The sequence below is a fragment of the Pyrgilauda ruficollis genome, unplaced genomic scaffold, assembly GCF_017590135.1.
Source record: "Pyrgilauda ruficollis isolate IOZ18807 unplaced genomic scaffold, ASM1759013v1 scaffold7, whole genome shotgun sequence".
In the NCBI taxonomy this organism is placed as follows: domain Eukaryota; kingdom Metazoa; phylum Chordata; class Aves; order Passeriformes; family Passeridae; genus Pyrgilauda; species Pyrgilauda ruficollis.
Window position 1 is genome coordinate 4,949,912 of NW_024528821.1, and position 140,663 is coordinate 5,090,574.

General features: G+C 47.1%; 5 protein-coding genes and 1 long non-coding RNA gene across 13 annotated transcripts; 3 read left to right on the forward strand and 3 right to left on the reverse strand.

The window, feature by feature from the left end:
- Positions 1 to 12,709: 12,709 nt before the first annotated feature.
- Positions 12,710 to 18,524, reverse strand: LOC121363114 (probable G-protein coupled receptor 83). Its single transcript, XM_041485220.1, has 4 exons — positions 17,674 to 18,524; positions 15,949 to 16,074; positions 14,191 to 14,324; positions 12,710 to 13,680 (listed from the first exon to the last, which is right to left on the reverse strand). Exons 1-4 carry the CDS (start codon positions 18,049 to 18,051, stop codon positions 13,056 to 13,058), a joined length of 1,263 nt encoding a protein of 420 aa, XP_041341154.1. The 5' UTR covers positions 18,052 to 18,524; the 3' UTR covers positions 12,710 to 13,055.
- Positions 18,525 to 33,917: 15,393 nt separating this feature from the next.
- Positions 33,918 to 56,146, reverse strand: HEPH (hephaestin). 8 transcript variants are annotated; one of them, XM_041485382.1, is made up of 21 exons: positions 55,942 to 56,144; positions 52,893 to 53,089; positions 50,554 to 50,798; positions 49,850 to 50,062; positions 49,115 to 49,294; positions 48,521 to 48,775; positions 47,853 to 48,021; positions 46,521 to 46,660; positions 45,592 to 45,723; positions 45,216 to 45,427; positions 43,462 to 43,612; positions 42,938 to 43,150; positions 42,415 to 42,619; positions 42,010 to 42,149; positions 40,988 to 41,119; positions 39,968 to 40,074; positions 38,993 to 39,218; positions 37,453 to 37,592; positions 36,926 to 37,088; positions 36,188 to 36,220; positions 33,918 to 34,636 (listed from the first exon to the last, which is right to left on the reverse strand). In XM_041485382.1, the coding sequence occupies exons 2-21, from the start codon at positions 53,051 to 53,053 to the stop codon at positions 34,392 to 34,394; spliced, it is 3,462 nt and encodes a 1,153-aa protein (XP_041341316.1). In that variant the 5' UTR covers positions 53,054 to 53,089; positions 55,942 to 56,144; the 3' UTR covers positions 33,918 to 34,391. The 8 variants fall into 8 exon arrangements, 7 of the variants coding, with proteins under 7 accessions (XP_041341316.1, XP_041341317.1, XP_041341318.1 ...); XM_041485383.1 differs by lacking the exon at positions 55,942 to 56,144 and adding an exon at positions 55,720 to 55,837; XM_041485384.1 differs by lacking the exon at positions 55,942 to 56,144 and adding an exon at positions 55,727 to 55,830.
- On the forward strand, positions 54,871 to 71,324 carry LOC121363194 (heat shock factor protein 3-like). Its single transcript, XM_041485329.1, has 14 exons — positions 54,871 to 55,076; positions 55,520 to 56,159; positions 57,039 to 57,147; positions 58,700 to 58,827; positions 61,682 to 61,806; positions 62,668 to 62,743; positions 63,407 to 63,468; positions 63,903 to 63,984; positions 64,270 to 64,403; positions 65,184 to 65,429; positions 66,634 to 66,739; positions 67,294 to 67,359; positions 68,208 to 68,274; positions 68,778 to 71,324. Exons 1-14 carry the CDS (start codon positions 54,871 to 54,873, stop codon positions 69,107 to 69,109), a joined length of 2,379 nt encoding a protein of 792 aa, XP_041341263.1. The 3' UTR covers positions 69,110 to 71,324.
- Positions 71,325 to 74,622: 3,298 nt separating this feature from the next.
- On the forward strand, positions 74,623 to 81,514 carry LOC121363195. The gene is made up of 8 exons (XM_041485331.1): positions 74,623 to 74,839; positions 75,490 to 75,846; positions 76,250 to 76,303; positions 76,960 to 77,037; positions 77,380 to 77,448; positions 78,124 to 78,237; positions 79,375 to 79,396; positions 80,503 to 81,514. The coding sequence occupies exons 1-8, from the start codon at positions 74,680 to 74,682 to the stop codon at positions 80,684 to 80,686; spliced, it is 1,038 nt and encodes a 345-aa protein (XP_041341265.1). The 5' UTR covers positions 74,623 to 74,679; the 3' UTR covers positions 80,687 to 81,514.
- A 4,936-nt stretch (positions 81,515 to 86,450) lies between these two features.
- On the forward strand, positions 86,451 to 93,730 carry LOC121363196. The gene is made up of 7 exons (XM_041485332.1): positions 86,451 to 86,682; positions 88,024 to 88,380; positions 88,832 to 88,924; positions 89,558 to 89,623; positions 90,153 to 90,275; positions 90,544 to 90,565; positions 91,369 to 93,730. Exons 1-7 carry the CDS (start codon positions 86,628 to 86,630, stop codon positions 91,541 to 91,543), a joined length of 891 nt encoding a protein of 296 aa, XP_041341266.1. The 5' UTR covers positions 86,451 to 86,627; the 3' UTR covers positions 91,544 to 93,730.
- Positions 93,731 to 94,534: 804 nt separating this feature from the next.
- Positions 94,535 to 99,037, reverse strand: LOC121363099. The gene is made up of 2 exons (XR_005956632.1): positions 98,916 to 99,037; positions 94,535 to 95,567 (listed from the first exon to the last, which is right to left on the reverse strand). It is a non-coding gene; the product is annotated as an uncharacterized LOC121363099 (long non-coding RNA).
- Between the last annotated feature and the right edge of the window lie 41,626 nt (positions 99,038 to 140,663).

A 140,663-nucleotide genomic window follows, 5' to 3' on the forward strand; every position in this document is an offset into this window, starting at 1 on the left:
ATCCCTTCAGGGTCCCTGCACTCAGTGCCCCTTTTCCTCAGCCTGAAGATGACACCAAGGCCCTGCAGAGGGGGAACACCCCTGGCCCTCACCTGGGGCTGGTCACTGGGCTTTGTCCTCACACTGGCTGCCACTGCAGGGCAGCTGGGGCAGATTCGACAGCCTGGGCACCAACATTCACCACAGGCACCATGGGCACTGCCACGCACCATGGGCACCCCTGCTGTGTGCCACGGGCACTCCTGCACACCCCATGGGCATCACAGAGGTTCTGCCACGTCTCTGGGAACACACTGGCACAAACTCTGCACATCTCACCAGGGTGAAACTCCAACGCTGCCCCCAACAGCATCCTGGCTGTGACAGGGGAACAGACCTTGCTGTGCCCTGGAGGCAGGGCTTTCTCAGCTGGTTTTATTTTTACCAAGTGACACGTCTGACCCACAGAGGGGAGATCTAGTCCCAGCTGTTGCATGGCTGAGCCGCAGCAAACATGCCAACAGCACTTGACACTGGCACAAAACAGCCTTCCCACTTTTTAATGGTACATGTACTGGAAACTCCTATCTCAACTAGCAGAAGCCCAGACTGCCAAACACTCCATCTCAGCCTGGGGAGGTGTTAGGAAAGATATTTTTGAAGTTCTGGACAAGCTCAGTCAGTGAAGTGCAATTACTACGAAAAGCTCTTTGTGTAGAAGATAAATTTTGCTGTGCACAGAGGATCTTGCACTCCCCAGACAGAACCAAGATATAAATCAGAGCACACATTCAGGGGACACGCTTTCCTGATATTAATGCCTCAGATGTTTACTGAGACTTGGGAGAAGGGACAGTTATCTGATTGACACTGTATTTTCCTTTTCTCTTTCTCTCCCCTGCAAAATGCATGTGGGTTTTATGGAAGAACAAGAAACTGGCATTATTAGAAGTCACCATAGAGGCACCTTTGATGGTTGGAGATTTTTACTTTGGAGGAGGCTATTTCTATACTGCAGTTTTCCTGGTCTTCTGAATATGTGTTGAATTTTCCAATAAATGTGTCCATTAAAAGAATTATTTTTTCTGTAGCCCAAAGTATGACTTTATCACCAAAAATTCCTCTGCCAAAAGACCTTGTCAGCTGCCTGACTGATTGCTGAAGGCTAAGCACAATTAATGAGACCGCCAATATTCAGGATTCCTGCATGACCAGAGCAAGAGGAAGTATTCAAGACATAAAATGCTTTTTCCATCCAAGAGGTGAAAGTTAAAATAGCAGTAATAATAGCAGAATGGGGTTGCAACAGCCTTCCATTCCTGGGCTACCAAGAAACCCAAACATATAATTCATAGCAGTTTTGGGATCATTTTAAAATACTTTAATTTGTGTTGAGCAATTTGCAGAAAACTGGGTAAGGCTCCAAGAAAGACGGGCTTTCCTGATTGTTCTTTGATTGTTTTAAGATTTTTCCATGTTTGAACAGCAGCACACAGAAGCACTCAGGCTGTTGGTGGTCCTGAGGACACCTGGCTGGAGCACAGCGAGGGGACACAGGACAGGGTGCCAGCACGGGCTGAAGAGCATTGCTCTGCATGGGAACCCTGCTCCTCCACCTGTTTTCCCTGCAGGTGGCTCTTCCTGGAGACAGCAAAGGCTGAACACTGGATGCAGGGCAGAGTCCAGGCTCCCATTTTACCAAATACAAATTGTATCACTGCCAAACCTGCCAGATGTCCCTCTCCCTAGATAAGTGTCCATGAAGCTGGGACAAGCAGGAGAGGAACTCTGGAGATAGGCTTAGAAAAGCAAGTCTTGATCCTTGCCAAGGTCTCAGACATGTGGTACCATGTACATTCCTGTGAAAGACTGCATTTCTCAGTGCCTCCTGTGGGGTTGTGAATGCCTGCTCAGCCCCACTTGCAGCTGATGCATCTCCCCCCACTTTGGTGATGGTGGTGAAGAGAGCTGAGCAGTTCCCTACTGAACTGCAGAGGAACTACTTATTGGTTTAGATTATTTTTAACTTACACATACCATTGAAACAGAACAGCTTCTGCAGGAAGGCCTGTGCTTCAAACAGTCTATCCATGTGGGTGACTGCTGGAGGCAAGGTGTTCTTGGAGGAGGGAGGTACACTTGCCAAAGCCCCCCAGCCCAGGAGGAGCTTTTCCCACCAAGGAGGAAGCCTTCCACTTGTTGGGCAAGGATTTAATAGCATGGTTTCAAGACATGCATAGTTGTGAGGATAATTCCAGTTCCGTGTCTGGCATTGCCTCTGAGAATGTGCCTGACCAAGTCGCTCAAACACACTGGTGGGAGAATCTATTTTCTGTGTCCTATCCAGTTACTGGCTTCCCAAACACACTGCCTCTTTCCAAAGCATATGGTTTTTATGTGAAAACAGAGTGGGTTATTGGGAGCAACTGGAGAGGCAGCTTTTGATGGCTGGAGCTTTTAGAGATTGCTCCTGTGGTTGTAATGTTCCCTCAAACTGGATGGTGACACATACCTAAGGGTGTTAGCCAGCCCCACTCCTGGCCCTTTAAGCCCTGGTCTGAAATGCAACACTTTAGAAATACGATGGTTTAGACAACTTTAGTCAGTGAGTCAATTCTGGATTATCAACCCACAGAGGGAGGATACTGACTAGCCCTCAAAAATTAGCAACCAGCAGGCTCTTTCCTTTGATGAATGTTATTTTAAAGAGTCAGCTCACTTCTTTGCTCCAAGAACACTTGCCATTAATCACTGCACAGGAACATTGTGACCTCCTCCCCCAATGGCTTTATGCCCAGGATGACTAGTCCAGCATCATCAGAAAAGAAGAAAGGGGAGAGGAGCTGGAGAAGATTTTATCCCACCAAAGATGTGGGGAAGTAGATACCCCTATGGGAAAGTTACTTCAAGGGATGGGACAGATGGGAAGCAAGTGCTCACAAGACTTACAGACCTAAAAGTATTAGAAAACAACTAAACCTTTGCCTGCTTCAGGAAAAAAAAAAAAAAAAAAAAAAAAAAAAAAAGTGGGACAGGACTGCCAAGACATGAGCAGTTCAGAGCAGGCTCCTGTTGCCTCATCTGACAGCTCTCCCTGGCTGCCACACGCCCTCCCAATTTCCAATGAGCTGTGCTTATTGCTATGACCATTTCTGTCTCACCAGTACCCAACCCCTGCAGTGCTGCAGAGAGTGCCTCAGTTCAGTGCCTCTGCTGTTCTCCACCAGCTGTGATGTACCCAGAATGAGCACCAGTTAAACAAATCATGGCGGTAGATAAAGCTGCTGAGGAACAAGTTCCTTCATATGGCTTGGACTTCACATCACAGTTTCTAGAACCTGGGAGAATCTGTGATTACTCTTAAGAAAAAGTTAGTGATACCAGAGAAGAGCCTCTGGGTATGACTGAGCAGGGAAAAATGCCCAGAAGCATCAATTCAGTGAATATTTACTCTAATTTGCAAGGCCCCATGAAAGGATGGTACCTACAAGCCCTGATCAGCCCAGAGCTGATTGAAATTTGCTCCAACAGTCATTAAAACCACAGAACATAGAATCAAGCAGTAAAAGGCTGTGGGGACCCTCCCATTGATCTTCCAGTTCTAGCAAAACCCTACCACTTGTTTTAAAATTCTTTCTTCGCATTGTATATATGGGAAGAAAGAATTGATGAAAGAAAGAAAATGTGAACATATATTTCAGATTCCAGACCTTTCTGTGGCTTACACTGTATTACCAAGTGCTCCCTGAGCAATTAAGAGGAGACTCATTCACATTCTTACAGGTTGTCAAGATCATTAGTGAAGGCCTTAAAACCAAGCTTGAAACCAAGTCTTAAAATTACTAAAGCCTCATTGTGGTACATCCAGCATCTTTAACACTGTCCAGGCTATGGGAAGAGGACGGGGCAAGCCCCAGCCAGGGTGCCCAGGCAGTCCTGGGGGAAGCAGCTTCCCAGAGGACAGCTCTGTTGAGCAGGAACACAGTCTGGTCAGTACCGGGCACGGGGAAGGGTCTTTCTTCAGGGACTCTTCAACTTAATGAAGAAACCTTTGAACCAAGGTCAGTGGGGTTGGTGATGTGAGCCTGCAGGTGGGTCCAAACCACAGAGCCCTGGGCAGCAGCCTGAGAACACACAGTTGGAATGGAAGCAAAGAAAATACTGGCTCATTTTTGTTCCCCTGCTTCGGTGTCCATGTCCCAGTGACAGAAATGCACCAGCCAGCCCTGTGCCAGCAACAGCAGGAGATTTCTATACAAACAAAATTGTCTGCAATAGGAAAATATTGCAAAAGGTATACTTAATGTGCTACCAGAAAATATTTTTCACCCAAGATTTTTCCAATTTCTGATTGATAATGCTAGTTTGTATCTTAAGCTAAAACATTTTGATATTCCAATGGCAATTGGCAAATACTTTTGCTGCCTGGATCTCCTGTGAAACTGGCCTTTTCCATAAAACACTTTGAAAGTCTTGTGTGACTGACAGCTGTCATACTGGCATCACAGACTTCTTTTATCCTTGTCATCCCCTTCCTTGTGTCTGAATTATCTCAGGGATTTTGGGAAACTGGTTAAAAGCTCCCAGCAGAGGAGCAGCAGAACCCCTGGGATCCCTTCCTTCACTCCACGTGGTGGTTTTAGATCATGATCATCTCCAGCAGACAGTGCTGAAATAACAGTCTGCTGAAGGGAACAGGTTCTCCTTTTCAACCAGGGCTTCTGGGGGCTCTTCTCTGTGGTGTGTTTGCTTGGGTTTCAGGCAGGTAAAGAATTCTCAAAAAAATTTACAGTTGGAATCTTCCTTTGACCAGAGGCAGAAGTTTTATGTTTTCCACTTAATGTTTCTAGAAATAGCAGGAACAGCTGCTAAAGAAAACTGCCTGTTTTCAGAAAATGAGAAGAACCCTTAATTTCATATTTGAAGTGATTTTTGCTTTGTTTAAACACACCTGCCAAGTTCCAGCTTTCTTTTCTTTTCAACTTCATTAAAAAAATTGTCATACAGGGAACAAAAAACAGAGCTCTTTCCATTTTGAATGCCAGACTTTTGAAGTCTCCAGCAGTTCAGGGTGAAAATTGCCAAGGAAAAGAGGGCAAAAAATGTTTTAACAGACAGATAGACATTTGCTATCACAGGAAAGAATGAGGTAATTTAGTTAATCTAAAACACCTAGATCACCAAGAAAATTGAGCTGACATTTATACACACACACTAATTGCCAGAAACTCCTCCACATCAGAGGAGTTCCCTAGGCTGAAGATGTCACAAACTGCATGCACTGGGTACCTGACTTTGGGAGCTGCTGCCCAAGAGATCCACTAAAGAAAAGCTGTGTTTCAGCATAAGGGTGACTGAGGGCACAGCCAGGAGTCAAACAGCAAAGGCTAAAACAGAGTGAATAACTCCCAGGAAATAACAAACATTCTGGGGCAAGAGTGAAGGGGGATTCTGCTCAAAAGAAGCATGACAATTTGACAATTGAAGCAAAATTATCAGGTTACCTTCCAGCCCCAGCAGCAGGCCCTGGGATGGCAGCCAGCTCTCCTCAGCTGGAGGCAAAACACCGAAGCACATCCCTAATCCCAGGAAGAGGCTCCCAGAACACAGCCAAGCCCAGATCTTGAGGACGTGGGGAAAGGCACATGGTGCTTGAATTTCACTTAGCCAGTTGTACCTGGACTCACACTTGGCAGTGTCTGGGTAATACACTGTAGGCAGTAACACAGCCAATAAATAACCTTTAGTTCACAGCCAGGGGTACTCAGTGCATGATGCTCTACAGGATTAGGTTAAAACTGCCTCAGACTGAGTGACACCTGCTGGTCTGTCTGTCTGGGTTCTCAGGTGCCTGATCCCACCAGGCTGACCTGCTGTGCGAGGCTCTGGGGCATCTCCAGAAAACATGTGCTTGGCTGCAGTACCACTGGCTCGATGAACTCAGTTACACAGCCAAGGGAAGGGTTTTATTGCTTCCCTGAAAGCCATGGAAACATGTAATGATTTATAGTGGCTTATTGATGGTCTGATTCTGCTACTTCAGGAGACTCAGGAGAAGAGTGAACAAAAGACAGGATGCTGACTCATGAGCAGAAATGAAGAAACAAGATGACACGTTGTTCAAACCAGCCTTCAGAGCAGTGATGATATTCTGGGAGATGTTAATGACTGGGAGAAGTATCTGTGGGATTCATCTGTTTGTTATAACTTTCCCAGGGCAAGTGTTTTTTAGCTGTGGGCTTTCATATATATTAGGTGCAATATTCTTACTCACAAATCATCAGCTGGAAAGGAGAGACATTATGTCAGAGGGCAAAAACTGACACCCCCAACATTTGGTTCAGCTTCACCGGAAATCTGTCACCTCCCTGGTCTTTTTTGGATGAGTCTGAAGACTTAAGTTCAATGTATCAGAGGTATTTGGCTACTCTGTTCTGGCTGACCACTGCAAGCCGTCAAGACCTATTTTTAGACACATGAATAACGAAGGATTTTGGAGTTGATCCTGAAATGTCCTGAGCCTCAACAGGAATGTGGCAGTGGCACTCAAAGGGGCTTGTTTGCAAGTGTTTGATTTGTTCATTAGCTCTCAGCTCTCCATCCCAGTGTGTGCTGTGAGTCACATCCCCTCTGCCCACAGCCTCTCCATGGAAGTGGTTCCAGCTAGGGGGGTCTGTGTTTACCTGGGGTTCAGCCAGAGTCCAGGCAGTTCCACCTTCTACTGACGTGGCTGTGAGAGTCACAGCATGGCACAGTCCCCTTACAGTCCCCCCAGCCCCCTGCCAGACTGGCAGCTCGGGTCTGCCAGCCCAGGGCTCGGGGCAGTGACTGGAGCTTCAGCTCAGGCTGCTTTGTCTCGTTTGTTTGACTGTGCCCTGCCAGCTGAGACACCAAACTCCTCAGCCACTGCTGTGTCCGAGGCTCAAGGAGTCCCTGCCAAGGCACCAGCACAGCTCCAGGCCACCAGCACTGGCACGAGCAGTGTCACTGTGGCACATCCCAGACAAGCAGGGTGCAGTGTCACCATGGCACATCCTGCAGTGTCACCGTGGCACATCCCAAACAAACAGGGTGCAGTGTCACTGTGGCACATCCTACAGTGTCACTGTGGCAGATCCCAAGAGAGCAGGGTGCAGTGTCACCGTGGCGTATCCTACAGTGTCACTGGGCCACATCCCAAATGAGCAGGGTGCAGTGTCACTGTGGCACATCCTACAGTGTCACTGGGCCACATCCCAGACAAGCAGGGTGCAGTGTCACTGTGGCACATCCTGCAGTGTCACTGTGGCAGATCCCAAACAGGGTGCAGTGTCACTGCAGCACATCCCAAGACAGCAGGGTGCAGTGACACTGTGGCACATCCTGCAGTGTCACTGGGCCACATCCCAAACAAACAGGGTGCAGTGTCACTATGGCACATCCTACAGTATCACTGTGGCAGATCCCAAACAAACAGGGTGCAGTGTCACTGTGCCACATCCCAAGAGAGCAGGGTGCCCGGGTTATCACACCTGGAGCCTCTGGAAGAGCAGGTGAACCCCCAAGGACAGGCGGGCACATGCACACGCTTTTTATCACATATCACATTCTTCTCTCCTGTTGCAGATGACTGAGAAGCTCAGACCGGTGTACGGTGTTTCGCAAACCCTGAATTACATTTTGATTCGATTTTTCAAATTCTCTGAGAACTGCCCCAGCTCGGCAGTCAGCGAGGCGTGGATGCTCACTGGGTGAGCGGCGGCCCACCCGGGTCACGGGCACCCCTCGCGGGCCCACCCCGGGTCACGGGCACCCTCGTGGTCCCACCCCAGGTCACGGGCACCCCTTATGGGCCCTCCCCGCCCCGGTCCCGGTGTTCCCGGGGCCTTTTCCGCCTCAGGGCCCTCAGGGCACGGCAGGGGGGGGGGGGGGGGGGGGGGAACCGCGGGCCGCCAGGGGGAGCTGCGGCACCGTGTGGCCGCCCTGAGGCGGGGCGGTGCCACAGCGCTCCCTGCTGGCCCCCGCCGCCGTTCCCGATCTCCCGGTGCCCTCTCCCGGCTCCCGCCGCCGTTCCCGATCTCCCGGTGCCCTCTGCCGGCTCCCGCCGCCGTTCCCGATCTCCCGGTGCCCTCTCCCGGCTCCCGCCGCCGTTCCCGATCTCCCGGTGCCCTCTCCCGGCTCCCGCCGTTCCCGCTCTCCCGGGTCGTTTTCTCCATTTAAGGACGCTGCTGTGGCCCTTCCCGGTGGCACCGGTCATTAGATAGCGGCCCCTCAGCCCTGGGCTCCCGGGACCGCCTGTGGCCATGAGAGCCGTGCGAATTTTCCTGCTCATTGGACTCAAAACTTCCTTTGGCGCAGGAGCAGCCGAGCGAGCTGGGATCTGCCGGGGAAAACCCGCAGATACATCCCGGTTACGGTGTTTGAGCTTCAGAGGTGGGGGCACTTTCTCCTGGGAGAAGTTGGCTCCCACCTCACGTTCTGGAACATAGCGAAGCAAACCTCCAGGAATAAAGAAACCACTGGTGACACCAATTCCTGCATTTCACTGGCAGAGGGGAAACAGCTGAGCCAGGGCAGGTGTATAAAGTACCTGTATAAAGCCCTGTTGGCAATGCAGGTCTTATAAAGAGTCATAAAGCCTTCAGCAATGACAGGACTTCAATGTCACACATTCCAGCTGAAAAAACACTCTGCTCTTCCTGGCCTTTGGATTTACAGTGGGTGAGAGATGGGACAGGACACAGCCACCCCTCGGGTTCACCCCCCAGGTCCTCAGCCTTCCCGAACACTGCCAGCCAGCCCTCCGGGCTCCATCCTGCTCCTGCAGTGTCCCTGTGCTTGAAGGCTCTCTCCCACCTCTTTGTGGCAGCCACCCATGCCCAGCCCCTTGCCCACACACATCCTGGGAGGCACTTTACATCAGGTTTCTGTGAGCTGAATGTCAAGACAAACCCCACTTACTCTTGTCTGCATAGTGACAGAGGAATATTAAAAATATAAATAAATTCAGGATCATTTAAGGGTCAGTGCAGATGCCACAGAAGAGGATTTTCCACCTGAAAAAGCTGAATTTTGTCCTCCTGTGAAAGAAAAAAGAGTGGCTTCTCATTCTGATGTGTAGGAGACCAGGCCCATTCTTCTTCACCTGAGGTACCAGTCTCTGTGCAAACAATTGCACTGTGTGAGTTAACACTTCCCTTGTATGGAAAAAAACATCAAGAAGAAGCAATTCCTGTACCTGAGTCAGGGATAAAAAATTTTTTAAATTATCAAAGTCCACAGCAGCAGTAAAGTGTCAGACCGAGTAACTTGGTTTTACCAGCTTAATAGTTATTCAGTTAGCTAATAATTACTTCACTGGCAAGCTTAATTCCTGTGCAATGAGCACTGGGCTCTTTGACAATAGCAACAATCCCAAACTGAGTATCAGCTCGGGTGACCCCTCTGGTCTGTTCAACACTGTGTTTTGGGGGATAGAGCACCCTATGAGAAGACTCTCAGGTGTCTTCTTAGCACAGTTAAAGCCAAAGAGGAACCCCCATGGAGGGATGTCTTTCCCATTCCTCTGACTTGCACATTCCTATCCCTACATGTCTCTGTTTTTCAAACTAAAGCCATTTGGTCTGGATTTGGAGGGTGCCACAGTGCTTTGGGCAATGTTGAATGAACCCATTTAACAGCTTTCATTTTAATCACTCAGAAGTGACTCAAAAAGCCTGTGACCCCTCTGTGGAGCTGCACAAAACTCATCAGGGCTGGTTAAATGATTCACAGCTGCAGGTTCATTATTCTGCTTGGAAAGTTTCTTCAAAAGGGGAGATAAGAAACAGCTCTTCAGGGCGGGCAATAAAATATTCTCTTCTTTTGGTGTAGTCACCTGATTTTAACACTTTGAATGCTAAAAGGTTATTTTAATGTGGCTGCAGGGCTCTGTATTTGGCATATTGCTGGTTTTCAGTAGATGTGTAGCTGGAAATTGATGTATCATCCTCTGTGACCAGTTACCTGCCTGAGCTCTTGCTGCCCTATTTGCAGCCTTCCCAGCGAGCCTGGTCTGGCACAATCATAGTGTACACGTTGATACTGAGCAGCCCCTTCCAAACAAATCTGACTGTGATGACCAATTTTCATGTGTGGCAGAGCTGTAGCAGACTTGCTGTGCACGGTTCCTGCCCTGTTTGCTTGCAGTCATGTGAGGGAGAGCACGAGTTCCCCAGCAAGGGGAAGGGAGCCAGGGGATGGCTGGGCATCCCAGCAGGAGCACCAGGGAGAAATGCTCAAGGAATTGATCAGGCTGTGCTTCTCTTCATGGAAGTGTTTATTGGAGAATGACAATTAAATTCAAGGAGACCTTAAAGTATCCCATGCTCCTGCCTGGACCAATGTGCCAGGCAAAAAGTGCTGCTGGGACCAGCCATTGACTGCGTGAGCTGCAGGGAGGCACATGGCAATGAAACAGCATTTGCAGTCAGGGCACATCCATGGCTGACTCCTCACCTGGGTAACCACAGCACTTCTTTGTGTAAAGGGCTTTTCATGCTGAAAGAAGTCAAGACACATGGCAACAAAAGTTTTGGTCATGGGTTTATGTCTGCAACAAGCAGCAGTCTATGCTTTTTTGCTAATCCTCTTGTAAGAGGGAATATCATCTCCTTTTAATAACTCGAAAGTCACACAAAACCCAGAGGAGAGAGAGGGTGCTGAACCAGTATTTTATTTGCCTGTTAGCCCCGAAGAACATTGGTGGATCAAATCTCACTGTATTACAATCACACAGATATTTTAACAGAGTGCGTACTAAAGCAAGAGCATCCGGTGGGAGGCTGTGTGTAATCAGAAGGAGGTTTGCCAGACTTTTACAAAAACAATCACCTCAAAGAAACGATGTTTTTTAAGGCAGCTCAACACTGCCAGACTGCACACTCCTACTGAGGAAATGACTGCTGTGCAAGAATCAGCATGGGATGTGCTCTGAGGAAACAATGTCAGCTTTTCATCTGGGAGCAAACCGTCCCTTGGAGAGCTTTTGCCAGGTGAGGGATGATGTCTGCCCACTGCCATGGCCAGATGGGCAGCCTGTGGGTTTGACTTTGGCCTGCACCATCCGTCCATTCACACAAGGCTGAAGGATGCTGAGCCAGCATGCTGTCCTGCTGAAGGATGAGGGGCAAGAACAGACTTTGATTTATTTAGAGTAAGGAGTTCGACAGTTCTCTGGGAGTGGGTTGGGATATACATGCAAACTGCATTCTTTAATCTCATTTATTTTTTTCCTATGTAAAGAAAGCATTTGAATAAGTTTTACTAAGTTACAGTAACATTGTTTATTTGCATTTGTGATTGATTTGTTTTTTTAAGAAGAGACAACTTGTTTATAGAAACCTCCAGACAGTAATAGTAGGGAAATGCCATTTGCGGTGTCATGGATTCCCAGTTTTCCAGACAGTAAAACACCCAGCTTAGGAGTGACATCTGGTTAATGCTGTAATTTACTTGTAACACAGAATTAAAGGTTTTGGTACTCCCTCTGTGGTGCCAGCTCCAGACAGGACTCCACTTCAGTGGAACCAAATCAAAGGTTCACCTGGTCAGAGCCGATACCTGAGCCTTGGGTATTTGCTCTCTGAGAAGTTACTAATTCCATTTCCTCCCCATAGCATATCGTCTGCAAAGTAATTCCTGCAGATGTGAAGGAAAATAGATCACTGTGCCTCAGATGGGAGCGCAGACCTGAAGCCTTAGTACTGCCAATGCCACTGGGATTTGCAGTGTCCCAAGCCATGCCAGATCCCTGTCCCAGCTGTAGTTGTCCTCCTGCTTCCCACAATAACTTAGGAAAAAGCAAGATTAGTGTTATTCTTACTCTTTCCTCCCCTTCACAGTTTCTTTTTGAAATACAAATACATTCTCAGGTCACATATTTTTGTACCCATCAAAGCATCTTGATTTCCAAATTGAAGCAGCCTTTCATGCAGGTCTGCAGCTGTGACATGCTGCCAGTCTGGGTGGAAATGCTCAGCTATAGAAGTGTAATTTAGAGTATTTTGCATGGGAAGACTGAAGCTCATTTCCTTTTCACTGTCTTTTGAAGCTCAACCCTTTACCAACAAAAGGGCTGAGCCAGTGCAGAATGGACACAAAGAAAATGGTTATTCTTTCTGAGAAAGAGGAAAGCACAACTTTGGTGGCTTTTCATAGCCATAGGCTGAAGTTGGCCATGTGCTCCCACTGGGTATCTCTCTCTAGTGACCCAAACCCAGCTCTGAAATGTGGTGGCTGGCTCCACTGTGAGCCCCCAGAGCAGCAGCTGCTGGTGCCAGCTGTCAGGCACACACATCCCCAGGAATCCCAGCTATCTCTTGAATTCCAGAGACACTGTTTGGACCAGGACCAGCACTGCTGGTACCCTGCCACCAGCAATGTAGCTGGAACACGAGGATCTGTGCTTGAGGCAAATACTGTGGCACATTGTCAGATGCTCAGTTTAATTGAGCAGGGAATACATGGCTGTTTACATGTTACATGTTAAACTTCTTCAATCTCCTGCCTTTTGGGTTGAAAACCTGCAGGTCTAGTTTGCTGGTTCCATCTCAGACAAAGGCAGAATGCCCAGTTCCAAAGCTGCTTAAAGGTTGCTGCTGCTGTTGCCCTTGAGGACTGGTAAAAAAAAAAATATTATTGAAAGTCAAAATAATTTTGATTTTGTGCCAAAGAAATGTCAATTCACGAAGTTAAAGCCCTAACAGCTTTACATCAAGCCATAGTGGGTAGCTGGTGTGTTTATAACCAGTGTAGCTTCCCCATGTTTGCTTAGACCATGAAAGGCTTTGTGTGCTGTTAAATAATTCTTTTCATTTTTGCTGCCTGTTCCAATGAAAACTTCACTCAACACCCCTCATTCTGGAGCTCACAAGTGGGCAATTCATCCCTAGAGAATTTTGATACCTGAGAGAACAAGGCCCTGAATGACCCAAAGGTTGAAGTTTGCATGCTGTGGGTGGAAGGTTGATTTGATGGTCTCCAGAGGCCTTTCCAAACCCATTTCCCCACGATTTTGCAATCCCTGTGTGATGCTGCCCAGCTGTCAGATGAAAGGTTCAGCTCTCTGCCACAATCGGCTGCACGCTGGATATGTCTGTCCTTGCAGAGTTCCTCTGGGAGGGTGTCTGTGCCTTCTGGTGTGTGCTGCTTCTTTGGCACGGGCAGTTCTCAGCCTTGGCGTGCCGGAACAGGGGAGAGATGGGCTGCAGAGCGTGGCCCTGAGCCGTGCTCCTGCGGCGGCACACGCACAGCAGGGACCGCAGCTCCGTGCGGAAGCTCTCGTTCAGCCAGCAGTAGATGAAGGGATTGTAGCAGGTGCTGCTCATGGCGAACCAGTGAAAAGCAAAGTACAGAGCGTTGCTGCTGTGGATGGCCCTGCAGGAGATCAGCACCACGTAGCAGTTCAGGGGAAACCAGCAGACAGCAAACACGACCACCACCACCATCAGCATCTTCAGCGTCATCTTCTTCTTCCTTTGATGGGCATAGTATTGCTCCATGGTGAGGTCCCCAATGGCGTTCCTCAGCCAGAGCTTCTTGGCCACTATGGCGTATGTGATGGAGATCACAAGCAAGGGCAGAACATACAAGAGAACAAACGTAGTCAGGTCCAAGTACTTCCAGAAAAGATCAGCAGGAGGAGGGAAGCTGGGGAGGCAGACCATTCGGATGGTTCTGTTTCTGAAGATCAAAGAGAAAGAGCTCTCAATTCCACTACCAGCTGCACATGTCTGAGGACAACCAGCTCAGACATTCAGACAAGTTTCAGTACAGGTACAGGTAGCAGAACTCATTTGGTGTCATAGGAAGGTGCCACTTTCAATGGAAAATTTTACTCTAGGTTTGACCTTTGGCTCCAATGAAGGTTACCTTAAACACATCCCCAGGAAAAGAAAGAAATCATCCAACTGGCATCTGTGTCCTCTGCTGTCGAGGACGCCCTCTCCCCTGTGCCTGCCCCAAATTACATGGTTGAACCTCTGAGCCCAAAACAACTAATGAACCAGCCTGGAAGCAATTCCATCAATTGTCATTGTCCCTTTGTGACAGACACAGCACCCATGTGAAGGGAATGAAAACTTCTCTCTTTCACCACCCTTTTTTCTCTAATAACATGGGTGGAGGGGTGTGGCCTTGGCTACTCTGGGGCTTTGCAAATATCATACAACAAAAAATATATAAATGTCTTACCCAATATAAAACCTTGTCAGAGTCTGATAAATGGCGTGGGGCAGTGAGAAGCAGCTGGCCATAACCCAGATGATGATGATGCAAATCCCTCCTTTCACCATGGACATGCGTGGCTTGAGAGGGTGCATGATCACCTGCAGAGAACAACAACTCCTGAGGATTTACAGCATCTGGGTCACTCTTTGAGCCCCATGTTGCATGTGGCATGCAGCAGCAGCTCCACATCTCTTTAGTGTTAAAAGGCAGAGAGACTCACTTTACAGGACTTCAGGGTGCACAAGGGCTGGGAAAAGCATGGAGTTGTGCATGTATTGGATGTTACTGCTGGCCCAGAGCCTGAGCAGAGAAACACATTCTGTGTGACCCATCAGCAGACCTCCAGAGACCATGGAAGTGAGATCTCTCTTGAGCTATATGCACTGTGGAGGATTACCTTAGGCAATGACCTAATAAATAGAAATAGACCTATCATGTCATCCAGATGATCGCTTGGCTTATGTGGTCTTCGGTATTTTGTGCATGTCATTTCTAGTCCCATTATAAATACCTACTTAATCAAGTAGTACAGCTCCCCTGGAGTATCTGTCTGCTGTACAGCTCCCCTGGAGTATCTGTGGTATTTCTCAGGATTAGCAATATTTATAGAGGCAAGTGTTGGTTTCTCTTTTGTCCAGGACATCTCCTCACTTCTGGCTTTATCTCCTTGGGCCATACTAGTTCATTCCAGCCCTGAGGAACCCTTTCCACTGAATTTAAGGGCATATATTGTTTGCCCTTAATTAAACAAACACTTCTTGATACCTAGCCATGCCTTGCAATCAACCCAGAATCTGCTGATTAAAATGAATCACTGTCAAAGCGCTGTGAATTTCAGGAGCTGTAATATTGCACATGAAATGGGCAGACTGTCAAACTCTTTGTGGTAAAAAGGACAGAAGTGGCTGATTTATGCTCTGGCAGTTCCCGCGATTCTCTGACACCAGGTGGAGCCAGTTCTTGTTTTGAAGTTCATCCAGCCACGGCATTTATCAGGTGAATTTGCTTTTCTGTAACAACTGTTTCAGTGACTCCAGCACCGCAAGAAATCCAGTCTGCCTGAGAGCTCACCTTGCTAGATCTGGCCTCCCAGCACTCAGAACTCATCAGCTAAAGAACAATTTACAAACTCTGTTTCACTTCAGGAAACCCTTCAGTCTGTACTGATTGCTTGACTTGAAAGGTTCTCCTGGCTGGAGGAGAGAATTTCTTACCTTGAACTGGATGAGTTAACATAGTTCTTACTGTTTCCAGCCTAAGGCAAGGTATGGGGCAAGTGTCAGAACAGACAGACTCTCATAAATCTGTATGGAGAGATGGTGTGGGCTGGCTGATATTTGAATTCAACACTCATCCCCACCCTGCTCTTGGGGCTGTGCTCTGAGGCAGGGCTGAGGAGGGCAGGGAGCCCACGAGCCCAATGGCCCAGGCAGAGCAGGGCTGGACCAGGCTGTCTGGCACTGATCTGAGGTTTTCAGTATCTGCAAGGACAGAGGCTCTCACTAACCACAACCTCTCTGGACAGCCTGTTGCAGTATTTCATCACCCTCACTGTAAAAAATATGGGTGTTTTGTCCACTGCCATGAAAGCTGGAGTTCTCCCCTCTGCTCCCTGAGTCTCAAAACAGTATAGGTTTCCTGGTACTGGGATTTGAGGAGGAAACAACTATGTATTTAGCACAATATTTTCTAGCAAACACAGGAGTGGTGTCTTCAACATACCTGGTGCCGGTCCAGTGCAATGGCAGCAAGGGTCAGCACAGACACGTGGACAGAGCAGTACTGAACAAACCGGCTGATGTGACACATCAGCTTTCCAAAAACCCAGGTGCTGCTCACAAACCTCACCTGAAGAACAGACAACATCAGATTAAGAGGAGCAATACCTGAAGAGAAGCAAATTAGCTTCTCAGGTGCTTTAATACAGCTTCCTGAAGCTTTGGAGGTGCTTTATCCTCGTTTTTTTCCTAGGGAAACTGTGTCTGTGCAAGAGGGTCTCAAAGTGAGGTGAGATTTAGTGCACTGTGCAAACCAATGGCTTGAGCAGTGCTCTGTGTATGTTGTGTATGTGTACACTTGTACATTTACATGGCCCTTCTGGAACACATAAAGAAATATTAGCTCTGCCCCTCAACAAGGCTCTGCCGGGCACACCTAGGTGCCTCCCAGAAAACATTATACCTTTGGACATGTGGATGCTGAAAGCTGCATGGTCTCCAAACTTAGTGAGAGAAATCCATGGAATCCATCTCACCTGTTCCCAGAGAAGTCTTACTGATTATGGCTTTTCTGCAGAGGAGAATGTACCAAATTGCCTCATTTCCTAGTTATTCCTGATTGTGTAATATTAATCACAAATTAATGTCACTTATTTTGCTGCATATTAAGCTAATTTGAAGTAAAGTATATTTACTACAAAGCATCTGTCCATGGAAAATTAGTCAAGACTAGCTAATCTGTTTTCAATTAGGCTAATTAATTTCCCTCTAAGGGTGACTCTTGCAGCACTGACTGTCACTGAACTGGAGCAGTGTGCTGGATCTCTGGAGCTGGTGTAAAGCTCGCTCCTGAGAGAGCTGATAGAAATTTAATTAAACATGCCTAGTGTGTGGCTGTTTGTGTGCGAACACACAAGAGGGCACCAGGCTCTCCCTGAACAAATTACGGGATGCAAATCCCATCAGAGCAAGGCAGGAAAGTCCCACCAAAGAAACAGCATCAATTTAAATAAGGGTGAATTCCAATAGCTAATTCAAGACCTGCTTTTGGAAGGCTGAAGATCACTCTGGGCAGGGATGAAGCAGGAGGATTTTGAACAGGAGTACTGGGTTAAATCCAGGAGCAGAGTCCTGTGTACATGGCTTGTATAGTCTGTGACAGTGGGGCAAGAAATGAATCTTTAATTTTTCCCACCTTGTTAATTTAATGTTCTTTTATATCATATATATTTTTAGTCACTGAAAATAAAAAAAGAACTATTAGCTCCAGGAAGCACCCTCTGTGGTGTCCAAGGGAGGGACATACCACCGACACTGTTCAGTGCAGCCTGAGCACTTCCCTGAGGTGTTGCACAGGGACTGACCTGGTTCATGTCGTTTCCATAGGAAACCAGCCATTAGTTGGATTTTCTCATGTCAAACTTGTCCCCCCTTCCTTCCCTGTCTACAGGAAAAAAGGGCTCCCAGATCTGTGCCTTGCCCAGGCAGAGGCAAAGCTGTGGCAGAGTGCCTCCTGCAAAGGACTGCGAGGAGGGGGCGTGAGCCCCCAGCTCCACTTGCTCAGGGGGTGTTTGGGATGGAGGCCATGACTGCACCCTCTCCAGAAGGCAAAAGAGTAAGGGGGGCAAAAGTAAGTCTGGATCCCAGCCTGGTCCCAGCCCTTCAATCCCAGTGCACACAGCTGACAGGCACACACAGACACCGGCAGGCACGGCTGGACGGGGCTCACCAGTGTGAAGGGCGTGTTCAGGGTGGTGATCATCACATCAGCAACAGCCAGATTTACGATGAAAAGGTTGGTGGCAGAGTGCATCCTCTTGTTCTTGATGACCACGTGGCACACCAGGATGTTGCCGAAGAGAGAAATGCAGATGATCACAGAGTAGGCGACAATCAGCAGCGCCTTCACTGTCCGGCTCTGCGACTCGCCCTCATACTTGGCTCCGCTATCAAAGTCCCCCAGGTCCTCCAGATTCAAGTCACTGTGGAAGAAGGACTGGTTAGGGAAGCCGTACAGTGCAGAGAAGAAGCTGGTCGTGTTGTGGTTCTCTGCTCTCCAGAAGGGCTTGGGCATGTACTGCAAGGGGAACCAGGTGTGCTGTCTCATGGCTGGGGCAGCAGAGCCCTGGTCCAGCCACACTTGTCAGCACCTTCTGCCAGTTCAGCTCCTAAAGCCAGTGTTTGCAGGAGGGAGCACACACACTTGCCTTTTAAAACTCCGCCCCATGGTTGCAAACTAGAGAAAAGGGTTGATAAATGGGTCCTTCTGCCTGTGCTGGGGACACATCAGCTTCACCTCAGAGGCTCCCTGTCAGCTGTCCTTCTTAAGTCCCATATGTCCCCCTCAGAGATGCTGATTCAGAGGCTGAAATATCAGAGATCCCCAAACACTTTCTCTCTGCACCAAGGAAGAAATCTTAGTGAATAATTCCTTTTGGGCACTGTTCTTCTTCCATCTGCAATTTATCCTTGGAAATCTGCTTTACTGGTTCTCTACACAGTCCTTAATCCATCACGTTTCTGTTTCACGAGAGTTTTCAGAGCTTGGCAGAAACAAAAAATCAAGGGCTGTCTTTCAGTTTGCTTTTCCCCCTCCAAGTATCTCTGACTACTCAGTGAAGCAGCTTTGCTCAGCAGCAGAATGGTCCCTGTGTTCCCTGTGATATACACAGCTGCCAGATGACACACTGCACAGGAAGGAGCCAATGGCAGATCTCTTCCCAGTTTTTCCTGAGGTGTATCACAACCCACACGTGGGCAACAGCACAGCCTGACATGTGCAGATCCAGAGGGCAGCAAAGCACAGATGGAGGGTGGATGTGCTATGATCTCCCCTGTCTGCTCTCTGCTCTTCTCTGGACACTCAGCACAACTGCTAGATGGGGGTGAATCATCTTCACTACTTTGTGGCACTTCTCTTTCTCTTCATCCCAGAGTTTTAGCAGAGAACATCTGAGGGCCTCGTGCTTGGCCCCAGCCCCTTCCTGCTCTCATGTGGTGCAGAGAATAGAGTGAAAAGTGAAATGCAACCTGACAATAGGAGCAGCAGGCACAGGGGCACCCAGGATGGCCAGCTGCACTCTCTGCATCCTGGCTGGGCTGGGGTCTGTGCTGAGCCCGGGGCACTCAGGCACCTGCTGGCACCTCTGCAGCAGCCTGGCAGAGGCTGCAGGAACACACAGGGCTCCATCCCGGGCTCCTTTGCTGTATGACCCCCACAAGCCCCTTTGCCATGTTCCCTGCCTTTTTCCTGCTGTGCATCAGGAGGGTAAGGGGGCACAGCAGCACTGGCTGCTCATGCATGAACCCAACAGCAGTGAGATGTCCTGGGTGCCAGAGGTGGGTGACTCTCACCCCATATTCCTGTGGAACAGATTTATTCTCTTGCAGGTACAAACACTTCAGCAATCACATGCTGGTTTGCTGCATTTATTATTCACCTGCAAACATTCTGAGCTGCTCAAAGCAGGCTTTGGGGTTCATCATGCATTGGTGCTAGCTCCTCTCAGCCAGACAGACAAAGCAAGGGAGAAATGTACTTTTGCCAAGCCATCCAGGTGAATTGTGCCACCCTTTGTTTCTTTGTAGAAGATTTTTGGCTTTTATATGTTGACACTACTTGAGACATTCTCAAGTAGTGTCAACATATAGTGTGAGATTATTTAGCATTCTCCTTATAGTGCTCTTTTGAAAAGAAATGTCAGATTGCTGAAATGTCAGTTGAGATGCATATCCATCTTCTGAACAGATCTAAAGTGATCTCATCAGATCAATATTGATGAGGGCCAGAGAAATCAGAGCTATACTATAAAAATTCAGATCCTTGGGAACATGAAAACACCAGATCTCAAGTGTTTTCATAGGTCATTGCCGTGGTTCATTGCCTTTGCTCATGGAGGCCAAGGGGCCTGTTGGGAACAAGTCCCTGAGCTTGGTGGGTTCATGGAATCTTTCCTGTACTTCCCTCCAGGGACATTTTCCTGCCTGACAGAGAGAAGTGAGATAATTCAGCATTCACACTCATTGTACAGCATGTAAAAGCATCCAGGGTCAAGGCTGCTTGCACTTGCACCTGAATTTAAGCTAATTTTAAGGAAATGAATTCTAAAGACATGATTCATCTCCGCTACTGGACAAAATTTAATGATGAGGCAAATCATAATAGCAATGGAGATTTTCTCTGCAGGCTGTTAGTATAGGCTCAGTGGGTACACGCATTCAAATGCTTGTACCTGTCTGCTCCCACAAAGATGCAAGAAAATTATTTCATGACTGGAGTATTGAGCTCAAAAACTGAATGAAAGTGTCCCCACAGGTCCCTGCAGATTGTTATGTTTCATATTTATGAGGTATGTGAAGGCTTCACAAGAAGGCAGATGAGAAATCCTGTGAACCCAAGACAATGTGTTAAAACTTTTACTAATGCAGATAATCTCATCGTGTTCCAACTGTGGATTTTTTGGTTTCTTGCCTTGGTGTACTCCATCCATCCTTTCCAGCTGAAAGCAGCTGGAAGCAGACAGGAAGTTTCAGTGCCTGAGCCTCGTTCAAAGGGAGAAAATTCAACAGCTGAAATTGTCAAGTCCAAATGAGGAAAATTCAATTCAAGTGTTTGTTGCACTATGCAGCTTCTTGCAAGATTTCTCTGCCCCAGAGAGTTTCATAATTTTCCCTTTTCTATGTTAAATAAAAGTTTGATAAATAACAGAAACAACAAGAGCTATAGAACAACCCCTGAAGTTTTATTTCACTCAAAAATTGTTAGAAATAAGGGTCTTGACATTCCTCATATAGCATGAATATGTGACATTTTCTTTTTTCATATTTGCTTTAATGCACTTGGGACACTGCATTCTTCTTAATTTGTAATGATTAGTCCTGCTTTTGTGACTCAGAAAACGTGGGACAAACAGGCATGGGCATTTTCCAGGATATTTCATGGACTTGATCATAATAAATAACTCACATTTTGTGATGACAGAGTCAATACCCCAGTAATACATTAAATAAAGCAGTTCTGTATTTCAGACAGGTGTTAACCATTCAAAACCACACTGTACAGGATGCCTTTCTGTGCAGGTGAGCCAAGATTTGGCTCCCGGGGAGAGAAAGATCTGCTCAGCTCACAGCAACACGAGCATCACCTGTGTGCTCCTCCATCCCACTCACATCATTCACTGTGTGCTCCCTCTTGACATATGAGAGCCATTGCAGCTATAATCCAGCTTTTACAAAATATTTTCACTTACTGAGGGCAGACTTTTGGGCAAAATCATAACATTTACCACTCTTAATGTGGTAAATTTACCAGTCTCGATGGCTTTTGTTTTTTTCCATAAGAAAAATCCCTCTTTGTGGGGAAAATGTGGAAGGAAGGCACTAGGCACAAACTGTCTCAGCCAGACACTGAATTGCATCCCCTTGAAAGAGTATTTGAGCTTTTATTCTCAGAGCTTTCTTGGAGCAGAGTAATTGGATTCTCATGCTGCAGACAGACAGAGGGAACAAACAAGGGAGGACACGTGTGGGATACCAGGGTGCTGATACTTGACTAAGAAGCTGGAAATTACTTCTTCAAATATGCTAGACCAGCCTTTCTGCAGTGAAGCCTGACATCAAAATTATCCACAGTGAACTGGAACATTGGGGAGGAGCTGCATGGCCTTGGAGCCAAAAGCTTGTTGGAAAATGTAATGGACCACGTCCTTTCCTAGAGAGCAGCCTGGGTTAGCTGAGTGTCCCTCAGCTGGTGAGGAAGAACTCCCCAGAGCCAGAGGAAGAGTCAGCTCTAGCTCAATACAATGTACCTGACAGGTTTACCATTACTTCTCTGCTGTAGCTGCAATTATTTCTAATTCCATGTGCCAGACACCCAGAGAGGAGCAGCTCTAGCACACACAGCAAACGCTTGAGGAGGGCAGAGGATGTTGTTCTCAGCTGAAAGGACAAAGTTCTACTCTAAAACTTCAAGCTATTCCCTATGACTATCAAAGGGCTGTGAAGTAAAGCCAAGGCAGTCTCTGTTGGCTCAGGACATGGAATTTGACAGGCACTAATGCAGAAGATTGGCTCTTGGCAAAGAAGGCTCAGCAGACACAGAGGAGACAGGATGTACAGGGGAGTTGACATGGCAACTGTCACTCATGGTCCCTCAGGAGACAGAAGTGAGCACTGCCAGGTTCAGGCAATGTTGGGGGTTTTTCACCTTCTAGAGGATTCAATACCAGGAGAAAAAGCCAGGTGGGCTGTTCCAGAGCCAGCTGACACTGGCAAAGGCTGGGGAGTTGCTCCTGAAGCCTCTGTCAAGCCTTTTTTCTTTAGCTTGAAGGGAACTCCTCTGGAAGGAAAACTACTTTGAAGTTTTGAAAAATAAAAATAAAATAAAATAAAAACCAACAAAAAAAAAACCCTCCCAGTCTGAGTGTACTAGCAGCTACAAATGTTCAGACAGAAATCAAGAGCCAGGGTCCTTGAACAAGTGATGCAGAAGAAGATAAAGTATGATTTGAAAGGAAACATTTCTGAAGACAGGGATGCCATGAGCCCTGCACATACAGTCCCCAAACCCACCATGAGCAGCATCTTTCTTTTTCAGAGAGTGACTGGAGAATAGGTGGTGTTCTGCAGGTTATATTCTGAAAATGCTGGTTTTTCACTGAAAATCTGAATGAAAGCCAGGACATAAATGCCATCACCAACAATCTGAAGTTTTAGCTATGGACAATACATCTCACCTCATTCAATTAAAAAAAAAAATTAAAAATACTTTGCTGTACTTCAGAAGCAAATACTTCTCTAAAATAATAAAATTTCCAACTTCAGTCTCTCAGGCCAGAGTTCAGTTGCTGAGTTTGGGTCTTGGTACAGAGCTGGAGGAGGCAAATACCTCCAGGGGACGTGGCCCTGTGCAGGGGTCCCTCAGGGAGGGCAGAGGTGGTTGATGACACTGAGAATCAGAAAATGGCCTCGTCTCAGGTGTGGGGAGGCTGGCTCTGGAAACAGCTCAGCCAAAAAATCACCCCTCACCCCCACCTGCCAACATTCATCTACTCCACAGTGCCCTTCACATCCTTGACAGTCTGGGCATCTCCCACTGGGATTCTTTTGCCCTTAAAGCATTCACAGCCTTTTTCAGTGCCTCTTATTCCTTCTTGGATTTTGTTTTTTCTTTTTCATTTCTTCAGATATTTCAGGGGCTAAGTTTTGGAAACACTGATGATGATTCCAGCTTGGGTTAGTTTGCATTCCTATATTTGCATAGTATGAAAAACACTTCTAGCATTCATTCCCTTCTCTCTTTTCAACTGCCCTTTATCTGACTGCTCCAGGAAAAGCAGAATTATCCACTACTTTGTTTTCTCTCCTTACAGCCCCAGCTGCACTCACTACAATTCCTGGCTTGCAAGGGGAAAAAAAAAAAAAAATTACATCTACTTTTTCCTTTAGATGCCAGATGCCACGTTCCCAGATGATCTGTGAATGCCCAAATCTCTTCTCAACATCCAAAATTTCAGGGACAGAAGCACCACACACCCCGAAGACAAACCTCTCTCTGGCACACCGACCCATCAGCACCCCTCCTGAGAGCCCTCCTGACTCCATGGGCTCCCAAAGCTCCTTGGCAAGCTGCAGCAGTGATGTCAGTGCTCAGAAGTGAGCTCCAAACAAGGGCTGTGGCTGGAGGAAAGCTTGGCAGGATGTGTGCTAAGTGCAGCAGGGGCACAGCTGGTGTTGAAGGGGTTCTGACCATTTCCCAGCTAAGCCCTGCCACCCCGTGCCTCAGCACCTCTTCACAGAGACGGAAACCAAGCGCAGGACTCAGAGTGAAATGCAGAGCTCCACTGCTGCCCCGAGGGAAGGGTGATGGCCCTCAGCTCACCCCTCTCACTGACCCATTTCTGAGCACAGACCAACTGCAGCTCCATCAGGTGCACAAAACCTGCTGCTATTATGGCACAATCAGCTGAAACCTCCCAAAATTGTGCTGTTATGTAAAATTACACAGCTGCTACCCTCTCTCCATAACATCCCAGCCTTTCTTCTCTTTGCCTGTTTCCTGGCCCTGGGGGAAGCCAGGTTGGTGGTATCAGCATTCAGTTCAGGGAAACAGAGAGCCTTGGGAGGAGCACAAATCAGGGCCCAAACTGCTGTTCCTTGGCTTTGGGTAAGGTAGCAGGAGGGGGTCTCAGAGCAGTTCTTCCCAGCTGAGAGCAGAAGATGGGGACAGGTGCCAGAAACCACCCACCACGCTCCTGCTGTGGCACCAGGTGGTCCCACAGCTCCCACCAGGCAGCTCCATCCTGAAATGAGGGGGATGCCCTGGAGCTGCTGCTCCAGCACAGTGCAGGTGGCAGCAGCTTGGTCTTGTGGGACTCCATGTAACACTTGGATCTGAAAGAAAGCTGGGAAGAAAAGAAGCTGAATGTGTGTCCAGGAAGAGATGTTTGTTTGAGCTGGTGCTAAAGATAAAGAGATATTAGAAAAACCACAAAATGCTTTGGAAGTATCCTTTTTTCCTGTTTAGTCTGAGGCTTCTGGTCTCAGTGTGTCTCCTGCTGTAGAGGTCTGATGCTGGCACCAGGACACAGGGCTGTGGCACTATCCCCTGCCCTGGCACAGCCCCCTGTATGGGGGGACTGCACTTTTTTCAAAGTACCACCAGTAATTTGATGAGGTGACTTGGCAAAGGTATGGGGTATTACAGGGGGTTTTTATAAAAATTACTGTGTAGAAGTACTTTTAAGACAGAAGAGTGAACATCGAGGTTGAACCCTGCTCTCTGCCCAGGGCAGCCAGGGGAGCTTGGGACACCACAGCCTGAACTCCCCACCCCACACCTGGGCATCTGGGAGCCTTGGGCACCAGGATACTTCCAAGGAATGGGGTGCACTGACCCCTCCTGCAGCTCAGCCTGAGCACTGTCCTCCCTGCTGCTGCCCCCAGCATCGACCCCAGCACTGCTCTGCTGACCCTCAGCTCAGTGACAGCACCAGGCACCTCTGCAGTCCCAACGCCATCACCCCATCAGTCTCAAACTCTTCTCCAGAAAATCACTTTCTCCTTTAAAACCTTTCCTGAAACTTTTTTTTAGTTTCCAAGTTACTGTATTTTAAAGTTCTTACCCATACTGTAAATTGACAGTGATCAGCAGAGTAGAAATTATTTAGTCTTGTTTTCTCCCCAGCACACAACATTCCACCTTACAGAAACACAAACACATTCCAGATTAATTACTTGCAGTGAAAGTGTAATGAGACAGCCTTTGTTCTTCTTTATTTCTCTGCAACATGAGTGACAGGAGTGGAGGGGAAAAAAAAAGAAAAAAAAAAAGGAAAAAAAAAAGTCAACCTCACCCAGCTAAAATAAGAAAGAGACAAGAACATCTTCATGTGTGTTCCCTGTTAAGCAGGAGCACAGCTCAGCCAGACCCATTGGCAAGTGCTGAACCATTCACTGTCCTGGAAGTAACAATAAAGGAAAAAAATGTTCTGAAGGACAGATAAAGCCATTCCAAAGGACTGAATCACTGAGAATGGGAGTTCCTTGGTGCAGGGAAGTATGTGCTAGGGAAAGAAAAAAGTGCCTGAGTCAAACTACCCTAAAGGCTTTGCTTGATGAATCAGCCTGATGAGATCTCACCTGCTTCCAGAACATATTTTTTAAGGTAATGTCATTCATTTCTTTCACACTGGTGAATCTCAAGGAGGAACAATGCCACCAGGGCTGCAGTCATCATCATAACTATTTTCTTTCAGAGACTACCATTGTATCTGGGCTCTCAGCTTGAAAGAAATGCCCGAAAGGAGGTAACTGAAAAAGAGAAAGAAACGAAGTTTGAGACTATATTACCTCTTTTCTAACAGTCAGAATTTGAAAAGAAATACAAAAGTCAATGAGAGGTTTCCTGTGTGAGAGATTTTCAACACAAGACTACAAATTCCTACTTTTTTGTTTTTTACTTTCTGCTGCTGTTTACTTAAAGGACCTTCTCCTTAGGCTGGACAGACTTGGGCATTAATCAAACATAGGCAGCTTCTCTGAGGGCTTACATCTCCTCTGGTCATCAATAGATCATGGCTGCAATTGCATCTGTCCTGAAATCAGTTGTGGGGGAAGAGGGGGAAGATGCAATTTGGGAGTCAAATAATCTAATTTAGAAAAGTTTCTCTCCAATCACTTCTTAGTGATTTGGTTTGGGTGATTACACATCACTCCGGAATGAGTACACTGTGTAACAAGGGAGAATGCAGGAGGAAAAAAAAGAAACAAGGGAGAAAAATCCCCTGACATCCCAGCAGCTCAAAAGGTACTGAAGACTGACCCAAAACACAGAGAAATGCACTTGATTTTATAAAAGTAGCTTTGAAGTTTAAACAGCTATTCCTGTCTTTAGCTATAATCCTGATCCCTTTGAAATGAATGGTATTCTTATTGTGTTTTCCTAAAATTTCCCAGAACTTAGCCCCATGAATGTTCAAAAATAATGAGCTGTTTGGGAACAGGCTGTCTCCTTTCAGCACCTCTCACTGGCCAAAAAGGTTTTATGAACCTGTGTACCTGATTTGCACACAAATATGACCTCCAGAAGGTATTATGAAATTTTAATTATAGTCCATCTGAAGCAAAGTGGCCCTGAATTACATCCAAACTTCTCCCATGCTGAGCAGAGGATTTTGTGCCTGGCAGTCTTACAAACCTCTTCTGCTGCCAGCTTAACAGGATAACACTCAAAAACCTTGAGAGCCCTGAGTGGAAGTGGCTATTAATTACAAAGGTTCAATTATCAACAACAGCACCTGAATTGCTGAACCTCAGACCCTGCACAGCACGTCTCCATAACCAAATATCGTCTCTTTCTGAATCACTGGAACATTTGCATGAGTCAACCTGAAGCAAAACAACCAGCCCTGCACACAAAGGATGCCTTTCTGTCCTCTGATCCATAGTGCTGCTTTGACCCATGCTGGGCAGGGACTTCTGGAGCCACTGCTGAGCAGCTGGAGCTGCTGGAGGGTGAAGCAGTTGTAAGCATAAGCAGTCAGCCAAAATTGCAAGAACACTGAAAACATCCCCATGTGTGTGAAACAAAAATCAAAGAAACTACTTCTGCACAAGCATTTGCTTTAGGATGATTTGTTTTCTGTAGTGTCTTTTTGCCGCAGAAAAGCAGGCAAAAGCAGCCCTGAATCTCTGGCCACCACCTTGCTCCATCTGTTACTAATCAGCATCTAGGACAATATGACTTTTTTCCTGTTTTCTGTGCGGCCAAATTCCCAGAGCTTACACACAGGACATGGAAGGTGTGCTAATGCCTGTGCTAAATTCTCTGACAGCAATGAAAACATCTCAGGCTTTTGTGAGGAGCACCAGCACAAACACAGATGTTTTGAGAGTGCATTGGCAAGGGCTGGGGGTGGTGACCCAGGCCTGGAATCCACAGTGCTGGGCTGGGGCCACTGGCCACAAACCCCAGATAAACAGAGTTTGATGCTGCCAGGGCAGCAGCCACGCACACAAAGTGCAATTCTCATTTATGACAGAGGCTCCTTCGGGACCCTCCTTCCTTGCAAAGTCCTAATTTCCCTCAATCAGTTCTCACATTCCCTCTCTGTGCTGTGCTCCACAGGCTGGGCTGATCACGTTTGCCACAGCCAATATCACTGTGACACACACCCAGGAGCCGGCGAGGCGCTCGCTCAGCAGGAACAGAACAAATTACTTCTGCCTTCACAGAGGTTTGGCATCAAAATGTCAGATGGACCAGGTAGACAACCTGCTGAAAAGATGCTTTCTTATCACACAAAACAAACCAGAATCTCCGAGAAACCCAGCTGAGTTCTGTCATGTGTGGGATTGTGCCCTGCAGTCAAGAATTTGTTGTGCTAGGTAAGAATCCAGCTAAGGTTTGTTGCCCTTCCAGTCCACACTGTGACATTTATTTGCCATCACCTTGAGACAAGATATCCAGGGGTTCACTGACTCTCCTCCATTTGGTTTAGTAATTTATGTATCTTTAGCCTACAGAAAGCTGGGTCATGACTGACAAGCTGGCAGGACAAGGACAGACCCAGAAGGGTGCAGGACATGTTCAGAATGTGCTTTACAACTTATTGCCATTCCATCAAAATCATCATCTGCTCTCTGATGCCAGACTCTCGGTTACAGGACGTACCTGTACAGTCCAGGTACAAACAGGCACAAGATCCAGATGTGGCATTGCCATGGCAACACACTTTAAAACAAATTTGCTGTTCTTCTGAGATTCACCATTTAGGAAAAAGCAGCAGTAAAGCTGGGTGCTGCAGGGGACTCAAGGAACTGCTCAGTGGAGCATGCAGAGCAGCAGCAGGAGACCCTGGGAGAGGTGGTCAGTGGGACAAATCCTGGTGGGTAGGCAGGGATGGCACCCACCCATGAAGCAGTACTGAGGCAGTGAGGTTATGGAAGGGCAGATAAATAAAGCAGCACAAAGCAGCCTAGTGAAAAGGATCCACAGGAAAGCCCTAACAGAGCATGACTGTGTAGACAAAGAGCTGTCAGAGGTCACAGATCAAGTGCAGGACCACGTGGCTCAGGATACAAGAATTGATGATATTGATTAAATATGGGCAAAGTCTGAGGAGGTGTTTGGCTTGATTGGGCAATATTTGGGCAAACTGAAATGAGAAGAATTTTAAATCTTGGTTCCATTTCACTTGACTATTCAAAATCCCCCAAATTAGGATATAATTTGTGTTTCAGCAATACTGATATCCCCCTGGGTAAGAATGAAATTGCTGTCTGAAACATGGAGTGAAATACCAACATCACCTATTGCTATTTAAATTCTTAGAAAATTAAGGAGCAGCAGCAATTTACTCCCAAAGCCTTTTGAGATGCCAGCTGCTTCCTACCAGAGCCTGAGGTCACAGCATGTAGGCATCAGCCATTATGCTAAGTGATGCCCCTGGGCATTTCAAGCACTGTGTTACAGTGGCTCAGCTTGATGATTCCAGATCCTTCCCCCCAGCCTCTCCACTTGTAACCAGTCTTCAGGCTCTCAACTTGTGTGAAGATGATAACTTACCCTGACAGTGATTTATCGGAGTTTCTCAAAGCATTAAAAGCTGTGGCCCAGTCTCCCATCCTCTATCACTGCAGACAGTAATTTGATGCTCTGCTGATGATCAGCCTTTTGGGAATTTGCTGGCTAATGAAACACTGCTATCAGTTTTATCAAATCTTTGTAGAGCTTCACCCAAGGAAAATCACATAACTCAGCCACAGCACCAGCAATCAACTTCCCAGGAGGGTCCTCATAAAGCAACTGTGAAACTTGGTATTTTTACACCTAAAATTTGTCGTTCTGCCTTAAGTCTGTGGGTTCCACTCACTGAGGATCAAAACAGGACCCAAGAGGATCCATTTCTGAGCTGTGGATCTGGAATATTAACAAAGGCATAAAAGCCACGGTTCCTCACCCACTGGGCTTCTCAGATTGGCAGTTAGCAATGCCAAGGGATCCTGGTCAGTTCTTCCAGGCTAACCCACAAAACACCCCCAAACTAAAAATCTCTAAAGGCTGCAGAGAGAGAACCATGAGCCACAACCCATTCTGACACAAGACTTGCAGCCAGACCTTCAGAGGGAGCAAGGATGGGCAGGGAGGAGCTCACAAGGAGAGGGCAGATTGGACTTGGGTGGCAGCTTCACTTAAGGACCATCTTTGGCCTTTCCCAGGCATCTGCCTTGGGTCTGTGCCCATAACTGGAGAAAGGGACAAACTCAAACTTCAGTTACTGTAGGCTCTAGTCCCAGCCTAAAACATCAATATATTTTTTTAATAGTTTCAGTCATACCTTGTCAGAATCAAATTAATCATCTTGGTCACATCAAAACAGCTTTGTGAGCTGAAATGATAATTTGCGTTTTCCACTGTGAAGACTTTTCGAAAGAGGGTAGTTTTGACATAAATCTCCCTCAGATATTCAGAAAGTAGAGCTGGAATGCCTGTTCCAGCTTCATTGAAGCAAAATCTTTCAGCCAGGAAATGTGCATTGACTTTTTTGTGAAACAAGAGATTACAACTTAAAGGCATAACATGCCTTCAGCAGTGGGAAATGGTTTTAAATGCTCAGCTTTGCAAAGAGCTACATGTTTAAGAGTGTGGCCAGACCCTGGTACAGGACAGGAGCCAGCCACTGGCTCCAGCGCTGGCAGTGGGCAACAGGGCCCCTCCTGTGCAGCTGTACAACCTATGAGGCCCCTCCCTTGTACTTGTACAGCCCTTGGAATAATAATATTGTACACTGGGTTGGTGCAGAAATGTGCATGTACCCAGGAACATCTGTAGACAGGTTTAGAGCAGCATGATCTCGAACATCTGGGCCATTGAGCAGATAAACAGCAGCTCTTCCCAAGAAAAATTATTTCTTTTGCATTGAGAAAATGAAAGAGAAAGGAAGTTTTCTGGGGTCACATGCCAGCTGTAACCTACTGAGTTGTATATTCACAAGGTATTGATGAAAGGAGGTTGAAGATTGTTTCAGCACTAACAAGCTCTTCTGGCCCTGCTGGACCAGCCACCTCCTCATACCCATGCTGCTCTCACTCCTTGGGTTCTTTTGATGTTTAACAAACTGAGAGTCTGCAAATTGGACTAGTCACAATTCTCATGTTCAGCCTTGTACAAGAGGCTCAGTTTTGATAAGCCCATCCAAATCTGGTTGTACATCCCTTACCCCGCTGGCTCCAAAGCACAACGACCTGGAAGTTTTCAAAGGGATGAGAGGGAACACCAAACCTGGAGGGACTGACACTACAAAACCACCCACACCAGTGGCCTCTCCCACATGTTATGTTTTGCATAAGACCTTCCTGCATTTGGCAGTGACACGGAGAAGAGAACTGTCTCACTGCCAACCCCATTCCCTCAGACAGCCACTGCTGTGCCAGCACAGCCTCCAGCAGCAGGAGCCCACGGGCAGGCAGGGACACACTGCGCTCACCACCATCCTCAGCTTTGCTCTGGGCTTGTTTGCTTCTCACAAAGCAGGTCAGCCTGATCCAAAGAAGATGGCTGCTCTTCACTTGCCTCTAAAAAGGAAACCTTTCCTTGGAAGAAACAAACCCTAAATATGAAAATAAGGATCCAGTAAGAAGGTCCTACAGGCTGGGTTTCTGTCAGCTCCTTACAGTGACAGACTGCAAAGCTTCCCATATTGACATACACAAAGTAAGACATAACTTCTTTGTTATACTTGATGACACTGAATAAGAGAGTATTTCTCTTTCTTGTGCCTACCAGCCATGCACAGCATGCATTGAACTGTCTCTCACACAGCAGGTTCCCTGCCCACATCTTCTCCTAACAGCCTGAACACCTCCTTTACTGTTTCTTTATGTCTCTTCCAGGATAGGTGACTGTTTCATCTCACCCAGCCCTTCCCACAGATAAAGAATGCAGAATGAAGCCTGTCTGTCAAAAACACCAAAGGATATTAGGTTTATAAGGCACCTGGTGAGCAACATATTTACTTGCCCAAAGTAAGAGCAAATTAACAAACAGATTTCCAAGACAGGCTGTCTTTCATTTTTAACACCATAAATGCTAATTTCAGCAACAGCTGTTTGATCAGTCACATGCCCAGTCCTGCTCTTCTCACATCCCAGAACAGTCTGTGACTGAATGTATTGATTGTTTCCAAGATGAGTGCTGCAGCAGGTCTGGTACCTTGTGTGTGCACATTGCCTTATTCCTACGTCCCGTATCCCAGACTCCATACATGAAAACACCAGATGCAGCTTTCTCTTCTGCTCAGATCCCCTTGTTTTGGCAGCTGTTGTGCCAAAATTCCTCTCCGCAGGCAGTCTGTGAGCACATCACTCCAGACTTGCCATCACTCCTATAATTTGCTATGCCAACAAAATTGCAAATAGGCTGCATGGACAGTCTGGATCACCAAGCAATTTAGTTCAAAATTAGAAGCAGCCCAACATCCGAGAGCCCAGCAAACTCTTTTGCTGACAATTACAGTCTCAGTTGTTTCATGGAGTACTACAGGTTAATTCCACATTAACTTTTGTGTTTCAAAAAAAAAGTACAAAACCAGAACTTTATATTTCCATGTGCACAACCAAAAAGGCTTTTGACTCACACATGTCCCAGGCACAGTCAGAGGGGGAGTCAGCAGGAGGATGAGCCACACTGAGGCCACGGCTGAGGGCATGGCTGCCTGCCCATCACTGAGCAGGGTGACAGCACAGGAATCCAGCCTGAGCCCTGCTGCAAACAGCCAGCTGCTGCAATGCAACAAGTAACTCTGCTTTGCAGGCACCTGAGACAGCCTGGAAGGCTTCAAAGAGGTGGGTGATCATCTGGGTCAACTTTGGAAAATGTCATTGCAGCTAGTGGGAGTCTAGGAAGGACAGTGTAAAACTGCAAACAAAGCACTTCCTAAAGCAACTACAACAGGCAGTATTAATTGCTCCTTACATTTATCCCATACAAAACCTGCAACACCCATTATTCCATGGCAGTAAACCTGTTCTGAAGTCATACTGGCAGTATGGGTTAAAGCAGGGTGGGTTTATGGTGGAGATTTATTGGACTAGCTCAGATGGTTAAAGCATGGTGCTAATAATGCCAGGATTGAGGGCTCAACCCCTGCATGGGCCATTCACCTAAGGACCAGACTCTGTGATCCTTGTACTTGCTGATACACTGTGCTTTGTCAGTTTGCTGCAACGGAAGGTTCTAGAAAAATGATCTGTTTCTGTTTTGTTCAAAGCTTTCCCTTGAGTTTTCTCAGTTTGAGGAGGAATTGGGGCTCACAGCCCTCACATCACAGGCTCCTCCAGAGCCTGTCCCCAGTGCTCCTCACAAGCCCTGCTGGAGAGGAGACCTCTGCCACTGATGCTCCACTTGGCTCAAAAAACATTACATTGGAGGAATTTTGGCAGCCTGCTGTTTATGGAATGTGCAAAATCCAGCTCCAAACCCTCTGCTGCCCTGCTTGGGGCCAGCACCCAAAGCCCAGTCTGAGATCAGGCTGCAGAGCTGCAGGAAAGGCAATTTCCCTGTTCTGCTGCCCTGAAGCAGGGAAATACATTTAAACTCACTCCTTTGTCTCAGTGCAGACCCAAAACATTTTTTAACAAGTCAAGGAGGAAAAAATAAAATAAAGACTTCTTTCTTTGTTCTTATTTCTCATGCCACGGCTTCTAAAATTCCCTGCAACTGATGGGTTTGGAAACCTCTGGTTTGCAGTAGCAACTGAACCAGCCTTGAATCTGAGCAAAGTTCATCCATATTCAGAGTACTCAACAGCCCTCCAGCCCCTCACCAGGCTTAATGAAGTGTAATGAAGGAAAAATAATGAGCTTTGTCCTCACTGCCAAAGGAAAAGGCAGCTGGAAATATGCAGGGGCTTGATATGAATTGAACATGATTATGTATGTGATAACCACTGTTCTGAAGAAAATGGTGCTGTTATGCCTAAGGAGCCCTCAGCAGGCCATTATAATTAGAACCACTTAGCTGCTTTAATTGCCTCTGAAAGCCACCCAGAACAGATTGCTTTTATGCACTTTCCATCTTCAAACCAGGCACAGAAATATGGAAGCACTAACCTGCATCCATTTGGGTAATGGGATTCAGGGGAGGAGCTGGGCAGGTATTTCATAGGGAAGGGCTCAGTACTGGACTCACAGGGAGATGGGACTGTGGGATGTGTGGGCACACACAGGAGGATGTTATGATGATAACATGTGTGAGCACACTGATGCTGGGAGATGGCTACACAGCCCACAGATGAGCTACAGAACTCTGGTCTCACCACCCACCCCCAGCAGAGAGGAAAAGGATGTGTCACAGCAAGGCTGACAGTGAGGCACAGCTTGTCATGGTCCTTGATGGGGTTCTCACAGTGGGATGCAGTGCTCTGAATTTGTGTCTGCCCACTTACTCATCAAAAACAGCAATCCAACTCTAAATTAACAATCTTTTTTCTGTATTCTTCATTGATTCACAAAACTGCAAATATTATCTTTCTCTCCTTCAAATTAATTACATTAATGGTTCACAGTTGCTTGGGAGACAATTCCCAACTCTGTTCTGGCAATGGAGTAAGACTGGAATCTGGCCTAAGCTATTCTGCTAGGAAAGACCAATTGGAGCTGTTCTGGAGAGAAGAAAATGTCCCCCCTCTTCCTTGGGGAAGGAGAGTATTCCAGAAGGAGCTTTTTAAATCATTATTTGTCTTCAGTCAGTTCAAAGGGTCCTTGGATCCCTCCTGGACTTTCTTTACAGAGGGCTGAGGAGAATATATGAAGAGGTCAGGGCTCCAGCTTTCCCTCCTCAGCTTCTAGAAATACAGTGCACAATTGAAATGATGCCCCAAAATCTTTGCTGTGGACAAGGATCCAGCCCCTGCTCCAAGCACACAGCCCAGTGTTCGTACATGGCTTTCAGAGACCAGAATTCTTTTGAGACATGAGTTTGAATCCATCATCCAGGATGGATCTCCGATTGCGTCGTAACCTCCTTTGCTTCTCCAGACGGATGACTGCTCCCAGGAGGACAGCAGCAGCCAGGAGCAGCAGGACTCCTACAACAGCCAGAGAGATGACTGTGGCCTCTATCTGCTCTTGGGCCACCTTAGATCCAAAAAGCATCACCTTCTGGGACTCATCCTCATCCTCAAGCGGCAACCCTGAGACACAAACAGAAAGGTATTTTCAACAACAGCCAGCAATACCAGAGCTGAAAGGTTGCAAGAAATGCAACAAAGGAGCATTAAGAAAAACATGATGCAAAGTAGTGGAATCACCAACCCTGGAAATGTTCAAAAGATGTGTAGATATGGAGCTTAGAGACATGTTTCAGTGGGAGACATGACAGTGCTGAGTTCATGGTTGTACTCAGTGATCTTAGAAGTCTTTTCCAATCTCAATGATTCAAAGGAGGCCCCAGTGCCATCCATCTGTCAGACCCTCATCCCTGAGCCCACACAAAGATTTGAGATGGATGGTTCCTTCCCTAACCTGCTCCACCCCAGAACCTGACAGTGTCTCACAGGTGTCCAAGCCCAGTGAGCCACTGCTGTGTCCAGCCCAGAGATGAGAACGTGTCCAGGCTGGGGCTGCTGCAAGTTGCCCCAGTGCACGCTCCCTGTGCCCATGGCTGCTGTCCTACACACCACTGAGTGCACTAACTCAGCCATGCCCACTGTGAGCCACCAAGATCCTGAGCTTGCTTGTGTCTCCACACAGAGGCAGCAGCTACCTCCTGAGAAAAGGGGCTGTCTGCTCAGGCAACAACTGCTGGCCAAGCTTTCTGCCTGGTGAGCACACACAAGCTGGTATCTGCATATGGTATGAAACCAAATTATTTAATACTTGCACTACTGCTCTCACATATTTCCTACTCCTCTTCTGGTTTGTCCACTTTGAGTGAGGAAGATGTTGGGGAGAAAATTACTGAACTAACAGTGGGGAAAGTCTGCTGAGTTGTAGGTAAGTGGCTGCATTTGCAGCTGGCCTGAACTGGCTCTCAAATCAGCTCAGCTGAATTTCCTCATAGCAGCTGAAAAATGGAGTTGTGAAGATGAAAGATCAGGAAAATAGACCACCAGTGAACACTACTCCAACTTCTACCACAGAATATTTCAAAGGGATCATATCTACTACTCTTCTTCTCCCTGTTCAACCAAATGCCTTCTCACATCTGTTCTTTGCAACGCCCAAAAACTCCAGGCATGTGCTTGGGCTCTTTTCTCAGGGGAACATGAGAGCAGAAGGCAGATGAGCTTTTTGCATGCTGACTCCATCCCTTCAGCTTGTAGAGATGATTGCGAAACTTCCCTAAACCACAGGGTCACTGACAGTCCAAAGAGGGAAGACAACTCATCCCAGGCACCCTCCTCCAAATCTATGCCAGTATCTAAGCTCACACTCTGAATCTGAATCCATACATAGCAGGCACTACAGGCTGTGAGGTCACTAATCTTTTCCACCTACAACAGGCAAACAAACCTAACCAGCCCAACTTCCTTATTGCTATCACCAGAGGACAGACTGGTGCCCTCCCTGTTATCTACTGAAGCAAGGCCTCACACCAAGGAATTGCCAGGCTGGCAGAGTAGAGGCTGTGGGTGCTGTGTGTTCCTCCCTCCCCTTACACAGATCCAAACCTCTGTGTTGCTCAGGGATTTGCCCTCTCCCCTTCCCACAGACAGGGTTTGGCAGTGCTGTACACACCATACCTGGGGTGGCAGTCAAGTCTTCCAGCTCTGACTCTGAAAGGAAACAAAAGGAGGGTGAGAAGGTGTTGGGCTGAGCAGGCAAAGCCCAGAACAAGGCACATCTGGCAAGGGTCAGATCCAGAGGCAATATGGTTTTCCAGAACTAGCAGACTGTCCTTTGTCCTGTCCATGTTTTCCCTCTCTACATGACATGAGAATTTTTGTATCACCTGCTTCAGAGGCAGCCCCAGTTCCAAGGCACAACCCTTTCCATCCTTCAGAAGGAAAAGTGCTGAGGGAGAAACGGAGATGGCCCTGACACTGGGCAGGCACTGGTCACCCACAGCTGAAACACTGGGGCATTCACTGTTTTGGTAATACATCTAAAACCACATCACCATGTGGGCTCCATTGCAGCCAAACCCAGTACTGAGAGTCACTCACCCCTGAGCACCTTCCAGCTCTCAGTAACAGCAATTACTGGCAGAGAGCTGAACAGAGCAATTCAGACACAAGCAAAAAATCAAACTCAAAATAACAACACAGGTAACATAAACTCCAGAAAACAATTTGTTTTTAACTCCAGCTCCAGGCATTACCATATTTAAAGGGAACATCATAATTTAATAACACTTAGGTAATTATCTGCTCCATTAACTGGATTTTCATAGTATGTGAGAGAGCTGAGATACAAACACTCAGAATTTGACAGCAGTAGCAGGAAGTGCTGCTGGATGTTTTACAGTGACAGCTCCCTACCTCCTCTAGGCAGGACAGTGAAGAGGATCTCCATCCCAGCATGGATATGGTCAGACACATGACAGTGAAGCAGCCACGTCCCAGGGTTCCCAACCAGCATCTCCACCATTTCAAAGGTCCCAGGGAACAGATCCACAACATCTGCTCTGTAGCTTTTGCCATTCTGTCAGAAAAGAGAGGCCATGAGCTGCAGTGCTCAATGCATCTTCTCAGGAAGAAAATGCCAGTGTTGCTGGGGACCACTTCAGCTTTTTAATGCTCAAAAAACCCCAAAGCTTTCAAAAAGCAGCTCCAGGCCTGCAGCTTGGAAAGCAAATGGTCTGGTAATGCCTAACCCTAACAAGGATTAAGCTGGACATCTCAACACAACACAGGCTCAGGGAGTCAGACTGGGATGTGTAAAACCACATCCTTTTCCCAGCTGGGTGGAGCTGCTGCAGAGGCATTAAAAAACATTCAAACACAGTCAGGCAGAAGTGCTGGTATCAGTGGTCAGCATCTGCTTCACCAACAGCAGATATTCTTACCTTGTATATGAAGGTCTCAGCATGAAAATGGACTGTGTGGACATCAACCTCGTGACCCATTCCCAGCAGGTACCAGCTCACCTTCTCTCCCTCGTACATGGTCAGCCCAGGCAAGGTGGCATAGAGCCTACCATTGATTGCTGTGCAGGGAATACCAGAGGGCAAAAGGCTGTTAGCTGTCAGTGAAATTGTATGGCTGCTGCATCTCTGCTGAGGAAGGCAGCAAATTAGAGGCTACAAAGCTCATACAGCACCCAGTGTAGCAGCAGTTAGTGTCCCCCACAGGACAGTCCCCCAGCTCAGCTACTTATCCACTCTGCTCACAGACAAGTCACTTGCACTCAAGGCCATGCTGTAGCTCAGTTCAAATAAATCTCAAGAACTACCTTTGCTGAAAACCTGCAGTCAGCCAGCAGAAGTGGTTGCTTCTAGAAGTCAAAATGCATAAAAATAGCATTTCCAGCCCAGTGATGGACAAGCATGTATATACCTACATACACATAAATGTCTGAGCAATTTCCTTGATGAACATTGAAAAGGGGTAAATCCTGCCAGGGGGTGGGATTTACCTACTTTCTCAAGTAGAACAGCTGGAAGAAGTCCTGCTGTGACTGCACATACAGGAAAGGGATCAAAACAGTGAGTGAGCTGACTGCTATGGCACACACACACAGACTTCCATGCTCAGATGACAACAGAGGGGATAAGATGGGAAGAGGCAGGATCTGAGGGCAGAGCACCAGGTTTTTACTGACAGGTCTGCCCTGGGCAATTTGTGCAGCCTAAAACAAGTATCCAACTTCAGCATGGTGGTTCTGCTAGCTGTAATACTATTACTAATACTATTACTATTAATTACTGTAATACTAATACTATTAATTAATACTATTATTGGGTTAACAACTATACATTCATGGATGTGTATTTGGAGACCCATACAAAAGCAGTAGTAATGACAGTACACAAAATGCAACTCCTCAGTATTCTTACCTCCACAACTGTCAAGGGACTTGTTTTGCTGAGGTTATCTTAGATATAATATGGAGATAAACTAACAAACAACATGCTAATTTAAACAAATGTGTTCATCCTTCTATGGCAGAAGAAGGATGAACCCGGGCCAATCTCTAAATTGTACCCAACCAATAACCTAAGATCTAAAACAACTGAGCCACATCTTGCAGCCACACAGCTCAGAAAATTAATTTGAAGCCTAACATACTCTGATGGTCCCTGAGACAAACAGAATTAAATTTGTCTGATAAGTTAATTTCATGTTTGATTTTATTTCCTTTTCTGAGTCACTCAGACACATTAGAGATTAACCTCTCTGGCTTGGATGTTGCTATTCCTCCTTACAGGGACAGCCACAATGATCAGCCTTCACTGCAGATCAAAGATCAGGGCTGTAGGTGTGCTGCAATATTGAGAACAGACAGTTTAGTTCTGTCTGTGCTACTGATAATAGGAAAGGATGAGGACATTCACCACAAGTCAGGCTCCCTACTTAGAGAGGTTGCAGAAACAACACCAACGTTACCGTGCATTTTGTTGCTTTCCACAAATTTCTCATCCAGCAGGTTGATCTCCTTGTGACTTCCCTTACTGGAACGTTCCACATTCTCCTCCAAGTACCAGGACTGATTTTCATCAAAAACCAGGAAGAGCAGAGCAAACTCCCTCTTTACATCCTTCCTGGTCCCACTGGACCGCAGGGCCCCTCTCCGGCAGACCTTCAGGGGCCCGACCAGCCCACTGTACAGATCCTGGGCAGAAGGAAGGAGAGCTCTGAGGCAGGGACATTCTCACCCTCTTTTATGCAGTTCTTTGCCTTTCAGCAATTGTTTTCTATTCCCCCATCACCCCACTCAAAACAAACAGTGCTGCTGTACAAGTATTCTTGTTGGAGAGTGTCAGCCACTGAAGCACAGGAACAGGAACTGTACGTGCTCTTATAAATGCAAATCCAAAAGTCATAAATATGGATGGTATCAAAGTATTTTCCACTTGGTAACTGCAAAAACATCTGCAACTTGAGATAAAAAGGCCATTATTTCCAGGTGAATGAGATGGTTTATTGCAGGATCCTCCAGCTTGTTGCCCTGTGAAATTAGTGCTATGACACTTCTAGCAATGGTCAAATCTGCCTGCTTTATTCATGAGGTTTATTTTGGACAATTTCTGCCTTTTGTAGATTAGCCCTATGGCTCTCACCAGTTCAAACCATGACCAACTGGGAGATATTCTAAAAGCCTACAAATAACTGGAGGGAGGTTAGTAGCAAAGAGAGACAGGGGAATTGTTTTATGAAGGTTTGTTAGGAAAAAATAAGGACAGACATCAGGACAAATTCATATGATTTCCTCTCCATGGAGAAGGCTGGACATGTTACCAGGTGATTCTTCCACCTCTTACCCGGGCCAATCTCTAAATTGTACCCAACTCACACTGTTTTCTAACAATGGGGTAAAAAATTGATCTAATTAGACTTTTCTGGTTATAACTTTTATTTTACCTTTACTGGGTCCACTGCAGAGTAGTAGATCCAAGGAACACAGGCTGAATCATTTGGCCCTGGACCAGATCTCTCAGGAATTTCCCACCGGTATGTCACAATGTCACCTGAGGGACAGAACAGCACCACACACCAGGTGACACACCCGCTCTCTAAGCGGCAGCAAAACCAAGTGGAAAAAGAAAATCCTGTCTCCAAACCACAAAATCAATTCTGTATTTGCCAGATATTGTATCTGCCTTACTCAAACACAAAGCAGGGTGGAAGCTCCCCTCGCAGAGCAAGACTGAGGGGTCATGGGGTGTAAACAGTCTGGTACCAGCACAATGCAGGTTTATCTGCTGCTTCTGAGACTGGACCTGACCATGGAAATGACCATGAAAGCTCATTCAGATGGAGCTTAAGATATTCCTTCTTCTCTTTGAAGTGATTTTATGATGCTGATTCAAATTGGGATTTAAAATCACCCTTTTTTCATATTAGCCATCCATTTCACAAAGACAGGATCTGGCTGACAGCCTGACTGTGCCTTGGACAGGCTGGGTGAGCTGGAGGGGACCAAAAATTAAATACACTGGTATCTGAATCATGAGACAAAAAGGCCATTTCAGTCAGATCCCACCAAGCAATTGTGCATTTCTCCCATTTGATACTATTTTTATACTTTTGTGCTCATGCAAAAAAGAACAGTTCCCAAAGAACAGTCTCCCCCATCCCAGGACTGGCTGAGCTGTCACCTGCCATCACCTTCCCCTTCCCACACAGAGACCACATTCAGTGTGGGTGGCATAAGGCTGCACACAGAAGAATGTCCTACACATGTCCCAGAGGGCTGCCATCCCCACACAAATGGTATCACTGAAACTGTGCTGGACCTGAAATACCAGTTACTGTCCAGTTCCAGCACTCTACTGTAGCAAAACCAGGACATCTGAGGCTGCTTAAGGAAACCAGTCTGGCTCTGGGATAAAATCAGCCATATGAGCCCACACAGGAATGCAGCTGGAGACAGGGACCTACCAGGGTTTGCCACCTGGGGATGTCCAGCCTGCTGCTCCAGCACCCCGTGTGCATGGATGGAGTAGGGTCGCGAGGCGTTGTTCTTGAACACGACGTTGAGAATATCGCCCACCTCCGCCCACAGAAAAGGGCCTTGAGACAGGAAGAGTGTACTCTGAGACCAGCAAAATCCACCAGCACATCTCTTGGAATATTCCCACCCTTGTCTAAACATCTCCTCCCCAGAAATAGTACCTTATAATATTTATGATGGTCCCCTTCCTCTTGTCTACCTCCCAAAAAGAGAACTGGATGTCAGTCCCAATCCAAGTCTTAGGACACCAGACTGATTTTCACAATGAGGACAATGAAGGTGGTTACACATCTTAACTGGGCCCAGCACAGCTAAGGCTTGATTTCTGAATACTGCTATGCTAAATGTCACATGTTGATAACCCCTTGCTACCAGTTTCAAAAAATGTGGTAATGTTCAACTGAGCCTGACAGTGTCACAAATCAGAGCTGCAGCCTATTTCAAGTGGCAGATGCTGCCTCAGCCTGGCTGCCCTGACACCACTTACAGCCTTGGGTTCATAACACAGAGATCTGCCTCCACAGACCTCCACTAGTCAGTGCAAAATGCTCCTCCGCTTCCCAAGGCTGCCCACTCTTCCCCCAGAAGCATTTCTCACAGCTACAGATTTTCCCCTCTATTTCTCAGACCCCTCTCCAGAAGTCAGTGGCTGCTCCTGTCCCATAGTCAGAGAAATGCAGCTGTGAAACATGCTTTGCCCAAGCTATGACAGAACGCTGGTGCAAAGGCAAGTGGAAAAGCCCAGGCTGTCCTACAAGGACTCTTCTAACTGCTGTCTCCAAGGTGGCAGATGTGAGTAGGAGACAGTCCCAGTTTCTCTGCACTGACATAGCAGTTGCCTAAATATCCAGTGAGCCTCCAGATTACAGCTGTGAGCCACTGCAGCTCTAGAGCCCCAGTCCCACTCCTGAGTGTGAGAGGAAGGTGAACCCCCTGCACACTTCCTTACCTAGTATCCCTAGGTGCTCATCACCACTCATCCTGGCCTTGGGGGTTTGGAAAGTGCCATCCGTGTACTCCCTGTAAACTGCTTTCTTGTACCTGGAGCCCAGCAGTCCATTCTCGTTGCTCAGAAACACATCAGCATAGCTGAGAAATGCAGAACAAGTGCTGAGATAAATCAAAACCTCATGGAGAACAAACAACTAACTTGTGTCAGGGGGTTCACAAGCTGAAGGGGCTTCCCAGCGCCAACCTGGGCTGCAAAGGAGAACATAATGACACGGAGGGCTGCGCTCCCATCGGCAGCACCACCAGCACGTGCACCAGGTCACAGGGTGGCCAAGACACCCAACAGGCTCCAGCAGGGTCTGCTGGGACACTGGCACAGGCTTCCCCAGCAGGTGGGCTCTACCTCTCTGCAGAGTGGTTGTGCCGCTCCCTCTCCCAGCTGCGGTCGGGGGCGTAGTCCCAGAGCAGCTCCTCCGCCGCCAGGTAAAACGTGCGCACGCCCCGGTAGCGATGGGCAGAGCCCGGCCTTCCACACCTGGAAACGCTGTACTGCTGCCTCATCCCAGACTGGTAGTGATTGCTTGTCTGGCAGTAGATCTCAAAAGTCCCTGAGGGAGGCAGGATGAACAAGGAAATCAGTTGCTTTTGAAGATTTCAGGAGACTGGTGTATGTGCTTGGTGTGTATCTGTGGTGCTTAGGGAGCTTGGCTGCCACAGGCCAAGGTTAAAGGAGTCACTGGAGAAATCAAGCAGGAATGGCACGAAGTCCTACACATACATCATCTCAGGAAGCTTTTTTACACATTAGGCACCTGTAGTACAGCTCACCCTGTAAGAGTTCATACCACACTAAAGAATCTGCCACAGGAGCAAATACCACAATGGGAAACTCTTCCTTCTGCCCAGTCAGGTGTGCAGGCACTCACCACTGTTATCAGGCTGCATAAAAGCAGTGGCAAATGTGTGGGGGAACAGGCTGGCTGAATCTCTCCGCATCCCGTTGATCTGCACGGTGTTTCCCTGAAACACAGCTCTGTGGACGTCAGCTTCACTGCCCAAGCCCAGGAGGTGCCAGGACACTTTGTCTCCTTCACACACGTCCAGCCCAGGCAAGTTACCAAACATAAGTCCATTGATGGCTGGAAAGGAGAAAGCAATTAACTCTCTGCAGGCAGGTGTCAGCCAAGAGATTTTGAGTATACACCTTGTAGGACAGGCCTGCCAGTCAGAAGAAAGGTAACTTGTTTGTAATTCACCCCTGGATACACTGAGAGCACACTTCTCCAGACAGCTGTGCTGCTTGTCCATGTCTCTCCTGGTGCCTCCAGCCTGGCTGGATTCCAGGCCAACACCACACAGCCCTTCCTGCCCCCAGCTCAGCCTTTAGGTGAACATCAGCCCGTGCTTTGCAGGTTCATCCCTGCTGTCAGAGAGCAGCATCCAACCATACCATGCATCCTGTTGGATTCCTCAAAGTCAGCATCCTTTTCCACAGATGTCTCTTCCATCCTCAAGTAGTACTTTATGTTGGCATTTAAGTACCAGCTGAGGTTCTCATCAAACACGTTGAAGAGAAGATAAAATTCTTTGTCGATCCCTTTCTATAATTACAATGATGGTTGTTAACTTTTAAAATGAAAAAATTAAGTATCCTTAGAGTTAAATCTCTTTTGCTTGGGTCTTGTATTCCCCTTTATTTTAAAACATGGCTTATTGAGGGACAGGACTCTGTCCCTTTACTCATGTTGAACATTCCTCTTTTATTTCATAAAGGCACCACTTGTGCATTTTCCATAATATTTCACATTAATAAAATGAACAAAACTCAGCCAAGGTCATGAAGTCAGTGCCCCTTTCCTCCCCTACACCTAAGGTGTCTGTCCAAACCAGACCCAAAATCAGAGCCCAGACACAAGGCAGGCTGATGACCACACCACACCCCTCCTGCCTACTATCACTGGATTGGAGATTCTTTAATTACCCTAAACCCTTCAAAGTCTTAATTCTCCCAATAAATGCACTCCAAAGCATGGTGTTTCCCCACTAAAAGACCACTGTGATGGTGTCCAGACTCTCCCACTGGTGTCACTGTCCCCAGCAGCACACAGGCCTGCTGAGAAGGTGAGCAATTCCCAGGCTGCAGCACACGGGTACAGCAGAGTGGCCATGCACCTTCCACAACTAAGCATTCATTAAAGGTTTGCCTGAGACTGTGGAGCCAGAATTGCCACCCCAGGTGATTTCTCCCTTACATTCACAAAGGTCTGTCTCTTTTGCTTACATGCTTCCAATACCTGCCCATGTTTATCACAGCTCCTTCACCTCAAGGGCTGTATGTATTCCCAATCCTCTCTGCTCAGCAGATCCACCTTTCCACCCTGGGTGCACATTGATTTCTTCTGCACTCCTGATTTAGTCACATGGTGCCCCCACTGACAGTGAGCTCCCCCAGGAAGGCTCTGAGGACAGCAGTGCCCAGATCTGTCACCACTCCCTCAGCCTCACTGCAGGACAGCAGTTGGGATTTGATTTGCCATCTGCTGTCTAACACAACAAGGCTCTGCTCCTCTGTCTGGTACCTCCTCAGGGATACCAATTTACTGTCTTCCCTAGATTCACTGCCAGGAATAGACTACTTCTGAGTGAAATTTCAAGAGGAAGTTTTGGCTGCCCTTCAGGTTTCACCTCTCCATCAAAAGCATATGCTTTTTTGTAGCCAGCTCTGCTTGAAAATTAACTTCTCTGGCAGAATAAATGAGGCTCACCCAAACCTCAAAGCATTGTATCACCCAAGCAGAATACCTGTAAGCAAAAATGTCTTTTCAGTGTTTCTGGGACTACAAGGACTATTCCACATGCTTCTCTGAAAGCAGCCTGCTACACAAGCCTCAGGACAAGCGATAAGGTAACTGTTCCAAGGCACAGTTTTTCAGCCAAGTTTATCTGTGAATTAAAAGCAGAGCTCAGGAACTGTTTTGAGGGCAGCTCTTGAGAGCCCAGAACACTACTGGCCTCTCCCAGGCAAGACCTGGGTACCAGCTGTACCAGCATTAACTTGGCCAACAACAAGGCTCTGATTTGACACTCCTGGACTCACACCACTGCACATTTGTTTTTAACATGCTCCCTAATGTTTTGCTGATGCTTCCTTTCTCTACATGAAAGCAAAAATCTGGTAGGAACAGGGCAGGAAAACCCCTTTACCTGCTTGTTGTTGTCATCCAAAGTGCCTGACTTGCAGATGAGCAGAGGCCCCACTAAGCCTGAGCTGGAGTCTCTGACAGGATTTGCAGCTGAGCTGTACAGCCAGGTGAGGCAGGGAGGATCACTGGACGTGGGCCCCACGTGCCTTGGCACAGTCCAGCGGTAGGTGAAGTTGTGCAGTGGTGCCACAGAAACCCCACTCTGGGACAGGCCTTTAAAACAGGGATTACAGGGTTATTCCTGAGTCTCTGCACAAATTCTGTTACACCTTCTCAGCAGCTACTTTCAGAGCAGGCTTTACTTCGCTCGTGTCAACCAAACACCCAGCACCTCTGAAGGGTGATGGGGAGGTACTCAAGAAAAGGGATCCACCAACCATCATGGTACCATATCCCTTCTGATGCCTTCTCATAGGACACTCCATGTGGATGGATGCTGAAGGGCCACGACGCTTTGTTAAAAAATGTCACCAGGATGGTGTCTCCAACTTCAGCTTTGATCACCGGACCTAGAACATAGCAGGAAGAGCATCAACAACAGAGCAGAGCACTTCCCCAGGCCATCAGACAAACCAAAGCAGACAGGGCACCTTCCTCCAAGCTGCAGGGCCAAAGATAAGAGGCAACAGATTGTATGGCCTTATTGCTGCTGAAGGGAGCTCAATGGGAGCAGAGGCTGGCAAGGATTGTCTGAAAGCAGTTTGGGTGCACAGGAGAACTCAGAGAGGCATCACACTTTCATACAGGGAAGTAACAGAACAGCCAAATGTTCTGGAATGCCCTCAGGATAGGCCCATGTCTCTCCCCCACCTAAGTAAAGCCTCCTCAGCTGCCCAAAATATGTGCCTCAGAGCTGTGAGATGCTCCAAGCCCACCAGAGTCTGTAAGCCCATGACCAGCCAGCCAGAGAGGAGCTATGAGCCTTCACCATGCCTGTCCCCAAGCACCCATTCAGGACAGAAAGCTCTCTGTGAGAACATGGGGTTTGCAGCATGCCTTGAAGGGGGCTCAGCCAAAAACACACAACCAGGAGCTATTGCTGTGACCTGTTTAGCTCTAGCCACATATACTATATTGTATCCCTCACTCTTACCTCTAGAACACCTTCAGAATGAGCCCTGCAGTGATTCTGTCCATTCTACCACCCTGCACCTTGGCTTGTTCAGATGTGACTGTTGTGAAGCACTTCTTGTGCCCCTCCCTGTCCCCCAAAATGAGCAGGCAGGTACAGCCACCTGGCACTCCCAGCACCAGCACCCTTCTCACAGACACTGACAGGGGATTTGTGTTCCTGGATGATTCTCACCAAGTATTCCAAGGTGTTTCTCTTCTTCTGATTGCTGCTTTTCCTCACGAAAGCTCTCATCAGTATATTCCACATACTTTGCCTTCCAATAGACACCCCCAATGCGGTGGAGGCTACGCTTGAAATACTGCTCAGCAGGACTAAATGCAAAAAGCAATGTCAGGTCATGTCACATAAAAATGAGCCCCGTTCCCCTGCTCCCACTGGCAAGGCCATCAGCATCCCCAAATCAAGCAGTATTTCAGACAAGGACAGCATCTCTAATTTGGAACAAGCACAGCTTTGACTCTGCAAAGCTTTTTTTGCCCTTGCAGACTCATCCATACAGACTGTGTGTGTGTTCAGGGAGCACCTGTAGCATACAGCCCTATCCCAGGTGAACGTGCCAGGTGTGATCAGCATCACTACACAAGATGTGTGAAGGAATGAACAAAACTGGAGTGCAGTCAGTGGGAAGGCAATGCTAGAACTCCAAGCTCTTCAGAAGCTGGGGACAGCCCCATTCCCAACTAAAATAAACAGCTGTAAAGGTATTTATTTCCTCCACTACCACCCTCACCAAATATAAGTAACAAGCCTTGCAGGAGAGGCAGTGCAGTTACAAGGCCAGCTCACAGGTCTAAGGTCTGCAAGGCTTGCTGCATGGCACTGGGTAAATAATTAACTACTCTACATTTCCTCTCCTCCATCTGAATAAGGTACATCCTCTCCAACAGATTACAAGGAAGGGACGTCATCTCTGTGGAAGGAGAAGAATCCCTTTCAGTTAGCCAAAGACTGAACAGGAAGTGTCACAACTGCTACCCCAGTCACCTGACCATGGGATGGAGGGCTGCCACCCAAGTGCTGGCATCTGATTTCCCAGAAATTGCATCCTGCAGCAACACCAGCCTGAGGCCCGACTGCAGGCCAGCAATGCCACCCTGTGTCTGCTGCACCAGGGGCTTTTTGAATCATTTCTCAAATAAATCAGGGGCTTTTTGAATAATTTCTCAAATAAATCAATCTGTTCCTAGGTTAGGCACAGCAAGCAGAAATGAAGCCCAGAGACAAATGTGGCAGCTCACGTTGTACATCTGCTGGGACTTCTGCTGCTTCTGGGTACAGCTGTGCCACGCAGCACTCTCATGGGAAGGCCCCAAGGTAGCTGTGCTGCTCTCAGTGCAGTCCAGCTGCAGCAGCCTCCTTTTCTAGACAGGCTGATTTACCTTCCCAGGAAATGCACCTCATGTGAACAGCAGGCACATAATTTGAAAAGAAAGAAATTCCACATTTTCCTGATGCAGGCCAGACTCCCCAAACCCTGGCCAAGCCCAGCAGCCTCTCACTCACCTGTCTGTGTCAGTGAGCTGCTTCCCACTGAGCTGGTCGAGCGCCGAGGGACCGTAGTCCCACTGCACCTCCTTGGCAGCTATGAAATACTTCCGAACTCGCCCTCCCAGGCTGGGGGCTGCAACTTGCCGAGAGCAGGGCCGGACTTCATAGAGTGCCCCCATCCCAGCTGCACAAGACACGAAGGTGGACACTCATTTAGCCCCTTCAGCCAGCCTGATGGGCAGTCCCACCTCCCCTCTGCTGTCCCAAAAGGCACATGGATGGGAGAAGGTGAGTAACTCCACAGCAAGGAGTTCTGTGAGCAGAACTTCCAACCTTAGATATTGGATGCTATGCAAGTATGGGCTGAGAGTGACTAGAGTCTTCTGCTGTCCTCAGATCTATCATGCAAGTGCCTGTTATAGGGACTAGAGCTCTTAAGGCACTGCCTCATCTCAGCTTTCAGCCCTACCAAACACCAAACATCACACCACGGTACAAGTCACCCCCACCAAAGCCGCCCTGCACATTAGTAACCAACCCACTCCAATTTTACAAGACAAGGCATCACCCACTCATTTAGGGACATTTTTCCACGCCCAAGACACTGCTCCCTACCACACTGTACATCATGTACATCAAAACCAGAGGACACAGAGTCCATGACATTCCACCCTCTGCCTTACCTTGTATGTGATCATTGACCTGGCAGCTCAGCAGCCATCTCCCAGGGTTCCTGGGGATCATATCTGCTGTAACAAAAGTGGCTGGGAAGAGGCTGGCCACGTCTGTCCTGTGGCCCCGGATTTTGAGTGTCTCTCCATGGAAGTAGGCTGTGTGAACATCAATTTCATTGCCCATCCCAAAGAGGTACCATGAAACAGAATCCCCAGCACACATCTTCAGCTCAGGGAGGTTGCCAAACACATAACCATTAATAGCTGCAAAAACAAGCAAGCCAAAATTAGAGAGCAGAAAAGGGGCCTTCAGAGCTCCTGCCAGCAGGTGACAGCACAGACACAAGAGGAGGATGGACCTAACCAGAACTCCTCTTCCTCCTCTGCTTTGGAGAGCCCACTCCACAGCTCACTCCTAAAACAAAGGTTAGGAAAGCTCAATCAAGCCAAAGATAAAACCAAAACAATACTTCAATTTTCTGAAGTTGTTGCCCTGTCCCTGAGATATTACTTGCTAAGCACATGACCTCAGAGCAGATCCTGGAGCTCTGACACTCCTGAGTGTCTTGGCAGACATGGTGGCTTCAGAGAGGTGACACTGACCGTGCATTTTGTTGCTCTCCTGAAATTCCTCATCTTCTTTGTCCACAGAGCCAGGATCTGTGCAGAATGATGCAATGTTCTCATCCAGGTACCAGCTTAGGTTCTCATCCACCACACTGAACATCAGAAAAAAATCAACATCCACATCCCAGCGTCTTTGAGAGCTGCCAGTCAGCGTTCCTGAGGTGAAAGGAGAGAGGAATGAATGCAGAAAATCACTCATGTAGAAAATCACACGTCAGGAAAGAGATTAGAACCACAGCAGCAGAGAAAGTCTTGTCACATGAGTTGGAGACAGATGCTTTCCCACCATTCTCACAGCTCACCACAGAGCAGCGAGCTCACCCTTTTCCAATATATCCCTGCCAATACAGCTCTCTCTCCCAAGCAGCTCTGCCCACTACACAACTCAACTACAACATCTTCAGTCTTCTCACTCCTGTCACCATGATTTTCAAACACAAACTAGATCTTGGACAAGAGCCTTGCTTTTAACGTGGAATCAAGCAGCTCTCTTGGATCAACAGGCCTGCAAGCTCACCTGCCCAACCACTATGGGATAATGACAATGCAATGACCAAAATCCAGCCAGAGCCCCTCTCTAAGCAAGCTGCATTTCCCCCTGAAGCTGGGAGCTGCACAGAGTATCTTCACATCCTATCCCTATTCATGCCACCACAAGACCTTTACATTATGGAACTGCAAGCTTCAGCTGTTTTCTCTTGGTGTTTTTACCTGTTTTACATGTAAGTAAAGGCCCAATTAATCCAGATGCAATGTCCCTTGGTGCATCAATATGAGAGTGGTAGATCCAGGTCAAGCAGTTTGGGTCATCATCAGTTGGACTGTGATCTTCAGGAACAGTCCAAGTATAGGTGTAATTCCTTCCTGGGAAAACAGCATCATCCTTCTTCTGATCCTGGGGGGACATATCAGGATACAGGGATCCTAGAACAATTGAGCAATCACAACATCCATTCAAGAAGAGCCAAGATGCCCACACACGTAACCTTATACTGAGCTGAGACTCAGCATCCCAAGGCCAAAATAGTGTTTAATCATCACTTCCTCAAAGAGGCACTGAGGCACAGAGCCACTGTAAGGCAACTTGCCCAGTAAACAGGTCAGCACACAGTCAGCAGGATTATTTCTATTCTGCCTAGTGCTGCTTTGCCTTCAGTTCTGCACTGTGCCCCCACAGTCAGTCTCTCTACAATCTCTAGAGTCGATCAGTGTTTTGGAGGTTCTAAAATCAGGAAACCTGGCCCCAGGTCAGGACTCCAGCCCCATGACCCTGCTAACCCATGACCTGGTGTCTTCACCAAACACCCAAATGCAGTTGCCTTCCAGCTGGGGCTTTATGAACAGTTCTCCTCCATGCATACTCCTAAGTTCCCAGTGAGAAAAATCTGTCTCCATGACGGCAGTGGCTCATTTACCTTCAGAGTCCTTTTTGTAGAAAACTCCATGAGGATGGATTGTATACGGTCGAGTAGCAAAATTTTTTAGGTGTACTTGAATGGTATCCCCCACTTCTGCTCGGATGACAGGCCCAAGGAACCCCAGCCAGACAGGCTTGGGGATCTCAGTGCTGTACGTGGAGTCCGTGTATTGCTTATAGACAGCTTTCTTGTAGGTGCTTCCCACCCTGTCTTTCCCAGACTGCAGGAATGCTGAGGCCTGGCTGTTGGATTCAAAGGAAAAGGCACTATGAGTCATCATTATACACAACAGCTGGTCAGTACTGCAGCAGAGTGATGGTGACACTCCACTTTCCGGGGTACAGCCGAAAGCTTTGGCATTAGAGGACCCTGGGATGTTCTAAGCCACCCATGCATGGCCACAACCTCAAACCCAGCTCTTCACCAACAGACACAAAGTGCTCCCTGAACTGTGCCCTGCAAACAAGAAATGGGAAGGACAGTGCTTCCCAGACAATCCCATGTGGGTATCACAGGGAGATCCCTTCTCATGCCTCCTTCAGCCTTCACTGGGCTCTTCAAGACTCACTTTGATTCCTCTGTGGCATTTCCAGCTAAATCACAAGGCGGATAGAGTGGAGTCCTGAGTTCTCTTGCCAAAATTTGAAATCTGAAAGATGATTTTCTACTTAACAGTTTCCAAATTCCTTCCAGAGTGGCAGAAGAGTCAGGCAGGTACATACCCAGCACATAACCAGCTTCCAGAGTTAAAACCTCATACAGGTACTAAAGTTTAACTCACAAGCATATTTGCTCATTATGGGTAATTCTTAATAGATAAGAGATGAATCACAGTGCAGCTATTACTGGAACCAGCCTAAAGGAGAGACAAGGTCACTCCCCTCACTTCCCCCTTTAGACTGATCACCCACAGCATGAGCAGCCCTGGAAGGGAGGTAAATCCTAATGCACATCTCAGAGAATGAACAGCAGAGATCCAAATACTAAACACTGGCCTCATATTCAAAAATAGGCAGGGCTTGGCTCTGGCTATGCAATCCAGAGTTCAGTCCTTTGCCAAGTCATCCCTGCAGCCATTATCAGCAAAGAGTTTAAGATGTTTTACAGATGTGCCTCTTTCTCCACACAGTCCATTTCTTCTCAACAAAAAAAAAAAAAACCTCCTTGAAATAATTTGCTACTTCTGTCAATCATATCAACATCTCATCCCTTTCTAATTGCCATTTTCATTTCTGCAATCATTGTACAAATAGGTCCCATTAGCTAATTGTTTGCAGTGACAAGAGTTTTTAAATTGCTTTTAAGTTCAATGGCCCTGAATTTCATTTCTTTCTCTTCATGTATTATGAGAGAAACCAAACAAAATCTACTGCATTCACTACCAATTTAGGAGACAGCAGTAACATCTTTATTAACCCAGAATTTTGGGGTGTTTCGTGTGAACTTATTTAAATCTACACAGCATCTCCAGAGAACAGAGACTTTTCCATGCTAAACTGACAGACCTTGATGCTTCTGTGCACCCTTCCTGTTCCTGCTGTTTCTGAAGGAGGTGTGTGAACCTGAGTGTTAGTTATTTTGGAGGGGTAAAGGACTGAGAGAAGGTCAAAAAATACCAGCTATTTGCCACAGAAAATGAGAGCAAGGAAAAAAAGTACAAATGCCCTTAAAATACTATGGAAACCTTTAAAAAACAAAACAAACTACACACACAAAAAAACACCAGCCAAAGAAAAATGCTTGATGTTTTGAAAACTAAACCCAAAATACTGTTTGTGTAGTAACTCAAACCAATTATTGCAGTTTCCAGATCTACTTTCGCAAGAGAAACAAAAATGTTTTTCAAACAGCCCTTAAAATCCCATGCAGGAAGTCCCATTAAGTCTAAGGCTCGAAATTCCACTGCAACAAAAACAAGCTGGCTCTGTGAAGCCATTTATATAAAGATGAAGAGTCATCATGCTTCAGGATAAACAAGCTGATCACCAGCTGGAACTAAGCAAAATGAAACTTCAGGGCAGAGCATTGCAAAATCTGGGCGATTTTAGAACAATCTGTTCTGCATCTGCTCCATTTTCTGTTCCCTGCTTGTTTTCCATACACTTCTCTCCAGAGTATGGGCTCTGGACTCTCCAAACTAACCATCCCTTTTCCCACTGACACAGGTTTTACCACAGGAACATAAAACAAGTTAAACATTAAGCTCATAAAGATCAGAATCTACGGGAGTGTGTCTTTTGCTTGCTCAGATGCCCCCACAACACTTGCATGAAGTTACACATCAAAGGACAGCTCAAAGCCAGCCCCAGACTGAATTCTGCTCGAAGAGAACGTACCTGTTATGTGCAATGCTCCGGTTAGCAAGCACATTCCTCCCTGTTGGAGCATAGTTCCAGTCCACCTCGTGGATCCCCAGGTAATAAACTCGGATCACACCCCCAGCAAATGTGGGTGACAGCATGGGGATGCAGAGCAGCAGCCACCAGACTGATCCCATCTCAGCCTGAAGGGAAGGTGTTTTTGGAAGCTACGCCTGTTTGGGAAAGACAAAAAAAATTAAACAGGATATGACCATTTGGTTTTAAGGTGCTGGACATTTTGAGAGGGTATGAAGAAATCAGGTGTAAGTATTATTGGGATCATTACTCAAATATTGAAGAAGGAAATCTCTCTGTAACAAAATTGACACACAAGGTGGATGGAGATCATGCCTTGGTAATGAGTCCCCAATACCAAATGTGCTGCTCTCATAATAGCTTAATTAATCCTTTTTTTCACTACTGCTCACATTCCAAATAATCTTACAGGCCCACAAAAGGCTTACAAGCTCAAGCAAATAGTCGTGAGCAAGTATATGTATATATTAAACTGTCACCAAGATCCCTCTATTCTAAGTCACCTGAGGAAGTACAGTTTAGTCACTATGAAGTAATTTTAAATTTTAACTTCTTTAAAGATGGCTCTTAGGGAGCAGCTATCTGTAATCCAGGAGTATATCTCAAATAGGCTGCACAAAGTTTTTCCTTTCTGTTCCATTCTTTTCCCCATAATTTTGATCAGTAAGTAGCTTACTCATAAAACTTCCAATTGACACCAAGCTTGTTGGCAATAAGCATCAGAAATACTCTACAGTTGGGAAAAAGTTGGGGAAAGTGTCTGAAATCACCAAAATATGGTTGCATAAAGGCTCAAAGAACCTTGTGAATAAAGGCTCAAAGAACCGCCTGTATGAAGGAGAACCTGATGCAATATGGGGCAGTAGAATTACCAAAAGATAAGGAAGGATTGAACTGCATTTAAAAATCACATGAAAATGACTACAAAAGCTCTCACACAATGATACCCTTAACAAAGCTGGATGTAGCCAGCAAACAAACCACACCTAAAGAGCTGTTGAGATTCAGCTCTTGAGACATGCAACGGCAACTCAGAATAGCAGAGAGAAACAGAAAGCAGAATGAGAAACATGACCCAGCAAGAAAACTCAGAAGAATCAGTTTTCCTTTTCGTACAGAAAGGGACGGTGACGCAGCACCATGGCAAAGGTTTTTCATAAAGAGACTGTCATTATTTTTACTCTCTTTGTAACAGCACTATGAATGTATAAAGTCTGTCTGCAGCAAAGCTGGATATTCTGTAAGGTTTTAGTCAGCACAGCATTGCACAGAGCTGCTTTGAAACATCTCTTAACATCTGATACCCAACGGACATGATTCAACCCCAGCACATGGCTGTGGACTAAACACCTTCCAAAGCTTCACTTCTTGATTTCCAAACATGCTGTGCCATTCTCAGAAGCTAATGACAATCAAGTACTGCTGTTTCCAAATAGGCAATAAATTGGACAAAGTTCGGAGACACCTTCTTTCCCTCCTTTCTCAGACGGAAGCTGTAGGGCTCTCTAAATCTGAGATGCTGCGGATGCAACACAGTATAGCTCTGCTCCAGTGGCTCCACCAGCCAGTGCCCTTCAGAAGCTCCTGGCGATACACCTGATAAAACTCAGACACAGAACAGCCCCTTCAGAGCAGCTCCAGCAGCGTGGGAACAACAGCAGCACACCGGCTCATGCCCACCCTACACACCACTCAGCCACTGACTTATTCCCTGCTGCTGTTCACAGCGAGGTAAAACTCCCTCCTTGACTCACTCTGTGCCAACAGGCACTCAAAGGACGGAGTCTGGCAAGCCATACCTGCGCTGTTTCACACCGCAGACCAGGAAAAGGCAACGGTGACAACAACATGTAAAGAAACAGCCTCAGCCTGAAGCCTGCCACGCTACCAACACCCACCCCGAGGGAAGGGCAGCGGGATGCTCCTGACTCAGCCCGGGCTGCGGCCTCCGTGTCAGCTCAGGGCAAAGTTCGCGGAGCTCCGGGCGCGCCGCGGCCTCCTCAAGGCCCTCAGGCGGGGCAGGCTGCTCTGGGCAGGCAGCGCCACAGCACCGAGCAGCGCTGCTGTTTTCTCCATTGACACCGACCACGGAGACAACCCCGCCGTGCTCGCCGCCCCGAACCGGTGTCAAGCACAGCCACAGCCTGTCCTGAGCGCCCCATGGATCAGCCAAGGACAGGTCTGTGGCACAGCCTTCCCGAGGCTTTACAAGAGTCCCGCCTGGGCTCTGCTTAGAGCTGGGCCACAACATCGCACACACCTCTGGGGTAATTCCAGGGAACAGCAAATATACCCCTGAATGGGGAGGTAGCAGATGTCACAAAGTCGGCGCTCACATACCCTTCACAGTAACTAATCACCATTTATTTACCCGACTAGTGCAATGTCAAAGTAGCTAAATTAGTTTCAAAAGTTTTTGGTTTCAATTTTTCATTGATATTAATATTTGCCTTGATTAAAGTGAAAAAAAAAAAAAAAAAAAAAAGAAAAAGAAAACCAAAACCAGTCCAAGTTTTACACTACATCCATCCCTGAATCTTATACTTTACAGCAGAATCCTCCCCCAGGACCGCCCTTTACCGGGTCCCCGACAGCACAGGAATCGCGAATGAACGGAAATCAGATTTCAGGAGGGTTGGTGGGATCCAACTCCTATCTGACCGAGATGGACGATGCAGGGATAGTCCCCGACACCTGACTTCAGGGAAACCAGAGCCCGAGAGCGAGGGGAAAGCACAGAAGGAAGGCAGGAGCACGGACGGCTCACCCCTTACGTGCGGAGCGGGAGGCGGCGCGGCGGGGCTGCGGAGCGGGACGCGGGAGCGCCGGCGGGACCAGCCCGGCAGGGACAAAGGGTCTCTGCCTCCAAGGGCTGACCGAGCCCCTGCCCGGCCCGGCCCCGCAGCGCCGACCGCGCCCGCTCCCGCCCACAGGGCGGGCGGGCGGGGCGGGGCGGGGCGCAGGCAGAGCGGCGGCCAGCAGCACCCACCTGCGGGGCAGGACCGGCGGCGGCACCGGGCGAGCGCTCCCCGGGGACCTCCCGGGGCGGCGGCTGCGGCCCCTTTAAATGCCTGCGGAGACGTCACGCGGCCGCGCGCTCCCCCGGGAGCACAACAAGAGTCACGCTCGCGGCCGCCGGAGCGAGGGGGCGGGGCCTGGCGGCTCCCGCCAATCAGCGGCTGCTCCGCGCGCCGGCCCCGCCCCTCGGTGCGTCCGGGCGCGGCGGGACATCCCCGGGGACCGTCCCGAATTGCCGCTCCGCAGCCCCGAGCGGTGAGAGGACGCTGTCAGGAGCCATTAAGTGTCCATTTTCCTTCCGTAGCGGGGCGGGATGTAAGCCGCGGGCACAGGGCACGGGCACGGGCACGCTGACCGCACACCCCACACACGCACTGCGTTTACTTTTGCTCCCTGACATTTTTAAATCCGTAGGATTTTTCTCCACTTTTTTTCCAGCCGTTTGCCCTTAACAGAGACAAAGATGAAAAGAAACGCAGTATTTTTGTCCTCTTCATGAACAATATAAAAGTGATGTAAAAAGCTCTTCCTGTTTCCAGGAAGTTTGGTCTTGAGCATGTTAAAAATCCGGCACTGCTGGTGTCACACTTACCCCTGGTCACCGCTGGGTTGTGTTGTCTGAACTTTCGGTAGCTGAGCAACATTACGTGGTTATTTTTAGTGATGACATAGCACGTACAATGGAAGAATCTTGTCAGGAGCTGGGCAGGCTGATGAAAGGAGATGAAATCTCTTTAGTGGCATGGATTCCATTGGGCTTGTGCAATGCTTATGTTTACTGGGGACGAAGGGAGCGGGTTTTTAGAAAAATTTTGCTTTTAATTAAGATCAGTGTGTCAGGGCTTTAAGAAAATTCCCTGTTCAGTAGAAGTGTTCTATGTAATTGTGTCTTTGAATTCAAGCTTTTTAGTCCAGTCCCAGGTGTTCCCACAGACAGTTCACTTGGTGAAGTCTTTTGCCCTTCCCTGCTGTCAGAACAGTCTTTGCTGATTTATGATCTTCAGTTAAGAGCAACACCTTAGAAAAGCTGTGCTTATTCACTAACTGTTGCTTCTGCTTGTTTCCTAGAATGGCGAGAACTTCTGCATTCTGGATGAGCAGAGGTTTGCCAAGGAGCTGCTCCCCAAGTACTTCAAACACAACAATATCTCCAGCTTCATACGGCAGCTCAACATGTGTAAGCATCAGCGGTTCCTACGCACTCTGTCTGCCAAGTTCATGGCTACTGGGCTTTGGTTTGGATTTCTTTAAACAAGCAAATGGACTTGGCAAGATTTTCATCCCTAAAATCCTGAGCCCTGGCCTTAAGTTTGCTTTACAAAAGAAAAGACTGATGGTAGAGCATGGTTTAGTGTTTGGTTTTTGTGTTTTAGCTCCAAGTCCTTTTGAGTAAGAGCTGTAAGAATATGTGCTGGTGCCTAGAGCTAGCGTGAGGTTCCCCTGAGCTCCAGCGTTGCTCTTGCAGCAAACGTGTGTCCCCAGGGGAGCAGAGGCTGTGTGTGCACCCTTTCACCTAGAATGTGAAGAAAAATTGCCTGAATTTTGGGGCTACCACTGCTCTTGCCTGCTTTGCTGTGTTGGAACACAGTCCTGCTGATGGGCCAAGCTGCACTGCATTTCTCAGTATGTTTTCTCTGCTCAACGTGAGAGCATCATGTGCAGTGTGGCCAGGCAGAGGGGTGCAGTGAGGGTGGCTCAAGGGCACAGTGCAGCATGCGGGGCTGCAGCAACCAACAGGAGTAACTGCAGAAGCTTCTGGAACCAGTGGAGGGAAAAACAGCACAGGAGGTGCTACCTTAGTTAGAATTTCAGACTGACAGGGAGGAGCTCTCTGTCCTTGCCCAGTAGGTTTGCCTGATCTCTCTAGCTGATGCCTGTATAGGTTTTGTAACCTATAGCACCTCTGTTTAGTCTCTGGACAGAGGGTAGATGCTTCTGTTTGTGTTGTGTGCTTGTGTTTGTGAGATCCATCACTTGAGTGACAGAGGATAATCCAAAGAAACAATCATCTCTTCCCTTGCAGCCTGCATAAATGAAAAAAAAAGCAAATATTCCTATGTAGCTATACAATGTAGTGGCAGCCTCCTTTTCCTGCTGGATCTATCCTGGCTTTCTAATAATAGTTGGAGTGCATAATTGTGTTAAAACCTTGACTGAGGAGAGATGTGGATTGGCCTGTCAGCTGAATCATGCATCTACCCTGTGGTGTTTGAGCAGTGATGGAAGTGGCAGGTGCTCTGCTGCTGGTGTTTGCATAGGCAGCAAGGAATTAACTTCTCTGCCTTGCTTCATTCTGTAGACCATGGTGGTACATGACAGCATTTGTTTTGATGTGTAGTTATCAGGGATAAAAGGGAAAATGTACTACTCCTCTGCATCCACTGGGACATGATTCTATTCAAGATGTTGTCATAAATCTCATTTCTAACTAACTTGTGAAGGTTTGTACGTGGCTGTGATGGTTTGGTCATGGCTGGCCTCTGCTGTGCAGCTGCATGTGCAGCCTGCCAGGGGCAGGCAGCGGTACTGTGGACGTATCCTCTAGCTGTGAAGATCAGATGAAATCATTGAGCACCAAGAACGGCTACCTTGGCTGTTTTTCACTGTTTCTGCCCCCAGTGACTGTAGTGCAGTGGGTGTTTTGGTAGCACTGGACTTTTCTTAAGCTGTATGTATTCCGAGTCATCTTTCAACTGGAAGAAATGGCTTTGTTGATTTCCTCTCCACAGATGGTTTCAGGAAGGTGATTGCTCTGGAGAATGGTATCATTACAGCAGAGAAAAGCTCAGTCATTGAGTTCCAGCACCCTTTCTTCAAGCAAGGGAAGGCACATTTACTGGAAAACATCAAGCGCAAGGTATAGTCCAAGCACATGTTTACTTCACTTAGTTACGAAAAATGGCTTATCAGGAGTTCATATGGGTGTTCCAAACACAGCCAGCAGATACCAAGGTTCCCAAGGTGGCTTGGCTTGGCTTGGCTTGGCTGGGCCTCCTTGTGCAGTGCTTAGACAAAATCTGCTCTGCTCTTGGTTGTGAACCAGGGTAGGATCATGTTCTGCATCATCATCAAACCATAGCCCTTCTCCACAGAGTTCATATCCCTGATTGCAGCTTAGCATGGTCTGCAGCTCTGTCAGCATCTCCAACTCCAAGAAAGGCACAAAGTAGAAGAAGCAAAAGAAAATACATTCCCATTTGGCACTCATTAAAAATTAGCAAGGACATCAGTAACCAGTTCATTTGGATGAGTTTACTTAAAGTATATTGCTCCTCCAAAACTGTGTTGCCACTAAGCTACATCCTTATGAGCACTTTCTGCTTTTCTTTTGTTCGTTCAGGCCTTGTCTGACCTGTTTCTGCACAGATATTTATCCTCTGTTGGCACATTACAGCCCATAATATCCTGAGGAAGAAAGTATCATGATACATCACGTTGACATTTGAACAGCAGAACCTTTTCTTCAGGCTGTTGTCAGGTGTGGCTGCATTGCCCAGGGTAATAAAAGCGCAGCGTAGGCTGGAGAGCCACAATGATGTTTGGATTGATTCTTCAGTGAGCTGCCCCTGCTCGGAGCCAGGATCGATGGAGTGGCGCTGGCTGGGGCCTGTCCCCCCCTCTGCTGTGACCAGCGTGTCCCAGCCTGCACGCCTGGCAGGGCAGGTGCACGCTGACGTCAGGTGTGGCACCATGTGTCCCAGGGGTGGTGCACTGGGTGGAGTGTTCTAGATGGAAAGACAAAAGCTCTGCTCAGTGCCAAGGATATTCGTGTGAAGTGTTGAATAGGTTGGTGAAAGATACTCTTTGTTGCACAGGAAATGTTTGTGATTTTTTTTGTAAAGCAGTCATTAATTTCCTTGCTCTTCTACTGCCTGGAATGGGGCCATATTCCAGTATTGGCTATAAACTGTATTTCAAGCCTCTGTCTGGAATACAGGTTTGAATGCAGGAGACTTGCTTTCCTCCCTTTCACTTTTAGCTCTGCTGGTGTGCAGATACCCTGTGTGTCTTCATAGAATACCAGTTGGTTTGAGTTGGAAGGCACCTTAGAGCTCATCTCCTTCCACCCACTGCCATGGCTGGGACACCTCTCACTAGAGCAGGTTGCTCCAAGCCCCATCCAGCCAGGGATGGCAATGGACAGCCAAGTTTCCCTGGGCAGCCTGTGCCAGTGCCTCAGCACCCAAGGACTGGGTACCCTGATTAACCAGTTGGGGAGTCTGAAGAGCAGTTCCTTGTACTTGGGCAAAATTTATACTGGCTCTTGTTTTTTTGGAGGCTAGCTGGCTGCATTTGGAATTTCCACCCACTTCCTACAACTTTTGGTTGTCTTCCCATGGAGGGGTGATATGCTGAAGAGAAATCAGACAGCATTGAATTCCATTTGGGATGCACCCTGTGTACATTAGCATAATTTATTAACTGCAGCAAACAGCAAAGCATCTAGACTGCAGACAGGGAGGAGAACTGTCAGACCCTTCAGTGCATCCTTTGCACCATGGGATTGTGTCAAGAAAGTAGTTAGTCATGTCTGAGAAGTGATTGCACAACAGCTGTGTTCTGTTCCAGCACAAAGGGATGGGATGCTGGTTAATAACACCACTGGTTCATTTCTGACCATTCCACTCCCCTTTGGAAGACAAGATATGTGAGCCCACCTGCACAGGAGTTACCTCACACCTCAGCAGGCCAGTACCACATGGGTGCTTTCATCTCCCCCATGGAATCCACATGAGATGTTTTCACATCGTCCTTGGAATTTAGCAGAGTAACAAGAAAACTCCCAGCAGGCTGCAGGTTGGGTATGACTCCACGTGGCTCAATTATAGTCAGTATTTGGCAAAATGATGTTCAAAATTATGTCCACAAAACCTGGATGTGTCATTCAGACACGTGCATGTGATGCACTATATACCTGTCTTTTTCAAAGTCTTGAATTGTGTTGCAGCCAACAATGCTTCTGCTGCAGAGAGAGTTGCTGAAGGAACTGGAAAATGTTTAATATAGAAGTACAGGAAGGTGATGGGGAACTTCTTGCTCTCTGATGGCTTTTCCACCATTGTTTGAAGCAGCAGCATTCACAGATTGTGCTGTGAGCAGAAGAGCTGTTTGGACTCTTCCTTTTGCAGACAAGTCTCCATAACTTTGGAATACACTTAGCAGAGGAAAGAAACACCCATAGGGGAATCTGCAATTCAACTGGTATGGCATAAATTTTCAGATTGAGTAGGATGCATCTAGCTAGACACCTGCTTCTCCCAGTAACTCACTGGAAATTTGTTACTCCTTTGCTGACAGATTTACCCACACCTAGAAGGAATGTGATCATCTTGTTCTTCCACTATCAGCTGTGGGGTTTTTTTGGCTGGTGTTCGTTCTGTGACACTAGAGGGCAAACTGTCACCAGGCAGGGAACCCCCAGGGAATGCTCTTTGCAGTGAGTGGTTTTTATTGTGAATTACAGTCATGAATCTGCTGTGTCCAGGTACAAAGTGCTAATCTCACGTTTGCATTGGCATCTTGTTTTGTTCGTACAGTGCAGCCTGTCCTAAGGATTGTCACCTGTAGCAGTTGTGATGTTTTATGCCATGTAAGAATTGCAGTCTTACCTGCTCTTGTAATGGGGCTTGTGCTGCCCTGCAGACTGGCTGCACTCTCCCTGCAGCAAGGAGCATGCACTGTTGGTAGTAAAGCGTGTGTACCTATTCCAGGTGTCTGCAGTGAGGACTGAGGATCTCAAGGTCTGCACAGAGGATTTGCACAAAGTCCTGTCTGAGGTGCAGGAGATGAGAGAGCAGCAGAACAACATGGATGTCAGGCTGGCTAACATGAAGAGGTAGACTCGGCTGTTTCGGGGCACTTATGCATTGAATGTTGCTTATATCTGATGGAGACTGGCTAAATATGGGTTTCATTTGAACTGGAAACAGGTGAAGCTATACTTTTTCCTAAGAATGCCTATTCCACCCCACACAACCTTATGAATCTTGTTTGGTTTTGTAATTCAATTACAGACTGGAGGTTTAGACTGGGTGTTTGTTGGCTGCCTTGAGATTTCACTCTGGTTGCCAGCACCTGTAGTAGTTTTTAGGTCAATAAAAGCATTTGATTTTTTGAATACAAACAGTGTTGGATGCAGTGAGAGACAATTGGTGTTTTGTTTTCTTTCTAACTTGAAGTGGACTTTGCACATCCTCATCTCTGTTCTCTCAGATACCCTTCATATAGGCACTGGTAATTTGTTCAGGTCATTGGTATGCCAGCAGATATCAACCAGAGTCCAGGAGATACCGTTCTCTCTCTCTCTGTTCCTTAAAAAAAAATAGCCAAGCCCTTTGAACACCATCTTTAGATCTGTCCCAAGGCTGTCAGTGTTTGGAAACAGGCTGAGTGTAACACAAAGTCCTTATTCAACAGCTTTGAGGCTTTGAAGGAATACCTCAGATCAAGATTATTGGTGGAGCAGCAGAGGATGAGGGTGTCCTTTTTAAGTGAGTGTTTCATGCTGCTGATGGAAAATGGAGTTAAGTTAACCCAGAGTTTGTTAGTGGATCAAATTAACTGAGGGTTAGTTATCCACAGAGGGAATGTTGCCATTGGTTCTGCAAGGTACTCTAAAAGTTTGAAAGCTGTAAAACTAGAGCATATAAAGTAAACTCTGTTCATCCTCTGTCTTCTGATTTATTCTGCATTGCAGAGAAAATAAGGCCCTGTGGAAAGAAGTGGCAGTTCTAAGGCAGAAGCACAGTCAACAACAGAAGCTGCTGTCTAAGGTACCATTGCAGCATCTTCAGTGCTACCATCCTTATTCCTGCCTCTGTGATACTTCATGGCATTCTTTGCTTATGTAGAATGACAAATGACACAGAGCTGAACAGGCTGTATTAATACAGCATAAAGAAAATGGTCACAGTTCCTGAGTGTCCCAGAAGTAGCACAGTAAAGAACCACGAGCAAAGCACTAAGGAAAAGTCATAGTAGGATGTCAGTGTGTGGAGAACAGTGCATGGTAACAGGAGCCCAGAACTTGAGAGATTGCAGGCACATGGAACGGAGTCTGTGAAAGATCTTGGACCAGGATACATTTAGACCACTTGAGAAGTGAACTTGGAACGCAGAAACTGTAGGAGTTTGCACGCTGGAAAAAATTTTCTCTGGTTTATTCCTCAGCTGTTTCTGGTCTGGAATTCTCTAGTGACTTGTGCTGCTATATTGCATTTCAAAAAAAAGCCAACTGTGCAAATGGGCTAATTTTTCTATGCATTTTGTAACTCTTGCTTTGTTCCTTAAAATACAATTGCAAATGTTTTTTCAAAATACCTGTTAATTTCTGTCATGTAACTATCATTTTGTAGTGCAATCTGAATTAAGGATTTAATGTTAGGATTGCTATGCTGACCACCTGGTTTCGGTTTTCTTTTGTTTTTCCTTTTTAGATTCTTCAATTTATACTAAGTTTGATGCGAGGAAATTATATTGTTGGGGTCAAAAGAAAAAGGTAATTACTTGATAGGTCCCAGACCAGTGTCAGATTTGAATTGTAGGGATAAATCAGTTTCTTTTGTGTGACAGGTATTTTTATCATTTGTATATTCAGACTTGAGAAAGCTGATGGAATTTCAGTCAAGCACAAAATAAGTATTTCCTCCTTATCACTAAAATGGGTGGGAAGGGAATATTCTATACATTTTCAGTTCCAAAGGGCACAGTTATCAGAAATGGTAAATCTCAAAACATGCATGTGTGACTTCTTCCAAACCACAGTGTGTGTGTAGGACAGGCTGCCTGCAGTACCCTTCCTGACACACACTTTTTTCCCAAAAGCCAGGCTTCTTGGGAGGGCAGGAATGATGGCCATTGCTGCCTGTCTTGGCACTGCTGCAGCTCTTCCCTCAGGCAGGCAGGATGAACTAAAGCTGTGCTTTGTCTCAGGTCTCTCACGGATGCTGCGGGTGCTTCACCCTCCAAGTACAGTCGTCAGTATGTCCGCATCCCTGTGGAGAGTGGCCAAGCTGTAAGTCTCCCCAGGGACACAGGCAGTGGGTTGGACAGGATGATACACAGGGATATCAGTCTTCCTTATAGCTACAAATTCCCTAACCTGGTAATCAAATGCTCTCTCCCTTTTGTAATGGCCAGCTTTAAAGCAACATGCTGGCTGTAAATTCATGCAAATCAGTGCAACTTGTCACAGATGAAATGTGAACAGGAAAGAGAAACTGCAAGGAGAATGGGGCTTCAGTATGAGAAAAGAAAAAGTCAGAGCCTGTAGTTTACTCACTCTGTGCTGTATCTGCAGATGGCTTTTTCTGAACATAGTGCAGCTGAAGAGGATGGAAATGGTACAGGTCTGATAATCCGAGATATCACTGACACCCTGGAAAATGCCACCAATGGCCTCCTTGCTGTGGCACATACAAGTGGCAGAGCCAGGTATGTCCAAAGTATATGAAGTATTTATGCCTGGGTTGGTAACTGGGTAGTTCTGTTAATGTTGGTGATCCATCTGGATTCTGGGGAACAGAATGTCTCTCTGAATGTCCGTTAGTGCATGACAGGCTTTCCTTCTACAGCATCCTGCATTGGTCATTGTCAGAGCTCATGTCTCTTCAGGAGTCCCTGGAGGCCTGATAGGCTTATGGGCATTGCAGGTTTAATTTGCTGAGGCTTTTCTGTCTGTTCAACAAATGAACACATACTTGACTTTTCAATTGAGCAGGGACCTGAATGCATATATAGGTTTCTAATAATCCAAAATGTATATAGATTGCTAGCAAATCAAGATGTATAGTTGTATTTCCAGTTTCAATACTGCTTTCACTAATCCTAGGGAAGGCATTCTCTGTGTGGCAACAGATTTTACTGAAAACCCATTAAATTGTTAATGCCCAAAGTAAAATATGGACTGATTTGAAATATTTTTCTTTCCAGAGTCTGTCTGTTAGGAGAATCCCTCCTGCCTAATTCCTATATACTATATTGCTGCTTTTTTGCCTGGGAAAAAGAGGTGTTTTTCTCTGATACATAGTCTCTGTATAAGCTGTAGTAAGAGATTCTTCATCTGCCACTTTGCTGCTTTTTCTGATGACCAGTTTGTTACCTGAATCCTTGACTGGCCTAATCTTATTAAGATCTGAGATACTAAACCTGAAATGAACAGTAATGCGTTGATAAATTCTCCTGTGTGTTGTTTCTCTTTGGGTCACATTTTAGAGAGCCACAGGCAGCTCTAGATCCTGGCTTACCTCTTTGTCAAGTATCACAGCCAAGTGAGTTAAGTTGTGCAGAACCTGTCCCATCAGTTCCTGTAAACGATGTCAGCAAATCCAGCGAAATAGGCACGGCTGCTGTGGAGCTCCACACTGCACAGCCAAATGCTCCAGAGGACCCCGTGTCAGTAATTGACTCCATCTTGAATGAGAACAACTCTGGAAACCAAAATGATCCTTTGCTGGACAGGTATGAACTTGTTTTTGAAAAGTGTAATGCTGTTGTCACCTCGTGGGATGCTGTCAGAGTTCTGGAGGGTGTGTTTGGCAGAACATAGGGAATTAGCTTTTGGATTGTCATTGACAAAGTGAATTCTCTGCACCTTTGTTACCAGGGCTTGAAAAAGTGCTGGTATCACACACTGGAAAAGGGCAAGTGTCCCTGTCACCTCTGTGGTAACGTGTGCCTGACTGCTGGTGCATCCATCAGTGTGTCCCGTCAGCCCACTGCTGTCACTGCCAGGTGCTGCCAAGCAGCAGGTGCAGGGCACTGATCTCAGGCTGGCACTGTGGGCCCTTTGTTCCTGGGACCTGGATGTGGATTGTCCTGGTGGTCATCTCACTGTTCCTTTCGTTCTCTGCCCCTCATTTGTACAAAGCTGTTTCCCCTGTGCCCTGTCAGATCACACAGCCCTGGATCAGGAGTGCAGGCTGTGGGTTCCTGCCCACTGTGGCTGCAGGAGAGCTCTATCAAGGACAGAGCTTTAACCCTTGTTCCTGCAGCTCTTCTGCTGCGGTCAGCAGCAGGTAGGAGGGTCTGGGGTGGTGTCCCAGCATTCATGGTCTGAAGGCCCTGCTGTATCTTCCCTCCTGCACTGCAGGATGTGGGGCAGTGCCTTGGAACTGCCTGTTCCTTAGTGCTGGGAATTCAGGACAGGAGCACCTCATGGCACAGCAAGACATGCAGTGTGGGCACTGTGCCTGCAGCTGCCTTCTCAGGTTCTTCACTGTCCCTCATGTCCTTCCCACTGTCCCTGGAAGCATGTCCAGTTTGGCAACAAGCCAGTGTTTCAAAGCAGGTAGAGTTCCTTCAGGCCCAGATTATTTCCAGCCCTTTACTTATCACTTACTGTCCCAGGGCAAAGCGATCAGACCTTTGTTTAAACAGATACAGGTGTACAGGCTGGGATCTGAGAACATTCACCAGGTACTCAAATGAGGGAGGAAGTAGGTGTGGAAGGAGGAACTGCTTTTTGACCTGGTAGCTGTAGTTGTGCTTGCTGTTCAGGTAGTCTTCCCTTGTACCTGTACCTCAAAGAATGGAGTGAAAGGTGATATGGGAATGTGATTTCATCCACTTGGCTATTCTGGATTGTAGGCAACCTGTCCTGTGGGGCAAGAGGAGGCCCTGCCTGCCAGCTGTGCCTTATAGTGCTGTAATTCTGTCTTTTTAGAGAGGAAATTCAGGATTTTCTGAACTGCATCGATGCCAGCCTTGAAGAGCTCCAAGCAATGCTGTCAGGGAAGCAGTACAACTTCGGTGCCGAAGCGTTCAGCGACGTGAGTGTCTCCTCATTATTTCTGATTTCTGAGAAATACTGCTCAGGTTGTGTCATGAAATGCTGCTAGTTTATTTCATGTTGTAATGGGTAAGAGTCAGGAACATCTTGAAAAGCAAGTAATTACAAATAGAATGATTCGTAGGTATTCACAGTGTACAGAGAGTCTTTCCACGTCATACAGGATTCCTGTTCTACAGAACTGAAGGGAGGGGAAAAAAGGAAAAAATTTGCCTCACTTCTTCTCAAGCCTAATCACATACCTTCACATCCTGGCATACATCCTTGTATTGGATTCATCTGGATAATATGGATGATATGGAGTGGAACTTAGCTGTATTCCTGGAATCACTGGGAAATAGGGTAACCTTTTCTCCTGTGACCTCAGTTTACTGCCACAGCTTGAAGCTCCCAGCTGAAGGCCCATGGAGGTGCCACTGTCCCCATGCTTCAGTGGAAGGAGCAGCTCACTGGGTCCTGTCGTCCTTTCAGAGCTCTCTGCAGTTTTATTTCAAGAGCTTTATTGGCTGACATATGATCTGGTTTTATTTTCAGACATTTAATCCGGAGCTGCCAGCCCTGGATATGAACCTGATGGAAACTCCCCCTGGTATTGAAAATGTAAGATTGACTTCTGTGGTGGGGAGGGTGAATGTGATGGTGGGAGTTGAATCTTGCTTGATGCAGCTCAAGGGTGGGAACAGGGTTGGTGGCACAGGGTGACACTGCTGGTTCATCTCATCCAGCTGACTCAGGGTTTCAATTACCAATGTTGGCTTGTTGGAATTTAGGAGGGATCTCAAGATAATTTCCAGTCCTACATTCCTGGTGCAGTCATACACTTGGAATGCCTGTCTGAAGACTAAAGGAAAAGTACTAAATGAAAATTGTAATGCAATATACTGTAGTTGTTCTGAGCTTGGCTCTGTGGGGTTTTCTCAGAAGATACACAGAAGTTCAGCACAAACTTACTTCTCTTGGTCCAGTTCCTAAAATTGATTCATACTATTAAAAAAGTACCCTTGGAAGTGTTATTTTAATAATACTTTAAAATATTATATATGAAATAATATTTAAACTAGGATTTCCCAATAAGAAGAGCTTTGACTACAACTAATATAAAATGCAGCTGTGTTTAAGAAGTGCCTGCAGAATTCAATTACATGATGAAATCATGTTTAACTGTTATCCCAACAAGACTGATTATAATAAAGCTTTTGGTTTGGAAGGTAGAACAAATATTTGCTAGTTAGAAGCTTGTTTTCTTTAGTAAGTTAAGTTTGTCTGTATTTCACTGTGCCTCCTCCTGAGAGCTCCTGTGTGCTTCATGTGCAATGACAGGCTCACTGCTCAGTTGCTCTATCTCTTTCCTCCTCCTTTCACATCTAATTCTGTTAACCAGTCAGTAAATATTTCCATTCTGTTGTTGTTAAACATTCTGTCTTAACTCTCTGTCTGCTTTGTTTCAGATGGCAAACTTGGCAGAGAGCACTGAAGGTCTGGGAGCAAGTGAGAGGGAAACAGCAGGAAGCAAAGGTGGGCAGGAAGGAGCACTGAGCTCTGTGGCAGCTCCACTCTCTTTGAAAACTGTATATTGAAATGGAATTTTGTAGCCTATAATAGCTCCTTCTTTGGTCTGGACTTAAGCTTTTTGTGAAGACTGTGATGTTTCACTGAACTTGAAGCTGTGCCTCAGTCTTTAAAGGCCCATCCTGTGTCCCTTTTCACATGGAAACGTGACATGAGTGCCACAGTGGGGAGCAGAACTGCAAATGCCCTTGTGGCACTGTCTCCTAAACAGGCTGTGATCCCCCCAGAGGCAGAGCTGCTCAGGTTTCCACTGCAGTGCTGCCATTGCATGCTTGAGAGTCAGGGGCTTGGAGTGGGCTTCAGGCACTGATGTTTCCAGGCACAGGGGCATTGGCTTCACTCTGACAGCTGTGGGGCTTTCCTGCAGTGCACCAAGTTTGAAGCAACCTCCCCAGGTTTCCTTGTCTTGAGTAAGAGCCTTCAGTTTGAACTGTTTGTTTTTCCCTCAGATATGCAGCTGATCCAGTACAGGGCCAACCCTCTGCTTTCCTTATTTGAAGAGCTGCCTTCAGGTGAAGCTGCAGGGAAGGCAGATGATCCGAAAGACTTTCTGCTGCCTCCCCTGGAGGAGAAACCTGCTCTCCAGCCTCCATCAGCCAGTGGAACTGTGGTGCCACTTGCAGCTCCAGCAAGCCAGGCCGAGCCTCTGGACACTCTGGGAATGGGTGATCCACCTCTCCTCCCAGAAGATGGGAATGGAGAGTATAAACTATTTCCACTCCTGCTTCTCAGTCCTGTTGCTAACTTCATAGATGAGGCCTCTGAGATAGAAATTTCTTGAACTCATAGAACATCTGTAAGCAGTTTAGTGCTATGGAATAACCACCAAAGGAGTGGAGCAGCAAAAAGTGTGAGCTGGGTCCTCACCTGCTTCCTGGGGACCCTGCTCTGCACAGACAAATGGAAGTTCTCTTGCTGCAAGCAGGGAGCACATCTGGGACAACTGAACACAGGCTCAACAACAACAAGAGCTGGTGGAGTGAAGGCACCAGACAGAGGGGAAGAACAAAAACCCTGTAAACATGCCACAGTGTATTCCATAACTTTTTATCCAATATTCTTATTGCAAGAGGAAATCTGTTTGTATCCTGTTTGTAAAGTTTGGCTGGGTTTTTTTGTTGGGGGGTGGTGTTTGTTTTTATTAGCTGGATAGTAATGTGGTGTGTAATATTTTAAACCTGGGTTTTACTCTTTGGAGAGCCTGCTTCAATAGGTGGCTTGCCTACTGTTTGAAATTAAGTTGTTTTAAAATTTTGTTTTTAATTTGAGATTTCTTTTTTTTTTTTTTTTTTTTTTTTTTATAGTTACTGGCTACGATTGTTTGCATCTGCTTAGATTACTTTCATACTCCTAGATTTGCTCCTAGGTTTAGGGAACATTTTTCCTATGGAAAATGACATTTAACTGTGGAGTATTATTTTTTAACATGCTAGCACACATCCATTGCCCTGGATTGTAGGAGTTGTGGTAGGAAGTGCTTGCCCTCCTGTGTAGTGCTGATTTCTCATGCACATTGCATGGCAGCTCCGGGGTAACCTGCCCCCAGTTCACAGGTTGTGTGTCCTTGGAGATAGTCAGTAGGACTGATTCATGTTGAGCAAAGGCCAGCAGCTGTCCCTGAAATGAGAAGGGGAGCCCTGGGGTGCCTTGCACTGACTCACATTAAGGTGTCTCTGTGCTGGTTGCAGCTTTTGTTCCCTGCCCCTGTGTGGACATCAGGTTTCACGCTGCAGTTTCTGCCCGTGGAATCTTAAAGTCAAATCAACCAGGTGCATCTGAGTCTTTTGACAATGAATTACATAAACTAGTGTCTACTTCACCAAAAAGTCCTTCCCCAGAGTTTCTTTTGGCACTGTTTCCCAAGTTCTCTGAGCAGCTGCACTGTGGAGCCCAGCCCCAGTGTCAGTGGAGCTGCAAGCTGTGTGCTAGTACCAAGCCTGTCACAGCTTCACCAGCCCACACAAACCTGCTGTGTGCTGAAGTGACAGCAAACTGCTGGGGCTGCAGGAGGCCTGGATGCAGGTAGAAACCCCCTTGGATAATATCACCTGATATTTCCTGCCAGCACAGTTACTTTAAATTTTTTCCAGTTTTAGGAATTCAGGCTACCTGCAGGCTTTGTTCTCTCTAATGTTCCTGAACTAAAAAGTGCTGAGCTCTTTTATATTCAAGAATCCAAGGTAGATATTCTGAAGCCTGCTAGATAATGCATGTTATCTGTGCTGGCCCATCTTCATTGGATTTGTGCTTCACTGTCAAATCTCTGAGTTGCAGAGGAAGGTCCTGCTCCTGAGTGTGTAACACCTTCAGTGTCATTTTATTTCTGTGCTTCTGTACCTGTTCTTACCTTGTGACCCTTCTCGTTTCCATCTTTTGAATTGCCTTTTGTCAAGTTTGTCTTATTCAAGCCTTCAGAGTCTTTCTTTTGCTGACTTGCTGAGGTCAAGGGCTGAATAGTCTCAAGTTTTCATGAGCTGAAGGAAGAGGGGGAGGTGAGCATGTTGCATCTGTCCCAGGTCACGTTTGGTTTGTTAATTCCTTCTCAAAGGCCACAGTTTTGTCAAGAGTGAATCAGTGAAAACCAGGCTTTTCTGTGTGCTGTTTGACAGCACCATGCAGACAAAAGAGTTCTTTGGGAGGTTGATCTGTGCCTCTGACTCCCGCACTGGTTGGACTGTAATTTCTGTCATGGATTAGTGTCACGTTGCTCTGTCTCAGAGTCATCTCCCCTCAGCGCAGCTCACTGTCAGGTATTGGGTCTGAGTGCATCATGGGTTTTTAATACACTTTCTCTCTTAAGAAGCTAAGAAACCAAGGCTTACAAAAAATTGCAAAAAGAAAAAAAAAGTTTGTAAATCTGTGTGTCTGGTTTATGTACAGGTCCGGGAAAAGTATTTGTGCAACTTTCTTAAGAAAGATTGCAATGGAAAGGGGAAGACTGAATAACAAAAAAAAACCCCACATGCTGAAGTAATTAAACTCAAGAATTGCAAAAAGCTTACTGTGTTTCTTGTACATTCTTTGTGTGTGTTCCTGTTTGTGCCAATGTTTCCCAAACCTGTTTACTGATTTCTCCAGAATTAAGACCTTTCATGCTCCTGGGGCGTGGTCTCATGATGCAGCTGCTGCTGGTTCAGGACTGACTAGGGTGATGAGGAAAGCCTAGTGTCTGTTTCCAGAGCGTGGGAGAACAGCACCTGGGACTGGTTTTTCAAAAGGGTTGATGTGAAAGCTCAAAATACCGTGTGTGCTGAAAAATACACCAGATGTAGGGCACACCTGCACATGTTCTCCACAGACCCCAATAGGAAAGGCTCTCAGCTCCATAAGGTATGGATTAAAATATTCACTGGAGATAATAGGAGGAAATGGAACAGCCCAGATCATCTGTAGCATCAGGCAGACCCCAGATCTGGCACCCCTGTGCAGACTGCCCAGGGTAACTGGCACTGGCACCACAGGCATTACAGTTTTTGTGGGATTTTCCTTGAAGTAAGGAACTGTTGATCATTTCCACTGCCAAGAAAAAGGATCTTTATACAGAACATGCTGCTCTTCAGGATAAGGACAAGGACAGGGCATGTGGAGCTATGGAGAGACTCCTCTGCCATGACAGGCTGGCTTTGCCTGCAGCACAGTGCAGCTGCTGCTGCCCAGCCTGTGCCCGAGGGCCAGTGGCCAGGCACTGAGCAGCCCCATGTGCCAGCCGGGGTGGGGACACTGCCCCACTGCAGCCCGAGGTCACCCGTTTGTCACCCGTGACCGCAGGGGCCTCGCTGTAGCAGCAGCTTCCTTCCTTCTCCAGCATCAGTGCACATGGCTGCTGCCTGGCTCCTGGGCTTTATCTCTGTGTCTGGGGAGGAAAGATTGCTCTCCCTTATCATTCACGTGCTGGGAATCCACAGAACACTCCCGGGCGTGGCGAGTGTAGACTGGGAAAGTGCCAAGTTCCTCTTGCATGCTCCTTTCAGATCTACTTTTGCACTGTTCCAGCCCAGCCCTCCCCACACCGACCGTGGGAGCCTTGCCATCAGTTCGTATCTCCTGTGTGCTTGCTAACAGCTTTCCAGAATACAAGAAAAACTGATTTTGCTCTGTCTCTTCTGGGCTGTGTGATGCCACCTCATCCATCCACGCTCAGAATGTTTTGCTGTCTCCTAAAGCAAGATTCTTGTTTTGAAAAGCAGCATCATGGTATCAAAGATGCCCAAAGCAGAAGCAAGGGGTTGCTGCCACAGTCACCTTAGGTACAGGTGCCCGGTGCTGCATTTTAAAAAGGATAAAACTTTCCTGCCACTGTTCCCCCCAACCAACAGGGTAAATGTAAATACATGAAAAAATACCTACACATCTGTTTTAGTCACACAGTTTGAGTTTCAACTTCCTGGTTGGTCCAGATCCTGCTAGTGATACATTCCTGTTGTGTTTTCACCCCAGCCAGCAATCAGGCACCACACAGCCACTTGCTCACTCTCCCACCAGTGGGATTGTGGAGAGAATTGGAAAGGTAAAAGCTGAAAAACTCTTGGGTTGAGATAAAGACAGATTAATAGTGAAAGTGAAAGCTGGCATACAAGCAAGGAAAAACAAAGGATTTACTCCCTGCTTCCCAGGGCAGACAGGTGTTCAGACACCTCCAGGACAGCAGAGCCCCATCATGTGTAATGGTGACTTGGGAAGACAAACACCATCACTCCAAATGTCCCCCCTCCTTCTTCCCCCCAGCTTTCTGTACTGAGTGTGGTGTCATGGGCAGGGTTAGTTGGGGTCACCTGTCCTGGCTGTGTCCCCTCCCCATCTCCCCTGTACCCCCAGCCCCCTCACCAGCGAGGCCATACAAAAAGCAGAAAAGGCCTTGGCTCTAACACTGATCAGCAATAACAAAAACATCTCTGTATTGTCAGCCTATGCAAAACATAACCCCCTATTAGCCACTGTGAAGACAATTGATTCTACCCCAGCCAAACCACTGTCTTTGACTTAGTTCAAGACAATGCAGGCTTCTACCCTCCTCCAGAAAGCTCTGTCCCCTGCAAAGGAGTTCCAACGATTTGACCTTACCGTGGTCTTTTCCTTCCTTAACCAAGAAGTACATGAACACTGCAGCCCACAGCAGCTTTTCCTGCTTCTCCCTGTCCCAGGGGCTGCAGGCTGGAGTGGCATCTCATGGGAGATTTCTGGTGGAGGAATACAGGGCCACAAGGGAGGATCCCACTGTGCCTCTGCAGACCCAAACCACGTCTCACTAGCACTGCAGGAGGGCCGTGTCCACACCAGGGGCTGGGATTTGGTTGGCTGCATTGAATTAGTCTGATTACTTGTATTTGAGGACAGGGTGTTGAATTTGGGTGTAACAACAGCAAAGGCTCATTTCAGTTCAGCTGAATGCAAGGAAGCAGAAGAGATTGTTTTACTGGAGCAGAAGAAAAATTGAGAGCTGTAGAAAACAGTAAAAGACAGTAAAACCCTCAAATGAGATATTTCAGTAGAAAACAGATACTTCTCTTAGGGCTAGTGCTCAATTACTGAATTATAGAGATTAACTATAACATTTAATGAATAGTAATATATCATTACAGTAAAGAAACCATGATTTCATGGTCTCAAAGATTTTCTGCTGTGACAAGTTCCTCTTTTTCTCTCTAGGCATTTCCATCTTCACCTGTTCCCAAGTAGTCTGAAGGGATGTATGGCCCCAATCAGGGCTTGTAATTGAAAACAATTAACCAATTAAACCAAGCAGCTAAATTGCTGTGAGAAGGGAGGATCCGTCCGTGAGATGCAGTGGGATTGGTGGCTCAGATGCCTGCAGCTCTTGGGAAATTTTTGGCTTTAGATTTGTATACCTGAATTCATCCTCTTCTAAATGTGGTAGAGTGATATAGAATATTCCAGCTGGAAGAGGCCTATGACAATCATCTGTCTTGTACTGGTAATGTAAAGATTTAAGGGGTTTCATGAACCTTAACTTAAAGCATAGTGGTGGGTGTCTCACAGAAGCTGGTGAGAAAGTCAATTGTGAGGACCTAGATAGTTCAGCTCCTTATGAGTTCTCTCTCAGACCTCTGTGTGTGTAATTCTGTGTTAAAGCTTATTTGTTAGCAAGCAACACAAGGAGGAAAAGAGGAAGAAATGGTTGCCTAGGACTCAAAAGAAATAAAGGAAAAAAATTAAAAAACAGAAGGGGGAAAAACATACTCAGCAGAAGCTACAAAATAACGTAGAAGTAACTTTTGCCCTTTCCTCTTTGCACCCTTCCTTAGCATTTCCGCTCTGCCCACGCCTCTGGTGGTCACTGAGACACTTGTTTTCTGATAAAGAGGAAGGAAAAGCCACCAGCCGTTGTCCCGGATGCTCGGTGACAGAGTGAGCCCAGGCAGGGAAGTGTTCCTGATTTACCCCAGCCTGGGAAAAGCAGGTCGCTCTGGCTGGAGAGGGAGCAGCTGTGAAGGAAGGATGGGAATGATGCTGCGAGCAGCTGTGCTCCTGAGTTCCCTTCTCCACTGCAGCGGTGAGTCTGGGCTGGGCACGGGCCCTGCCCTGTGTGTGCTTGGCAGGGGCAGCTCTGTTTTGGGACGAGCTTAGATTCAGTCCTCAGAGTGAGAGAAATGTGCTGGGACAAAGGCAATGGTCTGCATTTTTACAGGAAAAAGAGTTTTGAGTTTCTTTAGCCAGTGGTTTAAGTTTCTCGTGCTTGGCTTAGGCTGGGAGAATGGTGTGTTTCAGAAACACAAATAGGCAGTGGAGGAGGGAAGTCTTTGCTTTTCCTCAGATGCCCCAGAGGTGATGTCTGGAGCAGACATTGGCTGAGACCAGGGAGCTGCAACTTGGACTTTAGACCAACTCCTTCCTCAAACCTAAGATACCCAATAACTCTGACCCTGTGCTCTACTCAGTGCTGGTGGTGGCAGGAAAGCGCCAGGCTGCACCCATGGCAGAAGTCAGTGCCCTGGCCATCAGCCACCTCCCATCCTCACGCCACACGGATTTTTGGTTAACCCACCCCTGAGCAGCCCAACCCTCACACTCCCCAGTGCCTGCTTGTGTTTCTCATCTGGTGGGTTCTCTTTGCCAATGCTCTTGCCATGACTTCACCACCTGGGAGCTGCCTTCACCCTGGCTGCTATGTGGGTTAATTTTCATCTTCCTTTCTTCCTGCAGCTTTTCTGGACCTGAGTGGCCCCAGTGAGATCAAAGGGGTCTGGAAGGACTCTGTCACTCTGCCTTGTGCCTATGTGCCTGTGGAGGACCTCGTGCAGCAAACTCTCACCTGGACTGTGGTACATGACGAGGGTTCAGGCACCATCTTCCGGAGGGATGACTCCGGGGACCATGTCCTCCTGGCTGAGTACAGGGACAGAGTCAGCATCCCAAAGGATGCCCCAGGAAATGTGTCTCTTCTCATCCTGAGCCTGGAAATCTCTGACAGAGGAACCTATACTTGCCAGGTCACCTGGAGAGACAGCAACAACAGCCTGATAGCAAAGGAGATCACCACCAGTTTGGAGGTTGTTAAAGGTAAATCCAAGGAGGAGAATGTTCAGGAGGGAAAGGCTTGGCTCAGGAAGGCTTTTGGGAATTAGAGCAGGTAGGCAGTGACTGTGTGTTTCCATGCAGAAGCATTTTGCTGATCAGTATCAGCCTCCAATAAGAAACAGCAAATAGGTCAGAGAGAAATTCTGCCCAGGACACAGCACCCTGCAGCTCGGGGAGGACTGTGGCTCCTCCAGGACCAGCTCAGCCCCGGCTCTGTCTGTAGCCAGTGGCTCAATGTTTCCCAGTGGCATGCAGCAGTGGGAAGTCCCAGGGATACTGTATTGCTGTTCTTTGACTAAATTTCACCAGCATGTTCTTGCCGTCCCTCTGCCCATGTTGGGGGTTTATAGAGGCACAGAGACTGCAGGACACCTGTGTGGCACAGCTGTGGCCTTGCAGAGGAATGTGGGAACCACGGGGGGACACCACTCAACCACAGGTCAGGGTGGGAGCAGTGACAGCTGATGGCAAGGGTGGGGTGTTGGGGCAGTGTGTCACCAGTGCCTGGAAGTGGTTTTATTGCTGGGGTACAAAGTCTTGGCATTACTGAACTTGAGTCCATGTGCTTCAGTGTTTAACTCATATGTTTCTGAAAGTAGTTTTTCCTTCCCTCAGTTTCCAGTCCACAGTGGCCTTATATATTGTCTTTGTAGGAGAGACTGTAAGTGTCTTAGGGCTGCTGAAAATGCCTTTTCCTAAGTTGCAGATCATATGGGATGGGATGTTCTGGGTTTTGTTCTTTTCTAAAGGGTTTTTTTTGCTTGTTATCTGATCCTGAATGAGAGCTGCTGAAGGCAGGCAGATCTTGTGTCTCCAGTGGCAGACAAGGGATGCAAAAGCTTCCTCAGCCCCAGCTGAAAACATGTACTTGACCAGGGACAGCAGTTTTGAGGGCTTGTGGTTTCACATTTGTTTTTGTGGGATGTGGGACTTTTTGCCTGGACTAAAGCAGATCTGCTTGTGGGAACTTTCTATGGCTGGATTATGTTTACCTTGGATTTTTGGTGCCCCAGCAACCACGTGGGGATTGTGGAAGCTGGTGTCAGTCACTGGAAGCCGAGGGAAGGTGTTGACAGGTGTTGATTTTTCTTGCAGAAAAACCTCAAACAGAGCTGGTGCCTGCAGGTACCTCAGGAATCTCCTGGACTCCATGGGACCCCACCACTCCTGCAGGTGTGTGTGTACAGACATGCAAATGCACACAGGTACCTGGTGCGTGTCTATGCAGTTTGGTTATACATAAAAATGTATATATACTATATATGGTATCCATCCAGTGACACTATGGTTCTACTGTAGTAGTATATATACTATATATATATAGTGTGTATATATATATATTCTATATAGTACACTGTATACATAGTGCATTTCTGCAGTTTGCCTGTTTTCACTGCCCTGTAAAGGGGCTGCAGGCATTCTCTTCTGATCCTACAGCTCGAATCCCAGATCTCCTGGTGCTAAGGTCAGGGCTGGAAATGCACTGTCAGACTTTAACTCATGTTTGTTTTCCAGATCTGCCCATAACAGTAACAACTTCTGAGAGTGGTGTGGGATATCCAGGGAAGAATGAAACGATTCGTGGTAAGTAAGAGCAAAACCAAGCTGAGAAGAAGATTAAGGACCCAAACCAGATGCTCTGTATTCAAAATTAGTATTCTGCCTTTTTAACTACAAATTGCATTAACAGCTGTTCTCAAAGTACCCAGATAATTTCATGGTGACTCTTTAAAAGGCTCTGGATGTTTTTATGGAAGAATTTTAAAAAATGTTGACATATGGGGCACACAGAGTTGTTGCTGTGTTCCTGAGCAGTCATTCCATTTTTTATCTTGGACTGTCAAAGCTGAAACAGCAGGAAAGTCTCAATGTGTGCCTTGAGCAGATCTACACAGCGTCCAGCTTTGCATCGTGACAGGTTTAGACTTTCCAAACAGAACTGAGCAGCATCTTTGAATGGAAAGCTTTATTTCATGATATGCAGTGCAATTATCCTGCCTAGCTCACATCCCTAGTCACCTCAGCATGAGAAGGACACTGTCTGTACAGCTGTGGTCCCTTGGAGAGGTGTACACAGTGCTGGGTCACACAACACCCACCCAGAGCCACAGGAGCAAGGCTGTGTGGGGACACAGCCCCATGTGCTCAGGCAGGGCTGGCTGTTGCTGGCCTTGGGGACATGGTAAATGTCATGTCCCTGCTGCTGCTGTCACCCAGGAGGGCTCCCCTGTCTGAAATTCCTCTGTTGTATTGCTTTAGATTTCCAGAGGACTGGCTTGTCCCTGTACCTGGTCGTCCTGATTGCTGTGCTGTGTGGTGCTGTGGTTTTCCTTGTCATCTCTCTTATCACATGCATGAGGAAGCCCAGAGACAGTGAGTAGAATGTTCTGGAAAACCGGAATGTTTTACTCATGCCCAGCATGGCTTTACCTTTGATGGGTTTGGGGTCTGGAGCAGAGCTTGCAGCCACCAGCTGCAGCTCTGGCACGTCTGGCATCATGCAGGCAGTAGATGCCACAGGTGGTGGGAGACCCAAAGAGGCAGAGAAGTCCTTGCAGCCAGGAGGGTCTTCCAGGCACCAGCTGTGGGGTTGGAGCAGCAGTGGCTCCTGAGCTGCACCCTCCATCCCTGCCCTGGCTCTGGGGCAGCTCAGTCCCTGCCCATCCCATACCAAGGTGTGTGGCTTGCTCTGCCACAGAGCCTTGGGTTGGTTGTTTCTCACTGCTGCTCACAGACATCCCAGGGCTCAGACTCTCCTGCTTGGCCAGGCTCATTGTTCCAGATCTTTAAAGCCTCTGGCAGAGGGCTCATCCAGTCCTGCTGCTGGGAAGAGCTTTTGGCAGCAGCTGCTGCTCAGTAGTTCCTGCAGCTGGCACCCAGAGGGAAGAGGTCACTGTCAATTCTCCCTATTCCTTGTGAATTTGTTTCCTCCCTGGTCTTTGGTCACAGGATCCATTCACTGAATGCTCTGTCTCTCCTGCACTGCACGAGAAATTCCCTTAACAAATGTTCCTTGGAGCCCCCTCCCCACCAGCTGTGCAGAGAGCACACAGATGTGCTTTGGGGTTTGAGATCCCACAGACTTTATTTTCTCCTTTGTTTTGCTAATGATCTTCCTATGACTCCATGCTACCAATTAATAATAAAATTGTCAGATATTTCTTTTGCCTTTTTTTTTTTTTTAAGGAATCCAGAGTAGCCACTTTCAAAACTGTTCTTTATGGAACTTCTAATGATTAGAGAAACTGGGGAATTCTTGTTTCTAGCCTCAACTTTATCTTTGACATTGGGTCAAAGTAACCCACTTGTGTGATTGCTGGGTTGTTTTTGTTTTCTTGGACTGAATCCTGGGAAACTGAGTCATCCCCTACCTGACATGATATCCAAGGCTGTTATTTTTGTTGTCTTGAGACATCATTTTCTTAAACCAAGAAGATAAACAAAGACATTCTTTTTTTTAAGGAATGTAAATGCAAATTATTGACACAAATTCTGATTTTTCTTTTCCAGCTCAAGTCTATGATGTAAAACTGTGAGTATAACCCTTTGTCTGGCACACTGATGAGTCCTGGGGGGATGTATCAGAGCAGAATAAAAAGCACTGCTCTTAGCTCTCATAATGAAAACCCCCTTAAGCAGTCTGGGTGAAGAGGTTCACAGCACAACAGCACATTGTAGGATGGCTTGTGGGCTTTCCACAGCAACAAAGAATGGGGGAAGAAAGATCTTTTTCCTGGCAATATCAGAATTGTAGAAGTGAGCAAGAGCTGCTTATTGACTCCTAAGCCCAGGGAGGGCTACTGAAGATGATTGCCAAGGCTAAATTCTCTGTTTTTTTCCAAGGCTAAATTCCCAGTGTTTTTTCAAATGCAAAGGAAAGGAACTCCCCTTCTAGAAACCACTGGTTATATTCTGATTTATCCTGAAAACATCCCTGGCTGAATTTGCTACTTTTAACCATAGCTAGGAAGGAAGTTATAGCTCTTTCTAAACTCAGGTTTCACATCCTGATCTACTTGTAACCTGTGGAAGTTTTACTGAAAAGCTTGACAATCTGGCCAAATTATACAAGGAGAACCACTTCTCTAGGTACAAAGTGCTGCTGACTTGAGTATTACAGTGGGATGTGCCAGCATCCCCGTGCTGGGTTTCCCTAGCAATGCATAAGGCAGCAGTTTAAGTAACATTTGAACCCTGAGCAATGGAACAAACACTGTGATGACATTTCTCCTCAGAGGATCTCTCTTCATTTAAAAAATATTAGATGCCATAAGCCAGACAGTGGATGTGGGCTGTTTTCAGTTCTTAATTTATACTTCCTCCAATATTTTTTATATTTATTTCTCTTCGGCAATTATCTGATTGTGCAAGAAATGGTGGTAATCCTTTCATTGCTTGCACACCCTTTGCTGCCTCTCCCTGGAAACTTTCTCATGGTTGGAAGCAATGCTGCTACAATGCCCAAGGTTTTCCTGCCACCAGAAAGCAAAGGAAAAAATTCTCTCCTTCAGAAGATTTCCATAGCCCAGTGGCCCAAGTTTACATGGGCTTGAGTCAGACCATAATAATGTCAAAATCCTGATGGTTGGAGATGCTTTGTTTACTCTGGTTGCTATTCTTTTTGCTTTTTGATTTCAGCCACAACTTGAGAGCAGCAGCTTCTTCAAGCACAGGTCACTATGAGGAACCCGTCTCTGCCACTGAAAACAGCTATGTGATGGAGCTTGGGGAAAACAAAGTCTCTCAAGAAGTAAATAAGAATGTGTCTGGCTGTGTTGCAAATCCCCAGGAATCTGAGTATGAAGTAGGGGACACTTCCTGAGAACCAACAATGCTCTGCAGATACCAGTCCTGAGGAGCACCTTCACCCAGACAAAATACATATTTATTTTCCCTTTTGCCCCTGATAAATAGGTTGGACAAGCAGTGGTTGCTCTCCTTTCACAGTCCCTGCAGTGAAAATGCAGGAACTTCAGTTATAGACTGCTGTATAGAATTTCTGATTTTGTTTTCCTCAATTCCCTTTCACCACCTCTATCCAAGAAAGCCCTTTGAATGCTGCAGCAGGCAGGTCCCAGGCTAGGAGCACTGTACTGAATTTACTGCTGTATCTGGCCAAAAAAACCAGTGTTTCCAGCCTTTGTGTGGTGGGAGGAGAGCCAGCACTGAGGGCTGCTCAGCATCCCCCTCCCCGTGGGTGAGCAGGGCAGGATGTGGCTGGCTTGGGAATCAATGGCTCTTCTCCTACCCACCTGATGCTGCACAGATTTAATAGGAGAGAGATTTTATAGAAACACTGGAAGGCAGATTAAAGCCAAGAGGAACTCAGGAGCCTGCCACACCAGGAGAAGCAGTGCAGGAAGCAGGAATGTCCCCTGCTGTCCTTGTGCTGCCCTTGATTCCCCTCCACAGCACTGCAGCGAGGTCTGGGCACACTGGCCACAGCTCTGGCTGCTTCTGGTACTGCAACCAGGCACTTTCTTTCTGAGCTCGTGTTTTCTGCTCTCTCTTTAAATGCATGATGGCTGTTTGAAAGGAATTAGGTACTTTTCCATAAGTTTGGGGTAGGATTGCTTACACGTGCCTCACGTGTTTTGCTGTGTGCATTTCTGCACAACCGGCTCATTTTGGAATGCCAGCATGCCACTCACAGCCAGTGGGAGGAGAGCCAGCACTGAGGGCTGCTCAGCATCCCCCTCCCCGTGGGTGAGCAGGGCAGGATGTGGCTGGCTTGGGAATCAATGGCTCTTCTCCTACCCACCTGATGCTGCACAGATTTAATAGGAGAGAGATTTTATAGGAACACTGGAAGGCAAATTAAAGCCAAGAGGAACTCAGGAGCCTGCCACACCAGGAGAAGCAGTGCAGGAAGCAGGAATGTCCCCTGCTGTCCTTGTGCTGCCCTTGATTCCCCTCCACAGCACTGCAGCGAGGTCTGGGCACACTGGCCACAGCTCTGGCTGCTTCTGGTACTGCAACCAGGCACTTTCTTTCTGAGCTCGTGTTTTCTGCTCTCTCTTTAAATGCATGATGGCTGTTTGAAAGGAATTAGGTACTTTTCCATAAGTTTGGGGTAGGATTGCTTACACGTGCCTCACGTGTTTTGCTGTGTGCATTTCTGCACAACTGGCTCATTTTGGAATGCCAGCATAGCCCCTCACTAGATACTCAAGAAGTACTTTCCTTCCACCTTAGGAACCCTGAAGGGGTAAATTATGAATAATTTCTACTGCTCTGAGTAAATCTATTATGCAGAGTTATGGAGGAACCTTTTTATAATGAGCAGGGCAATCCTCTGTGTCCCATTAAAGGCCATGCAAGCAGTTGTAAAACAGAGGGGGTGACCCAAGGGATGAGCAAAACAGTGGTAACAGGCACAGGATTAATGGGCCCCCAGCTGTGCATCTGCAGGCCTCTGAGCATCAGTTCAAAACTCACCAGAATTCAAAGGGAATGTGAGGTGCTAATGGAAAGGTATTCCAGTCAAAAACCAGGATTGTGGTACTGTGAAGCCCATGGAATGTCACTACCTTACGTGTGCATGTTGGCCTCATCTTGGGTTTAGCAGAGCAAGAAAAGTTACTGAGAATGATTGCAAAGAATAATTATTGGTACAAAAACACATCTGTGCAAAACAGTCTCAGAAAAAAGAGAAGAAGCAAATAAGCGAAGTGTGCCTGTGGGGGTCAGAGCTGAGAAGGTGAAGGGGTTACAGCTTGTTTACAGCTTCTCTGAAAAGGATGCAGAAATAGTGATAATTATCTGGTAGCACTTTCAAAGGGCAAGGAAAAGTACTTCTTTGTATGTAACACAGAAATAAATGTGGAACACAGTGCTGCTCACCCAGGGCTGACAGCCAGAGGTCTAATGGGAAATTAGAGGAATTAATGATTTGAAAGTTCATCAGAATGCACAAACTACCAGGCACACTCTCCAGGCACTTATCACTGACCTTATACTTTCTCCTGTGCTACAAGTTATATTTCTCTTTGTTAAGAATGTACTTAAAAATCAAGGGCCGGGACATCTTGATATCTGAATGAAAAGGGAATGCATGGCAGCTACTGGTGCTGTCATGGAGAAAACTGCCAACATGTACATGCAGCTTATTGCAGATGTGGAGAAAATAGGTGTGAGTGTGTGTTCTGCATGTGTGAGGTCAGAGGGGGTGGGAAGGAAATGTGGCAGGTGCTGGAGCACAGACCATCCATCTGATGCTGATCCCATCCTGACTGCTGTGGCCTCTGAAGGGGGGGTATGGCCACCTGGAATGACCTGCAGGGCTCTTCATCTGAGGGGTCTGACGTGGCCAGAGCTCCAGCCAGAGGAGCAGGGAGCACTGAGGGAAGGCAGAGATCCAGAGATGAAGGGTGTTCCACTGAGGAACAGGGTGGTCAGTCATACTGGGTCTGAGCTCTCACTGCTGAAACCCCATGAGTAAGGGCTGCAAGGAATCCCACAGCTTGCCCCAAAATCACTCAATTCCAGCTGCACTGCAAAGCCACAGGCAATGCAGCCCCCCCAACGTGGTTAAACAGCAATGTTATCCTGGCTGGACAGCCAGCACCAGGAGCTGATGATATTAAATACAGCTGTTGTAAGGCAAGCTCATTAAACTGAAAATAAATCCATGAACTGTGGCCTCCATGTGTTTTGTGTGTGCATGCACTGGGGGACAGCTGGACAAGGTCCAGGTCCTGACTTGGTCTGGGGTGTACCTGGGCACAAGAGCAGCTGCTGTGCACCTGTGCAGTGGCAGAGGATGAGCTGAAGCCACAGCAGATCATCCCAGACCAACAGATTTGTTGACCAAACCCAGAGCTCAGCCAGCCTCTGCAGAGCACTGGGAGGAGGAGCTGGGCAGCCTGAAAAAAGCCAGCATCAGATGGTGCTGAGACTCCAGAGGGCAGCAGCAGTGCTGTGTGGTGGCTGCAGGTAAGGGACATCTGCACTGCTCTGATGGCTGGGGGTGGCAGCCCACCTGCAGCACCAGGAAAGAAACCAGAAGACATCGTACACATGGGTCACTTTCTTGGAATCAGGAGCTGTTTACAAGGATTTGGCCAAGCTAATAGCAACCCAGAGCTAATGTCATTGACCTGGGAATTCCTGGAAAGGGAAGTGAATTTTTCAGAGAGAGCACTTGTACATCATGTTTCTTCTGTCACACAAGCTTTAAGGGGAAATGCTAATTTGCACTAATTTCTGTTTCTTGAAGTGGAACAAGGTTATGTTTTGATGACTGACTGTATGATTATCTGATGTGACAGAACTGTGGTGTGAATGGCTGGGGGAGATCACACTACCAGCTTCTGAGAGACATCCAAAAAGTACTTAATAAAATACCCTCTGTTGAGTCAGATCCATGAGTTAGCTATGGCTGGACCAAACAAGAAATTCTCAAGTAAAAATTGCTTCTTTTTTGAGTGCATATGGTTGAAAAGGAGTACTATAAGACCTTTCTTCTTAGGTTATCTACTTTTTGGTCATTTGCTAATAGTTGGGTACTGAATTTCACCTCCTTGAATGCTAAGGATCTTATTTATCCCCAGAAAAATGGTAGCAAACTGCTCTGGCCACTGGTAAACTTTGTCAGAAGATGAATGTAAGATGTGGGCTCAGCAGAGCTGCTCCCTATGAACAGGGTCTGAGTGACCATCTGTGCTCAAGTTGGGGGACATGGGGACTTTACTGTGTCACCTGTAGTTAGCCCAAGATAAGTAGCAGAAATGGCAGAACAAAGAGTGCCTGAGCTGTGGTACTTGAAGAAATGTCACTTGAGACAGTTCCTGTCCTGTGTGTGGGAGGAAGGTGGGTACCTGGGGGCACAGGCTGCACCGTGCCTCACCTGCAGCACTGCTTGAGAGAGCAGCAAGTTCAACCCAGAGCAGAGACACTGGAATAAAATACTGCATTTTAACAAACCAGGTATCTAGCCAACATGTCTGAGACATTGAAGGCTTTTTCTTCTCGTGTTCAGATACAAAACTGTGAGGAGTCCTTCCAGTAAGGAAGAAATGGGCTGACTGTGTGACTCAGGGAGCCATGTCTGTTTCCAGGGAGAGAAAGATGTCATGTCCATCACATTTGGGGAACTGCAGTTATTCATGTCTGCTTTAGTTAAATAGCCTTTTTTTTTTTTTTTTTTTTTTTAATCCTGCATAATTAGAGCCTCAGGAAGTCTTGCATGTCCGGTTCAAAAAATAATCCTATCAGCAGTTTTAGCTTGGGTTCTCAACTTCTTTCAGGGCGTGTTCCCCAAAACTCAGCTTCTCTTAAACTGTTTTGTGTAGGAGACTGTTCGTTTGGGACAAGGCTCTACTGCCAGTCATGGATCAGGGTGTGGAAAGGGTTGGGTTTTAATCATCTCTATGAAAGTTCACACATTTGCCTCTTTCAGTGACACAGCTAGCTATTTTTAACAAGTGGTTTTTTGCTTGTTTTCTTGCTTTTAGGCAGGACTCAAACATTGCTAAAATCTTCTTGGGGCAGCATGGGCAGATGGATCCAGGCCATGTGCACTGGTACCCCACTGGCAGCTGCAGCAAAGATGTCAAGAAGAAAAGTCAGCAAAAATGAAGTTTCAATGTCTTACATAGACATGCATTGCAAGAAGGGGTGTGGCTGCCCCCATCCTCTTCCTCAGCAGGATGGCAGCTGGTGGTGGCTCTCAGAACCCTGGATGAATTTGTTACACCACATCTTGCAGCACAACATTTAGCTTTTTGCTCCAGACAAATTTCACCACAGGGATCAGCAGGGTGGAACTTGGAATCACAGTCAGCAAGGGCCCCACGGGTGGGCATGCCTCTACCTGGGACTGAAATGAGATCCACTCAGCACTCATTACCCCACTCACTCTGGGAAAAAGAAGATAATCTCCAGCTCCCATTACCCTAGCAGAGAAGGAATAAGCTGTCACTGACATGGAGCAGCACTTCCAGAGATGGGTTCAGCTGCAAGGTGAATGTTTCAGCCCCAGCAGACAGGTATTTGCTGTGATGGGATGAGGCTGTGGAAAACCATTCCCATCCCAGCTCCAATAGAAAACAGCTCCCTGTCCCTCAGACACATCTGCCTCCTGCTCAAAGATACTGTTTCCCTGGGGCAGCTGTTAGAACCATGTGCTAAGGCATGGCTACTGAATAAACCCCAAAAACCTCCTCTAGTGATTATTAAACCCCTGTAACAGAATTCACTAGGTCAGTAGATTTGCTTTTATACATGTTTCTTATCTTTCTGTAAGTCCTTCTCCTTCTGGTAATAATTAGTAAGCACAGATCAATCCTGTGTATCACACCTAGATAATTCTTGGAAGTACTTTTAAAGATACCCCACAGAGTACACTCAGAATGTCCCCTGGCTGCCAGTCAGAAGTCACCTCCTTGGCAAACAGTGTGTGCTTTCAGAACATGACTTTTGCCCATGAACTGGACTGTTGCAGACATAACGTGATCTGGGAGAGTCTGTGATGCTCAACATGACCTGGCAATGGGCACTTGCAGCTCAGAAAGGCAGCTGGGTCCTGGATGCATCAAGAGAAGTGGATGGGGACAGGGAATGGCACTGGAAAGATCCATACAGCCTTTCTCCTTCCTTCACCCTTCACCTAACTCAGCAGTGAAATGGACTCGTGATGTTTCAGAAAGAGGATCCTAGATGACAAAGGACAGAATAAAAGGAAGTGTTCTTCACTTGCAGTCTAGTCCCAGGAGGCTGGGAGTCTCTTGGGGAAAGGAGGACAGACCTGCACTTCTGGGAGAATGGGAGAAGTTGGGTGGATAGTGCTGTTTGTGATGACTTTCATCAGCTGCAATGGTGAGTAAATGCTTCAATGCATAAGAAAAAAAAATCACAGTACTAAGAAGATAGCAAAAATCTTTTAAATTATAGCATCTTTTTGGTTTTTTTTTTTTTTTTTTTTTAAAATTGAGAAGTCAATTAGGAAATCTTTAGCTTATTATATTAACCACAGAGCCTGAGAATTCATGACAGTCTCCTTTGGCATCAGATACAACGAGGGGCTTTCAAGAGTGCAGCAAATGGGACAGGATTGGGCAAGTCAGCTTCCCTGCCCAAAGGAAGAGCAGAATACAGTTTTTTGGGACCCTTGGCAGTGTCCAGCTCTCAAAACAGTCTTGATGAAGCTGGAACATGCATTCTAAATTTAATAACTCATCCTCATTGTTCTGTTAGCATGGCCCTGGGAAGAAGAAGAGCTGTGAGACCAGGGGCTGGCACATTTGATTCCCCTTGGTCTCTCCTACCTAGTGACTCTCTGGTTACATCAGGAAAGCTGGGACTGGGGCCTTGGCTTCAGTTCCTATTCCCCTGACTGAATATACCCTTTCCTCCGGGCATGTATGACACTGGCAGCAGCAGAGGATAGTTTTGGGAAATAGGAGAAAAGTGCTCTTACACACTGTATACAAAAGCACAGGATTGCTCCTGACATTTAGAAAATTGGGTTGAAATATATTCCCCATTTCTTCATAAAAACCCCCAGCTTTGCAGATTACTGGGATCTGCCTCTCAACCAACTTCTTGTGAGCTAAAGCTGCTGAATATAACCAATGTCTTTCCAGGGAGGGGAAAGGGGAGAAGAATAATGGGTATTGGGAGAGATGAGCCAAGTCAAATGAAATTCAGGTGATTTGCTACTTACAAGAGGCACGTCCCAGAGGAGATGTGGGATCCATGGGCAGGCAGCTGGAGAAATTGGAAGAATGTGTGGAGAAAATCTGCCCACTCTTCTGTGCCTACCTGAATGCTTGGCAGGGTGCTGATCTGGGTCAGGTCTGAAGTTTTCCAAGGCTAAAGCAAAAGGATAGGCTTTGGTCCACCATTCCTATTCCAGGTTCAGTACTGCAGGGAATACCCCTAAATGTTCTTGCCCACAAGGAGACTGTCTGTACCGAGAAAGAATTAAGAACTGGCAAGTTCCCAGAGAGAAACACAATAAAAATAGCCATGAGGTCAAGGCAGATGTTCACTTCCCCATGCTTGATGACGAGGGCTGCCTTAGTGCTGTGGTGTACAGCACATCTGAGACCTGGCCACAAGCTGGCACCTACTGCCCGGTGAGTCCCGTCTCTCCGGAGGACGTTTCCCTCCTCTGCTGCATTCTGATTTCTTCCCTTCCACTGCTGTTCCCCACAGCCTTCCTGGATCTGTCTAGTGTCCACCAGGTCACGGGCACATGGATGGGATCCACCACTGTACCGTGTACCTATGTGCCTTCAGAAGATTTCACACAGCAAACGCTCAGCTGGAGCCTGGAGCGGGACTCCAGCACCTCTACCATCTTCCGGAGGGACGACTCTGGTGACCACATCTTGCTGTCCAAATTCCGAGGCCGAGTCAGCGTCCCAAAGCACAGCCCAGGGGATGCCTCACTCCGCATTCAGAACCTTGAAATACCTGACAGTGGACACTACAGTTGTCAAATCATCTGGAGATCTAGAGATAACAGCTTGATAACAAGAGAGGTGACCACTATAGTTAAAGTTGTCAAAGGTAAATCCAGCAGTAAAGTCCTGCTCTTGTGCAGCCAGGTTAAACCAAAAGAAGGTAGGGGGGAACAAGTGTTGGTGTGAATAGTCTTTCACATCACGCTAGGTTGGGGGTTGAAGCATTTTCTTCCCTTGCTGTGTTGGTTAATCTTCTCAACACACAGAGTTGTAGGAATGGACTGGGGAAGGGAGCCAGTTGGATCTATTGATGGGCCAGTTGAATCGATGATGTCTGAGATAATATCCAGGTCTGGTTCTATGCAGGCAGCCAATATCTCTGTGGTTCTTGCAGCAGGTGGGTGTAGTGTGAGCCAAGTCTGCCTTCTCCCCTTCCCGAGCAATGTGTGCTAGGAAAAACTCTTTCTGCAAGGGGGCCGCCCACCCCAGAGATCAGGAGTTTGTGAAAGGGCAGTGGCAATGGTGGCACAGCTGGTGTAACCTGGATTAACACACAGGGTACGCCTTGCAGAGGAATGTGGGAACCACGGGGGGACACCACTCAACCACAGGTCAGGAAGACAGTAGTGACGTGGAGCACGCAGTGACAGGTGAGTGCCCAGGCCAGGGTCATTCACCTCTATGGCAGGAGAAGACCAAGGCAGGGAGTTTGCTCTTCCACAGCCAGACCAGACACCTATGTTGAATATGAATTGTGTCTTGATTGCTACCCAGAGGGGCAACACCACAGTCTGGCACCCCTACTTTGGAATGTGCCCGATGATGGGAGGGGACAAGAAAATGTTTTCTGTGTCCCTCTGCGACCAGAACTGTTGAGGCTGCAGAGCTTCAGAAGGAGGTTGCCTGGGGCAAGAGACCTGGCACAGGCCTCCACACCTCAGGAAGTTTATGGTGCAGGTGATAGCAAAGCCCACCAGGCCAGCCAGGGAGTCACCATAGGAGAGATAGTGAAGGTGTCCTCTGGAAATCTAGGGAAGTGCCAGCAGGGCAAAGCCAAAGCATTCTCACGCCATACTGTAGCCAGGCATGATGCCTCATATCAGCCACGGCTGCCAGGAACCTGTGGGGCAAAGGACAGGGAGGGGGACATGAGTGCCAAATGCTGCCCCAGGCCTGCTGGCAAGACACATACAGGATAACAGGTGAGTCTAGGTTGGCACAGCAGACCCCATTTTCCTGATGCCCAGTGGGGCTGCAATGCATCCACCATTCTCCACTGACAGATCCAGTTCCAACGACACGGGTCTCCAGGATGGATGCTGCTCCAGTGGGGCCTTTCACAGGCACAGGTGAGTGGAGTCTCATGCTGGAAAACACCAGGTTTGCACTGGCAAGGGCAGGGTGGCAAACATCATCCCAGACCAGCTCCACATCTGGCTGCTGTGCTTGTGGCAGATAGGGCTGCAGGGAACAAACCCTGGCATGCCAAATACGAGGCACTATCCAGGCAGGAGCTGCGCTCCTGATTCCCACCCACATGCCTGTCGGTGGGGGTGTTTGCAGCCTGAAGTTTGCTGTTTGTTTTCACGCAGGGATGCCCCATCCCTGGAAGTGTCCAAGGCCAGGTTAGAAGGCGCTTGGAGCAAGCTGGTTGGTGGAAGGTGTCCCTGCCCACGGCAGGGCGTGGAACGAGATGATCCCTTTAAGGTCCCTTCCAAACTAAACCATCCCGGCATTCTGTGACTGCCGGCAAGTGGCTGCACCCCAAGTGGTCTCGGCCGCTTCTCGGTTAGGCTTGAAAGGCCGTCCAAAGCAGCGGGGGACTGGCGGCTCCCGGGCCGTGTCCCCCGGCCGCGGTGACAGCGCTGTCCCCCGCAGGTTCCCCGCGGCTCGCAGCATCCCTTCTGCTCTACGGGCTGCCGGCCGCGCTGGGCGGCGCCGCGCTGGGCGCGCTGCTGGCGGCGGGGCTGGGCTGCTGGCGGCGGCGGCGGAGGAAGGACGGTGAGCAGCGACAAACCCAGCCGGGGCCGGGCGCTGGGGACAGCCCCGGGAAGAGGGGACGGGTGGGCGGTGGAGGGCCCGGTCGGAGCTGACGGGCGGGAGGGACGGTCCCATCCCCATCGCTCCCATCCCCATCGCTCCCATCCCCGGTTGATCCCTTCCAGAGAGAAGCCTATGGGAGGGTTATTCCCTAAATGTGAGAACACCTAGAAGTTGGGTTTTGTTCTGTGACGCTTATCTTAGATTCTTTTTTTTTTTTTTTTTCCAGAACCTCTCTATGAAGTTGCTTTGTGAGTGCAATTTCTACTTGGGGCATTAAGACCGAGGGCACTGTACTGGTATCTGCTGCTAAAAAGCCTCTTTGCTCAGTGAAAAGCAAAGATTTATTTTCCTTACATGGGGAGGATCTGAACACCTTGGAGTTTAGTTAGCATCATGAGGACTTAACATGTGGTCACAGGAGATAGCCAGACTGTTCTTTAATATGGTAGAAAAACAGAAAGATATTATGGGTGCTTTGCTGTGTCTGTCACATGCCATGGGAAACCTGTTCTCTGTGGGAAATTCTTGCCATTATTTAGCAAAGCAAATGACAGAAATTTTCAACTCTTCATTTAAGTTCCCTCTACACTTGCCTTTCTCTATAAGAAACATGTCTTAGTGCTTGGCCAAGTATTACTTTGCAGAGTTCCTATTAGCATATGATTACACAAACACATCTTCTACCCTGTCCTCATCTCAATCTTCAACACCTTCGGACTGCTTTCCTACTCAGAGACACACCATAGCCATCTGTAGCAATTTTTCCCAGTTATTCCTGGTATTTATTTTCCAAAGGCTGGACTGTCTGCTGGTAAGTTTAGAGTATAACATGATAATGCCATGAGAGTTTATAGTACCAGTATTAACCAGTGCTTCTTATTGTGTAATTCTTTTAGCATCACTTTCAAGTGTCTTTCAGAGCCCCCCAGGCCCTCACTAGGATAGTATGAATTTTGGTGTTCACAGATTATGTGGTAGATCTTGTCTCTAAGGTGTAAATGAAGTGCCATCTGCTTTAGTCATCCCTCTCACTGGTGTCTCTCTGTCCCAGCCGCCGCACTGCAGATATCGCCCTGCTGCACCCTGAGGTGGAAGTCCCTGCTAAGTGCCTACAGGAGGAAACGTGCTCCAGCACTGAAAAGACCACCATGAAAGACAGGAAAAGCCCTGAGTATGAGAACCTTGTGACTGCAATGGAATCTCAATATGAAACAGAAGGAATTTAGTAGAGTACCAGCTCTTCCACATGAGCAGCCATGCAGGGCTGCAGGTACTGAATAGTGAACTCAGCAAAGGGAAACTCTTCCTCCTGTTGTCCCTCTGTTCTGCTCTCACTGCTTGCTTTAACCCAGAGGAACTGCATAACCTTTTGGTCTTTGGCAGACCAGGCCCCGCCTGCGGGAGCAAAAACCCCCTGCCAACTGTGTGTCTACCCACGTCTATAGAGCAAGTTGTTTCTGAGCAACCTGAAGGACCCAGGGCAGGAAGAGAGGATCTGAAGGAGTGACAACATGAAATTATTTAGCCTGTAAATCCAGGAGTAGTTGGTGCAATGCTGGCAGTCAGTAACACTAGCAAGGGATACTCTCCAATGTGTGTTCCTGTTAAGACATCCCAGGCTGCAAGGAACCAGGATTGTGCTGGAAATGGAGATCCTATGGCTTTTCCAGTTCAGCAAATACTGGTTGTACATCCTGCCTGTGCTTGAGTCTTTCTTCTTTTTTTTTTTGTTACAGCATTGTAAAGGGACAACAGAGGGGAGATTGGTGTTCCAGGAATTTTTGCTATCAGACTGGAGCTCAGTGCTCAGAGAGAGAGGGAATGAGTCTCTGAACTGTCACCCACTGGTTTTCTTCTGGAAAACAAGAACAGATGTTGAAGGAAATGCTGGCATTTAATTTTTACAGTTTGGGGGCCAGAGGCATGATAAAATAGAGGGAAATTTGAGGCATTTGGATAATGATTAAGGGACCTCTCTGAATACAACAGGCTGACACCAATTTACTCTGGGGGATGTAAGTCAATCTGTGTGATTACTAATGCTGACCTATTGTACAACATGGATGCAATTCCTGCCTTCAGCTGCAGTGCATTCCCTACAGTACACTGTCACTCAGCAGCCTGATTTGCCTTGTCATTGTTAATTGTTTGCATCTTGCCTGCACTGCAGTGCTGCTGTCCGTTCTGTCCTCTGTCTGTACCTCCAGCCAGCCGCCCTTTGTCCTCCAGGGACTTGGCAGGGAGGAGGAATGCCTCCTGGCTTTAGCAAACCAAATTTGTAAGAATTACTGGCTTTTTTATATCAGTGGGTGCAGCAAGGAAAGCATGGGGAAACTGCTGAGCTCAAGTCACACACACCCTCCTGCATGGCCCTGACTTCGCCCACAAGGCTCATCTCTGCTGCCATGTATCATCTCTTTTTGAGTCAGCAGGGTCATTTTGCTGTTTGTGGCCTAAGTGCTGTGTAGAGCCACACTTTTACCTTTACAGCTCTGAATTGCAGGATGTGAGGTGGGAAAGATCAGAGAAAAAAAAATCTCCTGCCTATATTGTGAGGGCTTCACAAGCACAGTGACAGCCATGCAGGGATGGCTGTGCTGGCTGTCAGATTGTGCTCCAGGGAGGCAAAGTCTGGATCCAGTCTGTCCCTGTGGGACCCATGACAGCCAGTCCTGAAGACCCCATTCTGCAGAAGCTGCTGGCATCAGCAGTTCCAGGGGTGGTGCAGAACAAAGGAGTTGAGGGGAATGGAGAGCTGCAGCCATGCTCACACAGGGCAGTAGCATATCATGCAAGGTCAATGCTGGGTGGGAAGGGAACTGAAAATTTCTCAGCTTCCCCATCCTTACCTCAGCAAACCTAGGCCCAAAACATGTGACATGGCACTCTCCTTCCCCCCACCCCCAAAATAATACTCATTCATTTTCAATTAGCTTGGTATTTTGTGCAAATTTTCCTCCTGTTAAAAGCTCTGAGCTCTAGGTTCACTCATTGACTATGTAACACCATGGTTTTTCCATCTTGTGATTCCTCCCAGCACTGATCTGCTCTGACAAGGTCTGGACACCTTCCTCAGAAGACATGAAGCCTGGGAGAAGCTACAGAGGAAGAAGGCAACAGGAGTTAAGAAAGGGGGAGCAGATGGACCAGCCCCCATGTACTCCATGTTGTCACTCCTCTAGTTAGGGCAGCAACAGGACTTTGGTCACAAGTAGCAGAAGAGTGCAAACATTAGAAGCCTGTCTCCAGTGCTAAGGTGTTTTTCCCTGGATAACAAGTGTGTTATTATTTCTTGATTTTACTTTTAGCATGTTTTTCATGTTTCTAGTAAAACCTGTTGACAACAGAACATTCTTCTTCTGAAACCAGAAAACTTCTCCTTTCCTTGCACTGTGCTCTTCTGCTGAGCTCTGCTCCAGAACGGAAGGAAAAGCTCAGCTTCTGCCCTGAAAGGACACTGCCTCCCAAAAACACACTACCTCAAGTGGCCAGCACAGTGTCATGAGACTCGCAGTTCCCCTTGCAGTGCCATGGAGGGGACCTGTTGGCTTTTGCAGCTGCTGGGTTTGTACCATACTTCAGAGCAGGGAGGTGGGAGATGAAATCCCAGAGAAATTTGTACCACTGTAATTTGATGTTCTTGTAAGAGAGGGAAGGGTTTACTTTCTTCCCCTTGACCCCAGTCATCTGGAAGGATCTGGGAGCTGAAGGGGAGAGTTATCTAAAAAGTAGAGAGCAAACTACTGGAAGCAAAAATTGGAAATGTATGAGAAAACAAGAATGAAGGGCATAAACAAATCGTTGGCCATCTGTGGTGCAAAGGAGGCTGGGTCTGTTGAAACCTCGAGGTTTGAGTGACAGCAGGGCTTGGGGCTGACATGGCTGTGTGCTTTATGGAGCATCCACTGGGGACAAAGCAAAGCCTGAAATCATAGACCTTGCTCTCTTTTGAAGCTGACCTGAGTGATAAAAGTCAGGGTCATGTCTGTGAGTCATGAGGAGGTGCTTGAGAGAGACCATGGGAGTGTGAGTCATAAGGAGCAGGGCCATTTCTGGCCACTTGTGGACCATGTTTGTCCAGAAGTGCACAAGCTAGTCAAAAAGCAGAACACAATTTGCTTAGGCAGTTACATACATTCACGGGTTCCAGCTTAGTACAAACTCCAGCTTCTTTGAAATATTTACTAAGAAATAGTTGCAACAAAAAGCCCAAAAGCTTAGTATTCAAGTTTATTAATACTCTCAAATATTTCCAAATTTGCTGGTGGTACTGTCCTAAAACTAGTCAGTAGAATCTTGGGATTTTTTTTTTTTTTATTTTTGAGTTTTCCATGTCAAATGCTCTCAAAGAGTTTGATTTGTCAAACTGGGCTGGATGCTTCCGCTGTCGTTCCCCTACCCTGACATATCTGAAATGCTACAAGTCAGTTACTGAAAACACTTAGCAATCATTACATCTTCAAGTAATGAAGATGATTTAGAGGGAATTACTTTCATTAAATAGCAGAATAGGCAACCTTGCTGCAAGTGCTCACTAGGAATAACCATGCAAAGACAAGAAGTGTTCTCCAAACAGCAGGGTTCACAGGAGGGGCAATGGACTCCATGGCCTAATTTAAAACAGATTGAGCAAACATGCATTTTTCACAGGCTAATGGGTCAGAGGGACGTTAATGAGCAGCCTCATTAGTTTGTACTCCATATAAGAAAGATTACTACATGTGCAAAGGCAAGATTCTTTATTATGGATAATGCTGCCTTTAGCCATGATGATGTGATTGTAGTTGCAAGGATGCTTGTTATCTGAGCTTAATTTACAGCTGGCTAGTGTAAGAGAACAGCATTGTATTTGGATGCAAACAACAAGGACCTAGGGCTCAATTCCCTGTTTTCACAGTGCAGAGAAGTTGCACCAGCACCACTTCTGCTCTGATTTACTATTGGAAGGGGTACCCCAACAGATACTTCCAAAACCGGGGTGGAAGGGAAAGCTGGCAGCACAGGATCAGTCAGGTGCTCTGGAACAATGGGATGGGTTGCTCAGTACCTCGCTGGGTTTCTGGAGAGGAAGGCTCCTGCCAGAGCAGGAGGAAAGGGCTGCACCCTCGGCGTCGCGTTGCTCAGCAGTGCCTCACTTGGGGTATTTGACAAACTGACACTCTGCACACTGAGTGTCGGACTCAGCTTGTCAAATACACGCAGTGCCACACTGCAGCTCCCGGGGTCACAGTGGCCTCGCCGGATACCAGCCTGGGCACACAGAGGGAAAAGAAGCACAGCAGCTGTTGTTAACTTCACAGGCTTTTTCCAGTTAGCAAAAAGCATCATTTGTCCTCCCATATTTCCCCCTCCTACATTCTTTTTGGGATGAGAGAGAACCACACCAGCAGACACTGCCTTCTGCTGAGGAAAATATCCACTCTATTAATTCAAAAGTCAGAAAAAGAAGTACAACTGTGCCCCTGGGCATACAGATAGGGGTTCATCACTGACTCTGTTGGAGGCTCCTCTATTTGGGCAGACTACTGTAAAGATTATGATGCTGAAAGAAAACCAAGCTCCACAATGGGAAACAATGAATTTCTTCAGAAGTGAAGTGAAACTTTCTCTTCCGTTGACAAACTAACCCCCTTCTGCTTAATTTCTAACAAACACAGAAAACCTTTCCTGCAATAAGTGGAGCTTTCCACCTCCAAACGCTGGCATAATCCAGCCTTTAAAGGTGAACATCATATTCACACACACTTTGCACAAATACAAAATTTACTGTTATTCCCATGTTCTTTTAACAAGAGTGTGCAGGAAATGCAGACATGCACCTAAAGAAAACTAAATAAAAAAACATACACAAGAGAATATGTTGCACAGTATTACTCTGTTCTGTGTCCTTCTCAGATATTGACTGTTTAGAAAATCAAACAAAATTCTAGAAACAGATTTGAAATTCTGATACTGTACAACTCTCCCAGAAAAATCCGTAATACTGGCTCCTAAGTCACACACCTATTCGGCACCACACTGTTTATGTCATTCATTGTCTTTGTGGACATGTCCAGATATAGTTGAGTTTTTATCATGGTGTTTTAGCTTCCTTGCCAGTCCACAGATTTTAATTTCACATGACCAGCATCACCAGTTTGTGAGAAAATAGTTATGCTATTTTTAGTATCAAAATAAAGACTGAAATGTTTGCAATTATATTTTTAAGGTAGACCATTAAAATTCTACTAAAGTAGAATTAGATTAAGTATATTAACAATATCATACAGTGGGCAATTCATCAACCATTTCTGCCTCTAACTTCTGTGACTGTTTTACACAGATGATCATAGCATTCCATCTAATATCACATACAGAAACATACCTGGAAAGAAAAAGGTTTTTTCAGGTGAAAGCATAGCAAATACATGTTCTCCAAAACCAGAAGAGAGTGGAGTAAGACTTACAAGCAAGAAAACAGCTACAGCTTTAAAGGTAAAATCTGTTTCTAGACTGAGTCACTACCAGGCTTTGCAATTCTGGCATTCCCCTGTCTCTACCTTCGCCTTGGGTGCAATGTAGATAGTGACCAGTTCTGTGCTCTGCCTCCTCATTCCAAATGCAGTTCAGCCATGGCAGATAAAACTATGTGGCAATGGATAAAATCAGCATATGCACTTCATGAAGATAAGAAAACTATGTTAATGAGCTGATTTAAGATCAGCCTACTGAAGTACATGTGAACCTGTGATTCCCCAAAGGACTCTGAGCCATACCAAAATGTGGGGAAGCCACTAGAGAAAGACTAAGCAGGCTCTTCCACAGTTACCAGAGAGCAGATTGCCTTCAGCTTCAGTGCAGATGTCTAACTGGGGCAGATCTGGCCTTGGAGGGGGAAGAAGAGAACAAGGCAGCACTGCTTCTGCAATTGAAGCTTAAAATAATCCCCCATTGTGGCTTTCTGAGGGGAAAAACAGCCGCTTAAAATGTTGCTGTGAGGGACAGATAAGGGGTGGGGACACAATGGAGATAATGCTATCAGCAGATGGGAATGGAACTTGAAACTCCACCCATAGAGATCATATCTGATGTGAATAGATTTGTCATTGTCAGAGCTTCTGGTTTCAAGCTAAAGTGGGTATTCCCAAGTAAAAGCTCAGTGTTATAAAACTGGGCAATCTACTGCATACTCTGAAGGCCAAACAGAAAGAATTTTTCTTCCTGCATTCTTAAGTCAGTCCCTTACCAAATTCACAAAAAGTCCCCTCTGGGCTGCACATCATCGCTCAGGTATTTTTACAGGGCTGTCAGACTGTTCTGCAACTTGTCATGAAAATAAATGAAAAGTAAGATTATTGGAGAGATTCAACTCTAAACCTAATAACAGCATGCATGGAAGTGTGGCTGTGTGGTTTTCACATGCTGAGTAGCAGAGCCCTAGGATGCAGGCTGCAGCCATTTCAAGGCATGCCTTTATTTTGCAGGATTGGAACTGGAATCAAGGTCATCTCTGTTCTCCATTTGGTGAAACACAAATCACAGCCTGAATTGAAAGCAAGAGTCCCTAGAGATCTGTGGCAACAGGGTCTGCTGCACCCCTGGCCAGCTGAAACCTTGGCTTGTGCTTCTCCTAGGAGGTGGAAGCCTTTGTCATTAACAGAGACAAATAAGGCTTTGCTCATGGCAGACTTCCACTGCATGCTGTCCTGCTCCATATATGACCTTCCTATGCCCCCAGCCCTGCAGTGGACACTGCAAGGAGCTTTGCCAGACAAATGCTGGTTCACTTCAAAGCCCCCAGGAAGGGCCTGATAATGCCCCCATTACCTTCAGGTCACCCTCACATGCTCCCACAGCCCTCACACTGCCCTGAGCCCATCAGCCCCTGTCTGTGCACATTGGACTCTGTCCCCATCCCCAGACATCCGAAGTGGGGAAGAGGGTATGTGCAGTAAACTTTCATCTGCTCTACTGAAACCATGGGGACAGCGAGAAATGGAGCTGAAGAGCAGAGACTTGCACACAGCTGGAACAGGGTTTCTCCCTGGTTAGACCCTCCTCCATCCCACACCCTCCCCTGCTCATTGTGAGCTGCCTCATCTATGACTAATTTAGATCAAAATCTCCCGCTGCCAGCAGCTCCCAGGCAGCATGTGTGTGTCTGTGAGCTGAGGGAACATGCACACCTGTACCCTGCTGCTGAATAAGGCTACATATCACTGCTAATCATAATTTATCTTCATCAAGGAACCATGGTCCAGGGTGCGTGCTTCGTGGCTGGGACCAGTGGCATTCCATCCCGGAGCCTGCCCTCCCCAAGCACACCCAGCCAAATGCTCCCTCATCCCTGAAAGAAGCCACCAAAAAGCCCCTCTGGTTTAGGCAGACACAGCCCCAGCACCGAAGGGAAGCAGCCCAAACCCAAGCAGGATTAAGACCCCTCGAAGTTCGAGGTGTAACATGGGGCGGGAGGACAGCTTTCTTCACTGCCAGGAACAGGGACACCCCACATCTTTCTGCGTCCCAACACCCACAGGCCTTTGGGATGAACCCCAAAGGACACATTCTCCCCTGTCCCCAGCCCCCCTTCCACGGGCAGGACGGGGACCTGGCACCTACCATGGTGGGGCTGTCCAGAGCCGCGGCAGGCCGGGCCGGCAGCGCGGGGCCGTGGCGGGGGTCGTGCAGGAGCGCGGTGGGAGCTCAGCCCGGGCACACAGCTCGGTTTTGAAGGGGCTGCTCCTCCTTCAAGAGGAAGCTGCGAATGGGGAAGATAAGGCTGAGGTAAGATAACAGGAAATGTCTGGATGTGAGTGACAACACATCCAGGTTGTGAAAGCAGCTCCCCCCATCCTGCACGAGGCTCACGAGCGGGGTGAGGGCGAGTGCCTCGGCCTTTGGCCAGTGCAGGCTCTGTGTGACCCCTCAGGGGCCGGGCACACAGGGCCTGCAGCACACAGCCACCGGCAGCACAGGGAAGGACACCTCATTGCCACAATGATTGTCCCCAGTCCGGCCACCTCCATCTCACAGTGGTCAGGCTCCGCTGCCCTGGCTGCTGAGGAGCCATGCAGGAGGCTATGAAGGCACAAACAGCCAGAAGGGCTCTGGTTTGGGACACAGGCTCATGCCCAGGAGTGCATCTCTTACCCTGAGGAGTCTGAGTGAGGTGCAGAGAAGCAGAGTTCTGTTCTCAAGGCTCCAGCCATTGCACGAGGTTTTGTTCCAAAAGCTGCCCCGCAAGGCTCACCTCGCTTTTGAACTCATGGCCATGCCTCAGCTCTTCTGTTCCCTTCCACTCACACGAGCAGACAGGATTGGCTTTCTCAGTTCCAGCACCCAACCAAGAAGCTGGCCCTGCCTCCATGCCCCTGCCGGTCCCTCCACACACCCTCTGGTGTCCACTGAGGTCCCTGTCCCCGTCTCTGGAGCATCCACAATGCCTGCACAGAAAAGTAAACACCAGTGGATAGTTCAGACTGTAACCAAAGCAAGTCCCAGAGTTTCTCCTCTCCTGTACCACCCTCAGTATGAGGCAGTCTCAGGTGGCACCTAGAATCAGTACTGTTGTCATCCAGCCTGGCCAGAACCCCAGCTGGCCAGCACAGCTGTGGGGACAGAGACAGCAAGCTGCATTTGCCCAGGCCAGCAGCACAGGCTGGCCACGCAAGACCAAAATGACTTCAAGGAAACCCAGGAATTTTAGAGGCATTCCTCATCTTTCTAGGCCAGTATGATACAGTATATTTTGTAAAGCCAGGATTCATTAAAAATCTATTGTTCTGTGTCTGCACCATCCCAGGTATGTTTGCCATCAGCTAGGCCTGATGGAGTGATGGACAATTGAGGGATATCCCTCTTGCAGGATTAGTTTTCCCACTCCCAGCATTCAGCTGCAGCCCTTCCTTTCCAGTTCTACCTCCCCACTGTTGTCTGGCTCTTCAACCAAACCCCACAGACACCGCCCAGTGCTGGTGTCTGGGGCCTGCCTTAGTCCAGCAGCTTTCAGTTACATTATCAGTGTGCCAGGACTGCAACCACAGACTTTATGTTTCTGCAGCTCTGGCCAAACCCCTAATCTGGAAAGCACTTATTTATGCCTCCAAATAACTGAGCCCCCTGGGAGCATGCTCAAGCTACTCTGAGACTCTGTGAAGACATAGTAAGACCAGCCAGCCTGCCAACAGTCAAACCCATTCCCTGTGCCTGAGGAAAAGTCAGATAATGAGGAATACAGTTACTGTCCAGTTCCTCTTTCATTTGCCTGTGTTTTAAAATATACAGTAAAAGAGGAATGGACAGGTCTGGGTGGTTTTGATCTGTTTTTACTTTGGTTTTAACTGGCTGCAAGGAGTAGGGCTGTTCATGCAGTCTATGTAGGTTTTTTTATGCAAGCCAGCATGAGCTTCAGTCCATGAAGGTTTTCTAGCCAACATGCCACCAGAAACCTGAGACTCATCAGCTGGGGCAGTGGGAGATCAAGCATCTTTCCCCAGAGAGGACACTGCTTTGCCTGCACCTGACCCCAGCCCAGTCCTATGGGCCTACAGTAACATCCAAGGTGGAAGGCTTTCAGGGAAGCTGATTTCCTCTATACTTTGCAGATGTCACCACACTGCCCTACTCTGTGCAACAACCTTGAAATCACACTCAGCATTTCCCAATGAAGGGACTGTTTTCAGTGCACTTGCAGTGTACACAGCTCTGTAGCTTGCTCTGGGAAGAGGAAGAAAGGAGGTAGAGAAGCTGTGGGCATCACAGACTGCCATCAAATAATGTTTCAGAGGCTTCTGCATACTGCTTCCCAAATTTTCTTGGAAAATCACTTGAAAAAAAGTGATTTGCATCCATTTGATTAGCATGCAGCAAATTCTCTCACACTGCAGTCTCAAATTCTTGTACTTTTTACCTGCCATAAAGTAGGACATGAAGGATCAGCAGGTTTGTACTGGACATGGAAAAACTGGGACTCATTTAATACCTATGCTGCTCTGTGCAGATCAATCCACACAGACAGGAAAGAAAAAAGAACATGGAACTCTTGGAGCAAGTGCAGAGCAGATCCACAAAGTTGATAAGAGGACTGGAGCACCTCTCCAGCAAAGACAGGGAAAAGAGTTGAGGCTGTTCAGCCTGGAGAAGAGAAGGATTGTGAAGACCTTATAGCAACTTCAGTATTTGAAGGAACTACAGATACTGGAAGCTGGAAAGGGACTCTTCATCTGGAACTGTAGTGACAGGACAAGGAGTAATGGGTGCAAACTGAAAGAGGAAATTTAGGCTGGATATTAGGAAGAAATTATTTACTGTAAACGTGGGGAGATACTGGAACAAATTGCCCAGGGAAGTTGTGAAAGGCCCAACCCTGTCACAGTTCAAGGCCAGGCTGGATAAGGCCTTGAGCAAGGTGGTCTAACGCTCATGGCAGGGGGAGCTGGGACTAGATGATCTTTAAGGTTCCTTCCAACACTTAACTTTTTGTGTTTCTGTGATCCAAACTGACTTGACCAAGGCTAGGTGATTGCAGAATCTGGCCCTTGGTCAGCAAGCGTTCACAGCACACAGAACTAAGTCCATCAGTTTTGAAGCCACAACATGAAGGGATGGAAAGATAAATTATTCATACATCAAATTCAAAAATACCAAATCATTCTTCTGAAGTTTCTCCTCCTAGGTGAAGAATACTATTATTTACTCCTGCATTGGCTAACTGTTCAAATTGTTTTCCTTCATCCTTAGTTCTTGGAGAGCTTTCAGACTAAATCTCAGAGAGCCAATTGCTACCAGACTTTCTCCTGAGCTATCTGTGAGAACAGCAGGCACTGCCTTGCCCTGCAGTGAGGTGTTAATGACCCAGGGTCTAACAAAGCCAGCAGTGACCCCTCCAGCAGTCAGCTCCAACAAAGCCAGCAGTGACCTTTCCACCAGTCAGCTATAACACCACCTTTTTCAGTTTGTCCAGATGTGGGTGAGCTTTGACACTTCCCAGCATTACAGGTTCTGCCTGGGAGAAGCTGTGAGGCCCAGTGAGAGCCCAGCATGAACGCACACGGGGGAAAGGGTGAAAAGAAGGGTGTTTATGTGAACGACCATAGCGACCATGTATGTGAGTGAGGTGAGGAAGAAAGGGGAGACCAGGAGCAGCCCTGAGCTGCCACTGCAGCACTTCCCTGTGGAAGCACTCATGGTGCTGGATTCTCCAGGGAGCTAGATGGGGTGAGTGTTTCCACAGTTCCTTTCCTCCAGAACATGGCTGATTATGACAGCTTAGTTCCAGGCACTAAAACAACTTGCAATGATGCAGGAAAATATCACAACGATTCCTTGAAGTCCAAGCTGTGCATGATGGAGGAACTCACTTGGGAGATCTTTAATCCCTACATCAGGGCAGGGATCTCTTCAGCCAACAAGGTTAGAGACATTTCATCTTCACCATCAGCCTACCTCTAGGAACAAGACTTCTCAACTGCCACAGCTTGTCAGCAAAACTCACTTAGCTCAACCCTGCCTCACTGGCCAGCCTGAGCTTTGAGTTGTGTGAACATCTTGTTCCCATTTCCATTCTTCACCTCGTTCAGAAAGAAAAACAAGTCAACACACCACATGGACCTCCAAGTTTTGCTGTCAGTGCCATCCTCCCTTCCTGCCCTCTTTTCTGGCAGGTGCACAGCAACAAGAGTCAGAGGCTGGGCTCCAGCAAACAGCGGATATTTCTGTTCATGGCTGATTATGTGTTTGGCACATTTGTTTTAGACCTCTGGTTAAGGGGGGGAAAAATGAGAAAGAGAGACACAGAGAGAGGAAAAAAAAAAAAGGCAGACACCAACCAAGAGGTTCAAAGCTGGTTTTCAGATGGACAGTGAGAGATAAGAAAACCCCACTAACTGTCACAGCTACTGAATGACCCAAAAGACATCCTGTACCTCATACACAGTTAAGAATAGCATTCAGGGAACAGTAGTAGTGTTGATATTTACTCCTAAAGATGTAGCAAAATAGAACCAGCCAGAGGTCAAGTAAGTTCAGGTAGCTTCAATTCATTCTTATTTAATGAGTACACTTGGATTTTGATATGAGTGGAAGAAAACCAGACTTCCTTTTTTTCCCCAGGTCTGGCATACCTGTTCAGTTGAGACCAGTTCTCTGTTCATATGTGCTAAATAACCTTGTCTAGAGATTTTGCTTCAAAATAAAGTTGTATTGCAGCCACCTTAATTCCTTAATTTCCTTAATTCTAATGCATCATCCAATAATAAAGCTACATTTTCCATATTTGCTCCATCAAAGGACTATCTTTTTTCTTGCAGTAATCTTATTACAAAGAGTAAAGTCTTACTCTAGTTCTGAAAGATTGACAGACTTTATCTCTTAAAGAAATCATGAGCTATGGAGCTGCTTTATTCACTGCTAGTATCAATACAGTTACTTCTGAGAACAGAATCCAACCTCAGAATTCTAAAAAAACAATAGTGGATTCATTTATGTATGGGGTTTTTTCATAAAAAAAAATTAACAAGCATTTAAGTTGTCAAAGACAGGATTGTGCCAATTCTTTTTCACAGACAATGAAGGCAGAGAGCAACTGTGCTTCTGACACTCACCACTGAACATGCAGTAACTAAATTTGTTTTTGTCTGCATATTACTTTCAGAAACCACACATCAGTCAAGTTTCTCTGCTGCCACTTTCTGGAGATTCTACCAAATGAATATCCTGGGTACAAAGCACTGGTGATGGCTACAAGGCATGGCAGGCAAAGGCCTGTGGTGAACGTGCACAGTCCTGCTCTGCAGCTACAGTCTCTGTGCCATGCCAGGCTCTCTCCCACATGGGAATATAACAGGAAAGCAATTCTGTAGTGGTGCTCTCAGACTGCCCTCCCATTGCTCAAGGGGCCAGTGCTGGCAAAAACAATTGGCAGTCAGGAAAGAAAACCACATCAGGCCTTCCATGTTTGGAGATAAAGGCTCCTAAGTCACAGATAACTGGAAACCAGGACTGCAGCTAGAGAGATACCAGCTGCCCAGTCTTTCCATTCTTCCTTTAGCATCTGCTGCTGGTGAGCCCCAAGTGATAGAGTGCTGGGTCAGCCAGCCCCGAGTCTGACCCTGGACAGATGTTCTGCTCTTCGGTTAAGCCTCAGAACTGACTGCAGGAACAGCATGGAACCAAAATACCAGGAACACCTAAAGGCCAAGTTGATGTGTTTATCAGTCCTGCACTCCACAGGCAACAGCTGCAGTGTCACAGAGATGTCCCTTGACCACTGACCACTGTCAGACCCTTCACTCTGGGCTTCTGGGAGGAGGCAGATGTGCAGTTATCACTCACCCCCCTTTTAGAACACAGAGGGCATTTCAACACCGCTGCCTCTGCTTGCAGAGTCACTGTCAAAGGGAAGTACGTGACCGCGGGGCTCTGGCTCGCAGCTCGCCTGCTGTGTTGCTCAACAATGACAGTTGGGTTTACATCAGCCACCTTTCTCTGTGGCAATGAAGTGCTTCCCAAAGACCATCATAACAGAACAAAAGGGGGTTTCTGTACAGCACATCTCTGTCTCTCTCTACGTGAGGTATCATGCTGCTAGGCCACCTTGTAATCACTACATCAAACCTCCCCATTTGGCATACAGAAGATGTTCACAGACATTGTGAAAAAACATCTGTCACAGCAGAATGACCTGCTTCATCCGACCTCTTCAGAGTGGCACAAGAAAAGCCAAAACAGAATTGTGTGGGTTGGTACAACTGCCAATGTGTTTGCAAAAGTGGGAACCCTGATTTTCATAAGCATTGCCTTGGCTGCTGCAAGGCTTCTCACCCTTCCTAAGAGGAAAACTGTAGTTTGAGAGAAGGCCACAGCCCTCATAACTTGGACAGCCTTTACTTTTCTTTTGGACTCTTAAGTCTTAATTATTCATTAAGTCATATGCTTTCACACTATAGCTGAACTGGGATAGACACATCAAACAGACCAGGCCAACACCCATTATCTATTTCCATCACATCTTCCCTCTTGTATTGGAGCTTTTGAGACATCCCAGGGTGTTTTCCACTCCAGTGAAATTCTACCAGCACACCTCTTCCCTCTGCAGTGCCTCATGTGACAGTCTAGAGCAGCGATTCAGGTTGAAAGGCCAGCCTGTAGCATTGGGGATTTCTCCCCCTTCCCAAAGCAGCTGAGTTGCTTCACATCCTTTACTCAGTCAGGTATGAATCAGAGATCCCTTCAGGCAAGAGCATGGAAATACATGGAAGGAAAGAGGTTTTATTGACCCTGATGGCTTAATCTTATCCCAGGATGTGAATGAGCTTTAACAACGCTTAGACTGAAAAGTTCAAATGTAGACACAAATGTCTCTTTCCCAAGCAGCTTATGGAACATTGCACAAATCCAACAAGGCACGTAAGGTCTATTTTAAGCAGCACCCCAGCCTTATCCAGACAGTGAACTTAACTTGGCACCAAGAAAGACAAGAAATTGCCCATCAGAGCACATGGCCTGAGTGAAGTGGTAGTGTTAGAGCTCTGATTATCCACTGAAATGCCCACAGGCAAGGAGTCAGGCCATCCATCTGCCTGCAGGGCTGGTCGGAAGGGCTGGCAGGGACACAGCCCTTCTCGTGGCTTTCTGTCAAAGGCTGAGCAAATGTGAAATGTTAAATCTTAAACCTGGAGCAGACAGGGTAACTCGAGGCAGGGCCACTTCTCTGAGCAGGTAAATGCCCAGCCCGATGGGCAGGCTGGGCAGGGACCCGGCTGTTCCAGTGGTGTCCTGTTGGGATAGCCTCAGCCGGGATTTGGGCAGGCCACAAAGACAAGTGTCGTTTAAAAACTGTTCTGCTGTATATCAGAGGTACGTATTATATAAAGGATTTAAAACTTTTAGTAGATGGAAAGTCAAATTTAGCGTGACTGGCGCAAGGAAGGGGGGAGAGACACAGTGGAGGAGACGCTCCTAAAGTCACTGGCACACCGGGGAGAGCGGCGCTGTCTCAGGAGGTTGCAGGGGTGACTGAACAGCCCCGGCCCAGCAGAACCGCCTCTCGGGACCAGAGCGGGCCGGGCTCCCCCCAGCACAGGGCGGCTCTTGCTCGGGGCAGGGCCCGGACCCGCGGAGTGGCCCGGAGCTGCCGAGGGGCCCGGCCGAGCTGGGGCGGAGCGGCCCCGCCATCCGCGCTACCGCCCGCGGCCGTCAGGTGTCGCTGCCGCGCCGCTCCCCGCCCGGCCCGGCTCCGGCCCCGAGCCCAGCCCCGGTGCAGCCCCGGGCCCTCCTTGGCTCCAGTCCCGAGCCCGGCCCCGGTGCAGCCCCGAGCCCGGTCCGGCCGGCCCCTCGCTGCGGCCGCCCGGAGCAGCCCGCGCCCCCGCGGGGCTGGCGGCCGGCAGAGCCCCGCGCTCCGCGGCGGGGGGCGCCGTGGAAGCTGCGTGGGAACATTCTTGTCGGTCCTGGGCTCGCGGCCTCTCCAGGGAGAGGACTGCTGGTCAGAAAGGGACAAGGACGACTTTCAGGCGGGGGAGCGGGTTTTATTTTTAAAATCCGTGTAAAAATACTGCAAATAAAGCCCTAGCCGGCTGACGGGTCCGGAGGCTCATTCGCAGTCAGAGCCAGGCAGTCTCGCTCAGTTACTGCGGAAAGCTGCGGCACCGAAGAATTCCTTGTGCTGGGAATTGCCTTCCTGACAGCCCTGCTGTGGCCCTCGGTATTGCTGTGTCAGCCACAGAATTCTGCTGGACCCGGTTGGAAAAGAAAACTGCAGGGCCTGCCATTGTCAGTAATGGCAAGAACCTGGATTTTGTCAGCCCCAAACCATAACCAAGCTCCCACTGCTCTGCCAGACATCTCCATTGCTGTCTCAGCACTGCTGCCAAGCACAGTGTGTGCTCAGGGACTGTCCCTAAGCGTTTCTGGGTACTGTGTGCCCACAGCTGATGGCAAACCCTGCCATGGACCTGATTCCTGGGCACAGGGCACCTCATGCCTCTGCACAGGATCACACTGACTGTCTTTTCCCCACTGGTCTAACTTTGCATGCTTCTGCCTGACCCAGCGAAGTTCTTCCTTGCTATCCGGCAGTTACAGTCCCTCAGGTTTTGCAGGCATTTCCAGTTGGGATGAGCACTGTAATGAGTTTCATGCTACTAATGCCTTGAGACGGGAAACTTGAGGAATAAAAGGGATGGGTGAGTGACAGCCTGCATCACACAGCCAGCACTGGGTGTGTGGATGTGGCATTGGTCAGGGTGCAAGTGAGTACTCACCGCTGGAATGTCCTGCAGGAAAGGGGCCTGTGCCAGGCCTGAGAGGATGCGAAATGAGATGAGGAACTGAGCTGACCCACAGGCAGGTCACATCCTCAGGAAGGGGAACCAGCCTCAGGGACAGCAGGCAGGTTTGCCTGGGCTGGAAAGAGTGATGGCAGTTGCAAAGCATAGTTGAGCAGGGGCAAGCAGGGAGATATTATTGCTCTTCAAGAGCACCTGAGTTGAATCCTCAGGAGTACCTGCACTTCGCAATGGGAGTTGGAGTTCCCATAACCACGTGGTGGGGAGAGCCAAGGCTGGTGCAGACAAAATATCAGTGCCTGCTCTCTAGCAGTGTGACCATACCAGTGTGCCTCACTCCTGCAGCAGAGCCAGAGCTCCCTGTGCATCTCTGCAGGGCTCTGGCTCCCACCCCTGGGGTCCCACAGCGTTCCTGCTCACAGCTACACAGAGGTTGTTCTTCCCCTTAGAGCAGCTCCCAAGTCACACTGTCACTGGTGCAATTTGCTGATGAAAATGTGGTTTGCAATGTCATTTTCTTAGGGAATTAAACATTTTGTTTCTTTACTCAGGGACACTTTTTTTTTTTTTGCTTTAATCAATCTTTAGGAGATAAATAAAAGTATATTTGCATACTGAGTGTGGCATGTTCCTTCTCACATTTCCTTTCATTTATTTGATGAATTGAGAGGGCTCTCCAGTTTCTTTACATATGTAACATTTTTCACTTGCAAAAACATGGGTAGAATAAAGTAAATGCATATTTCAGATACTTTTTCCTTTCAGCCCTTGGTTCTTAACCTTTTGCATCACGTGCTAATGGGAAAGATAAAAAGTATTTTTTACTTCATGTGACCCAAGAATTTGGGGTTTTCTGTCTCTTAAACCTTTTCTCAGTTTACACAGACACACACACACTTCCCTGCATGTACAGTGTGACAATAGCTTGAAAGCAAGTTTGTCTTCCTCAATTTTTTTTTGCTCACATAGAAAAGATTGGGAGCATTTCACTTCTCTGAAACTCCTGGCTTTAGCTTCTCTTGAGCTTGCCACATGCTGACAGCATTTGTTTAGACCCTGCCTGTCCCAGACCTTGCCAGCAGTGGCACCAGGCAAGCTGCCTGTCCAGTGAGAAGAGAGGCCCTGGTGGGTCCACTGCAATGAAAACTCTTTCTCTCAGGAAGAATTTGAAAGACACAAACCCCTAAAACCTTCTGCATTTCAGCTCTGCACCCAACTTAAATACATTTGCAACAAAGTTTGACAAGATCTAGTAAAGGCTAAACTGGCACAGTGGGACTGCTTCCCATTTTCTTTCATTCCTGTCTTTAAAGGAGGGTTTTTCTTCCAACAGAAAAACTTTTTCCCTCCTCACCTGCAGCCCACAGCATGGCACAGCTGTGCTCTGAGGAGCCTGGACCACAGAGTCAGCCAGACAGCCTGGTGCCCTCCGTTGGCCGTGGTCCAGCTGGTGCCACCCGGCACAAACAGGCAAACAGGTGATGTGGGGATGTGCCCACGTCCTGCCCAGCAGCTGGAAAAGAGGAGGAGAGGGCAGCAGGATGAAACCCAAGTCCTGTGGGGAGCAGCCAGCTCTGCCCACACCTCTGAACAGAACAGGCCATTCCTGAGCCCCAGGATCAAACAGCATGAGTTCAGTTGTGCCCACATTACAAAGCCCTCGAATCCACATGTGGAGCCTTTGTGTTCCTAAAGCACAAGCCTTAATTTTTCATGTGTTTTTTTTTAGTTGAAAGCGCATGAAAGAAAACACATCCCGTGTTGCAGTTCATCTGAGCAGTGTTTGCATAGCATGGAACTGTACACTTGCCCATGCTGCCTACTGGCAATTGTTCCTGATTTATGATATTGTCCAAACAGTGTTCAGGCATCATTTAGGAGAGTATTATTAGCAAAGGCTAAAATAGTGCCAGGGTGTGAGCTAATAATTAAGTAGGATAGACAATCACTAGTCCAGTGCTGAAGCTCCTAAGCTGAGAATGTTTTGTTCACAGCATAGCCACAGCCTGGGAATCAATGGAAGCTGCAGGGATGTGATTTGGGAGATATGAAGTTTATACACTGCTCTGCCAAGTGGGATATCCCATAGCATCAGGAAACCTTGGTCCTTCCAACACTGCCCTGTTGCTTCTTTTTCAGTGACCATCAGCTGCCATAACATAATTCAAGCACTGTAATTTTTATATTCTTATATAAATAATCACAAAATCAGTTTTACTATGAAGGTTGTTTTGGTTCAAAAGAGGAACATGAATGAAGTGTTACACACTGTGTAGGGGTTCAGGCAGGAATGGGATGCAGTGGATGTGCTGGGTCTGCAGCAAGCAGAGGATTGGCACCTGGAGAGCAAGAGGAGGCTTTTCTCCAAGGAGAGTGACAGCATCACAGCATTGTGGTGCCATTCTTAGAGATTGTAGATCTAAAGCAACTGGGATCAGGGCTGCATGCACTGATAATATGGTTTTGAAGGGCTGCCTTGGTTGTTCTTCAAATGCCCAGGAAGCTTCTTTGCTCCTGCTATTTGTACAGAATACAAAACCTATGGGAGCACTATTGGGATTGGGAAGAAATCAAAGTGGATTATTCCTAAAATCAGGGTGGTCCACATTTCCATGGAAAAGTACTCAAAAACATCTCAAGGTCGTTAAGTTAAAAGAAAAGCATTTGAGAATAAAGACTTTTCATGTGTTTTGAAGTACATTAGAATCTCTTAAACAGCTAATTTTCTTCTCTTGAACACAGCAGAAATTGCTCATAGTCAGTAATTGATCCAATATACTTCATCCTCTGTAAGTTTTCTGTTCTGACACTCCTCCCCACCGTCTTCTTTATTTACTCACTCTTTAAAACTATTTGTGTTAAAACTGTTTGTGTTCCCAGTCTGAGATCACATCCTCTGCCACAGGCAGCTCCCAGCTGGGGTGCACTAATCAGCACCTGACCTTCCTAGTGAATACACCTGGCTCAGCCAGGGTGAGACTGTTCCAATGACATGGCAATTGCCAAGGAACTACCTTTTCTGCTGTCCTTCCCTAAATTATTATTTGTTCTCAGCGAGCTTTACATTATTTCATGATTTCTTAGATGTTTCTACCTGTCAGTTATTCCAGGGACTTTTGATGAGAAGCGAGGGTAGGAAAAATCAAACTGGAAGACTACAAGGAGATGCCTGTACTCCATGGTACCTCTTCCAAACCTCACATCTGAAGTGGGAATATTCGTATATGGAAAGGTGCTTTTGGCCTAGCAGAAGTTGGATCCCTGCAGCACATTCCTGAGCTGCAGACTGAGCCCAGACTAACATGATTTAAGTGGCAGGGTTTCCATCCCCTCATGCTGGGAAATGCTGCCAAGGTTTTATGAATCTTGCTGTTAGGGCATTTTTCTTACTAGGTTTCAATCTTAAGTATCCTTTTGCACAGTTGCATCCCACTAGTTTCAGATACAAGCTAAAATGGAGAAGAATGACATGAAGTGAAGCCAAGGGAAATGCATGAAGTGATGTTTGCAGAGTACATTGATAGAAGGGGACAAAATGTCCATGGGAGAACAAAGAAATTGATTGTTAATAACACATTTCATGATGCAGACACCAAAGAAGTTTTATAACTGCTGTGAAGTCCCCGTGTGTTAGCCTCACAGTGCAGACCTGCAGAGTGCTCAGGGTGGCTCAGGTAGGGGATTGCAGGGTGGGCATTTGGATCTCGTGGGTTATCAAGCAGCCTTGTGCCTGCCCCCCCCCAGCTGGTCATCTCCAGTGCTGGGCATTCATCCCCACAGGGATCTTCTGGACCTGCTGGCTTGGGGAGTGCACAGACAAGTGGGGAGCCTCTCGGAGCAAGGCTCAAACTCAAGAAAAGGGCATTAATCTGATTCTAAGTACCTGACAAACTTTGATTGTATGAGAACTGAACAGCGCAGAGGGAATTTTAGTGACTCCTGCACTGGAAATTGATTGGTAAACCTAAACCCTGAGCAGAAGATTCAAGCCCAGCAACATCTGGCAGCAGCTGTGATTGGTCCACATACATTCGGCAAACAAAAAAGAGTTTTAAACTGATTTAATCCTTCCAGCTTTTTCTAATAATCAGGTTAAGATGAGAGCCTTGCTGTGGACAGAAGGAAGGTCAGCAGACCCCCAGTGTCTGTCAGGTGAGAGAATTAAGAAGATGGATAAAGAGGAGAGATTTGACGAGGGTGATGAGAAAGAGGACAAAAAAAAGTGAATCCCAAAACTCAATAATGACAATTTGAACAAAGTGAGGATTTCTCAGTGAGTGGAGCAGCACCAAAACACAGTCTGACCATGCTGGGGCATTGGACTGGTCCTGAAACCTAAACCATCCCAATCACTGCCAACAGTGATTTTTCTTTTGAAAGCTTCAGCTACCAGGGGTAAAGAACTGGGCAGCAATTGCAGAGGAGGAGATCTAGAGAACCTCACAAGCAGGTACAGCACAGATGGCTGAGCTCTGTATCTTTTGGGTGATGTATTGGAGTTCTAATGGCAGCAACATGTATAACAAATGAGGTCACCAGACTAATATTATTACAACAAGTTCCACATGAATTAATCATGTTTGAGCCATGATAACAGAGGGTTGGTTAGTGTATTATCTCTGAGGCTCCCATCTCTCTGGCACTTGCTCTTAAGCCAGATGCCTTGGGATGGGGCAAGGACTGTTTTCTTTCAAAAGAAAGCAAGCATTTCTTTCAAAAGCAGACTCATTTATTCCGAGTTTTATTCTTGGGTAGGTCAAGCTTTGGTAGCAGAAGCAATTCCAAAACTGCAGTATTATATTTTTTTGTAAAGTTTTGTGTTGGGTTTTTTCCCTCCTTTCTGTGCAAGATACTGTAAGGACCCTGGGAAAGTTTCCCCCACCAGCCTTCTGGTTTTGAGATAAATATAATCTCTTTATAAAAACACACATTCACATAGCTTACAGCAGCCTTGTGCTGGATGTGGTGTTCACCATAAATCACACCACCTCACTGCCAAACCAAGTGTAAAACAAAATTAAAAAAAACTTCTTAGTGAATGTCCAGCTTTATTTCTGTCCTCAACAGCAGGAAACTCATATGAAAGGTTTTTACTAGTCCTTGCACCAAAAAAAAGGTTTGAGATATCTCCAGATAAAGGTTTTCCTGAATTAATACACACATAGGTTAGCATACATCAATAAATAGAAACTGTTATGACCATGAGATGGAAAACCCATGCAGGTGTGGAGCTGCTGGGTGTCTGTGTGTGACATTGATAGGTCTGGTCACAACACTGGCTTCCAGTGTCACCATCCTCCCTGATGCTGGGGGGCTGCCAGGCTGTTACCAAAGGAATGAGGAAATAAAGAGAATGAGAACTTTGATCAAACCCCTGTAATCAGAGCAGCTGTTAGCTGACTTGCACATCACAACAAAAGTTGAAGTCAGGTTAATGGTAGTGGGTTATCCATGAGCTATTTTTCTCAGTCTGGTCATCCCAGGATCACTGCTGTGCTTTACTTTGCAGTACAAAAGATGTCTCTGTGGCTCACATGTAGCAAGCAGGAAACCAGCAGGAAAGAGTGAAGATTCCACAAAAATTCCACCTTTTCCTGTATTACTGACTGTGCTGATGCTTTCTCTGTTCAGTTCTTGTTTGGCTCCTGGGCACTCACCCAGACTCACCCTCTGGCAGAGACAAAAAGTGCCATTCATGGACTGAAAATTGGAGCTTTGGTTCTGGGTAACCATTTGGCTGACAGATGTTTCTGCTTGCCTGTCTCCGTCATCACTTTTTCTCCAACTAATTCCTGTCCTAGGAAGTGTGTGGCACTAGTGCAAAGAAGGAATGGGGAAAACCCACAAAAAATTAAAACCATTTTCAAAGCCTGGGGGTGTGAATTTCCAACCTGTTGGCTGATGATGTCGGGAGGGTGTGCCTGCACCTCCAGGTATGGGTGGGAACCTGACTGCAGGGGATCTTTCATGTAAGTCAAAGGCACAAGTTACACAACATCTCCCAACTCTTGTTGCACAGGTCAGGAAGTGCCAGCAGTCCAACGGTTCAGAGAAATGCTGTCTGACAAAATGTGCAGAGTTAAACCCTGGTCCTACAAGGATGAGGGACATACTACCCAAGGTTAATTTGGGAAAAAAAAAAAAAAAGAAACATACACTAGGTTTCATTTATTTATTTTTAACTGTTTGGTTTGTTTTCATTTTTTTTAAATTTCTGAAATGTTTTGGCCTTTGTGCAGAAAACTAAGAAAACAGAAAGAATTGTGTTATTTTCTTTGTTCATTTGTCACGAGAGTCACAAAAATCCATTTCTGAGATTGTTTTATTCCTAACTATGTCTGTTAACTATACAGTGTCTCACAATGATCCCATAAAATCCTTGGGAGCATGGACAGCAGAAGAGCTGCTCATTCTGTCCAAAAGCCATGTGATGAGGGAGGGTGTCACAGGACTGTCACATCACCAGCTCTGGACTGGCTCACGAGCCTCATTCTCTGACCCATCTCATGCACACAACTTGTGCCTCACGGTGTGCCAGGGCTCACACAACAATGCGTTTTTATTTCCCATCAGTGAGGCTGATGGGCCTCACTGTTCAAGGAGGGATGATGGCAAACTTTTGTATATGGGCATTGCTGCATCTTAGTAGAGATATTTTGAGGATTTCTGACTTCCTGGAGAGCTCTCTAAGCTGCTCCACCTTTGGAAGCACAGGACAATGGTGTTAGAGAGTAAGATTAAAATCTTGGAACTTTTACACGCACTTTTACAGAAGGAGTGAGGTCACAGGAAAATTACTAAGTTGTTGGAAGGAGACTGGGACTGTTTCTAAACATTTGTCATTTTCCTACAAGGGATTTTTACCACCTCAATAAGCAGCTGTCCAAGGCAGGAGGCAGCTGAGGGAAACACTTTGATGACACTTTGGCTGATCTGGTCCTGCTGATGCTTCTAAGGGCGAGACAGTTTTGCAAAGCTCCTCCACCCAATTCAGAGTACTGTGACTAACTCTCCTGCATACAGCCCATTTCCTCAGAACAGCAATCACAGGCTGCAGACAGCAGCCTGGTTCTGCCCCAGTACAGCCAGCACAGTCCAGCATGTCTGAGGGAGCCTTAAGATGGGTGTGATACCCGGCCCAGGAATTCCAGTGTCACGAAGTAATTATTTGTAATAACTCAGAGTAACAATTTCCATATGTAGGACTCAAAAACAAGAACTACAGGTTAGGAGATAGATACAGCTTGTTTGACGAGAGCAGGATTTCCATGTCCTTTAAAATAAGATCTGTCCTGTTTTCTGTTTTGGTCTCCATCACCCCACCAAAATAAAATCAGCTGCAAACAGATGTGTCAGTGAGCAGAGGCGGAATTATTGCTAGAGGTGTGAGGTGGGGAGGGTTTGACATGGGCTGAACTCTCAACACCATGATCATACTTTACTGATTAAAGAACCTGAACAGATGGGCCTTTCACTTCCAGTTTAGATTAAAACCTTGACTATCTCCTCCAGGTCGGCAAGTTTGGTGTTCAGGCTCTTTGGGGACTGTCCAGAATGTGGAAATTAATAGAGTGAGACAGACACAAACTGAGGTGTCCCTAAAAACTTCCATGCAAAGAAGCTTGTGTGCTTCCCTGCATGGAGGAATGGGATCTTCCTTTGCTCATCCCTCAGAAAGTTCCTTTGTCCAGCTGGGCAGAAAAAGCCAGGAAGGTGAAGGTTAATGCCAAGGAGGTTTTTTAGCTTGAATGGTGGCTTTTTTTTCTCTCCTCCACCCCCCACTCCAAGACACACACACACACACACACACGCACACACACACACAAACAGGGTCTGGCACGCACATCCTGGAGCAAGGAAAGGAATTCCCTCCAGGACAGCAGGACACAGGCCAGGACCTCAGATGATACCTGCAGCTGGTGCATCCTTGCCCTCACCCCACAGAACCTTCAGCCCTTGCCAGTGCTCAGAGCTGGGTCACCAGCCCCACACACAGACCTTGCTCTGTTCCTGGGCACAGCATCACCCTGCCTGTGGCCAGCACAAATCCTCTGGCCCCCAGCCAGCCCACAGGGTTTCTTTCCCCCTTTCTCTGCCAAAGCAAATTGACTTGTGACACCTTCCCTGATGTTTTCATCCTTTAAAGGGTGGAAAGCTGAAAGCCTGGCTTCACTGCGTTCACTTCCATGCCTCCTTTGTGCTCTCCCACCTAGATGTTAAATGAGCTCTTTCAGGGAGCAGTGGCCATTGGAGTCACTGTGGGCAGGCAGGGGCACACGTGTGCTGCACCCACTGCCAAGCTCAGCCCAGGCTGCCCTCCCCACAGCCCAGGGGGAACAGTGCTACCCCAGCAGTGCATCCTGGCTCCTTTTGCTCCCACTCTTCAGCATTTCAGCTCCCTAGGCCTTGGCCATCCTGCTGTTTTCATTTCAGAAAAGCATACAACCTAGTTCATGCCTTCTCTGACATAAAACACATTGCAGGTTTTGACTGAAAGGTAAATGTGAATTTTTGTGCCCTGTAGATCATGGATCTTATTGTCATCTAGACCTTGTGCTGACAAGTGGATAACTTCTACTTCCTGCACTTTAGCAGAAACCTAGCCCACATATACACTACAAGCTCACCTTCTCAATCATACATGGCTTGCAGCATTCTTCCCAAACAGAATGAGAAAAGGCATGTCCATGAGCTGAGTGAACTCTGACTCTCCTGACTCTTCTATTGACTCTTCTACTCCTCTCCTTGCATGAGATCATGAGGGACCACCTTGAGACTTGTGCTTATGTGAAATATAACACTGAGGTATTACTCCAGTCAATAATAAACTGTTTAATAATAAAGGTGATGCCAAAACCAGGTGCAGCAAAGGATTTTTCATAATATCATAGCTACACAGGTGGGATCACCTGGCAATTTGTTTTGCTAACAAAGGCACAAAGGACCAAGTCCAAAGCCCCGTGGAAGGCACCTGTGCACTTAGAAGGCGCCTGTGCTGTGACAGTGGCCAAGGTGCACGGCACCAGATCTCTGCGCAGGTGATGAGAACAGCGCCCTCTGCCAAGATTAGTGCAAGAAAAGTGCCTTGCCAGGGTCTCTCTGCCTTCTTGTCTGGTGCAACTTGCTCTGTTTCCACAGTGGTTACCAATAAGGAGTTCCTTAGCTTCGCAGTGCCTTGGTGAGGGCATCTCAGCTCTGTTTATAACAAATTCAGAGCCTAGAGGTAAAAGAGCCACAAGACACCAGAATGTGTCATCTGGCCTTGGAAACTGAGAAACAAAGAGCTTCTAAATATGCAGGGACCTCCCTGTGTTCCTGACCACATAGCAAGAAGACAGAAAAGCTCAAACATATACGGAGAGGAATGTCTGCCCTCCTCCCTTTCCATGTGCTTCAGCCAGGATGTTTGTGCAAGAAGAAAGCCAGTTGAACAATAAAACCCACATGTCAGATGTGGAAGGGAAGTCTGGAATCCAGCACACCAAAAGAAAAGATTGACGTGAGTTCATCCTCATGATAAGGTTCCCCTGTCTAATGAGGATGCACATCAGAGCATCTTTGATAGGGGGCCAAACTGATAATTGCAGCAGTGTGGTACTTGGCACTTTGAAATTTTCACCCAGAATTTTGAAATTTTCACAAAGAATTGTGAAGCACTTTACAATTAAACTTAAATATATCTTTATATGAGATGGGAAGAGCTGTAAAGAGATAGTTTTGCTTATTTTGAGTATGAAAAACCCATAATTCCATCACAACACAAAGCAGAAGGTTCTAATTCACCTGGACATAGTATTTTTAATGAATTTTAATGGAATTATGTCTAGTCAGACTACAAAGTCAGAGGACTTGCATGTCTTCACCCTTATGATCTTTTATCATAAGACCATACATTTTTAGTAGTAGAAATTATATAAAACAATGGAACACAAGAGCCCTCACTCTAATAAGCATTATTAACCCCTCAAAACATGGAGTGGAAAGGAAAGTATTGTGAACCAAGTCTGGCAAGCCATAAGATGAAGTGAGGTCTAGGCACTGGGAGGTTTTACATCTGAGTACTTGCAAATTTTCACCATATTTTCATCAGATTCATTAGTTTTGGTTGGAAAAATGTTGGCTTCTCATCTGTCTGTGTGGCAAAAGTCCTTGCTAGGGTTTCCTTTTACATATAACACAAAAGTAATTAAGCTCCTAATTAGTTAAACTTTGAACAAAGTTTTAGCAATGACTTCCCTGGCAGTGAGAGTCAGTAGTTCTCCCTGGACTGGGGCTGTCAGACATTTCCAGAAAGCAGCACTGAGCACCTCTCAAAGCCTACAACACTCCTCCTGCTCTAGGCAGCTGGCAGAGATGTTAATGTCCCAGAAGTGATCCCCGTGCAAGGTTTCTCTGTTAAAACCATCTCCAGAGCAATCAGGTTTGCCACATGCCCATGGTCCTCAGACAGCCACGGTGCATCAAGGGTTAGGGCTGGTGGATTCAGTGCCCTTCACTCCTGCTGCTGTCCCTGGTTCAGGAAGGGCTGTAACAATATCCCTTGCCAAATGTCTCCGCCAAATGAGGAGAGGAAGAGGTTAGAGATACGTGGAGTCTTCAGGTTCTGTGGCTTCCCTGCTGTGGTTATTTGCTTCTGCATGTCTGTAGCAAGCTTGAGTGAGGGTCTGCTGCCCTGGCTGAGGAGTCAGCAGGGGGCTGTTACATTGCCAGCCCTGGCACTGACCACCACAGTTTGGCTTCTGTCTGTCTTTTTGCCCTTATTTTACTTTCAGATTCTCTTCAAACTGGCATCATCTGATTTCACCAGCAGCAGCAGCAGCAGCAGTGCTGACACAGGGTATGCATGGTACTTGTAGAACTTATCCCAGCTTCATCCCAGAAAACAGCACATGTATTTCACCCAGCCAGTTCCCAGTGACTGGCAGGGCATCATTTGTCCTTTCCATGCCAGAATCTGATGACTTTGGGATCAGGCTGTGCTTCACTAACAGCTCCTGGCAGCACTGATTTCACTGGGTCCTTGGCCCTGTGCAGCATCTCTGATCCTTCACCAGCAAGGTGCACCCTGCTAGCAAAATACACCAACACTAAAGATAAAGCAAGGAGCAGGTGTCTTGTAACACATTCCTCTGGGCTCTGTATGGAGCTGGCAGTGCAGTGGCAGGGCCTGGGAATTCTGGAGATGAGGAGGAGTAAGGGAAAACTTAGATTTGCTGTGAAAGGGCTGACAAGCTCTTAATTAATATTAAATAGTATTAAATAGTGGGCTCCAGTTTGTGTTTGGCCTCTTATGAGCAGACAGTGGTAGAGAGCCAAAAGTGTTCCCAGCTTATCACAGGCACAGGAGCTCCTTATGGGGAAGTCCTGAAGAAAGAGCTCAGAAACACTGCTGGAAATCTCCTCTAGTCCAGTGTGGTCCTGTAGGCTGCAGTTTACCACAATACAGAAATGCTCTGTGCCTCCAAATTTGCTTTTCTAAGGGAGAAATGGATTATACGGCAGAGTCCTGCTTATGCTCTTATTTCTGGTGGATTTATTTTGTCACCTACTTCTACTAAGATTTACCTTTTGGGGTCAGTTCCTTGGCAAGCACAAGCTGGTGTTGTTTCTCTGACTGCACTGAAGCTTGTGCCTGTGACTTCTGTACTACAGACTGCTGGTCTCAGATGGTCATCACTGGTCCTCTCCAGCCCTTTTGCCATCACCCTCAGCAAGGAGATCAAGTGCCTTACCAGCCATAAAGACATTGCCATGTCATTCTGATCCCCATCGTGCTCACACATTTTTGCAGACCAGGTGGATGTCCCAGGATCTGCAGAACTCCTCACTGAAGCTGCCTGTGCCAGGTTTGTTCTTGCAGAGCAGAGCACAGAGGTGCTTTGCAAACATTCTCACAGCCTTTGAGCAGCACAGGGCATCTTGCCACCACGTATTCCAAGGCTGAGTTAGCCTCTTCCTCTGGGACCACAGGCAGGAAGTAGTAGTCTACAAGTTGAAGCAATTTGGGGTGAAGACAGCTCTCCTGTGTTCTGTGTGGCTGCTCTGAGCAGGATTACTTCCACTCCAAATGTGTTATTGCAGGGAATAGACGGGAGCTGGGTGGGGCCGCAGGGGCTGCATGGACAATAAAAGGAAATGCCTCTGCTCTGCATATGGTCTGGAGAGGGAGGGTGCTAGTGCCAGCCAGGAGGGGATGTTGTGCAAGACAGGGTCCAGAGGGGAGGCATCTGCATGAAAACCAGAGCAGAAGAAAGTATTCGAGAGAGAGTGGATGTGTGGGCGTGTGGGTGGTGTCAAGGGAGTGGGAAGGAGACAAAAGAGGCTGTGTATGGCTGTGTGTGAGAGGATTGCAAAGATGAGATGAGAGGCAGAATGTCTGTGGGTGGCATGGAGAAGGATGCAGCGCCTGCTCTGTGCTGCCAAACAGAACTCTCCATCCCAGATGCTCTGACCACCTTTTCAACCCCATCAACTACACCCTTATTTTTCCCTGTTAACCCTCTATATCCATTGTCCTTGTCTGAGGAAGAAAAACTGTGGTATAAGGGTCTGGGTAGGGTGCCAAGGTTCAGAAAGAGCTGTCCATCCCTTCAAGCAAACAAAGAGCATCTTTTCAAAGCTCCCTTGAGCAGAGTTGCTGTGGTGTTGGGTCTGGGGGTCATTAGAGAACAACCTCTCCAGAAATGTCTCTCCTGATTTTTGAGTCACTGAGCCATCTTCTTCTTACAAGAAGTATTCACACATATCAGTGTTACCACAGGGAAAACAAAAGCTTCATCCTTCATTGTAGTAGCCTTCCAAATATACTCCTCCCTACAATTTCAACATTTTGCAGTTCAAGTTTTTACTCCTTCTGCTAAAAAAAAAAAAAAAAATTAAAAAAAAATTGGCTTGGTTTGGAGACTGCCTGACCCACATGGCTTAGACCAAGATGCAGCTGACCCCCAACACCCTGAGGAGCTAGCAAGTGACATTTGAAATCAGACCCTTCTCTAAGCCAGGCTCCTGAAAAGCATGGGCCAAAGAGGTTGATAAATAAAATTAACAGGTTTGAAGACAAAGTAGAGGGGGAAAAAAATCAAGCTTGTTCATAAATATCCTTCAGAAAGTGAAAACATAGAAACAGTGACCTAATGGGAGGCTCTGCTCAAAATTCCAGAGGATCATGGTAATCTGATATGTACACTGACTTCATGAGTCTGGAGTCCTTCTGAAGAATCAGACCACAGCCACACACACTTTGTCTTAGCCCCTGCATGCCATCTCCACACCCTGCTGTTACAGCTCTGGCTTGTAAAGTGTTTCAGTTTGTTCCTTTGGTGGATAGCAATTGCCCTGGATCAGCTTCAAATAGGAGAAAAAACGTTTAAAAAAAAAGACAAAAGGAGCCTTCAGAGGTCCTGAGCACTGTGCCTAGGTGGTGATCTCATGGCATTAATGACCTCAGAGGTGTGTTTGGCTTGGTTCAGAGTCACAGAACTGCCTCTTGCCAAGGATATTTTAAGTGGGCCAAAAACATCTGTAAACACACCCATCCAAACACACATGCTGCAGCCATGCAGTTACAAACACACATGATGTGATTCATGTTAACTCATATGTGCTCCTCTTGGGAAACACAGGCTCTGCAGCCACAGTCAACCTGCTGGTGCTGTTTATCTCCTAGCTCAGTCTATCTCCTAGCTCAGTTTCTCTCACTGCTCAGTTTCTCTCACAGCTCAGATGCCCCAGCCCACAGCTCACAGGCAGAGAACTCAGCCCATCCGTTGTAACCTGTGCCACGCAGTACAGATGTCTCCTGTGGAGTTCCTGATCCTGGATCCCAGACTGGGGGACTATTCCCAGGTCTGATTTCTCTTATCTCAGGTTAAAATCATTTTTAGGTAAGCCATGTGAACTTTGCTGTGCTTCTCATAACTGATGCATTTGAAACAGGAAGGAAGGTGCTCCTGGGGGTCCAGTTTTCCAGGATGAACACTGTGCTCCTCACAGCCGTGGTTGTTTGATAGTTGTTGCTCAGAGCTGCTCTCAGCAGTGACTGCAAAGAGCTGTGGGTTGTCCCTGCAGAGCCCTCAGAGCTCTGCCTGCTGACATTCTTGGTGCTCAACACATGCACTAGATCATTTTCACAAGCTGCTGTGCATTCCTCTCCAAACACACGTGGGATGCACTGATCACCTCCTTTTCCAAAGGCTAAATCATGTACACAGGACTAAGGCTGGAAGCTGGCAAGAAGAACAACCCTGTCTGCATAGGCAGAATGCTTCCATGGCAAAAACTCATACTCTCAAAAGCACATATTTTCCCATAAATGGCCAGTCACAAAGAACCAGCAACCACGAGCTGATGTGGGCATAGGGAGGAGCTCTAATGTCCATTACTGATGAGGAGCAGCTCTGTGACATGATTGAACTGCAGGATAAAATTGTGGGTGACTTCACAGCCGGTGCAATGTGCACTGATGGTACTTGTGGCCCTCAGCTAGCACACAGGGCTTGGGACTTTCACCTGCCCCCCAGCCCTTGGAGAACACAGAGCAATAAAAGCCCCTTTTTAGCACACTCAGGTTTTCAGCAGCTGCTGAACATCCAGACCAAGCAGCACACACCTCTGACTCCAGCCTCTCTTGAGCACTGACAGCATCTGATGGGATCTCCTGCGCTGAACTGCCTTTGAGGAGATAGAGTGTACTCTAACAACCACAGCAACTCCTTTTGAACTATTTCAGAAAACACACAGCTTTAATCACCTGTTTATACTTCAAAAGCTTTGTCACATAGGGTCATAGAAAAGGCTCCCTGAGCCTACCAAAATGTAGAATATTTTCTCTTGAAGTGACCCTCTTTCAGTGTACTGTTACACAGATCCCGGATACCACCAAGGGCAGGTCACGCTGTAACATTTGCTGTCATCCTGAGTTTGCTTCCACTGAGTGTTTGACCTCATATTTCCCATGCTTGGTCCCTCTTAAGAAAGGCTGTTTTGCTGGTATGGAATCCCAATAGGTGTTTTCAAGTTCAAGGAAAGTGAAAAGAAACAAACGCAAGCCCCCACTGTGCAATCCTCCCCTCTGCACCAGCACTGGCTGTGCTTTTTTCAACAGGCCTCTATCAAGGAGAGATGAAAAGCAGGGTTCAGGACCAGGTCTGAAACCTGGACTTAATCCAACAGCACTAAATCTCCAGCTGCAATGATGTTACACTGCAGGAGACAGGAGGGTGGAACCTGGAGGGAAATTATTACCAGTGCTTGAAAGTTTCCCCTGAGTGTGCTCTGGGGCCTCTATTAGAGTTTTGTAGTGGATCTTAGCAAGGCTTATTCTCCATCACTGTGTGGGACAAGTCATTGCTGCTTCAGTGTTTCTGCTGGGTTGTTTTGCATGAAGAAGACTTCAACATCAGCTTCAAAAAGCAGAATTCTCAAGCAACCTGGCCTTTGTTCAGGAAAAAAGGAAGTCAGAGGTCTCCCAGCATCCAGGGAAGTCCTGCCTTTCAGCTGCCTCAACAAGACCCAGTGAATGACAGCAGGGAGCTGGGAAGGTGCTCTTTTCAGCTGAAATTCTCTAATCTTCTATTCAACCTACGATTAAGCAGTCCCAATGCAAATAGACATTCCTGCCCTTTCAAACCAGCTTTGTGTCAAGATATTTCCAGGCAGGCAATGACAAGAACAGGCACGGGAAGAGAGTCTTCCTCATGCCATTGCTATTAAGGATCTAAAGACCTGTTCTCCAGCTCTTTCCCTTTCCGGTCCCTCCCACATCTCTGCAAAACTGTTTGGAAAATACAGCTTTGCTGATCCAGAGGCTTTCTCCTCTGAGTCTGCAGGACTCTGGAAGAAGCAAGACAGAATCTAATTATCACACTGATTAAATCATGGCCCAGTCTCACTGGGTTTACTCATGTGATTAAAGTTTCATTGAAATAGGAGAACAGGGGGCAGCCAAGGAGTTATCCCACCTATTTCAGAGGATTGTGGATGTCTGCATGGGTATTTACAACTAAATGATGGCTTAACCCCACTGGAACTGGCTGGTCTTGTGTGCATGGAAATGCAAAAGATGAGATCACAAAAGCAGCGACACCTTGGCCGAATAACCTTGGCCAAAACAGGAGTGAGGTGTTTTCTAATCCTGCAGCAAGACACGCTGTGTGCTTGTATTGCAGACAGGAGCACAGCCCCGAGCTGGGGGGAGAGGAAGGCTGAACCTCTGGGAGAACCTGCCTCTGTTGTAAATACATTTTTTGCCTGACCTAGCAGCAAAACTATGTGTCACCCCACTCCAATGAATACTAGGCAGGCAGTGAGGGGACATATTGCTAACTGGGAAAAAAATCTTTCACAAAGCAGCAAGTCAGCCATGAGAGGTGAGGCTCCTAAGGCTGAGGGTAAGGAAGGGCAATGACTGGCAACAGTGGCATGGGAAATGCATACCTGATGTGGGGGTTCAGAGGACTGTGGCAAGAAATCCTGTTGCAAAACTGACTTTTTTGCCCTGAAGGAGGAAAGAAAAAGGAGTATCTGCCATTTAGAAGCATATTCCTTTCAGTAGCCTTCATGCTCTTCAGACATGCCTGATCCTTGTGTAGACACCCGGGCAGTATTTTCAGCCCAGAATGAAGCTGCAACACACAAAGGAACCAGGCAAACAGGATGCCAGCAAGCCTTGCTAAAGGAAACACCATGTAAATCAGGGAGAGGAGGTCACAATGACTATAGAATGTATTGCTTCTATAGAAGGGGCCAGCTCAACCTTTGGCTTGAGTAAAATTAAGCCTGGGCAACTGTGTTAAATGACATTGTGTGGGGAGGATGTCATGGGCTGGCCTTCACACATCAAAGGTTACCATCCAAGTCATGGAAGAGGAAAACAGATTTTTTTTTTTTGACCCATGCCCCAGCTAACCCAGCCTCCTGCACTCAGATGCAGCCCATAACTTAGTGCTTGAAGTGTTAGGGTTAGGGTGTTAGGGGTTATGGTTAGAAAAGGAGAGTCCTCCCTGGTTTCAGCTCACTGACAGTGCAAGGCCTGACTTGATGAAGTGTCTTAGCTAGTTCCCACATTTGTTCATCTAATTAGGGCCACTGGACATCAGAGCATTACATACCCAGGTGGCAGTGTCAGCAGCATGGCAAACCCTGAGTCACGCTGTGTGTTTGCAGCACTGGAGTATGGAAAACAAACCCAGAAGCATGGTGGAATTATTTGTTGATCCTGTGTGTTGGTAGACTCTTTCAAATAGTTTCTCTTCACTATCAAGTAATAAGTCCAAAAAAAACCCCCAAGATATTCCTGTTGGTGGATAAATGTTTTGCTCCTGCTCAGCCCTGGTCTGTCTGAGCAGCTCTGTCATCACTGCTGCTCCCACAGCAGCGTCACAGAGATCCAGCAGCAGCAAAGTTTCCAGCCCTGTCCCATAAACAAGCAGAGTTTTCCAAGCCCTTCCCTGCTTGCACTATGGTCTGAAACAAATCCATAACCAGCAAAGGAAACAATTGCATTGGAACGGAATCCCTTGGCTTATCCTTCATTTTATAATGTGGATGGAGCCAGAGGTGTGGGATTGGGGTCCCTCTATGATGCCTCCCATGGGATAATGCACAGTTTATGCCTCTCCAAAGCCAGTGATTTGGAATAACAGTTGTCAAGGAATTTATTTTGAATGCCCTTTTGAAAACAAATTCCAAACTGTTAGGGTTTTATATTTTGGAGGGCGCTGAGTTCATTTTTAATAAGATGTTTTTAACCCTAAGAGCTACAGTTGTAACAAATTGGTTTTGATCTGTTTACTAATGGGCTTACCTGCTAGAAAAGGCTGTTTCAGTGGAGCAGTGACATTCAGGGCCCCTTTGAAAGACACCAGGGACCTAAAGACCATTGATGCTGTCAGGTTTCCAAGACTAAATTCCTCCCTATAATATCCAGGCTTGCAGCCAATTTAGCTGGCTTGGAGCAGTTGTTGCTTTAAAACATGCTTGATGTGTATTCAGATTTCAAAAAGAAAAAAAAAAAAAACCAAAACAAAAACAAACAAACCCAGCATTGCAGTGATTCAGAAAGATACACAGATGATGGAGTGGAGCAACAAAGTCAAACACAAGCAGGCAAAGCCAACACAAGCAGAGATGACCTTTCTAAATTCCACAGCACTAATTCTGCTCCTTGGAAAGAGTGCCTGAGCATTTGTACCCCAGCCCAATACAACTATTTCCTTTCTCCATATCTGATTCCCTACATGGCTGCTGTGATACCATAAAAAATAACTTGAAAACACAGTGGGCTATTTATGATCCTTTTTTTATGAAGACTCACTGTTCTTCAGAAACTGGTCATTCATGGATGTTTCTTGGGCAGGAGGCAAAGAGGAGGGAAGATGATTCTCTGTTTAAGTTTGCTAAAAACTTTAGGAGAAATGTTCCCATTGTTCCTGACACATTGTTCTGACCTATGGCATACAGATATCCTGAATCCCCTTTCCCATGCAGTGGAATTAAAGGAACACAGCTGAAGTCCACCCAGCTACCAGTGGTAATAAATGTAATAAGGTTAGAGGCTCTAAAGTGTTTTTATCTAGTATAATGAGTATTGTTAACCTCAGAATTCAGAGGAACTTACAACTGCAGAGCTCATAGAACTTTCTGCTCACAGATTAGGAAAGAAGTACTTTGGAAAGAAAAGATCAAGAAACTTTATCCATGGGAATCCTTTGGAAAAGTCTGTGCCATTTAAATTATTTTATTGTTGCTACAAAAGTAAGCAGAACCATATTGAGACTGTGGACACTAGGCATGGAAAAATATGGATGAAAAGCACTAACAAGCACTAGTTTTGATTTCAGCCTTAAATTAGTCTGTCCCAGTGGTACCTTTTTGCTTACAGGAAATGCCTCCTGAGGTATTTCCCAGGAGAAGGAGAGCTGATGGGGAGGGACTGCATAGTTTGGAATACTCCATGAATGTGTGTGAGGAGGAGAGGGGGGCAGGGGGTAGGCGGGAAGGAGGAAGGGAAGGAGGGGACTGGCTGCTTTATTTTGTCTTTTTAAAGGCAAATCAGATTCATGGGGGGGGAGTGGGCTACTCTTTCATTTTCCAAAAATGTCTTTTATATATCTTACATTCAAAAGTACTTGTAACGGTTGTTTAGAGACAGAGGGGATGTGATTCCTGAAATTTCACAACTTGTCAAATCTTGTATGCAGAGAGAAAACAAAGATCAGACCACAGAGTACCAGATGGCAAATACAGTATTCCTCATATTTCTTCATAGTTTTTAAAAATCTTTTGACCTTCCAAGACAGTCTCTGTGACTGAGATGTGCTGCACTCTCGTTTTCTAAATACCTCCATTTATTTAACACTTTAAGTAGTTGTTTGCGGGACTGAATCTGTGACGTGAAAGAGATCAAAATAGCTTAACGTGGATTAGAGTACATTTTCCTCATGTAATATATCCCTTTCAGCACATCTCCAGAGAGGGTTTTACAGCACAGATATTTCTCGAAGTGACAGAACTGTGAAAGTGTGTGCCCTTGGTATGTGTTTACCTTGGAAAAGTCTCTCAAGAGGCTTCTTTCTCAACACAGACTTCTTCATAGACACAAAATTTCCTTGCAGTGCAGATAGAAAACTTTCTAAAGGAAACTTCCTACACAACAACTAAAACCCACAAATGGGTTTGGGGGGGTGGACGAGGGGGCAGAAAGGGAATGCACTCGGGCCCCTATTGCTGTTCCTGCCTTCTCTATGATAACTGGTACTAGAAGCCGACATCGCAGACAGACCCCACTCTCGGCAGCACCAGAAAAGGAGCGCAGCAGGAGCTCGGGCGAGTCTCTGAGGGCTGTTACACTCCACTCTGCTCTCTCTGGTATGGCAAAAATCCCCATGAGAGGAGCCTTGAGAGTCCTAGAGTGGGAAGCAAAGTGCTCAGGTGCGCTGGCGTGCAGGAGGAGCGCCCTTCCAGAACACACGTGCTCGGCTGGCCCGGCTCCTGTCACTTCTTGGCTCTCCCACCCTTTTCCCCAGAAAATCGATCCCGCAGCGTCACTTTCTGGGTCGCTCTTCCTCCGGGCCAGCTCCGGGCTCCTGGGCAGCGCCCACCGTGGCCACCGGAGCTGGGGCAGAGGCAGCCCCGGGGCGGTCTCAGGACCCCTTCCCGTGCCCGGAGGGGCTCCGCGGGGCCCCGGGGCTCGGCGGTCCGGCCGTCGGTGCCGCCGGCGCGGAGCCGGTGCGGAGCGGGTACGGAGCGGGTACGGAGCGGGTGCGGAGCCGGTGCGGAGCGGGTGCGGAGCCGCCGTCGCGCCTGCGGTCGGGACGGGAACCACGCGCGGCTCTGGCGGCGCCGGTGCGGGGCGGCGTTCGCGGAGTCGCTGCTGCGTCCCGCAGCTGAGCCGGGGAGCTGTCGGGGGTGAGAGCCGTGCGCTCGTGTCGGGACAGAGGGACAGGAGCGGGACCCTGCCAGCGCTGTGTCCCCTCGCCTCCCCGGCAGCAGCTGATGGGCACCGGCTGCGGCCGGACAGCGGTGCCCGGGCTTCTCAGAGCCGCAGCTGCCCTTGGTGATTTTTCAACTCAACAGAACAAGCGACAAAATATCGTATTAGCATAAGGTTAGCTTGAAATAGTGGAAAATAAGAGGGGAAAATGTAAGCATGCCCCAAAAAGCCAGTTGGAAATTCTCAAATGAATCATCCAACACAAACAGTCGCAGAGTGGAACAATTTTCTTTGCAGGGAGTTTCCACTGGAATAAATGCAAGTTCTGTTAAAAATATATATAAAAAATAAAAATTTGCAGCTAGTTGTAATACTTGTAATGCTTGGCAGGGGCTGGAATGTGCCCACGGAATCCTTGTGATCGAGAGTGATGGTTCATTGCAAAACTGCCAGTTCTTCAGAGCCACTTGCAGCTTTTACCTATGAGCCCTACCTAAGACACAGGTGGCTGGATTTCCCTTTACCTTCTGATGGTCTTCCGTATTTAGAACGTTCCTTAATTTTGTTTTCCTAAGCAGACCCTGCCTGTTGATGCCTTTGTGTCACCTAGAGCGTTGCTGTGATGTGGCAACTCCACATTATCTGCAGATGATGGAGAATGAGGACTTTTAACAGAGTGCTCTTTGCCTCAGCATCCCAGCCAGGGTCTCCCTTGTACAGCCTCAGCAGCAGGGCCATGAATGCCTGCTTCTGCAGGAGCACAAAGCTCTGCATAGATTCTGTTCCCCAGATGCACAAAGCAGGACCAGGTACTGCACCTCAGCCTTCTGCTGATGCCTGCAAGGACCTGGTCATCACTTTGTCCAGCATAACTTTCAGCTCGTTAAGCCACTGGTACTTGATGGGTTATGGACAAATGGGAATGTTCCTGGTCATGACACAGCTGCCAATGCCTCGCTGAGACCTGGCTCACACCCAGCTCCTGGGTAAACTTCCTGGGCCCCTGGAGTGGTGCTTTCCAGTGAGCAGCTAAAGAGAAGTAAAGTATTTAGTGTGTGAACCAGAGAGAGGTGTTCAGGGGACTATTTGGGTAAGCACAGACCTTTTAAAGCTACCCCCGAGCCTGCAGCTGACCAGTTTTCTCCCAAGTTCTCAGTGCCTGCACAGGCAATAGCTTGGTTGTAGCCCATCTATTTATCGCCCTCTAGTGAGGTCTTAAAAATTAACATAGGTTCCTTCCACGAGGAAAATAAATATTAGGGGTTGTCTGTTTAAAAAGATTTACATTTTCCAAGAGTCAGTGGCTTCAGGGAATCCCTCTCAAGCTTCATACCACACTTTGGATGGTTGCATAGCCTGATTTTGGATAGGCATGGATACATAATGATAGCGTGTGTATCCCCTGCAGTCTCTGGGTGCTCAGTGAAGGTCTTTGCAGCTCCTTTCTTTTGACCTGTCTTTAAGTGTTGGTGCACTTTAGGTTTTGGTTGAACCCACATGTAGATCACTTGACATGGCTCTGGTCTAGGTGATTGCTTCTGCTTCTTGGTGCTCCACCTTCCTTAATTATAATTCAACTGGGCTGGCCTCAGACTTGGGAAGTGGCCTTGTCTTTGCAGAGGAGCTAGCTCCAGGGGCTGGAACTCTTTTAGGTCATAACCAGGGGATGTGATTCAATCACCTGTGTAGTCAGACTGGTTTTACTTCACAGGTGTGGGAGATGATGAGGAATGTACCGTGAACATGGTTTCTCTTCATTAACCTGAAGATGTAGCGGATGCTTGTTCTTCATGACCAGTGATGAGGGATCTCAGATCCCCTCCTTCTTGCTATGCATAATATTCTGACTTGCAGCTGTGATGCAGAGATCCTTGTGGATTCTTTCCTAGTCCCTCATAGACAGCATTACCTCAGCACACCATGCTCCATCTTTCTACCTGCCCCAGGCTCAGCACCCCTCTGTCACGCCAGAACCCTCCAAAATACCCCCAATTTCCTGTATTTGTTCTATTTACTTTCATCCATACACTTCCACTCTTGCCAGTGACACATTCAGCTTTTGCTGAAGCAAGAGCTCCCAGCAGATCTGGATACAAACACCTCTGAGAGTGCCCACAGCAGCACTCAGCCCCTCAGGCTCTTGCTCACCTGTGTCCTGCATCACCTGTGTGCAGTCACACCTATGTCACACTGCTCCTGTCTCAAACCAGCACCCTCAGCAGCCTCAGGAGCACTGGCAGCACTGCTGAGGGGACAGCCCGCGGTGTGTGCCTGGGGCTGGCCCGGGGGACAGCCCGCGGTGTGTGCCTGGGGCTGGCTCTGGGGACAGCCCGCGGTGTGTGCCTGGGGCTGGCTCTGGGGACAGCCCGCGGTGTGTGCCTGGGGCATGCAGAGGTCCCCCAGGAGCCCTGCTGAAGTGTGATGCTGTGGTGCACGCTGGGCTACAGGGATGGTTTCTCAGCTAAGCCAGGAAATCTGCCCTGGCAGCTCCCCACCCCTGTGTGTGCTGCTGGGGAGGGACTGACACCTCCTCAAGGCAGTGTCAGCACTGGGGGTGTTGACTGCTAACACAGCAAACTGAAAGTCTCCTTAACAGCACCTTCTCCACTTCGTCCAGGGGCTGGAAGTGTGACAGTCATCATTTTAAACAGTCACATGTTTAAAACAAAGCTAAAAACCAGTAATAAACCCCACTCCTTCTATCTGCCACTTCTCTGCATTTCTTCCTGAGATGTCTTAGAGCTGTGGGAACTGGCACAGAGGTGGGTGCTCGGTGCTGCTCTCCTCATGATCCCAAAGAAGGGATCAGCCCTTCTTTGCTTGTGCACAGTGCTGCTCTCCTCATGTTCCCACAGAGCAAATGGCAGGACAGATAAGGACATGAAAGTTTCCAAATCCAGGCACCCATAGTCAGCCCCTTGGAAAACAGCTGGGGTGGAGTCCAGTTTGTGGCGTGTGAGAGAGAAGCTGAAGCAAAACAGGATGTTTTTGTGATTTAAAACTTATTTTTCATAATTCCTATTTAAAGGCTTGGTTTGGTTTTGAAGTTGTCTGCTACATTTATTGGGAAATTTATAACCCAGAGAGCTTTGTGTATGTATTATGTGTGTTTGCAGATGTGTATGTGCACATGTCCTTGTGTAGGGATTGCTCATGAAGAGGCTACTGCTCAGCCTGAGGAAAATTTTCCTCCTGAAAATTAGTAAAACTAGTAGGTACTAACAGCTAAGTAATGGCAAATGTAAATTCTATGTAGCTCTTCTGTAAATCTTGCTGGACAATTGTTTTTTGCCCTGAACACCTCAGTATTGGAAAGATTGTATCAAATTATAAAGTGTTTACCAAAAACCCATGAAAATACTCATGACTGGAGGTATTAGTTTATGCATAAATGTATTAAGCCCAAGTAATGGGAAATGGGGCATAACAGGCACATCAGGAAGCCTTGGGGGTCATCTGTATCCCACAGTGTGTCCTGTATTTAGCCTAATTTCAGCTGATACAGTTTTCACACTGTAGATGTTAAGGCAAAAGTGAAAAAGAAATACTGTGACAAATTAAAGCAGGAAATAATATATTAATAGAATAATTGTCTTTAAATTGAATGTTTCTTGGAGTTTTCCATTGCTTGCCCCTTCAGGCTGTACTGGAAATGGAGGCACAGAGAACAACATGTCCAAAAAGCCCCATGGCCACTCCCCAGGTGCTCCTGGGGGCAGGTGAACCTCCACACCTCTGATCCAACCCCCAGAACCCCAGCCTGTGCCCGTGCATGGGGCATGAGGGGTCATGACTCTGCTTTAGCCTTACTCTGCTTGCCAGGGGATGCTATACCCACTCTCACCCCCCCATTCCTGCAGAACACTGGCATTTTATTACTGCCTTCAAGGGAACACGATTTTTTGCCTTTGTTGTTTCTTTTCCTTGGCTCATCTCTGAGTTTCTGCAGTGGCTTGCAGCAGTTGCTCCTGTGGAATAATTATAACAGCCTTGTGTAGAGAACTTTATGTGCATAGTAGTGATTCCACTGCTTGTATTTTTCCACCTCTCATGCCATCAAAGAATGGGACGTGTTCTTTAAGGCCACACAGCCTGACTTGCATTGGTTCATAGCATTCTTTTTAGTAAAGGAATGTGCACATCTCTTTGCTAGCCTTGGCAAACTCTCCCATGGCCTCCAGGTTATTTGATCTTCAAGCTCCTCATCAGCTCTGATCAGCTTCTCTCCCTCCCTTTCTCAGCCCACTGGCAGCTCTTCAGGCTGTGTTTTCAAACCTCTCCTTTGCATCTTCTTTTTCACATGGGCTCAGCTGCTCCCTCCTGCCTTCCCTTTCTTGGCCTTTTCTCAGCTGCTGAGCAGTGTCTCTCTCTTGGCCTCTATCACTGCTCTTAATGCCTTCCTGCAACTCCAAAAACTGGCAAAAAAGTGCAATCGTTTAAGCCAAAATCTACTTTTATTTGCCCAGCTCATGTAACTTTAGACTCAGAGCTCCACTGAAATTCATGATTGAATCCTCATTTGAGGCTAGGGTGTCTATTTTTCATTTCATTTCATTTCAATCAACTGCAGAATTCTGTGGAATTAAATCCTGCAATTCAGCACAAACCTATCCTGGGGTTTGAGAAGTAGTTTGACAGTAAATGCTACTATGAGTGTGCCCACACTGATGCTGACAGGCAGATGAGCAAGCAGCAGGAGGAAAATGCCTTTCATGGTGTGTGTGCTAGCAGAGATGCTGTTGATTAACCCATTTTTCAGGCAGCCAGCTCTGCAAATGCCATTTAACAACCGCCGGGTCTGCAGAATGCTAACGGGATGCTTATAAGGCATAAAGGGATTAATGCTCAGCTCTAATGAAATCCAGATGCACAGAGCTGCCTCTTCTCAAAGTCCTTTCTCTGGCCAAGCTGCAAATAAAATGATTTAATCATTGTAAATAGATGAGAAGCACCACCACTCAACATGAAGCAGCATTCACTGGGTACTTGAGCTCACAGGCACTGCTGGAGGGGCCAGGGTCACCCACTGCCTGCAGGGACATCAGTCCTGGGGGGAAACTTGGGACCTTCCTTGGTCCTTCCTGCAAGTTTCCATCAGGGCTGGGGGAGGCTGGCTTGGAAACAGCCTCCTTCCATCCCTGAGCCAAGCCCAGGGCACTTCTGAGGCTGCTGAGTCTCTGGTCACTCTGCAGGGTGTTGTGGCACCTTGGCCTTGCCCTGAGTGGGTGTGTGGGAGAGGTGAGGATCTGAGCCATTGTCATGTGGAGCTGCACTGTCTGCTCAGGAGACCTGCAGCATTTCTGCCTTGTAAACTGTGGTTTGCCCTTTCTCTTCCTTGGGCAGTTTATATTTTCCTTTGTCACACACCAGACCTAGGTAGTCTGCATTTCAAGCACTGGGAGTTAATCTGGTCCCTAGCAGGGTCTGGACCACCATACTCAAGCTCAGAAGCCCTGCTTGGAAAGGCTGAAGTAATTCTGCAGCTGAGCAGACTCAGCTGTCTATGAGTTTTTAATTTTTAATATGCAGGAGGAGGGGTTTTGAACCAAGAGGCAAGGGGAAAAGGAGATATTTTAAAGGTACTAAGGAATGTGTTACATTTTTCTGTTCCTCTGGTTTGGCTGCTCTGCAGGTTTTTCATTTTGCCAAAGCTCAATTCAGTGGACTGTTTATTTGCATTTTTAAAGAAAGAACATGATTCTTAATTTACTTTGGCCTCATTGATGAATTTTTATACTGTGAAACCCAGCAAGTTCCCTTCCAATGTTATGTATATACACCTTCACAACAGAAACCTCCACCCCACAGTACCAACCTACATTAAATGGTCCAAAGGGTTTTATAAAAGTCTGCCCCCTCTGATTTCCCATGTGAGTAGTATCTGCAGTCACCTTCTAATCACTGATGTCATGCTCATCATCAGAGCATGCCTCAGCTTAAGGCCAGAGACTATATATGAGTGTGTAGAGGTTTTCTTCAGAGCTACAGAGGCAAGAATTCCTTATGAAATGTTCCTGGGGTGGCTTTCAGCATTGGTTCCAAGGAAGGAAAGGAATGAGGAAAAAGTCCTGATATAAAATTATATCAAAACAGGTAGGGGCAATCTGTTGTGATGGGTTTTCACCATAGGAAGAAGCACTTCAGGAAAATCCCAACAATTGCCAGTGTTTGGTCTAATCCATTGTCAACACATATTTCAAATTTACTTGGCTCTGGATATCAATCAGAAGTGTGACAAAACTGTCCGGACCTTCAAGAAAAGGTGAAGAAATTTTGCAAAACAAGGTTTTACATTTCTCACTGCTTTCCTCTAGCAGCTGTTCATGTCTTGCTAAGCCAAATGCTTAAAATTCAGAAGTATTTCTGAATCAACATCAATATTTATTGATCTCTTCAATTTCCATCAATTAGTCATTTGCTGTGCTAGTGACAGAGAAGAGACTTGCATTTGTGTTGTTCAAGGTTTTTCAAATTGATATTGATGCAAAAAATACTTTGAGTGTATCCTTTGGATGTTCAGGGCCTATTCCTGATGCAGGTGATGACTAAGAATCATCCTCACCAGCAGTAAGAATTTTTCCTGGAGTGCTTTTTTTTTTTGTTGTCCCAGAATACATAAACACCCTTCTCTTTCTGAACCTTAAAATTTGCAGAGAAAAGACCTCCTGTGGATGTTCTCAGCAGAGGCTGCCTGTAATTTTCAGAGATTCTGTCCACTAACATTGTATCAGGGTTGAGGCTTGGAAATAGCAGGATATTTTTTATTCTTATATTATTCAAATTTCACCTCTTTGTCCAGTTCTGGGACCTCAGTGAGGGAGCACAGAGCTGCAGGTGGGCACCATGTGTTTTACAGAGGCACAGCTGATGGATGAGAGCTGAGGTTTGCCTTCCTGGTTAAAGCTTTTGGGCCCCTTCTCAGGTGTCTTTGAGTGACAGCTGAGGGTTTTGCTCTGTTTTGGGACCCTGAGCAGTGCCCTGTCATGGGACTGAACATTTGTGCTGTTCTGCAGGCATGGGCATTGCTGGTGGAGGACAAGGCAAGGCTGTGCTCAGTAGCCAAAAACACAGCCCCAAGCCATGACAACTTCCAAGAGTCCTTATTTGGGTTCCAGCCCAGTCCATTTAAGAATATCCCCATTACATCATCTGCTCAGAAAGACCTGCTTCAGGCAGGAAGACTGGTGCTCTGCGTGGTGACAGTCCCCTCCTTGCTCTGCAGGACATCCTCCCTCATTGCCATCCACTGCTGGCATTGCTCCAGACTCCAAGGAAGGCACAAGTAATCCATGGGAGCAGGGAAAAAATGTGGCATGGAACAGATTAATGTGAATTAAGCTAATCCCCAGCCACCTCTCCTTCCACCTCCAAGTGGAAAACCCACTTGGCCCTTGGCAGACAAGAATTGTTTCTCCCAATCCTGCTTATATGGGAGACTTTAAAATAAACCAGCAGGGTTCCATTTCTTGGAAGGAAAAGGAAATATTTCAAAGTGTGTCCTTGCAAACTGATTTACTGCCACCAGGCTCTGCATATTTTAAGAAATGTTTTGGTTTGTTTGGGGCTGTGTATTAGCAGTAAGGCAGAGGGAAGCAGTTAGTGAAACATGACAGGAAGATGAAGTTGTGTAAAATGGCTCAGATAAATATTTACACCCAAGTTTCTTAGCTCTGAGTTCACATCTAACCATGGTTCATACAGAGCATGTTTTTTGCTCGGCCTGCTCCATTTTGGAGCCTTCTCCCTGTTGGGTTGTGCTGGCCTGCCTGGCTGGCAGTGAGCTGGAAGGAAGCTGGTTAGCAATGCCTGGTCATGACACTGGCATGGGACCCCGATCTCTGTTATACATGGCATCTTCACAGAATGACAGAGTGGCTAAGGCTGGAAGGGAGCACAGTGCTCCATCCTCCCTGGCCAAGCGCAGCCATCCCAGAGCTCGATGCACAGAAGTGTGAGCAGACAGTTCTGGAATATCTCGAGAGAGGGAGACTCCGCACTCTCCCTGGGCAGCCTGCTCCAGTGTGCACAGAACCTGCACAGTAAAGTTCTTCCTCATGTTCAGATGGAACTTCCTCTCTTCCAATTTCTGCCCATTGCCTCTTGTCCTTCTGCTCAGCACCAGTGAGCAGAGCCTGGCTCCAGCCCTGACACCTCCCTTCAGACAGTGATAGACTTTGAAGAGGTCACCTCTCAGCTCTCTGTTCTCAGTGCTGAACAGGCACATCTCCCTCAGCCAGTCCTTGTAAACGAGATGATCCAATCTTCTTCCCCTGGCTGAGAATTGTGAAAAGAGAGGGAAACCAGCATAGAAAATTGGTTCTAATCACAGACCAGGCTTTTGTTTTGCTCCTGGAACTCCAGTCATTCACCTTTAAAAGACACTTGGAGAAGAAGTGGAGGGTTTTTAATCTCATTCTGAGCAGGGCAGGAAACCAAGGCAGAGAAGAAAAGACATCTCTTCCAAGGAGCTGATGGCATGATGTAGGAAGGAGTGTAGCTTCTCAAGGCAGTATCAGCCAAGACCAGGCTGGCAGACTGGCACAGCACCCTGCTGAGACTCGGGGCACAGCTGGCCTGCCTCCCAGTGGGTGCCCTGGGATGGATTTCCCGTTTGGAGCAAGGGGGAATGGCTGCAAGACAACAGCAGCTGGAGCCCCTGCTAAAGCTGTTCCAGCTTGAGGGGTCACATTCAAACTGTACAGTTTGCTGAGTGGCAGATGAAGTCTGGGAGCAGGGAGAAGGAGACAGCAGCTGTGTGAGTGCACTTTTCCCTAAACTCAATTTAAGTGTAAATCCACATACAATGGCAAGCTCAGGTTTTTTCAGTCCACGTAACCTAATGCCTGATTTCCTTTTACGCACTTCTTCTGTTTCATTATCTTTCTCTAATGGCATTTTCTGACTGGAAATGCAACAGCAGTCTGCCATGGGGACATGGCAGGAGCATGGACAGCACAGGAGGCAGCAGTGCCCACATTATCTCATTAAGATACTTTTGTAGGCATGCCTCTGCTAATGTAAACTCATTATTGGAGAGAGCAGCAGAACAGCAGCAGTTGTTTTCACATGGATGGATCCAAGTCCAAGTGATGAATTGCTTCTCTACTCTTAACTGGATTCTTAAGTGTTTTTTAAAATGTTGCCTGAGAACTAAGTGGCCATGTGCTACATTCATAGAGTAACTTTTGCCCTGGTCCAGTAGACCACTGAATTGCCCTGTTCCACTGACAGCTGTGCTCAGCTGATCAATAGCAGTGATCTGCTATCTGCTCTGACGCCACATGCTGATACTGTGAGCAGAATATTTGTAGGAAGACAGCGTTTCACAGCATCCATGCAAGAATAGGAATAATGTGGATGTTGTGGGCTCTGAACAATCTGTGATGCTCCAAATAATCAAAGACATTGTGGCTCATGTTTTACTCTCTCTGACCATGTCTTTACCAACACAAGCCTCCCTGACAGATAAGAATATCAGCATGAAATGGACTCTGAATCCATGATTATAAAAATTGGGGGGTTTTTTGGGGTTTTTTTTTTTGTTTGTTTGTTTGTTTTTAAGAGTATATGATACCCTTAAATAATCTTTGCAGCTGGGAAGTGGACTGTTTGCCTAACGAGGGGAGAGTGACACTGACAGCTTAATGCTCCACATAAAGAGTAACAGAATCTGGCAGCCAAGAGCACTGGGAGCAGCAAATTTCCCTTGGAAGTGTGAGCTGCGTGCTGCTACCCCAGCCTGAAACACTGGGCTTGAAGAAAGCACAGTGTGGTTTCAATGAAACATTGTGTATCAATGTTTCTGAAACAAATATTTCAATTGTGTTTTGCAGAAAAATAGTCCTGTTAAACTTTTTTTTTTTAATATATATTTCTGAATGGCAAGTAAACCAAATAGCATCATTCCAGTGCCACAGGCATCGCAAACTTTGACCAGCTGTTGTCAGAAGGAAAATCCACCCTGTGCTAAGCAGATGCCATTATTTTTAAGTTCCATCCCACCTTAACTATTTGGAGAATAACATTCAAGTGCAGAGGTCAGCAGGGAAAAAAAAAAAAAACCAACAAAAAAACCAACAAACCACTGCTGCTGGCCAGCTGAGCCGATAGCAGAGACCATACATGGATTTGGAATGAAGGGCATCAGACTCACAACCTCCCTGGTGCCAAGAAATACACAGCTAAAATCAGCAGCTCAGAGATGAGTAATGCACAAACATGGTCCAGAGTGTTAGAAGTGCTCGAGCACTTCCAGAGTGTGTTGGGTAAATGAGTATCTGTTTCCATGGCACCAAAACAGCACAGAGATCACGCCATGTCCTTCAGCGCTTCTGGGACTCCATGCCCAGTGAATGAGAGCAGAGCTGACCTCCAGCAGAAAGCACTCCCTGGCTCCAGTGTGGAGCAGCACAGCGAGGTCTCCTCTTCCTCTAGAAGCAGTGCTGGTGGGCAAGGGCTGCCCAAGGTGCTGGCAGCCAGGTGAGTCTGGCTGGGAGCCACCCTCGGAGCCCAGCCAGCTCTGCTCCAGCCCAGCCTTGGGGCAGGAGGGTGAGGGGCTCCAGCATCACACAGAGGACTTGTAATGCTGCTTCTGTGTAGTGAGATGGGAGGGTTTTTTGCAAGAAAACCAGAAAGCTGTAGAGCTTAGAAATGTGTTGGATTCAGAGTGCATTTACATGGCACTGTGAGAACAGTCAAGGTGTTAGGAGACTCTGTCCTGGTCCAGCAGTCTCTTAAGAAAATGTCACTTACATGGGCTGGCCCAAGCACAATCAAATAGTTTAAAATGAGATACACAGCTAGGTTCTCCCATGCAGAGAGGGAGTACACAAGCAACTCTTTTACTTTGTATGCCTACTGAAACTAAAGGCTGAACAATTTATTATTCCTCTATTAAATATGCAAATTAAGTATGTTAACCCTGAAATTGTGCCAATTAGCTGTGTCAAATTCCCTCAGTCAGATGATTGTTTTAGAGTGGCCAAGATGATTGCCTAACCTACAGTAAGGGGATTCCATAATGTCAGTGATGTCCTGCCAAAGGAACGGGGCTGGCTAGGATCAAAGAGACTTTGGCTGAGGTCTTGGAAAGCAATTTTTTTTGTTTGCCTAGAGTCTGTTTGGGGTCAGGCAGCTGAATCTCTGGACAGCTGATGATCTCAGCATTTTTTTCAGAGAGATCAAGTATGGGGAGTACCTTGTGTCCTGTAGTCACAGCATTTCACTGGAAAGTCCCAGTGCTGTCTTTGTGGGACTCCCAGGGGTAGCCCAGTGCCTGCTGGAGGTGATGCTGTGGGACAGGTCCTCAGACAGGGCTGCTTGGGAGGCATTGCTGTCAGAAGTGGTCAGAAGAAGAAATCCACCAGTACCGACTCCCTAAAGTTTATCCTGGCATAAATGCCCTCCTGCACTAAAGTTCCATCATGTCTGTCTTTAGCACCCCAGAAGAGAGTGGCTCTGGAGTGGCCAAAATGATTGCCTTACCTACAGCGAGGCTTTGTGTGCCGTGGCATTCTTTGGCACAGGAGATACTGTCAAGGCTTTATTACAATGCCTCTGAAGACACTGCTGCAGTCTGCAGTGCCCTGGCACAGAGGTGCCTCAGCTCACCCTGTTTCCATCAGTGCCCTCTGCAGTGGCAGCTGCTGGCATTTTCCCCTGGGCATCCACACCCGTCCTCGCTGCCCACCTTCAGATAATGCATGACTGATGCTTTGCTGCATTGTGTTTGTAGGAATGTTTTATCCTATTAAGGCACTTCCAGAAGCCAGATGTTCTGTTTTAGTAGGGACTTCCTTTTTTTAAAACAAGCATTTGTGAGCTGATGTTATTTTTATTCAGTTTTCCTTGTGAAACTTCCAAAGACAGATTTTTGCTTGGCAATGTCACAGCAGGGTATGAGGGAGAAATTGCTGTCCATCTGCCTCTGTCTACATATGTACATGTACCCAGGGAACCTACTTAGGGATCACTAAGGATACTGCAAAGCACAATGTTCATATATTAGCAAATTGATTCATTAAGTCACACTTGCAGGCCCACTCCAACTTTGAGTTATGTAATTATATATTCTTTTTCACAATGTCATCTGTGCTTTGGAGGCCTCTGTTGGACCTGATCAGGCATGAAGTCAGGAGTCTGTGTTGTAGAAAGCTCTAGCCTGTAGGATTCCCAGGTCCTTGGCTGCAGAAGTTCAAAGGTGTCTTGTAAACTAAATGGGAGATGAGGAGGATGTCCCTTCCCTGGCAGCTGGACTCCACTCCAGCCTCTGCCATGGATTTCCTTTCTGAACAGTGTTAAATCACTTCCACAACTTTTATTTTCTCACACAAACCCCTGGAGACAGACTTGCAGCCGTGCTGAGCTCCTGTAGCTCCAGGGAGGGTAAACAGAAGCAAGTACTTCAAACCAGCCCCAGCCAGCCTTCCAGTTTGCTCTGAAAAACCTGACACAACGTGGGGAACACCAGTCACACAAATTGACTGAAATGGTTCTGTCCTTTGCATTTCCATCTCTGATATGAGGATAATACCTTCCTCTGGCATCACAGGAATGGTAATGCAGTCATAAGGTGCTGAGCTGTAACAGCCTTGCATCCTCAGTGATGGGACCAGTGAGCTCACATGCAATGAATGTTTCCACTGCTCAGCACAG

What these genes read in the sequence shown, in the direction of transcription:
- LOC121363114 (XM_041485220.1), bottom strand. Translation starts at nt 18,051, where the DNA reads ATGAGACAGCACACCTGGTTCCCCTTGCAGTACATGCCCAAGCCCTTC. An exon ending in TTGCACTGGACCGGCACCAG is followed by an intron (nt 14,325 to 15,948) that starts GTATGTTGAAGA and finishes TGTTCTCTGCAG; the next exon opens with GTGATCATGCACCCTCTCAA. An exon ending in CTGACAAGGTTTTATATTGG is followed by an intron (nt 13,681 to 14,190) that starts GTAAGACATTTA and finishes TTTGATCTTCAG; the next exon opens with AAACAGAACCATCCGAATGG.
- HEPH (XM_041485382.1), bottom strand. Translation starts at nt 53,053, where the DNA reads ATGGGATCAGTCTGGTGGCTGCTGCTCTGCATCCCCATGCTGTCACCC. An exon ending in CGGAGCATTGCACATAACAG is followed by an intron (nt 50,799 to 52,892) that starts GTACGTTCTCTT and finishes TGAATCCAACAG; the next exon opens with CCAGGCCTCAGCATTCCTGC. An exon ending in TATGCAGCCTGATAACAGTG is followed by an intron (nt 42,620 to 42,937) that starts GTGAGTGCCTGC and finishes TGCCTCCCTCAG; the next exon opens with GGACTTTTGAGATCTACTGC.
- LOC121363194 (XM_041485329.1), top strand. Translation starts at nt 54,871, where the DNA reads ATGCTCCTGACTCAGCCCGGGCTGCGGCCTCCGTGTCAGCTCAGGGCA. An exon ending in AACAGAAGCTGCTGTCTAAG is followed by an intron (nt 62,744 to 63,406) that starts GTACCATTGCAG and finishes TTTCCTTTTTAG; the next exon opens with ATTCTTCAATTTATACTAAG. An exon ending in AATGATCCTTTGCTGGACAG is followed by an intron (nt 65,430 to 66,633) that starts GTATGAACTTGT and finishes CTGTCTTTTTAG; the next exon opens with AGAGGAAATTCAGGATTTTC.
- LOC121363195 (XM_041485331.1), top strand. Translation starts at nt 74,680, where the DNA reads ATGCTCGGTGACAGAGTGAGCCCAGGCAGGGAAGTGTTCCTGATTTAC. An exon ending in GAAGAATGAAACGATTCGTG is followed by an intron (nt 77,449 to 78,123) that starts GTAAGTAAGAGC and finishes GTATTGCTTTAG; the next exon opens with ATTTCCAGAGGACTGGCTTG. An exon ending in CAAGTCTATGATGTAAAACT is followed by an intron (nt 79,397 to 80,502) that starts GTGAGTATAACC and finishes TTTTGATTTCAG; the next exon opens with CCACAACTTGAGAGCAGCAG.
- LOC121363196 (XM_041485332.1), top strand. Translation starts at nt 86,628, where the DNA reads ATGGGAGAAGTTGGGTGGATAGTGCTGTTTGTGATGACTTTCATCAGC. An exon ending in GGGGCCTTTCACAGGCACAG is followed by an intron (nt 89,624 to 90,152) that starts GTGAGTGGAGTC and finishes TGTCCCCCGCAG; the next exon opens with GTTCCCCGCGGCTCGCAGCA. An exon ending in CCTCTCTATGAAGTTGCTTT is followed by an intron (nt 90,566 to 91,368) that starts GTGAGTGCAATT and finishes TCTCTGTCCCAG; the next exon opens with CCGCCGCACTGCAGATATCG.